General features: G+C 38.3%; 1 long non-coding RNA gene and 7 other non-coding genes across 8 annotated transcripts; all 8 read right to left on the bottom strand.

Annotated features, from left to right (window-relative positions):
- Window positions 1-9,323: 9,323 nt before the first annotated feature.
- LOC129634293 (uncharacterized) lies at window positions 9,324-48,377 on the bottom strand. Its single transcript, XR_008705517.1, has 7 exons — window positions 48,320-48,377; window positions 40,821-40,960; window positions 38,715-38,855; window positions 38,299-38,343; window positions 34,083-34,222; window positions 11,091-11,167; window positions 9,324-9,361 (listed from the first exon to the last, which is right to left on the bottom strand). It is a non-coding gene; the product is annotated as an uncharacterized LOC129634293 (long non-coding RNA).
- Window positions 10,348-10,414, bottom strand: LOC129634643 (small nucleolar RNA SNORD109A). The gene has a single exon (XR_008705821.1). It is a non-coding gene; the product is annotated as a small nucleolar RNA SNORD109A (small nucleolar RNA).
- LOC129634569 (small nucleolar RNA SNORD115) lies at window positions 31,841-31,921 on the bottom strand. Its single transcript, XR_008705754.1, has one exon. It is a non-coding gene; the product is annotated as a small nucleolar RNA SNORD115 (small nucleolar RNA).
- LOC129634683 (small nucleolar RNA SNORD115) lies at window positions 33,948-34,027 on the bottom strand. The gene has a single exon (XR_008705848.1). It is a non-coding gene; the product is annotated as a small nucleolar RNA SNORD115 (small nucleolar RNA).
- Window positions 36,027-36,105, bottom strand: LOC129634684 (small nucleolar RNA SNORD115). Its single transcript, XR_008705849.1, has one exon. It is a non-coding gene; the product is annotated as a small nucleolar RNA SNORD115 (small nucleolar RNA).
- On the bottom strand, window positions 38,580-38,659 carry LOC129634682 (small nucleolar RNA SNORD115). Its single transcript, XR_008705847.1, has one exon. It is a non-coding gene; the product is annotated as a small nucleolar RNA SNORD115 (small nucleolar RNA).
- Window positions 40,685-40,765, bottom strand: LOC129634568 (small nucleolar RNA SNORD115). The gene has a single exon (XR_008705753.1). It is a non-coding gene; the product is annotated as a small nucleolar RNA SNORD115 (small nucleolar RNA).
- LOC129634570 (small nucleolar RNA SNORD115) lies at window positions 44,522-44,566 on the bottom strand. The gene has a single exon (XR_008705755.1). It is a non-coding gene; the product is annotated as a small nucleolar RNA SNORD115 (small nucleolar RNA).
- Window positions 48,378-119,182: the final 70,805 nt, after the last annotated feature.

Raw genomic sequence — 119,182 nt, 5'->3', positions numbered from 1 at the left:
ACTGAACCAGGAAGAAATAGAAAATCTTAACAGACCCGTCACAAGTACATAAAATGAAACTGTAATCAGAATTCTTCCAAAAAACAAAAGCCCAGGACCAGATGGCTTCAAAGCTGAATTCTACCAAAAATTTAGAGAAGAGCTAACCCCTATCCTACTCAAACTCTTCCAGAAAATTGCAGATGAAGGTAAACTTACAAACTCATTCTATAAGGCCACTATCACCCTAATATCAAAACCAGACAAAGATGCCACAAAAAAGAAAACTACAGGCCAGTATCACTAATGAACATAGATGCAAAAATACTTAACAAAATTCTAGCAAACAGAATCCAAAAACATATTAAAAAGATCATACATCATGACCAAGTGGGCTTTATCACAGGGATGCAAGGATTCTTCAATATTCACAAATCAATCAATGTGATACACCACATTAACAAATTGAAAGATAAAAATCATATGATTATCCCAATAAATGCAGAGAAAGCCTTTGACAAAATTCAACATCCATTTATGATAAAAACCTTCCAGAAAATCAGGCATAGAAGGAATGTACCTCAACATAATAAAAGCCATATGTGATAAACCCACAGCAAACATTATCCTCAATGGTGAAAAACTGAATGCATTTCCCCTAAAGTCAGGAACAAGACAAGGGTGCCCACTATCACCACTACTATTCAACATAGTTTTGGAAGTTTTAGCCACAGCAATCAGAGAAGAAAAAAATAAATAAATAAAAGGAATCCAGATGGAAAAGAAGTAAAACTCTCACTGTTTGCAGATGACATGATCCTCTACATAGAAAACTCTAAAGACTCCACCAGAAAATTACTAGAGCTAATCAATGAATATAGTAAAGTTGCAGGATATAAAATTAACACACAGAAATCCCTTACATTCCTATACACTAACAATGAGAAAACAGAAAAAGAAATTAAGGAAACAATTCCATTCACCATTGCAATGAAAAGAATAAAATACTTAGGAATAAATCTACCTAAAGAACTGTGGAGTTGGAGAAGACTCTTGAGAGTCCCTTGGACTGCAAGGAGATCCAACCAGTCCATTCTGAAGGAGATCAGCCCTGGGATTTCTTTGGAAGGAATGATACTAAAGCTGAAACTCCAAACTTTGGCCACCTGATGCGAAGATCAGACTCATTTGAAAAGACCCTGATGCTGGGAAAGATTGAGGGCAGGAGGAGAAGGGGACAACAGAGGATGAGATGGTTAGATGGCATCACAGACTCTATGGACATGGGTTTGGGTGGACTCCAGGAGTTGGTGATGGACAGGGAGCCCTGGCGTGCTGCAGTTCATGGGGTCACAAAGAGTTGGGCATGACTGAGCAAGTGAACTGAACTGAAATAAAGAAAAGACCTATATATAGAAAACTATAAAACACTGATGAAAGAAATCAAAGATGACACAAATAGAAGGAGAAATATACCATGTTCATGGATCGGCAGAATCAATATAGTGAAAATGAGTATACTATCCAAGGCAATCTATAGATTCAATGCAATCCCTATCAAACTACCAACGGTATTTTTCAGAGACTAGAACAAATAATTTCACAATTTGTATGGAAATACAAAAAAACCTCGAATAGCCAAAGCAATCTTGAGAAAGAAGAATGGAATGGGAGGAATCAACCTGCCTGACTTCAGGCTATACTTCAAAACAACAGTCATTAGACAGTATGGTACTGGCACAAAAAGAGAAACTTAGATCAGTGGAACAACATAGAAAGCCCAGAGATAAATCCACGTACCTATGGACACTTTTTCTTTGACAAAAGAGGCAAGAATATACAATGGAGAAAGGACAATATCTTTAACAAGTGGTGCTGGGAAAACTGGTCAACCACTTGCAAAAGAATGAAACTAGAACACTTTCTAACACCATACACAAAAATAAACTCAAAATGGATTAACGATCTAAACGTTAAGACCAGAAACTATAAAAATCCTAGAGGAAAACAAGGGAAAAATACTCTCGGATGTAAATCATAGCTGGATCCTCTATGACCTACCTCCCAGAATATTGGAAATAAAAGCAAAAAAAAACAAAAAACAAAAAAAACCAAGTGGGACCTAATTAAACTTAAACGCTTTTGCACAATGAAGGAAACGATAAGCAAGGTGAAAATACAGCCTTCAGAATGGGAGAAAATAATAGCAAATGAAGCAACTGACAAATAATTAATCTAAAAAAAAAATACAAGCAACTCCTGCAGCTCAATTCCAGAAAAATAAGCAACCCAATCAAAAAATGGGCCAAAGAACTAAACAGACATTTTTCCAAAGTAGACATACAGATAGCTAACAAACACCTCAAAAGATGCTCAATATAACTCATTATCAGAGAAATGCAAATCAAAGCCACAATGAGGTACCATCTCGCACCAATCAGAATGGCTGCTATTCAAAAAGTCTACAAACAATAAATGCTGGAGAGGGTGTGGAGAAAAGGGAACCCTCTTACACTGTTGGTGGGAATGCAAACTAGTAGTGCCACTATGGAGAACAGTGTAGAGATTCCTTAAAAAAGTGGAAATAGACCTGCCATATGACCCAGAAATCCTATTTCTGGGCATACACACTGAGGAAACCAGAATTGAAAGAGACACGTGTACCCCAATGTTCATTGCAGCACTGTTTACAATAGCCAGGACATGGAAGCAACCTAGATGTCCATCAGAAGATGAGTGGATAAGAAAGCTGTGGTACATATACACAATGGAATATTAGTCAGCTATTAAAAAGAATGCATTTGAATCAGTTCTAATGAGGTGGATGAAACTGGAGCCTATTACACAGAGTGAAGTAAGTCAGAAAGAAAAATACCAATACAGTACACTAACACATATATATGGAATTTAGAAAGATGGTAATGATGACCATATATGCAAGGCAGAAAAAGAGACACAGATATAAAGAAAAGACTTTTGGACTTTGTGGGAGAAGGTGAGGGTGGGATGATTTGAAAGAATAGCACTGACACATGTATATTATCATATGTGAAATAGATTGCCAGTCCAGGTTCGATGCATGAGACAGGGTGCTCAGGGCTGGTGCACTGGGATGCCCCCTGGGGATGGTGTGGGGAGGGAGGTACGAAGGGGATTCAGGATGGGGAACACATGTACACCCATGGCTGATTCATGTGAATGTATGGCAAAAAACCACCACAATATTGTAAAGTAATTAGCTTTCAATTAAAATTTTTAAAAAGTCTAGAAAACTTATTACTTTAGTGATTTTAAAAAATTGAATAAGGCTTGACACTTTTAATCCACTTCTGAAAATATAAAGAAATATTGTCTTAAAAAGAAAACAACAGGAAATTAACATGTCATACAGTATTATTTTCCCAGATGGTGCTAGCGGTAAAGAACCTGCCTGTCAATGCAGGAGGCATAAGAGATGCAGGTTTGATCCCAGGCGTTGGGAAGATCCCTTGGAGGAGAGTATGACAACCCACTCAAGTGGGTTCTTGCCTAGAAAATCCTATGGACAGAGGGGCCTGGCAGACTACAGTCCATAGGGTCGCAAAGAGTCAGACACCACTGAAGCAACTTGGCATGCAGAGTATTATTAACTAAAGTACAGATTTTGTTCAAAGTTCATGAAATTATGTTAGTGTCCATTATTTATTTTCATACCTTATTCAAGATTTCACATTGTATTTGAGCAACTTCAACTTTATGCAACAAATTCTGATAAATTCTCTTTTCATTTTTATTCCGTTTTAAATATTTTCTAATTTTCCTTGTTATGGCTTCTTAGATACATCCCTCATTCAAAAGTGGACATTTAATTTCCCAAAACACAGGGTATTAAAAGTTTCTTTGATATTAATTTCTCATTTTGATGTAATTTCTCATTTAAATGCTTTCTTCTCTGTAATCACCCTCTGTGTCTTTTCAGTCTTTTTACCTTCCTGAGGTTTTTGATGGCTAAGTCAAAGATCTCTGTTGGTAAATGTCACATTGCACTTGAAAATATGTGGGTTATTTTTAAGTATATTTTGATACTGATTTCTAACATAATTCTACAGTGATAAGAGAACAGACTCTATGATTTCAGTACCTTTAGAACACGAACTTTTTGCTCCTTGTTTTATGTCCTTGAATATGTTCCAGTGTCTCCTGGTTTATAATTTATGGAAACATGAATAGAATTTGCACCCTGCTGTTGTGTGAAATAAAACACATTTATATTTTATTTTTATATTTATATATGTAGTTTCAGCTAAGGTAACTAAACTACTCTTTATTTTGTCATATGGATTTCAGTTACTCTCCAGTGTCTCTATTTCAGACAGAAGAAATCTCTTTAACATTTCTTGTAGAAAATATCTTACAGCAAGAAATTTCTTTTTTTTTTTTTTTTTTTTAATTCTTCATCTGTGATTGTCAATTTCTCCCCTTTGAAATGATGGTTTTTTGTAGATACAGAATTCTTGGTTGAGATTTTTTTCCATAATTTTGAGCATGTCATCACATGCCTTCTGGTCTGCATGGCTTATTAGAAGTCAATTTTTAAACTTACTGAGTTATTTTTCTCTTTGTTTTTATCATTCAGCAGTTTGACTGTGATGTGTATGGGTCTGGATCTCTTAGAGTTTATTCTTACTTGGAATTTGCTGATCTTCTTGGATGTGGAGTGAGTGAAGTCACTTAGTCGTGTCTGACTCTTTGCAACCTCCTGGACCGTAGCCTACCAGGTCCCTCCGTCCATGAGATTTTCTAGGCAAGAGTACTGGAGTGGCCTGGAGATTAATGTTTTTCATCAAGCTTTGAAAGATTTTAGTTATTATGTTCTCTCTTTCTTCTAATATTTCTCTTTCTTCTCCTTCTAGGGCTCTAATATATAAGTCTATTGGTATATTTCATGATATCTCAGTTTTCTGTAGCTCAGTTTATTTTTCTTTATTATTTTTCCTTCTACATACTGTATAATCTCAACTGAGCTATCTTTAGGTTCATTAACTTTTCTATTTACTCATCTCTGCTGTGATAACTTCTCTTGTATAATTTAAATTTTAGTTATTTTATTTTTTAGGTCCAGAGTTTGCATGTGGTCTTTTATTAATTTCTATTTATTGGTACTGTGCATTTTTCTTATACTTCCTTTTCATTTTTTAGATATGCTTTACTTCAGCTCTTTGAATAGACTTTTACTAGCTAATTTAATGTATTTGTCTATTAAGTCCAACACTGACCTGCCTCAGAGATATTTTCTATTGAAAATAGAAAATTTTCTACTGAAATATAGAAAATTTCTATATTTTCTATCTGGTGTATGGGCCATAATTTTCTATTTCTTTGAATGCCTTGTATTTTTTGTTGCTGTTGTTGAAAATTGAATGTTTTATATATAATGTGGCAACTCATTTTTCTGTTTTTCTCAATTCCAAAAGTTTATTGTTGTTTGTTGTTATTACTGTTTGTCTTAAAAATGATCTTCATGGACTAACTGTGTAAAGTCTCTATTCCCAGCAGTAGGTGGACACTGAAGTTTTTGCTTAGTTATCTTAGTGGTCAGCTATTAATTAGACCAAGATTACCTTCAATGACTCTAATAAATACATCTCTCACCCTTTCTTAAGGGTGTGTTTGTGTGTGTGTGTGTGTGTTGGGGCTTACATTTAAGCCCCAGGTAGGTCACAGCACTTCCTTAGCCTTCTTCACCTTTTGATTGGACAGATCCTCAAAGAAAGCCAAAGGCAGGATTACCTGGTGATACAGTGGCTAAGAATCTGCCTGCCAATGAAGGGGACACAGGTTCAACCCCTGGACCAGGAAGTTTCTGCATGTCATGGGTTAACTGAGCCCATGCACCACAACTACTGAGCCCACACTCTAGAGCCTGTGAGCGGCAGCTACTGAAGCCCATGTGCCTAAAGCCTGTGCTCTGCAAGAAGATAAGCCATGGCAGTGAGAAACTCATGCACCACAACAAACACCCAGCACAGCCAAAAAGTAATTAATTAACAAAAAGAAAGCCAGAGGCAATTGATTAGGTCCTATTCAAGTGTTTCATATTCAGGCAAGCAACTCTGCACAAGTATGTAGCTTTCTAGATCAAAAAGAATTTTCACAAGTTTTCACAAGTATTTTGTTCATCTCATTTCCAAGATTTCTTTTTTTAGTTTTTTGGTCACATTCTTTAACCCAGTTGCTATCAACACTTTAAGGACATGTCACACTAAAAAATTTCCATGGGTTCCTTTTGGTTGCTCTTCTGGAATAGGGCTTACTCTACTGGGTGAGCTCTGAGTTAGCCCTTCCCCCTTGCTACAGATACACACAGCACAAATACAAGTCCTGTAAACAGGACTGTTTTAGGGAGCTACCAGAGAGGTCAATGTAATAATTTTCTGAGGACAGGACTTTTGGGGGATCTCCAAACCTGTTCTTCCACTGATGGCTGCTGGTCTACTATTTTCAAGCCTGCCATAGTGCTAGGGAGAGAGGTATTGGAAGTTGGCAAGTTAAAATGTTACAAAGCTTGCTGTCCTTGGTGAATGTCAGCCAGTTTTCTTGAATAAATGTTTTTTGAAATTCTACAAATCTTTGGTTAATTTACAGAGTTCTTAAAAAATAATTTTGACCATTTTATCAGGGTTCCTGTTAATTTTATAGAGAAGCAAGTTATTTGAAGGTTTTTCACTTTGACTTTCTGGAGGTGTTTTACCTACATTCATTGATTTTTAAATGTTAACCAACCTTGCAGTTCTTGGATAAGCCTCACTTGGCCATACAGTATTTCTATATATTGTCAAATTTCATTTACTAAAATTTTGATTATATTTTTTTATTTTTATTTTTTTTTAATTTAATTTAATTATTTTTTAACTTTACAATATTGTATTGGTTTTGCCATATATCAAAATGAACCCACCACAGGTATACATGTGTTCCCCATCCTGAACCCTCCTCCCACCTCCCTCCCCATACCATCCCTCTGGGTCATCCCAGTGCACAAGCCCCAAGCATCGAGTATCATGCATCGAACCTGGACTGGAGACTCGTTTCATATATGATATTATACATGTTTCAATGCCATTCTCCAAATCATCCCACCCTCTCCCTCTCCCACAGAGTCCAAAAGACTGTTCTATATATCAGTGTCTCTTTTGCTGTCTCGTATACAGGGTTATCGTTACCATCTTTCTAAATTCCATATATATGCGTTAGTATACTGTATTGGTGTTTTTCATTTCCATTTATGCTCAAGAGGAATTTTTAAATATTTTTTAAATGGCATGCTTTTTTTAAAAAAAATCAAGGTAAAGCTGTTCATACAGAATGAGTAGAAAAGTATTTCTTTCTTTCAAATTTTATAGACAATTGTGTATATTGGTATTTTTTTTTTTAAATTTCTTCTGAAGCTTTATGGACCTAGAGTTTTCTTTATGGAAAGGATTTTAACCACAAGCTTAATTATTTCATTAGTAGGGTTATTCAGATTATCTACTCTTCATGATTGAATTTTTGTAGTTTGTGTTCTTCAATAAATTTTTCCATTTTATTTTATAATTAAACAGGACTCTATGGGGTCATCCCAGGACAGGCCCCTCCCCCCATATCTTCTGTCTGCCTCTTATTTGTAGAAAATGTACAGTCTCTCAGGACTCCCTTGAGTCACAAAGGTCTGGCTCAAGAATTAATGATTGAAAGGATGTGAACATGTAGTGACAAAAGTAGCATTTGGGCCAGGAGAATTGGTAACAATTTAAAAAGTAAACCAGTTGTATGGCAGTCACAGACTTTGGCATATGGCAGTCACTTAGTTTCTCTCTGAAGTACCTAAATAACAGTATCTGATGCACTGAGTTGTTTTATAGATGCTAAAACATCCACCAAGTGGAAGACGTTAACTACTTGATGACCATGAACATGTAGCCCCCAGACTTACTAAATCCTGAGGACTGATAATGTTAACCCTTGTGGCACCACCCTGTTACTGCATCATCAGCCAGTAAGAGGGTTCTGCACAAGCTGATCACACACCTTGTGACTCCTCTCCCTCACTTGCTTTTAGGTGGGGAGGGATGTGGAAGGAGGGTACATGATGGAGGGGACAAATGCATGCCTGTGGTCAATTCATATTGATATATGCCAAAAACCATCACAATATTGTAATTATCCTCCAATTGAAATAAATAAATTAAAAAAAAATTATTCCCTAAAACCCACTGGGGAATTAGGTATTATAGTCTTTGGACTGAGACAGTATCCCTGACTTCATGGCACTGTGCATCTACTAACAGAAATAAATATACAAATAAGGGGTTTTGAGAAGGCATATTTAAAGTAAAAACATGTTTTCCATTGTAACTATGGATACTTGCTATTCAGATGCTTGCTCAATGTTTGTTAATGACTGAGGTTCTAGAGTTCATTTAAATATCTGGCTAAGCCAATTTCCTTTTTAATCTATAACTATTTTTTAGTTATTAATCAGCTCTTTAGAATTATATTCTATAGTGCTAGAGAATATATACATAAATAAACAATACATAATAAACACAAACATAAATACTACTTGATAGAATTTGTGACAGAGGTTTGTCAAGATAAACATTTGCTTATTCTTAGGGCATTAATGTCACAGTCCTAGGTAACACATAATCTTCAACATAGCTTGCCAGGAAATATATGGACTACTCTTTTTGGTGAGGCATATTTTAAGTTTTGGGAAGAAATAATGATGATGCCATATATGATATTGATATTTCATATTTCTCCATTTAATATCTCTAAATAATACTCTTTTTCTAGTACAATACAATATTGAAAATTGAACTATTTTGTGTTTCAAAAGGAACAACATTTATCATATAAAAACTTCATGGTCTTGAAGAGATCTAAAAAGTTCATGTATAACTTTCCATGTTGCAAAAATGAATGACAACTAATTTATGTTATTCAAACAACTAATTTATGCTAAAGCAGAAAAAAAATATGGTGCGCTGAGATCACAAAACTTATGAATTATCATGTTGGTATCCTGAAATCCCAACAACTAAAAAGATGAGGAGAATCTCAAAATATTTTGGCACATATAGAATTTTACTACAATAATTTTTTGATCCACTATGAAATTGCCAAAAATTCTCTAAAATTTGACATTTTTCCATCAAAGCAGAAAAAAGTCAAAACAAAAGAAGAAGTTATAAAGATTTAATAATGTAAGTGACCTTAGTGAGCAAAAGGACACATCACCAAAATATTCTCAAGATAAACAGAGAAACCTCAGGACCTGGTACAGAGCATATGATAAATGAATTTCAAATAGCTACTCACCCCATCCTCTGAAGCGGAAGTCCTGATTCCAGTCCTGCTGTCTCAGCAAAGCATGACAAAAAGGAAAGCAGAGTCTTAGAAAATATTCAATAGCAGAAATAACAAAGAACTAAAATTTGGTTCTATTACCATTATTTACTGCATGCATGTGGTGCTCCCTTCTTTAAGTCCAACTTTAATGAGACTTTCAGTACCTATCACAGTTGCTTGTCCCCTTCTTAATTTAACCTTTTTCATTTCCTCATTCATTACTCAAGAACTATTTTCTATATACAAGTATATTTGTTGTTTTTTAAGTGCTTTAGTCATATCCGACTCTTTTGCAGCCCCATGGACTGTAGCCCACCTGGCTCCTCTGTAGTCCACCAGGCTCATCTGTCTGGGATTTCCCAGGCAAGAATACTGGCTGCTGCTGCTGCTAAGTTGCTTCAGTCATGTCCGACTCTGTGCGACCCCATAGACGGCAGCCCACTAGGCTCCTCTGTCCCTGGGATTCTCCAGGCAAGAATACTGAAGTGGGTTGTCATTTCCTTCTCCAATGCAAGAAAGTGAAAAGTGAAAGTGAAGTCGCTCAGTCGTGTCCGACTCAGCGACGCCATGGACTGCAGTCTACCGGGCTCCTCCATCCATGCGATTTCCAAGCAAGAGTACTGGAGTGGGTCGCCAGTGCCTTCTCCGAATACTGGAGTGGGTTGCAATTTCCTTCTCTAGGGGATCTTTCTGACCCAGGGATTAAATCCACATCTCCTGCATTGGCAGGTGGGTTCTTTACCACTGATCCACCAGGAAAGCCACACATGTATATATATAGTCATGTTTATGACTCTTTATTCAAAGAGCAAAATAAAGCAAAATTGATCACTATATCATAACGGTATATAATGCCCTATAGGATAGGACACTAATGCCCTTTTCTTTGAGGAAGAAAAAAGCACACTAAGACTGGCATGTTGTCACTGAGGGGTCACCACATAGAGCCAGGCTCTGAGAGTCTTACTTGTCCGGTTAGAGGGGCATTCATCTGGACCTCAGATTGACATCTGGAATGAGTCCCTCAGCATCCTCAGACAGTTTTTCTCATCATCGATCCAGACAAGCACCCTCCCAACAAATAAGCATTTCCATAGCCAGGCTCATTTCCTTCAGGCTTACCTACTGCATTATGAATAAAGAACAGTATCTGGTATAGTAAATGTTATATTTAGTTCCTGAATAATGAAATTCTTATATATATATATATATATATATATAATGAAATATATATACATATATAATGAAATATATATATATATATGAGGAAAACTGTGACTTTTAATTTTTCGGATAAAATTAGATAAAATCTATTGGGAAAATAAAGAAAATTTAACTAAAAATTTGAAAAGTAAATAATGTAGCCAAGTTATATGTAGTATAATTACAGTACAAATATAAGTAGAAGCATCTATGTTCTGAATGTGCCAGATAAAAAAAGTAACAATGTTTAGCATATTTGCATTTAATTACAAGATTATTGTCATTCAATACAAAATGGTGAAGAGAGGAAATATGACAATGACTCTCCAAAATTATTCATGTTACTGTTTATAAAAAAGGTTCTAAAAAGGGAAGAAACAATAATCAGCATTCCTTGAACCATATAGAGACATTCACAAGAAAAGATATATCTATCATAAAAGTATTCTCCCTTGAGTCTCTGAAAGAAGGACCTTACAGACATTGACTATTGACATCATTAGTCATAAAACACATAAGAATTACAACTGTACCAGTGTAGCTGCTCACTTTCCTTCCTTGAAAATAACTTGTTCACTTGAAAGCACGGTAACTTGTTCTAGTTTTTGACCTGCAGCAAAACACCACAAAGAAAATAGATCAGATCAAACCATGCATGATTCCATTTTAATCATATGGGTATTTCTTTCCACAAACTTCACAGTTGCTTCATGCACTGTCACCCTTCCTATTTCACTTGTCCACTTGTTCCCTCTCTGAGTTTTTTACTTTTTGCAAATAGCCTATAATCCTCTCTACTGAACTATGCAAATGACAGAGCAGTTATCTGAAATGGAAAATTCTAAAGTTGTATCTAATAAAGACTATATAATATATAAGTACCTTATGATATAAAAATATCCTGTGATTAAAAAATGCAATGCATGTGGTAGGGGTATTGAGAGATATTTGAGGAAGTTATCAATTAAGCCAGTTCTGGGAGTGTTACTTGTCTAAGGCCACTTGGATGGATTTCAGTAACCCTGATACTTATGCTCATCCTTGATCCAGACAGGACAACTACCAACCAATAAGCATTCCTTACACCATACTAATTCTCTTGAGAATTTACCATTTGCATCCAGCTTATAGGGAAAACAGCATAGGTGGGTATTCGACTTGATTTTAGTAACTTTGGTTATAATGGCAATTCCAGAAGGATCCCAAGATTCCTCTGTCTAAAAAGATACATGAAGTGGTATTGCAGTGAGGTGATTTTCAGTGCTGATATGTATATTTGGTATAATAGAAACAATCGAACCCAGGTCTAAAGAAACAGTAGTTAACTGTGAACTTGGGTTATATCACCTAAAAGATTATAAAAGTATGCAAAGTATTCAATGTGATACTTCTTCTACCTGATAGATTTATACTCCATAGCCACAGAAGACGTGTTCATATTGAAACACATAGGATAGGATACATTTTTTAACAAAAGACAGGAAACAATTAACAAAATGAAAATAAGTACATAATTACCAATCATTACTTTAGTTGTAATGGACTGAGTATTCCACTCAAAAGACATATAACGGTGCTAAATAAATATAAAAACAGGATACACACACACACACACACACACACACACACACACACTATATACTACCTATAAACTCATTTCAGATTGAAAGATATAATCAGACTGAAAATAAGGAATAAAAACAGGTATTCCATGTGAATGGAAAAAAAGGAAATCTTGAATAGCAATACTTACATCAGACAAAATAGACTTAAAACAGACTGTATAAGAAACAAAGAGGGACATTATATAATGATTAAGTGATCAACCTAGCAATAAGATATAACAATAGAAAATATCTATGCACTCAAAATAGGATCATCTAAAAACATAAAGCAAATAGTGACAACCATAAAGAAAGAAACTGACAGTAATAAAATAATAGTACAGGACTTCTAGGCTTCCCTGCTGCCTTAGATGGTAAAGAATCTACCTGCAACACAGGAGACCTGGGTTCAATCCCTGGGTCAGGAAGATCACCTGGAGAAGGGAATGGCTACCCACTTCAGTATCCTTGCCGAGACAATCCCATGGACCGAGGAGACTGGCAGGTTGCAAAGAGTCAAACATGACTGAGAGACTAACACACACATAGGACTTGTATACCACAATTACCTCAATGGACAGATAGATCATCCATACAGAGAATCAATGAGGAAACATTGGGCTTAAATGAAATGTTAGATCATGTAGCCTTAATAGATATATGTAGAACATTCTACCCAAAAGCAGCAAAATAAATATTATTTTCAAATACACATGGAACATTCTCCAGGATAGATCACGTGCTAGGCCACAAAGATGTCTCAATAATTTAAGAAAATTGAAATCAGATCAAGCATTTTTTCCAATCACAATCACAAAATATACTAGAAATCAATTACAAGAAAAATGGCACAGAATGCAAAAACTTGGGGTCTAAACAATAAAAACAACAACCCTATATGCAAGACAACAAAAGAAACACAGATAGATGTAAAGAACAGACTTTTGGACTCTGGGAGAAGGTAAGGGTGGGATGATTTGAGAGAATAGCATTGAAACATGTATATTACTATATGTGAAATAGATGACCAGTCCAAGTTCAACGCACGAAACAGGGCACTCAAAGTTGATGGGATGGGATGGGGAGGGAGGTGGGAGAGGGCTTCGGGATGGGGAGAAACATGACAACCATGGCTGATTCATGTCAATGTATGGCAAAAACCACCACAATATTGTAAAGTAATTAGCCTCCAACTAAAACAAATAAAAAAATAATATACCTGAAGACAAATGAAAATCTAAAGACAACATTCCAAAATATTAGCTGCAAAGCAGTTCTAAGATGAAGGTTTATAGTTACACAAACCTACTTCAGAAAACAATCACATCTCAAACAATATAAAGTTACATCTAAAGGAACTAGAAAAAAGAGCAAACAAACCCAAAAGTTATTAAAAGAAAAGAAATAATAAAGATAAAAGTGGAAATAATAACAGAGAATAAGAAATAATAGAAAATTCAATGATACCAAGAATCCCCAAGAAAGAGCGCAGGTTCAAATAAAATCAGTAATAAAAATAAAAAATTACAATCAGCACCACAGAAATACAAAATATCATAAGAGATTATTATGAACAATGCTGCTGCTGCTAAGTTGTGTCAGTCATGTCCAACTCTGTGTGACCCCATAGATGGCAGCCCACCAGGCTCCTCTGTCTCTGGGATTCTCCAGGCAAGAATACTGGAGTGGGTTGCTATTTCCTTCTCCAGTGCATGAAAGTGAATATTGAAAGTGAAGTCGCTCAGTCATGTCTGACGCTTCACGACCCCATGGACTGTAGCCTACCAGGCTCCTCTGTCCATGGGATTTCCCAGGCAAGAGTACTGGAGTGGGGTGCCATTGCCTTCTCTGACTATGAACAATATACACCAATAAAATGTAAAACCTAGAAAAAATGAATCAATTCCTTATACAATCTGCCCAGATAGAATCAGAAAAAAACAGACAGTATAAACACCAAATTAGCAGTAATAAAAAAGAATCATTAATTTAAAACTTCTAACAAAAATGTCAAGGACTAGATGGCTTCCTAATTCCTAGGATTTAGCCTAGGAATGCAAGGTGGTTCAATATTCACAAATTAATCAATGTGGAATAAAAATCATAAAAACCTTCTCAATAGATTCAGAGAATGCTTTTGACAAAATTCAACATCCATTTAATAAAAATTCCAACAAATTAGGTATAAAATAAACACAACAAAATAAAGGCCATTTATGACAAGCCTACAGCTAACATCAATTCAGTGGTGAAAAATTAAATACATCTCTGAGATCAGGAGCAAGACAAGGATACCCATTTTTACCACTTTTATTTAGCATAGTATTGGAAGTCCTAGCCACAAAAATCAGACAAAAAGTAAAACTAAATTGGAAAGAAGTAAATCTGTCACTGTTTACAGATGACAGGATGCTATATATAAAAACTCCTCAAGACATCACCAAACAACTACTGGAAATCTTCAGTGGCTTTAGTAGAGTCACAGGACACAATATTGATGAAAAAAATCTGTTACATTTCTATATACTGATAGTGAAGTCTCTCACTTCAGTATTATGTCTGACTCTTTGCAACTCCATGGACTGTAGCCTACCAGGCTCCTCCATCCATGGGATTTTTCAGTCAAGGGTACTGGAGTAGGTTGCCATTTCCTTCTCCAGAGGATCTTTCCAACCCAGGGATTGAACCCGGGTCTCCCACATTGCAGGCAGATGCTTTACCATCTGAGCCACCAGGGAAGCAGCATATACTGATAACAAAGTATCAAAAGAGAAATTAAGAAAATAATCTGATTTATAATTGCATCAAAAAGGATAAAATATCCTGGCATAACTCCAACCAAGGAGGTAAAAATCTTGCACTCAAAAAATGATAAGACTGATGAAAGAAATTGAAGATGACACAAATAAATGGAAATACACTTCATGCTTATAGATTGGAAGAATTACTATTTTTAAAATGATCATTGTATGCAAGCCAACCTTAGATTCAATTAAATCCCTATGAAAATACCAATGGTATTTCTTTTTTTACAGAGCTAGAACAAGTAATTCTAAAATTTGGAAACTTGACTCCAACTAACCAAAACAAGCTTGGATGTACATATACAACTGTACATCAGAAAAAAACACCCACTTAAAAAATGAGCTGGGGACCTGAACAGACATCTTTCCAAAGAAGATATACAGATGGACAACAGATACATGAAAAGATGCTAACATTAATAAACATCTGGGAAAAGCAAATAAAAACCAACATAAAATACTACCTTATACCTATCAGAATTACATTAAATAATAAAAAAGACAACAAATAAGTGTTGTTTAGGATGTGGTGAAAAGTGCACTCTTATGCATTGTTGGTGGGATTGCAAATTGGTGTAGTCACTATGGAAAACACCATAGAGCTTCCTCAAGATATTTAAAATACAATTGCTATATAATCCAGCAATTTCACTGCTGGGTATTTACACAAATAAAACAAAGATACTAATTGAAAAAATATATATTCACCCCCATATTTATTACAGCATTATTTACATAGACAAGATGTGGAAACAGTTTAAGTGTCCATTGATAGATGAATGAATAAAAATATATGATATATATATATATGTGCAATTGAATATTACTAATCCATAAAAAGAACACAATTTGACATTTATTAAAACATGGATGGACTTATAGAGTATTATGGTAAGTGAAGTAAGTCAAACAGATGACAAATACAATATTATCTCATTTAACTGTGGAATCAATTATCAATACAAACAAAAGACCAAAGAAGACTCATAAATACAGAGAAAAAAAATTGGTGTTTTCTAGAGGGGTGGGGGCACATAGGTAAAATAGGTGAAAGGAATTAAGAGGTACGAATTTTAAGCTATAAAATAGATAAGCCTTGGGAATGTAGTATATAGCATAAGGAATATGGTCAATAACATTATAATGACTGCATATGAAGACAAGTGGTTACTAGATTTATTGTGGTGACTATTTCATAATGTATGTAATAAGTGGCAAATGACTGTTAGCACACCTGATACTAACATAATATTGCACATCAATTGCATTTCAATAAAAATAAATATTAATACATTAAAAGATACAGTGACACCGATTTAGGTAAGGGATTGAATACTCTAGGATTCTATTATCCTCATGGTTCCTGGAACAAATCCTCTGCAGACACAGAGGGACAATTGCTCTGAAGCTAGTATGGTTGCTGAATGTATAGTCAGAAAATATCTTCCCAGGAATGGAATGGCTACTCAAGGTCTGAGCTTCCCAGTTCAATTTTTCAGATGACTCATGTTGTGAGAGCTGAACTGATCTAAGTCAGCAACCTGGATTCAAGGCTGATGGTGGAATAGAAGGAGCTGATCTCACCTACTTTCATGAACACACCAAACTCACAACCATATGCTGAATAACCACTGACAAAAAAAAAAAAAAAAAAAAAAAAGACAAACCTACAAAAAAGATACTCCACTTCCAAAGACAAAGAAGAAGCTACAACAAGATGGTAGATATGGCACATACACAGTACAATGAACTGCCATAGCCACGAGGTGGGAGACCCACAAACTGGAAAATAATTATACCACAGAGATTCCCCCATAGGTGTGAGAATTCTGAGCTCCAAGTAAGGCTGCCTTATTTGGGTCCTGACATCAGGGCAAGGAGCCCCTCAGAGCATTTGACTTTAAGAGCTAGTGGGGCTTGACTGAGGGGACACCATAGGATTTTGGGAAACAGAAACTATACTCTTGGAGAGCACACACAAGGTCTTGTGTGCACCAGGACCCAGAGAGAAAAAGAGTGACTTTATGAAGGTCTGGAGCCTCAGCCAGACCTACCTGCTGGACTTGGAGGGTCTCCTGAGGAGGCAGAGGGCAAGCCTACAGGGAATCACTACAGGGACAAGAATACTGGTGGTAGAGGTATTTGGGGGTACTCACTGGCATGAGCTGTTCTAGAGGCGACCATTTAGATGTCAACATCTGGCCTCACCCAAGAGCCCTTAGATCCAGTACTAGCATGCCTCAGGCCAAAAAATCCACAGGGCTGGAACACAACACACCCAACCCCCCATCAGCATATCAGTTCAGTTCAGTTCAGTCCCTCAGTCGTGTCCGACTCTTTGCGATCCCATGAATCGCAGCACACCAGGCCTCCTTGTCCATCACCAACTCCCAGAGTTCACCCAAACTCATGTACATCGAGTTGGTGATGCCATCCAGGCATCTCATCCTCTGTCGTCCCCTTCTCCTTCTGCCCCCAATCCCTCCCAGCATCAGGGTCTTTTCCAATGAATCAACTCTTCGCATGAGGTCGCCAAAGTACTGGAGTTTCAGCTTCAGCATCAGTCCTTCCAATGAACACCCAGGACTGATCTCCTTTAGGATGGACTGGTTAGATCTCCTTGCAGTCCAAGGGACTCTCAAGAGTCTTCTCCAACACCACAGTTCAACAGCATCAATTCTTCGGCACTCAGCTTTCTTTATAGTCCAATCCTCACATCCATACATGACTACTGGAAAAATCATAGTCTTGACTAGACGAAACTTTGTTGGCAAAGTAATGTCTCTGCTTTTGAATATGCTATCTAGGTTGGTCATAACTTTCCTTCCAAGGAGTAAGCGTCTTTTAATTTCATGGCTGCAAGCACCATCTGCAGTGATTTTGGAGCCCAAAAAAATAAAGTCTGACACTGTCTCTACTGTTTCCCCATCTATTTCCCACGAAGTGATGGGACCGGATGCCATGATCTTCGTTTTCTGAATGTTGAGCTTTAAGCCCACTTTTTCACTCTCCACTTTCACTTTCATCAAGAGGCTTTTGAGTTCCTCTTCACTTTCTGCCATAAGGGTGGTGTCATCTGCATATCTGAGGTTATTGATATTTCTCCCGGCAATCTTGATTCCAGCTTGTGTTTCTTCCAGTCCAGCGTTTCTCATGATGTACTCTGCATAGAAGTTAAATAAACAGGGTGACAATATACAGCCTTGACGTACTCCTTTTCCTATTTGGAACCAGTCTGTTTCATGTCCAATTCTAACTGTTGCTTCCTGACCTGCATATAGGTTTCTCAAGAGGCATGTCAGGTGGTGTGGTATTCCCATCTTTTCAGAATTTTCTACCGTTTTGTGTGATCCACAGAGTCAAAGGCTTTGGCATAGTCAATAAAGCAGAAATAGATGTTTTTCTGGAACTCTCTTGCTTTTTTGATGATCCAGGGGATATTGGCAATTTGATCCCTGGGTCCTCTGCGTTTTCTAAAACCAGCTTGAACATCTGGAAGTTCATGGTTCATGTATTGCAAAAGCCTGGTTTGGAGAATTTTGAGCACTATTTTACTAGCATGTGAGATGAGCATTGTGCAGTATTTTGAGCATTCTTTGGCATTGCCTTTCTTTGGGACTGGAGTGAAAACTGACCTTTTCCAGTCCTGTGGACACTGCTGAGTTTTCCAAATTTGCTGCCATATTGAGTGTAGCACTTTCACAGCATCATCTTTCAGAATTTGAAATAGCTCAACTGGAATCCCATCACCTCCTCTAGCTTTGTTCGTAGTGATGCTTCCTAAGACCCACTTGACTTCACATTCCAGGATATCTGGCTTTAGGTGAGTGATCACACCATCGTGATTATCTGGGTCATGAAGATGTTTTTTTGTACAGTTCTTCTGTGTATTCTTGCCACCTCTTCTTAATATCTTCTGCTTCTGTTAGGTCCGTACCATTTCTGTCCATTATCGAGCCCATCTTTGCATGAAATGTTCCCTTGGTATAGGCCACTTAAAGTCTTTCTGAGCCCACAGCTACCACTAAATACACCCCTCGACAGGGCCCTGTCCACCAGAGGGACAGGATCCAGCTTCACCCACTGGTGGGCAGCCACCAGTACTTCCCACAAGGAAGCCTGAGCGAGAATCTTGGATCAGCCTCACTTACAAGGGGGAAGATACCAGAACCAAGGGAAACTATGATCCTGTAGCCTGTGGATTACTTAGACAAAATAAGGTGGCTGAGGAATATGTTCCAGATGAAGGAACAAGACAAATGCCAGAGGAAAACTATGTGAAGTGGAAATAGGCTATGTATTTGAAAAAGAATTCAGAGTAATGATAGTAAGATGATCCAAGATCTTATAAAAAGAATGGAGGAACAGACTAAATAGATACAAGAAATGTTTAACAAAGAGCTAGAAGATATAAAGGAAAAAACAGAGATAAACAATACAACTACTGAAATTAAAAATACACTAGAAGAAATTGGTAGCAGAGTAAATGAGGCAGAACAGATAAATGTGCTGGAAGACAAAATGATGGGACTCACTGCGGCAGAACAAAATAAAGTAAAAAGAACATAAATGAATAAGGACAGTTTTAGAGACCTCGGGACAACATTAAATTCACCAACATTTTCATTATAGATGTCCCAGAAGAAGAGAGAGAGAAAGGGCTTGAGAAAATATTTGAAGAGATCATATCTCAAAATTTCCCTGACATGGAAAAGGAAACAGTCACCCAAGTCCAGGAATTGCAGAGTCCTAGGCAGGATAATGGGCTTCCTTCCTAGCTCAGTCGGTAAAGAATCTGCCTGCAATGCAGGAGACATGGGTTCGATTCCAGGATTGGGAAGATCCCCTGGAGAAGGCAATGGCAACCCACTCCAGTATTCTTGCCTGGAGAATCCCATGGACGGAGGAACTTTGCAGGCTACAGTCCATGGGGTTGCAAGAGTCGGACACAACTGAGTGACTTTCACTTCACTAGGCAGGATAAACCCAAGAAGGAACATGCAGAGATGCATACTGATAAAACTGGGGAAAAAAGAGAAAATATCAAAACTAACAAGCAAAAAATAATATACAAGGAAATCCCCATAAGGTTATCAGCTGATTTTTAAGTAGAAACTCTGCAGGCCAGAAGGGAGTGGCATGATATAGTTAAAGTGATGAAAGGGAATAACCTATAACTAAGAATACTATACCCACCAAGGCCCTCATTCAGAATCAACAAAGGAATCAGAAGCTTTACAGACAAGCAAAAACCCAGAGAATTCTGCACCACCAAACTAACTTTACAAGAAATGCTAAAGGAACTTCTCTAGGTGGAAACAAAAAGGCCACAACTAGAAACAAACAACAACAACAACAAAAATTACAAATGAGATCACTCACTGTTAAAGGCAAAGATAAAATAGAAGTGGGAAATCATCTGCACACAAATACAGCATCAAATCTAGCAATTGTGAGAAGTATAAAAAGGCAAGGTATTGGAAATGCATTGGAAATTAAAAGACCAGCAACTTAAAACAATCCTATATTTATATAGACTGCTATATCAAAACTGCATGGTAATCACAAACCAAAAAACTACAATAGATACACAAACAAAAGAAAAAGCAACACCAGCACAACACTAAAATTGTATGTACATCACACCACAAGAAAAGGAAACAAAAGAGAAAGAAAAAAGACCTACAGAAAATATTCATAAAAATGAACAAAATGGCATTAAGCACAAACATTGGTAATTTGCTTAAATGTAAATGGATTATATGCTCCAATCAAAAGACACAGAGTGACTGAATGGATACAAGAACAAGACTTGTATAGGTGCTGTCTACAAGAGACCCACTTCAGATCTAGGGACACAGACAGATCGCAAGTAAGAGAATGGAAAAAGATACTTCATGCAAATGGAATCAAAACAAAGCTGGAGTATCAATACTCATATCAGACAAAATAGACTTTAAAATAAAGACTGTTACAAGATGCAAAGAAGGACACTACATAATGTCGAGGGATTACCCAATAAGAAGATATAACAGTTGTAAATGTATATATACACTCAACATATGAGCATCTCAATATGTAAGACAAATACTAACAGTCATAAAAAGAGGAACTGACAGTAACATAATAATAGTAGAGAACTTTAACATTCCCCTTACAACAATGGACAACATATCATCCAGAAAGAAAATCAATAAGGAAACACAGACATTAAATCACACATTATACCATATAGACTTAATTGCTATATATACAGAGCTGCTGCTGCTAAGTCGCTTCAGTCGTCTCCGACTCTGTGCGACCCCATAGATGGCAGCCCACCAGGCTCCCCAGTCCCTGGGATTCTCCAGGCAAGAACACTGGAGTGGGTTGCCATTTCCTTCTCCAATGTGTGAAAGTGAAAGTGAAGTTGCTCAGTTGTGTCTGACTCTTAGTGACCCCATGAACTGAAGCCTACCAGGCTCCTCCGTCCATGGGATTTTCCAAGGCAAGAGTACTGGAGTGGGTTGCCATTGCCTTCTCCGATATACAGAGCATTCCATTCAAAAGCAGCAGAATACCCATTCAAGTGCACATGGAACATTTTCCACGATAGATCACATCTTGGGCCAAAAATTGAGCCTCAATAAATTTTTAAAACTTAAAATTATATCAAGCATCTTTTGTGACCACAATACTATAAGATTAGAAATCAACTACAAGAAAAAAAAAAAAACCCATAAACTATAAAAACCAGAAACACATAGAGGTTAAATAGTATGCTACTAAATAACTAATGGATCACTGAAGAAACCAAATAGGAAATAAAAAATATAGAGAGGCAAATGTAAAAGAAAACATGATGATCCAAAACCTATGGGACACAGCAAAAGCAGTGTCCCATAGAATAGTATAGAAATTTATAGCAATACAATCTTACCTCAGGAAACAAGAAAAATCCCAAGTAAACAATGTAACCTAACACCCAAAGCAACTAGAGAGACAATTAAAATTCAAAGTTATTAGAAGGAAAGAAATCATAAAGACCAGAGCAGAAATAACTGAAATAGAGACAAAGAGAACAATAACAAAGATCAATGAACCTAAAAGCTGGTTCTTTGAGAAGGTAAACAAAATTGATAAATCTTTAGCCAGATTCATCAAGAAAAAAGGGAGAGGACTCAAATCAATAAAATTAGAAATGAAAAAGGAGAAGTTACAACTGGCATCACAGAAATACAAAGGATTGTGAGAGACACCACAAGGAACTATATGCCAATAAACTGAACAACCTAGGAGAAATAAATTCTTAGAAAGGTACAACCTTCCAAGACTGAATCAAGAAGAAATAGAAAGTATAAACAGACAAACCACAAGTATTGAAATTGAAACCGAGTGAAAAAACTCCTCTCAGAACAAACAAACATCTAGGAGCAGATGACTTCACAGGTGAATTCAATCAAACTTTTGGAGAAGAGTTAACATCTATCCTTCTGAAATTCTTCCAAAAAATTTCAGAGAAAGGAACACTGCCAAACTCATTAAAGAGGTCCCCATCACTTTGATATCAAACCACAGAAAGACATCACAAAAAAGAAAATTACAGGCCAATAGCACTGAGGAACATAGATGCAAAAATCCTCAACAAAAGTCTAGCAAAACAAACCCAACAATACATTAAAAGGACCATACACCATGATCAAATGGGATTCAAGAATTTTTCAATATCTCTAAATGACTGTGATGCACCCCATTAACAAATTGAAGAATAAAAACCATATGACCATGTCAATAGAAGCAGAAAATTATTTTAATAAAATTAAATACCCATTTATGATACTTTCCAGAAAATGGGCACAGAGAGAACCTACTGCAACATAATAAAGGCCATATGTGACAAAATCATAGATGACATCACACTCAATGGTGAAAATCTGAAAGCCTTTCCTGAAATCTGAAAGCTAAGATCAGGAACAAGATAAGGGTGTCCATTCTCACCACCTTATTCAACATACTTTTGGAAGCCCTAGCCATGGCAGTCAGAGAAGAAAAAGAAATGAAAGGAAGCCAAATTGGAAAAGAAAAATTAAAACGGTCACTCTTTGCAGATGACATAATACTATACATAGAAAATCCTAACGATGCTACCAGTAAAATTCTAGAACTCATCAATGAAATGATAAAGCTGCTTTCTATTTGTCTTCTTTGGAAAAAATATATTCATGTCTTTTGCCCATTTTCAATTGATGATGAAGATGATGAACTATAAAATTACCCAGAGATTTAATCATTCTTTCCTGAAAATTCTTACCAGATATAGTATCTTTAAACCCTGGTGTCAGGGTGACAGGGTAACAGGCAGGAAGGCTAGGAGTCTCCAAACAGAGGAAATAGGCTGCAAGTGTCAGGCATTTTCTCTCTCTCTCTCTCTTAAGCGGCAGGAAGAAACAAACAACAAGTGTCAAATTTTTTCCCTTTTCTATACAAAATTAAAAGTTTTCTCTTAAAATTCTGTGCTGCCATGATGACACCTGATTCCACCTGAACTTAGTTCAGTTCAGTTCAGTCTCTCAGTTGTGTCCGACTCTTTGCGACCCCATGAATCGCAGCACACCAGGCCTCCCTGTCCATCACCAACTCCTGGAGTTCACTGAGACTCACGTCCATCGAGTCAGTGATGCCATCCAGCCATCTTATCCTCTGTCGTCCCCTTCTCCTCCTGCCCCCAATCCCTCTTAGCATCAGAGTCTTTTCCAATGAGTCAACTCTTTGCATGAGGTGGCCAAAGCACTGGAGTTTCAGCTTTAGCATCATTACTTCCAAAGTCAAATCTTGAGCTAACCAATGCGTTTTTCTTATGGAAATGTTTTTCTTAAGCTATGTTAATGAACTATGTTTTTACCCTAGACTCTGTCTTTCTTCAAGTCAATTCGTTCAGCTTAAGACTCAGAACCGATAAGCGTTCAACAAACCAGTAAGTTTTACTCATACAATTGTTCTCCTAATCTGTGTTCAGTTCAGTTCAGTCGCTCAGTCGTGTCCGACTCTTGGCGACCCCATGAATCGCAGCACACCAGGCCTCCCTGTCCATCACCAACTCCCGGAGTTCACTCAGACTCACGTCCATCGAGTCAGTGATGCCATCCAGCCATCTCATCCTCTGTCGTCCCCTTCTCCTCCTGCCCCCAATCCCTCCCAGCATCAGAGTCTTTTCCAATGAGGATGAGTCAGCTCTTCGCATGAGGTGGCCAAAGTACTGGAGTTTCAGCTTTAGCATCATTCCTTCCAAAGAAATCCCAGGGCTGATCTCCTTCAGAATGGACTGGTTGGATCTCCTTGCAGTCCAAGGGACTCTCAAGAGTCTTCTACAACACCACAGTCCAAAAGCATCAATTCTTCGGCGATCAGCCTTCTTCACAGTCCAACTCTCACATCCATACATGACCCCAGGAAAAACCATAGCCTTGACTAGACGAACCTTTGTTGGCAAAGTAATGTCTCTACTTTTGAATATGCTATCTAGGTTGGTCATAACTTTCTTTCCAAGGAGTAAGCATCTTTTAATTTCATGGCTGCAGTCACCATCTGCAGTGATTTTGGAGCCCAAAAAAATAAAGTCTGACACTGTTTCCACTGTTTCCCCATCTATTTCCCATGAAGTGATGGGACCAGATGCCATGATCTTCGTTTTCTGAATGTTGAGCTTTAAACCAACTTTTTCACTCTCCACTTTCACTTTCATCAAGAGGCTTTTTAGTTCTTCTTCACTTCCTGCCATAAGGGTGGTGTCATCTGCATATCTGAGGTTATTGATATTTCTCCTGGCAATCTTGATTCCAGCTTGTGTTTCTTCCAGTCCAGCATTTCTCATGATGTACTCGGCATAGAAGTTAAATAAGCAGGGTGACAATATACAACCTTGATGTACTCCTTTTCCTATTTGGAACCAGTCTGTTGTTCCCTGTCCAGTTCTAACTGTTGCTTCCTGACCTGCATACAGATTTCTCAAGAGGCAGGTCAGGTGGTCTGGTATTCCCATCTCTTTCAGAATTGTCCACAGTTTATTGTGATCCCTATGTTAATGAAACTATATATTTGCTTGGAAACCTGCCTTTCTTTAAGATTCATGTCAGTTGTTTTATCACCTGGGATGACTCACCTTGTGCCAGTGTTATCTCAAAATTCATGTGGATGAGGGTGCCACTCTGAGTTTTGAGACATTTCCTTTCTCTAATTAGCAGCCTGCTGATAAATATGTAACATACTGCTAAGGATAGCAGCGGGGCACTCTTTCTGCCCCCTTCTGATGTCTATGTCAGAAGCTTTATCTCTTTTACACTTTAATAAAACTTTATCACACAAAAGCTCTGAGTGATCAAGCCTCATCATTTGATTTCCTCTCTTCTGGAGGCCAAGAATCCTGGCGTCTTTCAGGGCTCAGCAACAACCTTTCATCTCGGGGGCTTGTCCTGAATCCGAACCTGGGACCTTTCGTGCCTGAGGCAAGAACTGTAACCTGTAGACCAAAACAACCTTTCAAGGGTAAACTGGAACATTTACTACAACATTTCTGGGGATCTACCAGGTGCTTTAGGAGATTGAGATTTCATTTTTTCATCATTATTATTGAGAACTACATCTCTCATGTATGTACTATTCATGTGGACTATTCTATAATTTCTACACAAGGATTATTATTCTTACTCTAAAATATCCAAAATGCTTATGTTGTTGACTACAGGTTTATCAATCAAGGACACAAACAAGCAAGTCCTTAGGTGTATTATCAGGATGCAATATCAAGAACAATAATAATTAATTGCACTATGTACTTCCTTTCTAAAGTGAAAGTGAAAGTGAAGTCACTCAGTCATGTCTGACTCTTTGCGACCCCATGGACTGTAGCCTACTAGGCTCCTCCATCCATAGGATTTTCCAGGCAAGAATACTGGAGTGGGTGGCCATTTCCTTCTCCAGGGGATCTTCCCAACCCAGGGATTGAACCAAGGTCTCCTGCACTGCAGACAGACGCTTTACCATCTGAGCCACCAGGGAAGCCCACTTCCTTTCTAAGGAAAGAAGTAAAGCAATGCAAATATTAGAAATATTAGAAGATATATCAGTTTGCATATATTATATTCAAGACCACATATCATAGGCAAAGCATATATATGAATCTCAAACATGAGGACACAGTTGCCTACGTTCTCTTAATTGTGAGTAGTCCATGAATGCTTAAAACATATCACAACACTATAACCACCCTAAAAAATACAATGAAAATGAATTGTTTAAACATTTTTAGGTTATAATAAATATTCACCATAGAATAATAAAACTTCTGAAGTTTCAATTAAAGTAAATTCAGAAGATAGATGAAAGTTTCTCGAAAGGATCTTGGAAATTATGCCAGTCATTTATGAGACGAAAATCCATTATAATCTTCATGTTTCCCAATTGAATGAAACTTTCATATAACCCTGTTTTCACTAGTCCAATGCTTTATTTGAAATTTGAGTCACCACATGCTACACTGGTGTTGTCACTCACATAAAATCATAGACTTGTGTACCACCTATCAATCAGACATGCAGAAAGAAAAAAAGAGAATAAAAAGTACCAAAAAACTGGTATCAAAATGCTTGAAAAATAAAAACTGAAGAGCACTAAACTATTCGGAAAATTCCTGCCAATTAGGATCAGATATTAAGAAGGCATTCAACAAATAACTAAATTATTTAGGAAATATTCATATTTACAAATATCCATAATAGTTCCAGAAAGCACCTAGTGGGAATAAAGTTTAAATTTCAGTGTACAAGTGGCTAGATTGAATGCAGGAAGATATGATGGTAAAAGTACAGTCAAAAATGACCAAAAAGTCATCTTACTAAGTAGTCTGTAATGAAGGACAAAAAATGGACAATATTCAATGATGAAAAATAAAAATTTTAATGGTAAATAATTTATTTGACGTATCTTTATATCAAAAACAAATATAGAATGCAATCAAAAGCACCATTAATTATGCAATAGTTGATTCACACAACATGGAATGATTAAAGAAAGGAGAAATTCCTACTGGTTCTTCAATGTCTGTTAAAACTATAGATGACAAACAGGACACTGCTGCTGTTGCTGTTCAGTCTCTTAGTCCTGTCTGACTCTCAGAGTCCCCATGGACTGTAGCATGGCAGGCTTCTCTGTCCTCCACTATCCCCCAGAGTTTGCTCAGGTTCATGTCCTTTGAGTCAGTGATGCTATCTTTCTATCTTATCCTCTGCTGCCCTCTTTTCCTTTTGCCTTCAATCTTTCCCATCATTGAGGTCTTTTCCAATGAGTTGGCTCTTCACATCAGGTGGCCAAAGTATTGGAGCTTCGGCTTCAGAAACAGTCCTTCCAATGACTATTTAAGGTCAATTTCCTTATGATTGGTTTCATCTCCTTGAAGTCCAAGGGACTCTGAAGAGTCTTCCCCAGCACAACAGTTTGAAAGCACCAATTCTTCTGCACTTAGCCTTTTTTATAGTCCCACTCTCATGTAAATACATGACTACTGGAAAAACCACAGCTTTGACTATATGGACCTTTGTTGGCAGTGATGTCTCTGCTTTTTAATATGCTGTCTAGGTTTGTCATAGCTTTCCTTCCTTACTTTCATGTCTTTAGTCACCATCATCAGTGATTTTGGAGCCCAAGAAAATAAACTTTGTCATTACTTCCACTTTATTTCCTTTTATTTGCCATACAGTGATGGGACTGGATGCCATAATCTTAGTTTTTCTTAAAGTTGGGTTTCAAGCCAGCTTTTTCACTTTCCTCTTTCACTTTCATTAAGAGGCTCTTTAGTTTCTCTTTATTTTCTGCCATTAAAGTGCTATCATCTGCATATCTGAGGTTGTTGATAATTATCCTGGCAATCATGATTTCAGATGTGATTCATCCAGGTCAGCATTTCACATGATGTACTCTACAAATAAGTTAAATAAGCAGGGTGATGATATACATCCTTGCTGCACTCCTTTCCAAATTTGATCCTGTCCATTGTTCCATGTATGGTTCTAATTATTGCTTCTTGACCCACATACAGGTTTCTCACGGGAGAGGTAAGGTGGTCTGGTACTCCATCTTTAAGCATTTTCCAGTTTGTTGTGATGAGCACAAAGGCTTTAGTGAAGTCAATGAAGCAGAAATAAATGTTTTTCTGAAACTACCTTGCTTTCACTATGATCCAGTGAATGCTGGCAATTTGATCTCTGGTTCCTCTACCTCTTTGAAACCCAGCTTGTGCAAGACACTAGGCTTCTATTTTCCTTGGTAAAAATACACAATGTAGTTATGGGACCACATGAATTTATGCTCAAGAAATCAGATATACGGAGAAAGGCCTATGGGCTTAGCACCAGTCAACCTTGCAATGCCCTGCATGGGAATATTCAGGCTGTGCAAAAGAGCTGTCATTGTCTGCTGCAGCATCCTCTCCAATGACCTGACAAAACTCCCCAAACAGTAATGCAACTACTCCCTACTCAGTCCATGTCATGGGGCCAACCTTTTACTTTGGGCAAACAGGGCCTCATGCTGCAGATGATACCAGGGCTTCAAATGGCTCTCAAAGGCCTTATTAGGAAGGTAATCTCAGAGGTATTTCTCCTCTAGGGGGAGACATCTTTAAAAGCTGTGGCCCTCAGAGAGGAAGAATGCCCTAGGAGACACAAGAGGCCTGGGTTGGCCAGTAAAGCAAAACCCACTAAAGGGTCCATCAGAAACAACTGGCCTCACAGTTGTTTGCCATGCCTGAACATGACCTGGTCAAGTCTTATGGTATCCCAGGGACTGTGATTTATCTTTCGACAGCAAGCAGCACCTACCTGCCAAGATCTGGTGGATGGGTTCCTGCCAGCCTCTTAACATTGCCAGGCCTGGGGATGATCCCTCTTCTTGGGAGACTGCAAAGCACACATCACAGGTGACTGACCCCCAGTGGATCAGCATGCTCTGCATGGAGGTATGCAGAAACCTGTGTGCGGATGTTCTCCAGGGACCAGGGAAGCAAACATTGCTTCCATAACCCATATGACTAGAATTCAAGCCTAACAAAAGGTTCTTCAGTGTTCAAGATCTTAACCCATCAAGATGGTGCCACCATCTTGACAGAAGTCAAGAAGTCCTACTTTGTGAGGAATGAGATCACAAAAAAGACTTGGCCGTCTGGACTGCCTTGAGGAGGGCCTCCTCTGCAGTCCAACACTTCTGGAGCCTGTGTCTAGGACCATAGAGAGCCACTCACCTCAAATCATTCAGGCCATTGCAAGATCCTCGGCAAAACATCTGACAGAAAGACAAAATTTGAGAGAAGGAGCTAAATAAAGGCCTGCCAACATCCTCTGGGTGGGCAGTGGGGGCTCAATTAAGTTCAGTTGCTCAGTCGTGTCCAACTCTTTGCAACCTCATGAACCGCAGCATGCCAGGCCTCCCTGTCCATAACCTACTCCCGGAGTTTACTCAAACTCATGTCCATTGAGTCGGTGATGCCATGTAGCCATCTCATCCTCTGTTGTCCTCTTCTCCAACTGCCTTCAATATTTCCCAGCATCAGGGTCTTTTCAAATGAGTCAGTTCTTTCCATCAGGTGGCCAAAGTATTGGAGTTTCAGCCTCAACATCAGTCCTTCCAATGAACACTCAGGACTGATCTCCTTTAGGATGGACTGGTTGGATCTCCTTGCAGTCCAAGGGACTCTCAAGAGTCTTCTCCAACACCATAGTTCAAAAGCATCAATTCTTCGGTGCTCAGCTTTCTTTATAGTCCAACTCTCACATCCATACATGACCACTGGAAAAACCATAGCCTTGACTAGATGGAACTTTATTGGCAAAGTAATGTCTCTGCTTTTTAATATGCTGTCTAGGTTGGTTATAACTTTCCCTCCAAGGAGCAAGTGTCTTTTAATTTCATGGCTGAAGTCACCATCTGCAGTGATTTTGGAGCCCAGAAAAATAAAGCTAGCCACTGTTTTCACTGTTTCCCCTTCTATTTGCCACAAAGTGATGGGATCAGATGCCATGATCTTAGTTTTATGAATATTGAACTTTAAGCCAACTTTTTCAGTCTCCTCTTTCACTTTCATCAAGAGGTTCTTTAGTTTTTCTTTGCTTTCTGCCATAAGGGTGGTGACATCTGCATTTTTGAGGTTATTGATATTTATCCTGGCAGTCTTGACTTTAGCTTTTGCTTCATCCAGTCCAGTGTTTCTCATGATGTATTCTGCATATAAGTTAAATAAGCAGGGTGACAATATACAGCCTTGACGTACTCCTTTTTCCTATTTGGAACCAGTCTGTTGTTCCATGTCCAGTTCTAACTAAATCTGCATACAGATTTCTCAAAAGGCAGGTCAGGTATTCCCATAACTTTCAGAATTTTCCACAGTTTACTGTAATCACACAGTCAAAGGCTTTGGCATAGTCAATAAAGCAGAAATAGATGTTTTTCTGGAACTCTCTTGATTTTTAGATGATCCAGCAGATGTTGGCAATTTGATCTCTGGTTTCTCTGCCTTTTCTAAATCCAGCTTGAGCATCTGGAAGTTCATAGTTCACATATTGCTGAAGCCTGGCTTGGAGAATTTTAAGCATTACTTTGCTATCATGTGAGATGAGTACAACTGTGCAGTAGTTTGAGTACTCTTTGGCATTGCCTTTCTTTGGGAATGGAATGAAAACTGACCTTTCCCAGTCCTGTGGCTACTGCTGAGTTTTCCAAATTGGCTGGCATATTGAGTGCAGCACTTCCACAGCATCATCTTTCAGGATTTGAAATAGCTCAACTGGAATGCCATCACCTCCACTAGCTTTGTTCATAGTGATGCTTCCTAAGGCCCACTTGACTTCACATTCCAGGATGTCTGGCTCTAGGTGAATGATCACACCATCGTGAGTATCTGGATCATGAAGATCTTTTTTGTACAGTTCTTCTGTGTATTCTTGCCACCTCTTCTTAATATCTTCTGCTTCTGTTAGGTCCCTAACTTTTCTGTCCTTATTGAGTCCATCTTTGCATGAAATGTTCCCTTGGTATCTCTAATTTTTTTGAAGAGATCTCTAGTCTTTCCCAGTCTATTGTTTTCTTCTATTTCTTTGCACTGATCACTGAGGAAGGCTTTCTTATCTCTCCTTGCTATTCTTTGGAACTCTGCATTCAGATGCTTATATATTCCTTTTCTTCTTTGCTTTTCGCTTCTCTTCTTTTCAGAGCTATTTGTAAGGCCTCCTCAGACAGCCATTTTGCTTTTTTGCATTTGTTTTTCCTTGGGGATGGCCTTGGTCCCTGTCTCCTGTACAATGTCATGAACCTCTGTCCATAGTTCATCAGGCACTCTGTCTATCAGATCTAGTCCCTTAAATCTATTTCTCACTTTCACTGAATAATCATAGGAATTTTATTTAGGTCATAGCTGAATGGTCAAGTGGTTTTCCCTACTTTCTTCAATTTAAGTCTGAATTTGGCAATAAGGAGTTCATGATCTGAGTCACAGTCAGCTCCCAGTCTTGTTTTTGCTGACTGTATAGAGCTTCTCCATCTTTGGCTGCAAAGAATATTCAATCTGATTTTGGTGTTGGACACTGGGTGATGTCCATGTGTAGAGTCTTCTCTTGTGTTGTTGGAAGAGGATGTTTGCTATGACCAGTGCATTCTCTCAGCAAAACTCTGGAGGTAGGGAACAGGAAAGAAAGCCAAAGGCAGGACCAGGCCTTGGCCACATGGAAGCCCTTAGGCACTGTAGAGACATAAGGACTTTCTTTGAGGGATAGGGTACCTCTGCAGTCAAATCCCAGGGCTCCAGAAGGGACAGAAAGATCCCTGACATCCTGCCTCTGGACTGCCGTGTCCATTGGGCCTCAGTGTAATTGTACTGAGCATGACTTTTGGGTCATCATCTCTCTTCAGGACTATATGTATTCTATTCATCATGCCAAACAATGCACTTCCCACTCATTGCATCTATGCACAGGGACTTGAGTTAACTTATCTCTGATGCTTTCTGGAAATGAGTATGCCCCACGGGACGAGAGTCTGCCTACCCCAGATTCTAGACCAAGACACATCGACTGGCCTGGGGGCAGCAGACCACACTCAGATCTTCCTTCCTCTCTGGCATTGTCTGTCTAGAGAGAAGCATGACTGGTGTGAGAACACTTAGTCTGTCCATGAAGGATTTGGTGGTCACATGGTTTACACCTTCATGCAACAAATATGCTACAAGACACACCTACAGTGACATATCCAGGATCAAGAGAAAGTGACAAAATTCATTTATACACAAATCCCTGACTGAAATGCATACCTACCACCAACCTTCCTCGCTACCTCTCCAGCTTCCTATCTCACTACTTTTCTAGCTCCCTACTTCCCTACCTCCTTACTTTTCTCCCTTACATCCTTTCACCCATCTTACCTACTGCCAAATGTGAGGGAAAGAGTGAACGAGTGGATCAGTGCGTGAGTGAGTAGATGAATAACTGATCCAGGGAGGAAGAAATGGTGAATCAATAAAGGAGTACTGAGAGAAAGCAGAGTTTCATGGGCTCTCCACCTGGCAGAAGGTCCGGCAAGAGGGCCTCTTGGTTACCAAGATTCTATGGTTGTATCTTGGGGGACAAGATGTTCCTCTGAGTTCTAATCTGGCCTTTGTGAGCAAGGAGTGGGCAAAAAGACATGGAGCTTGGCTGCTTGCCACCAACATACAGAAAAATGAAGCAACAAGCATGAAATGATGCTCAAGGAAGCAGATATCTGGATTTGGGGTGTGTGGGCTCAGCACCAGTCAACCTGGCAATGCCCTACATAGGAGCATTCAGGCTGGGGACAGGAGACATTGTTATCCGGTGCAGCCTCACCTCCAATGGCTTGCCAAAGGCCCTGCAACAACAACAGTGCAACCACTCCCTGTTTGGTTCACATCATGAAGCCACTCCTCTACTTCAGGCAAATGGGGCCTCACGATGAACATGATACCGGGGCTCTGAAGGGCTCTCAGCAGCCTTACTAAGAAGGTAAGTTTGGAAGGGTTTCTCTTCTGGGGTTGCTATCATTGAAGGCTATGGCCCCCAGAGAGGAAGAACGCTGCAGGAGATTCAAGGGGACTGAGTGGACAAACAGGACAAAACATGTTAAAGGGCCCATCAGAACAATTGGTCTCATGAGAGCTTGTCATGCCTGAAAATGATCTGGCAAAGCACCATGGAATCTCAGGGGCTACCCTTCAGCTTTCTCAACAGCCAGTAGTGTCTACGTGCCTAGACAGGTTCATGCCTGCCTCTCTCCGTTGCTAGGCCTGAGGCAGGATCCTTCCCTACAAAAAATTACCGGGAAACTGAAAAGGACACACCATAGGTGACCATCCTCTCAGTAGATCAATGTGCTCTGGACAAAGATGTGCAGAGACCTATGTGTGGATGGATGTTCCCCAGGGGGCAAGGGAAGCAAACATTGCCTCCGTATACAATATGACAAGAATTCAGGTTTAACGAAAGGCTTTTCAGTGCCAGAGTTCCTAGCCTGTTGTGATGGTGCCACAGCAATAGTTCCCCTTTTGTGAGAACTGAGGTTCCGGCAAGGACACCCCTCTCTCAACTGCCTTGACGCTCACCTCCCCCACAGTCCGTCTTCCTCTGGGGCCTTTGTTAAGGACAAAAGAGAGCCATTAACCTTGAATCATTCAGGCCGTGGCAAGATCCTCACCAGAATGTCTGACTGAAAGACACAATTCAAAAAGAAGGTGCTAAGGAAAGGCCCAGTGTATGTCCTCCAGGTGAGTGGTGAAAGCAAGGATTAGGAAAGAAAGCCAAAGGCAGGGCCAATCCTTGGCCACACGGAAGCCCCTAGTCACTGTAGAGAGTATTTAAGTGCACTCTCTGTGGGATAGGGTACCTCCACAGCCAAATCCCAGGGCTCCAGAAGGGACAGAGAGACCTCCTGCTTCTGCACGGACATGTCCATTGGGTCTCAGCATAATCTTTTTGAGAATGATTTTTAGGTCATCATCTTTCTTCAGGCCATTTAAATTCTAAACATTGACACAACTGAGGCACTTCCCTCATATCACATTCAGGCACAGGCACCTGAGTAGGCTTACCTCTGAAGCTTTCTGGAAATGAGTATGTCCCAAAGATTGTGAGTTTTTGGCTACCCCAGGTGCTGTACCAAGGCTGACATTTATTCCCCAGGAGCAGCAAGCCACACTCAGATCTTCCTTCCTCTGGGGACGTTGTCTGTCTATGGAGCAAAAAGATACCTGTGAGAACTCCTTGTTATTTCTTGTAGGCTTCGATGGTCACATGTGCTCCATCTTCATGCAGTGAATAATGCTACAAGACATACGTAGAACAAGACATACAGGAACCCAAGAAAGTGACAAAATGAACTTACTCACAGAGACACAAACCCCTGGCTGAAATGCATGACTGCCACCCGTCTTCCTCCCTACCTCTCTAGTTCTCTACCTCCCCACCTCCTTACTTTTATTCATCCTTCCCTCCCACCCTACCTATGGCCAAACATTAGGGAATGAATGAATGAGTGGGTAAGTGCATGGGTGAGTACATGAATAACGTGACCAGGAGGGAAAAATGGTAATTCCATAAAGGAATCGAGAGAGAAGGCAGACCCTCGTGGGTTCTCCACCTGACAGAACCTCTTGGCTGCCAAGATTCTACAGATGTGTCTTGTGGAATGGAGACATTCCTCTAAGCTCAATTCTTGTCTGTTCAAGCAAGGGGTGGCTGAGGGGACATTGGGCCTGGTCACTTGCTGCCAACACACAGAGAATGAGGCCACGATGTCGCATGGAATTTATTCTGAAGGAAACAGCTATCTGGTGACAGGGCACACAGACCCAGCACTAGTCAACCTGGCAACACCTACATAGGGATGTTCAGGCTGAGGCAGGAGCCACTGTTGCCTGGAGCAGCATCCCCCTCCTGTGTCCCACCAAAGGCCCCAAACAACACCAACGTGATTACTGCTCACTTGACCCTTGTGATGGTGTCACGGCTCTCCTTCAGGTAAATGGGGCCTCATGCTGGGGCTGATACAGTGGCTCCAAAGGGCTCTCAACAGCCTTACCAAAAAGGTATACTTGGAAGGGGTTTCTCTTCTCGGGGGTAGAATCATTGAAGGCTGTAACCCCAGAGTGGAAGAGCACCCCAGGAGATGCAAGGTGCCCAAGTGGGTGAACAAAACAAATACATCAAGGGGCCCATCAGGAACAAATGGCCACACTGAAAACTCATTATGCCTGAAAGTGATCTGGCCAAGCCCCATGGGGCTGCCCTTCAGCTCTCTCAACAGCAACAGCGTCTGCTTGCCAAGACTAAGTGGATCAGTTACTACCTGCTTATCACCATTGCCAGGCTTGGGGCACAATCCTTCCCTCCCAACCATTCTTAGGAGACTGGAAAGCACACACCATAGGTGACCATCCCCTCAGGTGATCAATGTATTCTGCATGGAAGTTTCCAGACACATTTGTGTGGATGTTCCCCAGGGAACCAGGGAAGCTAACACTGTCTTGATGTCCAGTCTGACTAGAATTCAGGTTTAACAAAAGGCCTTTTAATGTCTGAGATCCTAGCCTGTCTAGATGGCATTGTAGAATACGTTCACCCTTTGTGATGACTGAGGTTCCCACAAGGACTCCTCCCTTTGGACTGCCTTGGGGTGTGCCTCCCTCATAGCTCTTCATCCTCTGGTGCTCATGTCCAGGAAAAAAGGGAACCATTCACTTTGAATCATCCAGGTCGTAGTGAGACCCTCACTGGAATGTCTTACCGAAAGACAAGATGCAAAGAGAAGGACCTAAGGAAAGGCCTTGCCTATGGCCTCCAGGTAGGTGGTGGAAGTAGGGATCAGCAAAGAAAGTCAAAGGCAGGACTAGGAATTAGCCTATGTAAAAGAACCTACACAAGGTAGAGACACAGGGGCTCACCTTGTGGGATCAGTTGCCTCCACACCCAAATTCTAATGCTCCAAAAGGGACAGAAGGACAGGACCTTTTGCCCTTGGACTGCCACTTCCATTCAGCTCAGCACAATCCTATTGAGCATAATTTTTATGTCATTTTCTCTCTTTAGGACCATATGACTTCTCATCATTAAGCCAAAAAAAGCATGCTCCACACATTGCATTTATACCAAGAGTCTGAGTAGGCTTGCTTTCAGTGCATTCTGGAAATGATGAAGCCCCAAAGCATGTGAGTTTCTGTCTACCCCAGGTGCTGCACCAAGGCTGACATCGATGGCCCTGGAGGCAACAGGTATGAGTCAGATCTTCCTTTCTTTGGGGCATTGTCTGTCTATAGAGAAGCACAACAGCTGTGCTGACATCTAGTTTGGCCCTGTAGGCTTTGGTAGTCATGTTCGTCTAGTCAAGGCTATGGTTTTTCCTGTGGTCATGTATGGATGTGAGAGTTGGACTGTGAAGAAGGCTGAGCACTGAAGAATTGATGCTTTTGAACTGTGGTGTTGGAGAAGACTCTTGAGAGTCCCTTGGACTGCAAGGAGATCCAACCAGTCCATTCTGAAGATCAGCCCTGGGATTTCTTTGGAAGGAATGATGCTAAAGCTGAAACTCCAGTACTTTGGCCACCTCATGCAAAGAGTTGACTCATTGGAAAAGACTCTGATGCTGGGAGGGATTGGGGGCAAGAGGAGAAGGGGACGACAGAGGATGAGATGGCTGGATGGCATCACTGACTTGATGGACGTGAGTCTCAGTGAACTCCGGGAGCTGGTGATGGACAGGGAGGCCTGGCATGCTGCGATTCATGGGGTTGCAAAGAGTCGGACACGACTGAGTGACTGATCTGATCTGATGCTACATCTTCATGCAGTGAATGATGCTACAAGACCTATCTAGAGTGATAAATCCAAGAACCCAAGAAAGCAACAAAATTCATCTATCTATACACAGTGACACAAACCCCTGGGTAAAATATACTACCACCGACCTTCCTTGCTACCTCTCTAGCTTTCTATGTCCCCTATCTCTAGTTATCTACCTCTTTACTTTTCTTCATCCATCCTTACCTCCCAACCAACCTACTGCCAAACCTGAGGAAACAAGTGACTAGCATATCAGTGCTTGAGTGAATACTTAAGTAATGTGTCCAGAGAGGGAAAAATGGCAACTCCACAAAGGTGCCCCAAGAGAAGGGAGAGCCTCATGTGCTCTATACCCAGAAGAAGGCCCAGCACAAGGGCCTCTCAGTCACTAAAATTCTATAGATGTGTTTTGGAAAACAGAGATGTACCTCTCAGCTCGATCTTGGTCTGTGCAAGCAAGGGGTGGAATTGAAGACATGGGGCTAGGCCACTTGCAGCAAACACACAGAAAATGAGTCCACAAAGTCCCACAGAATGGATTCTTGAGGAAGCAGGTATCTGGTGACAGGGCACAAAGGCTCAGGACCAGTCAACCTGTCAATGCCTTGCATGGGAACGTTCAGGCTGGGAAGAGGAGGCCTCATCACCTGGTGTGTGTCCTCTCCCATGGCCTGCTGAAGGCCCCAAACAAAAACAACACAACTTTTCCTGGATTGACCCACATCTTGAGGCCATTGTTCTACTCCAGGAAAATATAGCCCCATAATGGAGATGCTACCAGGGCTCTGAAGGGCTTGCAACAGCCTTACTAGAAAGTTAAGCTCCAAAAAGATTTCTTCTCTGGGGGTGTGATCACTGAAGGCCATGCCCCCCCAGAGAGGGAGAACGCTTCAAGATATGCCTGGGGCCCAAGTGGAAAAACGAAAAACCCATCAAAGGGCTCATCAGGAACAAGTGGTCTCACCAAGACCCTGGCATGCCTGTAAATTAATTAGCCACACCCTATGGAATCTTAGGGGCTACTCTTTAGCTCTCTTAACAGCCAGCACCATCTAACTTCCAAGACCCACTGGACAGGTTCCTGCCTCTCACCATTGCCAGGTCTAGGGCATAATCTTTCTCTACCTGCTTGTTCTTTAGAGACTGTGAAGCACACAAACAGGTGACCATCCCCTTAGTCATTCAGCAAGCTCTGTATGAAAGTGTGCAGAGACCTGTGTGTGGATATTCCTCAGGGAGCCAGGAAACAAACACTGCCTCCATGATCAATCTGATTAGAATGTAGGACCAATAGAAAGCATTTCAGTCTCCGAGATCATAGATGGTCTTGAAGGCACTGCAGCAGAAGTTCCCCTTTGAGAGGACTGTGGACCACAAACAACTCCCCACTCTTGACTGCCTTGAGGTGGGCCTACTCCATAGCCCAGTGTCCTCCGGGGCCCATGTTAAGGACCAAAGAGAGTCACTCACCTTGAATTGTTCAGGTCACAGTGAGGCCTTCTCCAGAATGTCTGACTGAAAGACACAATTTGAAGAGAAGTAGCTAAAGAAAGGTCCTGGCTATGTCCTCTGGGTGGGTGGTGGAAGCAGGGATCAGGAAAGAAAGCCAAAGGCAGGACAGGCTTTGGTCACACGGAAGCTCCTGGGCACTGTAGAGACTCAGGGATAGGGTGCCTCCACACTCAAATCCCAGGGCTCCAGAAAGGACAGAAGAAACCACAACCTCTGGGCCCTGTAATTTCACTTCCATTGAGCCTCACCATAGTCCTATTGAGCATGATTTTAGATCACCATCTCTCTTCAGGACCATATGAGTTCTCATCATCAGCCCAAACGAGGCATGCCCCACGCATTGCATGCATGCACAGGCACCTGAGTAGGCTTACTTCTGATGCTTTCTGAAAAGGAGGATGCCCCAGAGGATGTGAGTTTCTGTCCACACCAAAGGCCGGATCAAGGCTGATATCGATTGCCCTAGGGGCAGCAGGCCACACTCAGATCTTCCTTTCTCTGGGGGTGTTGTCTGTCTAGAAGGAGAACAACAGCTATGAGAATACCTACTCCATCCTTGCAGGCTTTGGTGGTCACGCATGCTGCACCTTCAGGCAGTGAATGACGCTGCAAGACATAACTACAGAGACACATCCAGGAACACTGGAAAGCAACTAAATATACCTATATGCAGAGACAAAAATCCCTGGCTGAAATGGATAACTACCACCAACCTTCCTCCCTACTAGGTCCCTACCTCTCTAGTTCCTTACCTCTTTACTTTTTTCAAACACTCCTTCCTTCCCACCATACTTACTGCTAAATATGAGGAAATGAGTGGACAAGTGGTCAAGGCATGAGTGAATATAAGAATAACGTGTACAAGCAGCCAGAAATGGCATATTCAAAGAGGAGTTCCAAGAGAAGGCATAGCCTCATGGACTTTCCACCCATCAGAGGCCTGGCACAAAGGCCTCTCAACCTCCAAGAGTCTATGGATCTGTTTTGGGAATGGAGACTTCCTCAGTGCTCGAACCAGGTCTTTGCAAGCAAGGGATCGCAGAGGGGACATGGGGCTGGCCATTTACTGCAAACATGCAGAAAACAAGGCCATGAAATCCCTCAGTAGAGGTGGTCAAGGATGCAGATATTTGGAGACGGGACCTGAGGGCTCAGCACCAGTTAACACATCAGTGCCCTGCATGGGAAACTTCAGGATGGGGACAGGAACCATTGCTGGCTGCTTCAGCACCCCCTCCCATGGGCTTGCCCAAGGCCCTCAGAGAGCAGCAAAGTATCTAGTCCTTGATCAGTCCAGATCATGGGACTGACCCTCTACTTTGGGCAAATGGTCCCTCTCGATGGAGGTGATACTGTGACCCTTAAAGGTTCTCAACAACCTTACTGTGAAAGTAAGCATCGTAGGAACTTCTCCTCTGGAAGGTGCTATCATTGGTGGCCATGGCCCCTAGAGAGGAAGAATGCCACATGAAACACAAGGGGCCCAGGCAACTGAATGAATGAAACAAAACCCATCATAGGGCCCATTAGGAACAAGTGGCCACATCAAGAACTTACCATGCCTGAAAGTGACCTGGCCATGCCCCATGGAATCTCATGGGCTGACCTTCAGCTCTCTCAATTGCCAGCAGGGTCTATCTGCCAAGACCTGGCAGGTTGGTTTCTGCCTGCCACTCACCATTACCAGTCCTGGGGCACCATCTTTCTCTGCTGATGGTTCTTGGGAGATGGAAAAGACCACACCATAGCTGACCATTCTCTCAGTCAATCAGCATGCTCTGCATGGAGGTGTGCAAAGACCTTTGTGTGGATGACTCCAGTTGGCCAGGGATGCAAACATTGCCTCCATGTCTAATCTAATTAGAATTTAGGTTTAATGAAAGGCTTTTCAGTACCTGAGTTCCTAGCCCCTGGAAATGCCACTGCAGCATAAATTCCACCATGGGGATGACTGAGGTTCCCAAAAGGATTCCCACCTCTGGACGGCCTAAAGGGGTGCCTCCCCCATGGTCCACCTCTCTCTGGGGCCCATGTGCAGGACCAAAGAGAGCCACTCACCTCAAGTTATTTAGCATGTGGCAAGAATCTCTATAGAACATCTGCCTAAAAGAAACAATTTAAAGAGAAGGAACTATAGAAAGGCCCCACCTAATGGCCTCCTGGTGGCCTGTGGAAATTGGGATGACTAAAGGCAGGACCAGGCCTTCACCCTGTGGAAGCCCCTAGATACTGTAGAGACTCAAGGGCTTTCCTCAAGGGGTAGGGTGCCTCCACACCTAAATCCCAGGGTTTCAGAGAAAAAAGAAAGGTCCCTGACCTCTACTTCTGGGCTGCAATCTCCAATGGGCCTCAGCATACTTCTATCGAACATGATTTTTAGGTGATCATCTCTCTTCAGAACCATATGAATTCTTCTCCTCAACCCAAGTGAGGCATGCCCCATGAAGTGCATCTATGCACAGGAATCTAAGTAGTCTTACCTCCAAAGCTTTCTGGAAATAAGGAAGCTGTAAAGGACTTGAGTTTCTGTCTACCCAGCTGTGGCACCAAGGCTGACATCAGTTGCACCAGGAGCAGCAGGCCACACTCAGATAATCCTTCCTTTGCAGATGTTGTCTGTCTAGAGAGCAGAAAGACTCCTGTGAGACAGCCTAGTCTGTCCCTGTAGGCTTTGGTGGTCATGTGTGCTACACTTTGATGTAGCAAATGTTGCTACAAGACATACCTAGAGCAATAAGTCCAGGAACACAAGAAAGCAACGAAATGCACCTATATGCAGAGACACAAACCCCTGGCTGAAATGCTCATCTACCTTCCTCCTTACCTCTCTAAGTTCCAACCTCCCATCCTCTTTGGTTTGCTACCTCCCTACATCCTCACTTTTCTCCATCTTTGCCTCCCACCCTACATACTGACAAACATGAAGAAACAAGTGGATGAATGGATCAATGTTTGAGTGAATATATGAATAACAATACATCCAGGGAGATAGAAATGGTGACTCCAAGAAAGAGTCCTGAGAGAAGACAGAGCCTCATAGGCTCTGAGAGGGTCATGAGGACCTCTCAGCTGCCAAGATTCCATGGACATGTCTTGGGGAATGGAGATGCTCCTCCAAGCTCAGTCTGGGTCTGTGCTAGCAAAGGGGTGGCTGAGGTGGCATGAAGTCTGGTCACTTGCTGCAATCACACAAAAAAAGAGGCCAAGAAGTTCCACAGAATGGATGCTCGAGGAAGCAGGTATCTGTGGCTGGGCCCATGGGCTCATCACGAGTCAACCTGGCAATGCCCTGCAAGGGAACATTCAAGCTGGAAACAAGAGCCATCACTGCTGCTGGGGCATCCCCTTCATGGCCTGCTGAAAGCCTCCAAACAACAAGAAGGCAACTACTCCTTGCTCGGCCCATGCCAAGGGACCACCCCTCTACTTCAGGTGAACGGTGCCCTATGATGGAGTTAATATGGGCTGCAAAGAGCTCTCAACAGCCTCACTAGGAAGTAAGCTCAAAAGGGGTTTCTCCTCTGGAGGTGTTATTGTTAAAGGCTGTGGCCCCCAGGAGGCGCATGGTCCCTGAGTACAAATGAAACAAAACTCAGCAAAGGGCCCATCAGGAATATCTGGCTTTACAGAGACCCTGCCATGCCCAAAAGTGACCTGGCCTAACCCCATGGAATCTAAGAGGTTGCCCTTCAGCTCTCTTAACAGCCAACAGCGAACACCCTGCATGGGAGTGTTCATACCAGGGACAACAGCGATTGTCAACTGGTGGGGTGTCTGTTCCCATGCCTGCCCAAGGCCCCCAGATAAAGCAATGCAATGCTCCCTGCTTGGCCCACATCATGGGGCCACCCCTCTACTTCAGGCAATCAGGGCCTCACTATGGAGATGATACCAGGGCTCCTATGAGCTCTCAACTTTCTTTCTAGGAAGGAGTGCTTGGAAGGGGTTTCTCCTCTGGGGCTGCTTTAGTTGAAGACTGTGGCTCCTGGAAAGGAAGAATGTCCCAGGAGAAACAAGGGGCTCCAGTGGGCGATCAAAGCAAAGCCCATCAAACAGCCCATCAGGAACCACTTGTGTCACCCAGACTCTGGCATGCCTGAAAGTGACCTGGCCAAGCCCCATGGAAACTCAGGTGCAGCACTTCAGCTCTCCCAACAGCCAGTAACATCCACCTGCCAAAACCTGGTTCACAGGTTTCTGCCTGCCTCTCACTGTTGCCAGGCCAGGGGCACGATATTTTCCTATCAGTGGTTCTTGGGAGACTGAAAAGCACACACCAGGTGATTGTCCCCTCAGTAGCTCAGTGTGTGCTATGTGGAGGTGTATAGAGACAGTATGTGTGAAGGTTCCCCAGGGTGCAGGGAAGGAAACATTGCCTCCATGTACTATCTGACTAGAATTCAAGTCTCAGGAAAGGCTTTTCAGGGCCAAGGGCTTGGAGCCTAGCAAGACGGTGTGGCAGCCAGATTCCTTCCTTTCTGAAGACTGAGGTTCTTAAAAGGACTCCCCCTTCTGGACTGCATTGAGGCGGGCTTCCCCCATAGTCCAACATCCTCTGTGTCTGGTGTCCAGAACTAAAGAGAACCACTGACCTCAAATCATTCAAGTCAGAATGGCAAGATCCGGGCCATTTTTGGTCAGAATGAAAGTGAAAGTGAAGTCATTCAGTCGTTCCTGACTCTTTGTGACTCTATGGACTGTATGTAGCCCACCATTCTGCTTTCTCTATGGGATTTTCCAGGCAGGAATACTGGAGTGGGTTGCCATTTCCTTCTCCAGGGGATCTTCCCGACCCAGGAATCAAACCGGGGTCTCCTGCATTGCAGGCGGATTCTTTACCAACTGAGCTATCAGGGAAGCTCTAATAATAGCTGCTTCCAAAAAGTCTACAAACAATAAATGCTGGAGAGGGTGTGGAGAAAAGGGAACCCTCTTATGCTGTTGGTGGGAATGAAAACTAGTACAGCCACTATGGAGAACAGTGTGGCGCCTCCTTAAAAAACTGGAACTAGAACTGCCATACAACCCAGCAATCCTACTGCTGGATATACACACTGAGGAAACCAGAATTGAAAGAGACACATGTATCCCAATGTTCATCGCAGCACTGTTTACAATAGCCAGGACATGGAAACAACCTAGATGTCTATCAGCAGGTGAATAGATAAGAAAGCTGTGGTACATATACACAATGGAATATTATTATTCAGCTATTAAAAATAATGCATTTGAATCAGTTCTAATGAGGTGGATGAAACTGGAGCCTATTATACAGAGTGAAGTAAGTCAGAAAGAAAAACACCAATACAGTATACTAATGCATATATATGGAATTTAGAAAGATGGTAACAATGACCCTATATGCAAGACAGCAAAAGAGACACAGAGATAAAGAACAGACTTTTGGACTCTGTGGGAGAAGGCAAGGGTGGGATGATTTGAGAGAACAGCATTGAAACATGTATATTATCATATGTGAAATAGATCACCAGTCCAGGTTTGATGCATGAGACAGGGTGCTCAGGGCTGGTGCATGGGATGACCCTGAGGGATGGGACTGGGGAGGGAGGTGGGAGTGGGGTTCAGGACGGGGGACACATGTACACCGATGGCTGATTCATGTCAATGTTTTGAATGAGTATATAATGATCACACACAAAACATGTATTTAACAAGACTTTAAAAAAAAAATACAACTATGACAATCCTAAATTGGCAAAACCAATACAATATTGTAAAGTTTAAAAATAAAATAAAATTTAAAAAAAAAGAAAGAAAAAAAATAATAAATAAATAAAATTAAAAAAAAATAATAAACCAGGAAAAAACAACTATACTTAGTAAAAATACCTCTAAAAATATTTCTGATGAATTTTGAAAAGTATTCATTTGGTCTCTGGTGAGACTCTCACCAGAATATCTGACAGAAAGGCACAATTTGAAGGAGTTAAGGAAAGGCCCCATCTATGGTCTCTGGGTGGTTGGTGGAAGCAGTGATCAGGAAAGAAAGCTGAAGGCGGGACCACACCTTGGCCATGTGGAAGCCCCTAGAAAAAGTGGAGTCTCAAGGGCTTTCCTTGAGGGATTGGGTGCCTCCACACCCAAATCCCAGGGCTCTGAAAGGGATAGAATCACACTCGACCTCTTGCCCCTGGACTGCCACCTACATTGGGCCTCAGTGTAATCGTATTGAACATAATTTTTAGGTCATCATCTCTCTTCAACAGGAGAGTTAATAGGAGTTAATATGTTTTATTTTCAGGCATTTTTTTGATTTTCATGTATTGTCTTCCTCTTTCTTCAACATGCTTATCATAAAATGTCAACATTAATATTTTATGAATATTAACTCTATAATATTTTTGATATTCATTATAAATATTTTTAGGGATTTTTTTTACTAAGCATAGTTGCTTTTTCCTTGTTATTTTCTCAATTTTAGGATTGTCATAGTTTAAAATATACTTTTTTAGTGATAATTATATATATTTTTTAAAAGTAATTATCGTTTTGTTAACCCCATTATTTCCCACAGAAATGGACTGTTTGTACATTTCCATACATTTTTTTCATGTTTAATTATGATATATGAGATCATTTCATTGATGAGCTTTTATCAGTTATGATTTATATTGATACCTGTTTTTTTATTGCATAAAAACTTTTTCAAATATTTTGAAGCCACATGTGTCTTTTGATTATAAATTAAATATACATGCATTTGTAATTTTGATTTTTTTAGCTGGAAATTAATTTATGGCCTTTTCTGAACCATGTTAATAAGGTTTTGTTGTGTCATTTGTTTTCTTTAATATCTTGCTAACTTGATACAGCCTCTTGAGGGGTTCACCCTCAAGCAGAGTGAAAAGGCTGGCTTAAAACTCAACATTCAAAAAACTAAGATCATGACATCTGGTCCCATCACTTCATGGCAAATAAATGGGGGAAAAGTGGAAGTAGTAACAGATTTTGTTTCCTTGAGCTCCAAAATCTCTGCAGATGGTGACTGCAGCCATGAAATTAAAAGATGCTTGCCTCTTGGAAGGAAAGCTGTACTTAGTTGCTCAGTCGTGCCTGACTGTTTGTGACCCGATGGACTGTAGCCTACCAAGCTCCTCTGTCCATGGGGATTTTCCTAGCAAGAATACTGGAAAGGGTTGCCATGTCCTCCTCCAGGGGATCTTCCCAACCTAGGGATAGAACTGGGTTCTCCTGCATTACAGGTTTTTTTTACCAGCTGAACTACCAGGGAAGCCCGTGACAACATATTAAAAAGCAAATATATCACTTTGCCAACAAAGGTCAGTATAGTCAAAGCTATGGTTTTTCCAGTAGTCATGTATGGATGTGAGAGTTGGACTATAAAGAAGACTGAATTCGGAAGAATTAATGCCTTCAAATTGTGGTGCTGGAGAGGACTCTTGAAAGTCCATCAGAAAGCAAGAAGATCAAACCAGTCAATCCTAAAGAAAATCAATCTTGAATTGTACAAAATCTTGAACTGCACAAAACCTTGAACTGTACAAAACAGATCTTCACGACCCAGATAATCATGATGGTGTGATCACTCACCTAGAGCCAGTCATCCTGGAATGTGAAGTCAAGTGGGCCTTAGAAAGCATCACTATGAACAAAGCTAGTGGAGGTGATGGAATTCCAATTGAGCTATTTCAAATCCTGAAAGATGATGCTGTGAATGTGTTGCACTCAATATGCCAGCCAATTTGGAAATCTCAGCAGTGGCCACAGGACTGGAAAAGGTCAGTTTTCATTCCAATCCCAAAGAAAGGCAATGCCAAAGAATGCTCAAAATACCACACAATTGCACTCATCTCACATGCTAGTAAAATAATGCTCAAAATTCTCCAAGCCAGGATTCAGCAATATGTGAACCGTGAACTACCAGATGTTCAAGCTGGATTTAGAAAAGGCAGAGGAACCAGAGATCAAATTGCCAACACCCGCTGGATCATGGAAAAAGCAAGGGAGTTCCAGAAAAACATCTATTTCTGCTTTATTGACTATGCCAAAGCCTTTGACTATGTGGATCACAATAAACTGTAGAGAATTCTGAAAGAGATGAAAATACCACACCACCTGACCTGCCTCTTGAGAAACCTATATGCAGGTCAGGAAGCAACAGTTACAACTATACATGGAACAACAGACTGGTTCCAATAGGAAAAGGAGTACGTCAAGGCTGTATATTGTCACCCTGCTTATTTAACTTTTATGTAGAGTACATCATGAGAAACACTGGACTGGAAGAAACACAAGCTGGAATCAAGATTGCCGGGAGAAATATCAATAACCTCAGATATGCAGATGACACCACCCTTATGGCAGAAAGTGAAGAGGAACTCAAAAGCCTCTTGATGAAAGTGAAAGTGGAGAGTGAAAAAGTGGGCTTAAAGCTCAACATTCAGAAAACGAAGATCATGGCATCCGGTCCAATCACTTCATGGGAAATAGATGGGGAGACAGTGGAAACAGTGTCAGACTTTGTTTTTCTGGGCTCCAAAATCACTGCAGATGGTGATTGCAGCCATGAAATTAAAAGACGCTTACTCCTTGGAAGAAAAGTTATGATCAACCTAGATAGCATATTGAAAAGCAGAGACATTACTTTGCCAACAAAGGTCCGTCTAGTCAAGGCTATGGTTTTTCCTGGGGTCATGTATGGATGTGAGAGTTGGACTGTGAAGAAAGCTGAGAGCCAAAGAATTGATGCTTTTGAAGTGTGGTGTTGGAGAAGACTCTTGAGAGTCCCTTGGACTGCAAGGAGATCCAACCAGTCCATTCTGAAGAAGATCATCCCTGGAATTTCTTTGGAAGGAATGATGCTAAAGCCCATGCGAAGAGTTGACTCATTGGAAAAGACCCTGATGCTGGGAGGGATTGGGGACAGGAGGAGAAGGGGCGACAGAGGATGAGATGGCTGGATGGCATCACTGACTCGATCGGCATGAGTCTGAGTGAACTCTGGGAGTTGGTGATGTGGGAAGCCTGGAGTGCTGCGATTCATGGGATCGCAAAGAGTCGGACATGACTGAGCGACTGAACTGACTGACTGACTAATGCTAAAGCTGAAGCTCCAATACTTTGGCCACTTGATACAAAGAGCTGATTCATTGAAAAAGATGCTGATGTTGGGAAAGATGGAAGGCAAAAGGAGAAGAGGGCAGCAGAGTATGAGGGGGAAGATTCAGAGAACAAGAATCTGAGAAAACCCTGGCAGATAATGAAGGATAGGGAAGCCTGTGTGCTGCAGGTCATGGGGTCACAAAGAGTTGGATATGACTTAAAGACTGAACAATAACTCAATCTCAGAGGAAACTCATTTCATAATGCATGTAAATGTATCTTCTTATATATTTAGGTAAAAATAAATTACACCAACCTGTGGCAAACATCGGAGAAGGCAATGGCACCCCACTCCAGTACTCTTGCCTGGAAAATCCCATGGACGGAGGAGCCTGGTAGGCTGCAGTCCATGGGGTCGCTAAGATTTGGACACGACTGAGTGACTTCACTTTGACTTTTCACATTCATGCATTGGAGAAGGAAATGGCAACCCACTCCAGTGTTCTTGCCTGGAGAATCCCAGGGACAGGGGAGCCTGGTGGGCTGCTGTCCATGGGGTCGCAGAGTCGGACACGACTGAAGCGACTTAGCAGCAGCAGCAGCTGTGGCAAACATGGCTCAGAAAATGTCTCAGACTATTTCAGTACAGGGTCATCCAAAAAACTGGATTTGCCCTTAATGTTATCTGGTTGCTCATTGAGAAAAAATCTATTTCTAATTTGGTGACTCATGTTCAGTTGTAAATGATAATCTTTTGACATCATTTATAGCATATTCTTTATTATATTATACAGTTAGTCCACATTAGGATCTATAATTTTTTATGTTTCTTAGTGTATAGACTAAATATTAGGTAAGAATTTTGGTTCTATGACAGTACTACTGTATCTCTAACCTTTTTAATGTCGTTTTCCTTCAGTATGGGACATTCTTTAGTACTTCAAATAGAATCCTGTAAAAATATAAAAATATTTTCATCATGTTTGTTGAATTAGATTAACCACTATGCTGTGGACCAGTGAAACAAAATTTCTCAACTTCAATATTATTAATTTCATGTTCAAATGAAATTTATAAGCTTATATCAAGTAAGTTAGTCACTCATTCAAAAGGAAATCCCATATCCCTATTCAGTTTGTCTTCTGCTTAAACCTATTATGCTTAGGAGTGCATCTTCCTCAGTTGATTTTCTATTTGGAATATAAACATGACCAAAGGTAACTGGACACCTATCATTAATGCAGTGTTGCATTTCTTGGTTGAATGTCTTACTCAAAGATAATTGAGATAAAAGCAGTGGACTAGGTTCTGAACGTAGTATATAAAAAAATAAATCTCTGAAACAAAGCTTATAGGATGAATATTTTTTTTTATCTTTGAGCTAGATAGACAGGATTGGTTCACATGAGTTTCTTTCAAGGTTTCACTGTCTCAAATCCCAAATACAATGTCTAAAAAGGATATAATGATTTCCTATATTAACATATTTCCCTGTATTGTCACCTAGGTTTATCTTCATTTTAATTATATTTATCATGATTTTCACGATCAGTAAGGTCTTCATCTTACTTTAAGACCACAAGTTCTCATCATTGTTCCAAGCCCTGGCACTTGATACACATTCATACACTTGGACCTGAATATACATACCAGCCAATTATGGTACCAATTTGCACTGGCATTTTGATATATTCAGTAGTGGGCACCTGAATCACATTAATTTTCAAAGGTTGCAAGCTAAACCATGTTCCTTCTTTGTACTCATTATTTAAGGGTACAGGAGTAGGACAGGTATTAAAATATAGAACTAAGTCTTGTGAAACATGACCCTTGAATGCTTGAATAATGAAACAATATGGTCAATACTCAAAAAATTATCTAGTGTAGAGGTTGTAGACTACTGATAATCCTACACAAGAATGACACAAAATACAGGTTTCTTTGGAGAACCACTCAGAAGATGTCAGAACACAAGAGTGTCTCAATTATTATCCTTTATTTATTTATCAAAAGATGTGTATATACAGTCACTCAGTCGTGTCTGACTCTTTGTGACTGCATAGACTGTAGGCCACCAAGCTCCTCTGTCTGTGGGATTTCCCAGGCAAGAACACTGAAGTGGGCTGCCTTTTCTTACTCTAATATCAAAAGATGCCATACCAGTAACATCTGGCATTGTCTACTGCCAAATATGAACTCTCCTAAAATGATGCATATGAAGTGACATGAAACAAATCAATTATCAGGCTACTAGAAATAGTATTCATTTCCAAGCATCCTCCAACATTCATAGGACAAATATCGTTACACTAAAAATAATGCATTAACATGATATACAGGCACTGAAATTTATATATGGGTTTCCTCATTAATATAATCAACTTTAGGTTTAATAAGAATAGAAAATCACTGAATCTCATATTTTAATCTATGGTGGCAGAGTCTTTCATTTGTTAAAATTTTTTCAGTGACCCTAAGGCAGCATGACACTATTAGGATCCCACGGGTGGGCTTCCCTGGTGGCTCAGATGGTAAAGTGTCTGCTTGGAATGCGGGAGACCCAGGTTCGATCCCCAGGTCAGGAAGATCCCCTGGAGAAGGAAATGGCAACCCACTCCAGTACTCTTGCCTGGATGGAGGAGCCTGGTAGGTTACAGTCCATGGGGTTGCAAACAGTCAGACACGACTGAGCAATTTCACGTTCATTTCTTTCTTTGATATTATATAAATATTGGTTTTAGTCATGTATAGAGACCTGGATGAGTAGCAAACATTCTTCTATATACCGGTTAATAAAAATTTTCTTAACAATTATCAAGTGAGATTCAAATAATAAGCAACGATTATTTTGTCATAAGATGACATCAAGTAGATCAGTCAAATCGATAAGATTATCCCATATCAATATTCAGGCTTCCCTGGTAGCTCAGCTGTTAAAGAATCTGCCTGCAATGTGGGAGATCTGGGTTCCATCCGGAGGGCATGACAACCCACTCCAGTATTCTTGCCTGGAGAATCCCCATGGACAGAGAAGGCCTGGCAGGCTACAGTCCATGGGGTGGCACAGACATGACTGAGTGACTTTCACTTTCATATCAATATTCAGGCTGATTAAAAAAATAAACCAAACTGCTTTGGCCAGTGATACATTTGGAATGAATTTATGGCTAAGGCTGCCATTTGCCACTTAATGTGAAGGTGTAATTCCTAGCAGTATATCTTACTGTAATAAGTAAAGAGAGAGAGAGAAAAAAAAAAAAAAAAGCCAAGGATAGAACCCAAATCTGCAACACTATTAGGAATTATAAATCATTAAACAAAGCGTAATGGATGAACATTTTCTTCACTTATAAGCACATAAATTGGTATAGACACAAATGTTTTTCTTAAGGTTCTGTTGTCTCAATTCAAATATATCTCCTTGAAGGACAGGTACCCATTTAACATATTTCAAATATGTACAGGAGGAAACTTGTATCTTTTAGTTAAGTTAGCTTTTGTAGTTTTCAGAAGTTTCAATCTGCGATTGCTAAGTTTCAGCTCTTCCATCTATGATAAATCTTTTTATATTACTTAATCTCTTCATATACGGTAACATGCCCAAATCTAACTATTGCCCTAAATAGGTGAAAATTTGTATTTCAGTTCTGCAGTTGTTGGATAACTAATTGTTATTCAGTTATATGAGTGAAGGTTTGTGAAAAATATTTGGCTACATTTTTTTTTTTCCCAGCAGGTTTCATTCCCAGATGTCAAGTTATTTCTCAATTCTATTTTCACTTTTCTCTATTGCTGTATTGTGTATTAGGTTTGATTCCACCCTGTTTGCATTTGAGTTACATCTTTCTGCAATTGTTCTAAGACAATAAGTATGTTTGTCTTTATTTCTATATCAGTAGAGTTTGCAATTGTGGCCTCAGTTTCTATTTATTTATAAACATAGTATTTAGTAAATCTATTTAGTTTGATCATGACACCATTTTAATATTCATATAAAAGCTTTTCATAATGATAAAGCTTATTGCATACAAGTAGAATTTAATTGACTCAAATTAGAAGTAGTAATATTAAAAGAAATAATTCATTTGATGATCCTAGGAACCTTAAGTATGGGTAATGGAGATGGTCAAGTTCTAAACCAGGTAGGCTTATTTTTAATAGGATGATACATTTTGGGACTTTGCAAGGAACTACCTTTTATTATTTGGGCTGGGTATATTTCTTTCTCATTGACATTAATTTCAGTTATGTTAAACTGGACTCCAGTGGCAGCCAGAGAGCAGATGGAGTTTTGTGTTATTGTTCAGGGACTTTCAGTTTGAATATACTTGTATTTAGTTTGATGGGTTAAAAAATTCTTCCCATTGGTATATTCAGTAACACAAAGGGTGACACTTGATTGCTTTATTTGGGTAATACTGATAGTTGATGGGACTTGGACATTTTCCATTCTTCCAATTGAAGTATATGAAGTGTTATGACAAAATAGATGTTTCTAGAGTTTCCACTCCATTTTTAGAACATTTGTAATCAATTCAAAATTCCTTGAGGTTAATATACTCAGTTTTAAAGGAAGAATGACTAACACCATAAGCTTCATGCTCAACTAACGTGAAATAGGATAAATATCAAAATTATAAATGGTCGAGATAATTAAGTAATACAGCAATCTATCTCTCCTGCTGTTTGTCCATCAGAGAAACTTTTTAGTTACTATCTAGAGAATTTAACCTTAAAGTTCTTAATGGGCTTCCCTGGTGGCTCAGAGAGTAAAGAATCTGCCTGCAATGTGGGAGACCTGGGGTTCTATCCCTGGGCTGGGAAGATCCCCTGAAGGAGGGAACAGCTATCCACTCCAGTATTCTGGCCTGGAGAAGTCCATGGACCAGTCCATGGGGTCACAAAGAGTTGGACATGACTGAGTGACTTTCACTTTCACCTTTTTCTTAATGGGAATTGAGGTCCACTCAAACATAGGTGTTGATCTCACAAGAGAAATATGCCTCTACTTGGGTTTCTTCTTTACCTTGATGGCAGGGTGAATTATCAATAAACCTCTCTGGTGAGATATTGGAACAATTTGATATATACCAGATTTCCTGTTCAGTATTGATGACACACCTCCTCAGTGGAATTTTTATAGCATCTGGCTATAGTGATGGCAAAATAAGTCCAGGAAGGCCAAAAAATCTTTAAGTATTATATTTGATCATGACTACTTTTTTTTACATCAGAAAATGGATTAGGCTTAATCTCTAAATACAAACATCTTCTAAATGATATTTGAGAAATACTATGCTTACTAGAGAGAGTTAATCTAATTTCGGTGAAACCAATGGTAAGGCTTTGGGTCACCGTGAGTGGTTTAATGTAACTGAGCCAAATAAATTTTAGGATATGGTTCATTTATTCCACTCTTTAGGAACTGGAAATGGTAAGAAGTAGGCAAATTTTGAGTATTTGAAGGATGTTACATAGCTACTAAATTACAAAGAATATAGAAGCAATTTATTGGATTCTAGATATTTAGGAATTCCAAAAGTTGAGATGATATATTTTAGATGTTATAGATCTATATAGATCTTATATAGTGTTATAGATAATATACTTGGGCATCAGTTTTAGCCTATGGAAACTTGTCTGGCCTATGGAAACTTGTCTGGCCATCTAAACGTCATACTCAGCATTACTAAAAATATTTGATACCTTCTAAAGGTCTAATCTTGATCAAGTCTATTTGCCACCATATTCCAGGTAATATTGGATGTAGATGGCTTTCCTAGGAGTTAGTCGTAAAGTATTTTTTTAAGCAACATATCTTTGTATTATCTTCTAAATTATTTAGCCCTATATAAGCGTTGCAAGATTCCAAAATAATTAGCATATTCCCTCTGAATGAGTTGATCAGTGGCATGAAAAAGCCACACAATTATACAATTGAAAAATTGTAAGGAAAAATTCCCATCATGTAATTTCCATTTTCCCATGTTGTTCTTATTTACCCTTGATTTATAATTTTTAAATTTAAAATTTTTAAATTTTAAATAGATATTTTTGAAATTATGAATTGGAGTTTCTGGGTAGGAGTAACAGAAATTTAATTTTTCTAGTCCAAAACTTTGTAGCTCTTTTCACAATTTGGTCTGCAATTTCTTTTTTAAGATAACTTTTTCCCAATATGGGTTTTATAAAGAGTAATATAAATTTTTAGAGAATTTTCAATGACTCTAATACCTTGGTAATTCATATCTCAGGTAATATTTCAGTTCTATCAACATTTGAAAGCCTCCATTCTTCCAAAGTTGGATGGTGGCATAATAGAACATATTTATTATCAGCATAGATACTCATTTTAAGGCTGATGGCTAATCTAAGGTGACACTGGCAACATGGCAAAGAGGTATCTTGGGCCTAGTTCCCTCACAGAAGAACAATTTAGCAACTATACACAAATGAAAAGAGAGTCTGACACCTCAAGTGCAAGGCTATAGTACACTGCTGCTGCTGCTGCTGCTGCTGCTAAGTCGCTTCAGTCATGTTCAACTCTGTACCATCCCATAGACAGCAGCCCACCAGGCTCCCCCATCCCTGGGATTCTCCAGGCAAGAACACTGGAGTGGGTTGCCATTTCCTTCTCCAATGCATGAAAGAGAAAAGTGAAAGTGAAGTCGCTCAGTCGTGTCTGACTCTTCGCAACCCCATGGACTGCAGCCTACCAGGCTCCTCCATCCATGGGATTTTCCAGGCAAGAGTACTGGAGTGGGGTGCCATTGCCCTCTCCGATAGTACACTGGTGGGGCACAAAAGGACAAGAAAAACACATCAAGAAGGGTTAGAGTAAACGTTTCATTTTGTACACTCTCATTCCTTCCCTGAGCTGAAACAGCAATATGCTGAGAAGGATCTCTTTGGCCATGATTTCTCCCGTTTAGGAAACAGAAACTAAGACCTACGTCCACTTCCCCAGGGTTTCAGGACATTGTTTGTGAGGTATGTTCCTCTCTTCTCCCACATGGAACACTGAGGGAACTGTCTTTGATGTACCACTCATGGACAGTAGGAACAAGGAAAAGGGTTATGGGCTTACTGCAACTGATGCTGATAATCTTGACAGAAGTCCTGTACCCCTAACAGCAGCCTTGTCCATCGAGGGCCCTTGCTAGGAGTATTGCTAGAACAAGGAGCCCTTCATGAGTTTCGCCCAGCCAAAGAGGCCAGACTGCAGCCCTGCCCAACTATAAGGCCAGACCCAACCCTCCCTCATCTCAGAGCCCAGCAAGTGTCCTCACTCAACATCAGGGTATTGGCAGTTTGCTTCAACTGCCCATGGATGCTAAGAACTGGCCCTTCCACAATCCCAGGCTGAACTGGCTGATGAATAACTTTTTCTTCCAAGCCAAGCTCTAATGGCTTGAAGTGACAACTTCCTCAAATGTGGAGATATCAATACCAGGATATGAGGATCACAAATAATCAGAGATATTGAACACTATCAAAGGAAATGAACAGAGTCATAATAACTAACCCTAAAGAAATGGAGCCCTAACAACAACTTGATAAAGAACTCAAAATATTTTAAAGAAACTCAGAGAACTAAAAGAGAAGATGCATAAACAACTGAATAAAACCTAAAAAATAGTACATGAACAAAATGAGGTTCAACAACAACAACAACAACAAAAAAGAAATAAAAACAAGAAAAAATCAAACAGAAATTTTAGAGCTAAAGAATACAACTATTACTACAATTTTCAATAGGGAACTTCACCAATGCACTCAGTCAAACATAAGAAAGAATTGGTGACTTTGAAGATAAGTCATTTAAAAGTATTCAGTCAGAGGAACAAAAAAAGGAAAAAAAAATTTAAAAGATGAAAGCCTATGGGAGAATGGAACACCATCACATGGGACGATATTTGTATTATGGGAATCCCAGAAAGGGAAGGGAAAAAGAAAGAGAAGTTGTTTTAAAATATAAAGGCTGAAACGAATGTAGGGGTACATGTGGGTTTTTTTTTTTTTATTATTATGGTTTACTCAGGGTATATGCCTCGTAGTGGGATTGCTGGGTGATATGGTAGTTTTATTCCTAGATTTTAAGGAGTCTCCATACTGTTCTCTATAGTGGCTGTATCAATTTGAGTTCCCACCAACAGAAAAAAAGGGTTTCCTTTTCTCCACACCCTCTTCAATATTTATTGGTTGCAGACTTTTTGATGATGCACTATTTAGCTAGGACATGGAAACAAATTAGATGTCCATTGACAGATGGATGGATAAAGAAGTTGTGGTACATATATACAATGGAATATTACTCACCTATAAAAAGGAATGTATTTGAGTCACTTTAAAAGAGGTGGATGAACCTAGAACCTATTAAACAAGATGAAGTAAGTCAGAAGAAAATAAAAAATAAAAAATAAAAAATAATAAAATATAATCATTTTATATTTAAAAAACTAAAATTAAAAAAAAAGAAGAAAAAAAAGAAAAAGAAAGACTAACATATATTAACGTGCATATATGGAATCTAGAAAGATGGTACTGACAAACCTATCTACAGGGCAATAATGGAAATGCAGACATAGAGAATGGACTTTTGGAAATAGTAAGGGAGAGAGAAGGTGGAAGGATTTGAGAGAGTAGCATTGAAACATACATTACCATATGTAAAGAAGATAACCAGTTGGAATTTGCTGTATGACACAGGGAACCAAAACCTGGAGTGGTATGACAACTTAGAGGGGTGGGATGGTGAAGAGAGGGGAGGGAGATTAAGAGGGAAGGGGACATATATGTACCTATGGCTGATTTATGTTGATATATGGCAGACCATCATAATATTATATGCTTATTTAACTTATATGCAGAGTACATCATGAGAAACGCTGGGCTGGATGAAGCACAACCTGGAATCAAGATTGCCGGGAGAAATATCAGTAACCTCAGATATGCATATGACACCACCCTTATGGCAGAAAGGGAAGAAAACTAAAGAGCCTCTTGATGAAAGTGAAAGAGGAGGGTGAAAAAGTTGGCCTAAAACTCAACATTCAGAAAACTAAGATCAAGGCATCTGGTTCCATCACTTCATGGAAAATAGATGGGGAAACAGTGGAAACAGTGACAGACTTTATTTTTCTGGGCTCCAAAATCACTGCCGCCATGAAATTAAAAGACACTTACTCCTTGGAAGGAAAGTTATGACCAACGTAGACAGCATATTAAAGAGTAGAGACATTACTTTGCCAACAAAGATCCATCTAGTCAAGGCTATAGTTTTTCCAGTAGTCATGTATGGATGTGAGAGTTGAACTATAAAGAAAGCTGAGCACCAAACAATTGATGCTTTTGAACTGTGGTGTTGGAGAAGACTCTTGGCAGTCTCTTGGACTGCAAGGAGATTAAACCAGTCTATCCTAAAGGAGATGAGTCCTGAATAGTCATTGGAAGGACTGTGCTGAAGCTGAAACTCCAGTACTTTGGCCACCTGATACAAAGAGCTGACTCATTGGAAAAGACCCTGATGCTGGGAAAGATTGAAGATGGGAGAAGAAGGGGACAATAGAGGACAAGATAGTTGGGTGGCATCACCAACTCAATGGACATGAGTTTGAGTAAACACCAGGAGTTGGCAATGGACAGGAAGGCCTAGCATGCTGCAGTCCATGGGGTCAACAAAGAGTTGGACAGGACTGAGTGACTGAACTGAACTGAATGATCCTCCAATTAAAATTTAAATTAAAAAATTAATGTCAGGCAACTTCCCAAATTTGCAGAGTGAAATGGAATTCATGAAGCTCAAGAGTTACCAAATAGATTGAACCCAAAGAGGTCTAAACCAAGGCCCATTATAATTAAATTGGCAAAGACAAAGTGAGAACCATAAAATTCTCAAAAGATAAGTGACTCTTGATATATATGGGAATTCACAAAAGACTACAAGCAGATTTACCGGCTGGTATCCTGTAGTCTAGGAGAGAAACAAAAGATATTCAAAATACTATAAAAGAAAAATACCTTGCCAATCAAGAATATTAAACTGGTTGAAAGTGTCCTTTAAAAATATAGATGAGATTAAGATTTTCCCATTTAAATAAAAAAATTGTGAGTGTTTGTCAGCACTAGACCTAACTTACAAGAAATCCTTAAGGGTGCACTTCAAGTTGAAAAGAAAAAACACTAAAAAGAAACACAGAAGTATATAAAAGAACAAATCTCACTTGTAAAAGTAAATATATAGACAAAGACAAAATAGTGTTAATGGTTTTAATAGTGTACAGTGGCACATAAATTAGTTTAACTCTGCTACATAGTGTAAAAATGAAAAAAAAAAATAAACTATTAAGACTACCTCTAACCATATTGTCACCCTGCTTATTTAACTTATATGCAGAGTACATCATGAGAAACGCTGGACTGGAAGAAACACAAGCTGGAATCAAGATTACCAGGAGAAATATCAATAACTTCAGATATGCAGATGACACCACCCTTATGGCAGAAAGTGAAGAGGAACTCAAAAGCCTCTTGATGAAAGTGAAAGAGGAGAGTGAAAAAGTTGGCTTAAAGCTCAACATTCAGAAAACGAAGATCATGGCATCCGGTCCAATCACTTCATGGCAAATAGATGGGGAAACAGTGTCAGACTTTATTTTTTGGGGCTCCAAAATCACTGCAGATGGTGACTGCAGCCATTAAATTAAAAGACGCCTACTCCTTGGAAGGAAAGTTATGACCAACCTAGAAAGCATATTAAAAAGCAGAGACATTACTTTGTCAACAAAGGTCCGTCTAGTCAAGGCTATGGTTTTTCCTGTGGTCATGTATGGATGTGAGAGTTGGACTGTGAAGAAGGCTGAGCGCCGAAGAATTGATGCTTTTGACTGTGGTGTTGGAGAAGACTCTTGCGAGTCCCTTGGACTGCAAGGAGATCCAATCAGTCCATTCTGAAGGAAATCAGCCCTGGGTTTTCTTTGGAAGGAATGATGCTAAAGCTGAAACTCCAATACTTTGGCCACCTCATGCGAAGAGTTCACTCATTGGAAAAGACTCTGATGCTGGGAGGGATTGGGGGCAGGAGGAGAAGGGGGTGACAGAGGATGAGATGGCTGGATGACATCACTGACTCGATAGACGTGAGTCTGAGTCAACTCTGGGAGCTGGTGATGGATAGGGAGGCCTGGCGTGCTGCAATTCATGGGGTAGCAAAGAGTCAGACATGACTGAGCGACTGAATGGCACTGAACTGAACCATAATAAATTTTTAATAGACTCACAATTTATAGATAGAAATAAAATCTGACATCAACAATATAAAGAGTGCATATGGGGGGGGGGGAATGTGTGAATTTAACTGGAATAGGTGAATTTAACTCAGATGACCATTATATCTACTACTTTGGGCAGGAATCCCTTAGAAGAAATGGAGTAGCCATCATAGTCAATAAAAGAGTCCAAAATGCCGTACTTGGATGCAATCTCTAAAACAAAAGAATGTTGTCTGTTCGTTTCCAAGGCAAATCATTCAATATCACGGTAATCCAAGTCTATGCCCCCACCAGTAATGCTGAAGAAGCTGAAGTTGAACAGTTCTATGATGACCTACAAGACCTTCTAGAACTAACACCCAAATAAGATGTCCTTTTCATTATAGGGGATTGGAATACAAAAGTAGGAAGTCAAGAAACACCTGGAGTAAAAGGCAAATTTGGCTTTAGAGTACAGAATGAAGCAGGGCAAAGGGTAATAGAATTCAGCCAAGAGAACGCAATGGTCATAGCAAACACCCTTTTCCAACAACACAAGAGAAGACTCTATACATGGACATCACCAGATGGTCAACAATGAAATCAGATTGATTATATTCTTTACAGCCAAAGATGAGGAAGCTCTATACAGTCAGCAAAAACAAGACCGGGAGTTGACTGTGGCTCAGATCATGAACTCCTTATTGACAAATTTGGACTGAAATTGAAGAAAATGGAGAAAACCACTAGACCATTCAGGCAATGACCTAAATCAAATCCCTTGTGATTATACAGTGAAAGTGAGAAACAGATTTAAGGGACTAGATCTGATAGACAGAGTGCTTGATGAACTATAGACGGAGGTTCATGACATTGAACAGGAGACAGGAATCAAGACCATCCCCAAGAAAAAGAAATGCAAAAAAGCCAAATGGCTGTCTGAGGAGGCCTTACAAATAGCTGTGAAAAGAAGGGAAGCGAAACGCAAAGGAGAAAAGGAAAGATATATAACCATTTGAATGTAGAGTTCCAAAGAATAGCAAGGAGAGATAAGAAAGTCTTCCTCAAGGATCAATGCAAAGAAAGAGAGGAAAACAATAGAATGGGAAAGACTAGAGATCTCTTCAAGAAAACTAGAGATACAAGGGAACATTTCATGCAAAGATAGGCTCAATAAAGGACAGAAATGGTAAGGACCTAACAGAAGCAGAATATATTAAGAAGAGGTGGTAAGAATACACAGAAGAACTGTACAAAAAAGATCTTCATGACCCAGATAATCACAATGGTGTGATCACTCACCTAGAGCCAGACATCCTGGAATGTGAAGTTAAGTGAGTCTTAGGAAGCATCACTACGAACAAAGCTAGTGGAGGTGATGGAATTCTAGTTGTTCTATTTCAAATTCTGAAAGATGATGCTGTGAAAGTGCTGCACTCAATATGCCAGCCAATTTGGAAAACTCAGCAGTAGCCACAGGACTGGAAAAGGTCAGTTTTCATTCCAATCCCAAAGAAAGGCAATGCCAAAGAAGGCTCAAACTACCGCACAATTGTACTAATCTCACACACTAGTAAAGTAATGCTTAAAATTCTCCAAGCTAGTCTTCAGCTTCAGGATGAGGTTCACGTGAACCATGAACTTCCAGATGTTCAAGCTGGATTTAGAAAAGGCAGAGGAACCAGAGATCAAATTGCCAACATCTGCTGCATCATCGATAAAGCAAGAGAGTTCCAGAAAAACATCTATTTCTGCTTTATTGACTATGCCAAAACCTTTGACTTGTGGATCACAATCAACTGTGGAAAATTCTGAAAGAGATGGGAATACCACACCACCTGATCTGCCTGTTGAGAAACCTGTATGCAGGCCAGGAAGCAACAGTTAGAACTGGACATGGAACAACAGACTGGTTCCAAATAGGAAAAGGAGTACGTCAAGGCTGTATATTGTCACCCTGCTTATTTAACTTGTATGCAGAGTACATCATGAGAAACACTGGGCTGGATGAAGCACAACCTGGATTCAAGATTGTCAGGAGAAATATCAGTAACCTCAGATATGCAGATGACACCATTCTTGTGGGAGAAAGTGAAGAGGAACTAAACAGCCTCTTGATGAAAGTGAAAGAGGAGAGTGAAAAAGCTGGCTTAAAGCTCAACACTCAGAAAACTAAGATCATGGCATCTGGTCCCATCACTTCATGGCAAATAGATGGGGAAACAGTGGAGACAGTGTCAGACTTTATTTGTTGGGGCTCCAAAATCACTGCAGATGGTGACTGCAGCCATGAAATTAAAAGACGCTTACTCCTTGGAAGGAAAGTTATGACCAACCTAGAAAGCATATGCAAAAGCAGAGACATTACTTTGTCAACAAAGGTCCATTTAGTCAAGACTATGGTTTTTCCTGTGGTCATGTACGGATGTGAGAGTTGGACCTGTAAAGAAAGCTGAGCACCGAAGAATTGATGCTTTTGAACTGTGGTGTTGGAGAAGACTCTTGAGAGTCCCTTGGACTACAAGGAGATCCAACCAGTCCATCCTAAAGGAGATCAGTCCTGGGTGTTCATTGGTAGGACTGATGTTGAAGCTGAAACTCCAGTACTTTGGCCACCTGATGCGAAGAGCTGACTCATTTGAAAAGACCCTGATCCTGAGAAGGACTGAGGGCAGGAGAATAAGGGGAAGACAGAGGATGAGATGGTTAGATGGCATAACCAACTCAATGGACATGGGTTTGGGTGGACTCCGGGAGTTGATGATGGACAGGAAGGCCTAGCCTGCTGCTGTTCATGGGGTCACAAAGAGTCAGACACATGATTGAATGACTGAACTGACTGAACTGATAAAGTGTAGAGTTTTTATGCACTTGAAGTTAAGTTGTGATTCAACCTCAGTTTAAATTAGACCACTATAACCATAAGTGGTTCAATGCAAGTCTTATGGAAAAGAAATAACCCTTGGTAGATCCACAGAAGTTGAAGAGAAAATAAACAATATAAGTGCAAAAAGAATTATAAGCTCAAGAGAACAGGAGGAGAAGAAAACTGCAAATCAGGCAAAAAACAATTAACAAAATGACTATAGTAAGTCCTTACCTATGTCAATGATTACTTTTAGTAAAAGAATCAAACTCATGATTCAAAGACATAGAGTGAGTGAATGGAAAAAACAACAAGCCTCAACCATATGCTGTGTACAAGAGACTCAGATTTATGTGCATACATAGGCTGAAAGTTAAGAGATGAAAAAAGATAAGCAAATGACAACAAAAGAGCAGGAATGTCTATACTTATATTAGACAAATAGACTTTAAGACAAAAAAAAAAAAAACTGTTAACGAGAGACAAATAAGTCAACACACAATGATTAAAAGACCAATTTAAGAAGAAGATGTAACAATTATTATATAGGCACCCAACATCAAAGCACCTAGCAGATGAAAGAGATTTGATGGAAGTAGAGGAAGAAATAGGAACATTGAAATAATTATAGCTGAATAATAACCCCTTGATGGATCAAAGGCTTATCGTGATAAAGGGGACTGTGTAACCCAATGAAGCTATGAGCCATACCATGCAGGACCACCCTGGAAGGACAGGTCATGTAAAATGTTCTGACAAAATGTGGTCCACTGGAGGAGGAAATGGAAAACCATTCTAGTATTCTTGCCTGGAGAATCCCATGGATGGTATAAAAAGGCAAAAAGATATGATACTGGAAGATGAGCCACTAGGTCAGAAGGTGTTCAGTATGCTACTGGGCATAGAGTGGAGGGCAATTACTACTAGCTCCAGAAAGAATGAAGCGACTGGGCCAAAGTGGAAATGATGCTTTGTTGTGGATGAATCTGGTGGTGAAAGTAAAGTCTGATGCTGTAAAGAACAATATTCCTTAGGAAACTGGAATGTTGGGCCCATGAACAAGGGAAATTGTACATCATCAAACAGGAGATGGCAAGACTGAACTTCAATATTATAGGAATCAGTGAACTAAAATAGATGGGAATGGGCAAACGTAAATCAGATAGCCAGTATATCTACCAAGATATACTGGTATATCTTGGGCAAGATGCCTTAGAAGAAATGGAGTAGCCCTCAGAGTCAGCAAAAGAGTCTGAAATGCAGTTCAGGTCAGTTCAGTTGCTCAGTCGCATATGACTCTTTGAGACACCATGGACTGCAGCACACCAGGCCTCCCTGTCCAGCACTAACTCCCGGAGTTTACACAAACTCATGTCCATTGAATGTAGTCATGCCATCCAACCATCTTGTCCACTGTCGTCCCCTTCTCTTCCTGCCTTAAGTCTTTCCCAGCATCAGGATCTTTTCAAATGAGTCAGTTCTTCACATCAGGTGGCCAAACAACTGGATTTTCAGCTTCAGCATCAGTCCTTTCAAAGAATATTCAAGACTGATTTCCTTTAGGATAGACTGGTTGGATCTCCTTGCAGTTCAAGGGACTCTCAAGAGTCTTCTCCAAACCACAGTTCAAAAGCATCATTTCTTTGGTGCTCAGCTTTCTTTATAGTCCAACTCTCACATCCATACATGACTACTGGAAAAACCATAGTTTTGACTAGCCTGACCTCTGTTGGTAAAGTAACATCACTGCTTTTTAATATGCTGTCTAGGTTGATCATAATTTCTCTTCCAAGGAGCAAGTATAGCTTAATTTCACAGCTGTAGTCACCATCCACAGTGATTTTGGAGCCCCAAGAAATAAAGTCTGTGGCTCTTCCCACTCTTTACCCATCTGTTTGTCATGAAGTGATGGGATCATATGCCATGATCTTAGTTTTCTGAATGTTGAGTTTGAAGCCAGCTTTTTCACTCTCCTCTTTGACTTTCATCAAGAGGCTCTTTAGTTCTTCGCTTTCTTCCATAAGGGTGATGTTATCTGCATATCTGAGGTTATTGATATTTCTCCTGGCAATCTTGACTCCAGCTTGTGCTTCATCCAGCCCAGCGTGTCTCATGATGTGCTCTGCATATAAGTTAAATTAGCAGGGTAACAATATACTGCCTTGATGTACTCCTTTCAGGATTTGGAACCAGTCTGTTGTTCCATGTCCAGTTCTAACTGTTGCTTCCTGACCTGCATACAGATTTCTCAGGAGGCAGGTCAGGTGGTGTGGTATTCCCATCTCTTTCAGAATTTTCCACAGTTTGTTGTGGTCCACACAATCAAAGGCTTTGTCATAGTCAATAAAGCAGAAATAGATGTTTTTCTGGAACTCTCTTCCTTTTCCCATGATCCAGCGGATCTGGCAATTTGATCTCTGGTTCCTCTGCCTTTTCTAAAAGCAGCTTAAACATCTGGAAGTTCACGGTTCATGTACTGTTGAAGCCTAGCTTGGAGAATTTTGAGCATTACTTTACTAGCATGTGAGATGAGTTCATTGTGTGGTAGTTTGAGCATTCTTTGGCATTGTCTTTCTTTAGGATTGGAATGATACCTGACCTTTTCCAGTCCTGTGGCCACTGCTGAGTTTTCCAAATTGGCTGGCATATTGAGTGCAGCACTTTCACAGCATCATCTTTTAGGATTTGAAATAGCTCAACTGGAATTCCATCACCTCCACTAGCTTTGTTTGTCGTTATGCTGCCTAATTGTATGGTAGTTTGAGCATTGTTTGGCATTGCCTTTCTTTGGGATTGGAATGAAAACTGACCTTTTCCAGTCCTGTGGCCACCACTGAGTTTTCCAAATTGGCTGGCATATTGAGTGCCGTACTTTCACAGCATCATCTTTCAGAATTTGAAATAGGACAACTGGAATTCCATCACTTCCACTAGATTTCTTAGTAGTGATGCTTCCTAAGGCCCACTTGACTTATTCCAGGATGTCTGGCTCTAGATGAGTGATCACACCATCGTGATTATCTGGGTCATAAAGATCTTTTTTGTACAGTTCTTCTACTCCAGTACTTTGGCCACCTCATGCGAAGAGTTGACTCATTGGAAAAGACTCTGACGCTGGGAGGGATTGGGGGCAGGAGGAGAAGGGGACGACAGGGGATGAAATGGCTGGATGGCATCACTGACTCGATGGACATGAGTCTGAGTGAACTCCGGGAGTTGGTGATGGACAGGGAGGCCTGGTGTGCTGCGATTCATGGGGTCGCAAAGAGTCGGACACGACTGAGCGACTGATCTGATCTGATCTGATCTGTGTATTCTTGCCACCTTTTCTTAATATCTTCTACTTCTGTTAGGTCCCTACCATTTCTGTCCTTTATTGAGCCTATCTTTGCATGAAATGTTCCCTTGTATCTCTAGTTTTCTTGAAGAGATCTCAGTCTTTCCCATTCTATTGTTTTCCTCTATTTCTTTGCATTGATCCCTGAGGAAGGCTTTCTTATCTCTCCTTGCTATTCTTTGGAACTCTGCATTCAAATGGGTATATCTTTCCTTTTCTCCTTTGCCTTCACTTCCCTTCTTTTCACAGCTATTTGTAAGGCCTCCTCAGACAGCCATTTGGCTTTTTTGCATTTCTTTTTCTTGGGGATGGTCTTGATTCCTGTCTCCTGTACTATGTCACCAACCTCTGTCCATAGTTCATCAATGACTCTATCAGATCTAGTCCCTTAAATCTATTTCTCACTTTCACTGTATAATCATAGGGGATTTGATTTAGGTCATACCTGAATGGTCTAGTGGTTTTCTCCACTTTCTTCAATTTCAGTCTGAGTTTGTCAATTAGGAGTTCATGATCTGAGCCACAGTCAGCTCTCGGTCTTGTTTTTGCTGACTGTATAGAGCTTCTACATCTTTGGCTGCAAAGAACATAGTCAGTCTGATTTCATTGTTGACCATCTGGTGATGTCCATGTGTAGAGTCTTCTCTTGTGTTGTTGGAAGAGGGTGTTTGCCATGACCATTGTGTTCTCTTGGCCAAACTATATTAGCCTTTGCCCTGCTTCATTCTGTACTCCAAGTTGAAATTTGCCTGTAACTCCAGGTGTTTCTTGACTTCGTACTTTTGTATTCCAGTCTCCTATAATGAAAGCAAAAGAGTCCTAGAAAAACATCTACTTCTGCTTTATTGACTATGCCAAAGCCTTTGACTGTGTGGATCACAATAAACTGTGGAAAATTCTGAAAGAGATGGGAATACCACACCACCTGACCTGCCTCTTGAGAAACCTGCATGCAGGTCAGGAAGCAACAGTTAGAACTGGACATGGAACAACAGACTAGTTCCAAATAGGAAAAGGAGCACATCAAGCCTGTATATTGTCACCCTGCTTATTTAACACATGCAGAGTACATCATGAGAAATGCTAGGCTGGATGAAGCACAAGCTAGAATTAAGATTGCTTGGAGAAATACCAATAACTTAAGATATGCAGACGTTACCACCCTTATGGCCAAAAGTGAAGAAGAACTAAAGAGCTTCTTGATGAAAGTGAAAGAGGAGAGTGAAAAAGTTGGCTTAAAGCTCAACATTCAGAAAACTAAGGTCATGACATCTGGTCCCATCATTTCATGGCAAATAGGTGGGGAAACAATGGGAACAGTGGCTGACTTTATTTTTCTGGGCTCCAAAATCACTGCAGATGGTGACTGCAGCCATGAAATTAAAAGACGCTTACTCCTTGGAAGGAAAGTTATGACCAACCTAGACAGCATATTAAAAAGCAGAGACATTACTTTGTCAAAAAAGGTCTGTCTAGTCAAGACTATAGTTTTTCCAATGGTCATGTATGGATATGAGAGTTGGACTATAAGGAAAGCTGAGCGCTGAAGAATTGATGCTTTTGAACTGTGGTGTTGGAAAAAACTCTTGAGAGTTCCTTGAATTGCAAGGAGCTCCAACCAGTCCATCCTAAAGCAGATCAGTCCTGGGTGTTCACTGGAAGGACTGATGTTGAAGCTGAAACTCCAATACTTTGGCCACCAGATGCAAAGAGCTGACTCATTGGAAAAGACTCTGATGCTGGAGAAAATTGAGGGCAGGAGGAGAAGGGAACAACAGAGGATGAGCTGGTTGGATAGCATCACCAACTCAATGGACATGGGTTTGGGTGGACTCTGAGAGTTTGTGATGGACAGGGAGGCCTGGTGTGCTGTGGTTCATGGGGTCACAAAGAGTTGGACACAACTGAGTGACTGAACTGAACTGAACTGAAATGATGCTGCCTAAGGCCCACTTGATTTTGCATACTAGGATGTTTGACTCTAAATTGGTGATCACACCATCGTGATTATCTGGGCCATGAAGACATTTTTTGTATAGTTCTTCTGTGTATTATGGCCACCTTTTAGAAATATCTTCTGCTTCTGTTAGGTCCATACCATTTCTGTCTTTTATTGAGCCCATCTTTGCATGAAATGTTCCCTCGGTATATCTAATTTTCTTGAAGAAATCTCACATCTTTCCCATTCTATTGATTCCTCTATTTCTTTGCATTGATCACTGAAAAAGGCTTTCTTATCTCTCCTTGCTATTCTTTGGAACTCTGCATTCAAATGGGTATATCGTTCCTTTTCGCCTTTGCTTTTCACTTCTCTTATATTCACAGCTATTTGTAAGGTCTCCTCATACAGCCATTTTGCCTTTTTGCTGAAATGCAGTGCTTGGGTGCAATCTCAAAATCTACAGAATGATCTCAGTTTGTTTCCAAGGCAAACCGTTCAATATCACCTTAATGACCCAACCACTGATGCTGAAGAAGCTGAAGTTTACCAGCTCTATGGAGACCTACAATATCTTCTAGAACTAACACCAAAAAAGATGTCATTATATATATATATTAGAATGCAAAAGTAGGAAGTCAAGAGATACTCAGCATAACAGGCACGTTTGCCCTTGAAGTACAAAACGAAGCAAGGTAAGGGCTAACATTTTTGTCAAGAGAGCACACTGGTCATAGCAAACATCCTTTTCCAACAACCCAAAAGATGATTCTACACATGGACATCACAAGATGGTCAATACTGAAATCAAATTGACTATATTCTTTGCAGCCAAAGATGGAGAAGCTCTATACTGTCAGCTAAACAAGACTGGGAGATGACTGTGGCTCATATCATGCATTGAAAAATTCAGGCTTAAATTGAAGAAAGTATGGAAAACCACTAGGCCATTCAAGTTTGACTTAAATATAATCCCTTATGATTATACAGTGGAGGTGACAAATAGATTCAAGGGACTAGATCTGATAGAAAGAGTGTCTGATGAATTATGGATGGAAATTCATAACACTGTACAGGAAGCAAAACCAAAACTATTCCAAAGAAAAAGAAATGCGGGAAGGCAAAGTGGTTGTCTGAGGAGGCTTTACAAACAACTGATAAAAGAAGACACATGAAACGCAAAAGAGAAAGGGAAAGATATACCCAAATGATTGCAGAGTTCCAGAGAATAGCAAGGATAAATAAGAAGGCCTTAAATGAACAATGAAAAGAAATAGAGGGAAAAATACAATGGGAAAGACTAAAGATCTCTTTAAGAAAGTTGGAAATATCAAGGCAAAATTTCATGTAAGGATGGGCATGATAAAGGATGCTAAGGACCTAACAGAAGCAGAAGAGATTAAGAAGAGGTGACAAGAACACACAGAGGAACTATACAAGAAAAGTCTTAATGACTTGGATAACCACAATTGTGTGGTCACTAACCTAAAGCTAGACATCCTGAAGTGTGAAATCAAGTGGGCCTTAGGAAGGATTACAATGAACAAAGCTAGAGGAGGTGATGAAATTCCAACTGATTTATTTAAATTCTAAAAGATAATTCTGTTAAAGTACTCCACTCAACAAGTCGGTGAACATGGAAAACTCAGCAGTGGCTACAGGACTATAAAGGTTATTTTTCATTCCAATCGCAAAGAAGGGCAATGCCAAAGAATGTTCCAACTACCATACAAGTGTGCTCATTTTGACTCAAACTCCTTCAAGTTAGCTTCAGCAATACATGAACTGAGAACTTCCAGATATAAAAGCTGGGTTTCAAAGAGCAGATGAACCAGAGATCAAATTGCCAATATTTGTTGGATCATGGAGAAAGCAAGGGAGTTCCAGAAAAACATCTACTTCTGCATGATTGACTATGTTAAAGCATTTGACTATGTGGATTATAACAAACTGTGGAAAATACTTAAAGAGATGGGAGTACCAGACCAGTCAGACATGGACCTCTGACTGGTTGAAAATTAGGAAAGAAGTATAATAGGGCTGTATATTGCCACTCTGATCATTTAACTTACAGAGTACATCACGTGAAATGTCAGGATGGATGAATCCAGATTGCTGGGATAAATATCAGTGATCTCAGATATGCAGATGATATCACTGTAATGGCAGAAAGTCAAGAGGTATTAAAGAGCCTTTTGATTAGGGTGAAAAAAGAGAGTGAAAAAAACTGACTTGACACTCAACATTAAATAAATGGCAAGAATATACAATGGATTAAAGACAATCTCTTTAACAAGTGGTGCTGGGAAATCTGGTCAACCACTTGTAAAAGAATGAAACTAGAACACTTTCTAACACCATACACAAAAATAAACTCAAAATGGATTAAAGATCTAAACATAAGACCAGAAACTATAAAACTCCTAGAGGAGAACATAGGCAAAACACTCTCCAACATACATCACAGCAGGATCCTCTATGACCCACCTCCCAGAATATTGGAAATAAAAGCAAAAATAAACAAATGGGACTTAATTAAACTTAAAAGCTTCTGCACAACAAAGGAAACTATAAGCAAGGTGAAAAGACAGCCTTCGGAATGGGAGAAAATAATAGCAAATGAGGCAACTGACAAACAACTAATCTCAAAAATATACAAGCAACTCCTACAGCTCAATTCCAGAAAAATAAATGACCCAATCAAAAAATGGGCCAAAGAACTAAATAGACATTTCTCCAAAGAAGACATACAGATGGCTAACAAACACATGAAAAGATGCTCAACATCACTCATTATCAGAGAAATGCAAATCAAAACCAATATGAGGTACCATTTCACACCAGTCAGAATGGCTGCGATCCAAAAGTCTACAAGCAATAAATGCTGGAGAGGGTGTGGAGAAAAGGGAACCCTCTTACACTGTTGGTGGGAATGCAAACTAGTACAGCCACTATGGAGAACAGTGTGGCGATTCCTTAAAAAACTGGAAATAGAACTGCCATACGACCCAGCAATCCCACTGCTGGGCATACACACTGAGGAAACCAGAAGGGAAAGAGACACGTGTACCCCAATGTTCATCGCAGCACTGTTTATAATAGCCAGGACATGGAAGCAACCTAGATGTCCATCAGCAGATGAATGGATAAGAAAGCTGTGGTACATATACACAATGGAGTATTACTCAGCCATTAAAAAGAATACATTTGAATCAGTTCTAATGAGGTGGATGAAACTGGAGCCTATTATATAGGGTGAAGTAAGCCAGAAAGAAAAACACCAATACAGTATACTAATGCATATATATGGAATTTAGAAAGATGGTAACGACAACCCTGTATACGAGACAGCAAAAGAGACACTGATGTATAGAACAGTCTTTTGGACTCTGTGGGAGAGGGAGAGGGTGGGATGATTTGGGAGAATGGCATTGAAACATGTATAATATCATATATGAAATGAGTTGCCAGTCCAGGTTCGATGCACGATACTGGATGCTTGGGGCTGGTGCATTGGGACGACCCAGAGGGATGGTATATGGAGGGAGGAGGGAGGAGGGTTCAGGATGGGGAACACGTGTATACCTGTGGCAGATTCATGTTGATATATGGCAAAGCCAATACAATATTGTAAAGTTAAAAAATAAAATTAAATTAAAAAAAAGCATCAAAAAAAAAAAAAGAATATATAATACCAAGAATGAACTGCAAACAGTGGACTTTGAGTGACTATGATGTGTCATTGTGGGTTCATTAGTTGTAACAATTGTACCCCACTGTGTTGAGAGATGTTGATAATGGGGGAGAAGCTATGTGTATGTGGGGGCAGGCAGTATATGGGAAGTCTTTGTACTTTCTCTTCAGTTTTGCTGTGAACCTAAAACTGCTCTAAAAAATTATTTTAATTAAAAAAAATAAAATAACACTAAGACAATATTGTAAAGTAAAAAAAAAAAGATGACCTCTGGAATGATGTTAGAACATAAAAACATAGGTCATGAATATATATCTGCTTGCTAGAAGGGGTACATAAATATGTCCCTAAGCTTTAGTACTCAAAAAAAAAAAAAAAAAAAAGAGCAAAACATCATGAGGCCCAACAGTAAGAAAGACAATAAGCAAAAAATAAAACCACTGGTCCCCCAGAGTACGTACTCATACTGAACGTAGAGAACTGTTTCTCCCATGAGAAATGTATATACTATGACTTCCTTCCCATTTCCACAGGATTAGTTATATTATCATCTAATAATACCAGGGTATCTGGTCCCATCATTTCATGGCAGATAGATGGGGAAACAATGGAAACAGTGACAGACTTTATTTTCTTGGGCTCCAAAATCACTGTAGATGGTGACTGCTGCATGAAATTTAAAGATGGTTGCTCCTTGGAAGAAAAGCTATGACGAACCTAGACAGCATACCTAAAAGCAGAGACATTACTTTGCCAACAAAGGTCCACATAGTCAAAACTATGGTTTTTCCAGTAGTCATGTATGGATGCGAGAGTTGGACTCTAAAGAAAGTTGAGCACTGAAAAATTGAAGCTTTTGAACTCTGGTGTTGGAGAAGACTCTTGAGAGTCTCTTGGACTACAAGGAGATCAAACTAGTCCATCCTAGAGGAAATCAACCCTGACTTCATTGGAAGGAGTGATGCTGAAGCTGAAGCTCCAAAATTTTGGCCACCTGGTTCGAAGAGCTAACTCATTAGAAAAGAGCCTGATGCTGGGAAAGATTGAGGGCAGGAGGAGAAGGGGACGACAGAGTATGAGATGGTTGGATGGCATCACCGACTTGATGGACAGGAGTTTTAGCAAGCTCCGGGAGTTGGCGATGGACAGGGAAGCCTGGCATGCTGCAGTCCATGGGGTCGCAAAAAGTCAGACATGACTGAACTGAACTAAATAATACCAGACAATACCATCCAAAACATTATTTTCTCTTCCTTAAGTTAGTGATTCCAAAACTAAAAAAACCAAAAATCTCTGTCACATTTTAACCCACTGATTCAGGCAACTTGCTTGTGCACTGTGCATGTAACGTTTTGATGCTTTAATTGTACTCTTGCTATATGAAAATATGTACACAGATTACAATGTGAAGTAAATATTTATGAACTTCCAAAAAAAAAAATAACACTAAGATCACAGCATTCAGTCCCATCACTTTATGACAAATAGAAGGGAAAAAAGTGGAGGCAGTGACAGATTTTATTTTCTTGGGTTCCAAAATCACTGCAGATGGTGACTGCAGTCATGAAACTATAAGATGCTTGCTCCTTGGAAGGAAAGCTATGACATACTTAGACAACGTATTGAAAAGCAGAGACATCACTTTGTCAACAAAGGTCCATATAGTCAAAGCTATGGTTTTTCCAGTAATCATGTGCAGGTGTGAGTTGGACCATAAAGAAGGCTGAGTTTCAAAGAATTGATACTTTCAAACTGTGGTGCTCAAGGAGACTCTTGAGAGTCACTTTGAGTGCAAGGAGATCAAATCAATAATCCTAAAGGAAATCAACCTTGAATTTTCATTGGAAGAACTGTTGATGAAGCTAAGCTCCAATATTTTGGCGACCTGATTTGACAAGCTGACTCACTGGAAAAGACCCTGATGTTGAGAAAGATTGAAAGCAGAAGAAGTGGGTGGCAGAGGATGAGATGGTTAGATAGCATCACCAATTCAATGGACATGAATTTGAGCAAACTCTGGGAAACAGTGGAGGAGAGAGAAGCCTGGTGTGCTGCAGTCCATGGGTCACAAAGAGTTGGATACAACTTAGTGACTGAAGAACAACACAGCTGCCTTTAATAACCCATTTTCAAAATAGATAAATAATCCAGACAAAATGTCTAAGAAAACATTGGACTTAACGTTATAGACCAGAAAGACCTAATAAATATATATAAGACATTCTATCCAACAGTTTCAGAATATACATTCTTTTAAGCACATGAAATATTCTCCAGGATAAATTATGTGTTAGGCCACGAAACATGTCTTAACAAAAAAATGAGATTATTAAGTTTATCGTGTGTGTCTTTTCCAACTACAGTAGTATGAAACTAGAAATCAATAAGAAAAATTTTGTAAAATTCAGAAATATATGGAAATTAAACAACACACTCTTGAACAACTAATGAGTGAAAAAGGAAATAAAAAGTCATAAAAGAAATAAAATTAAAATAATCAAGGCAAATGAAAATTGAAACAACATATCCAAACTTATGTGGTGAAGCAACAGCTGTTCTAAGACTGAATAGCAATAAGTGCCTATATTAAGGAAAAAGAAAGATCTCAAGTAATCTAACTTTACAGGTCAAAAAACTAGAAAAAGAACAAACTAAGCTCCAAGTTATCTGAAGTCAGGAAATAATAAAGATCAGAGAAGAAATAAATCAAATAGAGACTAGACAAAACAATATAAATATTTTTAAGTTGCTTTTTGAAAAAGATAAATACTATTGACAAACCTGTAGCTAGACTACATAAGGAAAAAAGAAACAGAAATAAAATCATAAATGAATGAGCAGGCATTGCTGCTTGAACTAACTTTTTGTTTGAGGGAACAGAAACCTCTAAAATCTCAAGAGGATTCAGTGAACAATATTAAGTCAGCTTTGGGAATAGGAATATTATGTAAATCAGACCAAGGTCCAATATCTATTATCAATGGCCGTGAGACAGTCATATTTAACCTGTTTTGTCAGAATAAGGCAACATAGTAACTGGGTTAATGAGGCTACACTTGCAAAGAATCGTATTTGAATCAGACAGTAAGACTTGTTCATAAATAGACTGGCAGCAAATTGAGAAATGAATCTAAAAACTTGTAAAATAGTAACATCATGAGGCATCTATAAGTAAATTAAGTGCTCTAAGGTTAAAGCGTAAGTCTTTTAATCAGGGAGTTCTTGCTATAATGCCTTGTAAATACCTTTGCATTCCCAGAGCAACAAAACCCAATAACACAGAAAAGTAAGCAATATGCCTAAAACCAAGGCCTAATTTTTAATAAGCTCACTATTAGAAGCACCGTAAATCTTATTACAGAGAATGTAGAAGGTCTTATTAAAGTTAAAAACTAACACAGAAAGAGAAACATCTATTCTAAGAATGTGAAAGGCTTCTTTATTTTATTTGTACTACAATTTTGTTATTTTATATAACATACCATGAGAGGCTTAACGTAATAGGCAAGGATCCATAAACAATTCTCAAAATCAATGGAGGTGTGTATGTGTGTGTGTGTGACACTGTTTCATTTGTATATTTAGGCTGAGTTCAGGATGCAACTGTCTACTATTTGCTGGCCTATTGCATATATGCAATGCAATTGGAGCTATATACATGTCAAATGACTTCAGTTTGACAATGTTGTGACATATTCAGGAAGATGTTGTGTCTTGGGAGACTAAGAAATTTAGTAAAGCTAAAGTATCTTCTTTGTTAGCATGTAAGCAGCTATCAGTAAATCAACGAGTGTTGAATTAGTTTGGAGCCTCAAGGCAGAGATAATTATTTAAGTTTGTTTTGTAAATACCTAGAGAATACAGTAAATGAATCTTTGAATTTCTGTGGAATCAATTGCCACAAGTATTGAAAGCCTACATAGGTAAACTCAAATACGAACATTAACTCTTTATTTAAAGGTAAAGACAAGAAAGCTGAACATAGTAAATAGACTACATAAAGATAATTAGCCAACTCAGACACAGAGGTTAAGAAAGTAGCAAGATTGAATAGCACAGGTATCAGACCAATTATGACTTATTTATTGCTCTCAGATCATGGACAGTTCTATAAACAGATAGATCTCCTTGTCAAATTTCTTCCTTATAGGTAATAAATAAGGGGATTATAAGGTAAATATCCTTTTTTTTTTATTATGCTCCATTTTCATATTTCTCTACTGGTTTTATACATTTTGTTTGAGCTAGAAGCGGAGAATATGTGTTATACACTGGCATGTATTTTCTTTATTGTAAACTGTACCAAGATTCATCCCTTTTATTAAATGGCTAGAATTTTTCTACCCATAAATACAGATTTTCTATAATTTGGGTGTACTTTTTCAGCATTGGGTAAGACTGCTGTTCTCCCATAGCCCCCTTTTGCTTCTGAAAGCAGATATTTATCAACCTGGATGCCTTGCATCCCAGGTGCTCCAAAAACACTCTATCCAAAATATAGACTTTCATACCCCTTAGTTACATAGCAGGTCCCTTTCTGATATCATCAAGCACATCAACAGACAAGATATATACTTCAGAAGTACTAGCTTGCATGGAAACCTCAGAGGAGAAAGAATAAATATAAAGTCATCCAGAAACACCCATATCATGGATGTTTTTTCTGGGTTAGGGTAAAACAAGAAAGGTAGTAAAACTGCAGAATTCATGGCTTCAGTATCCACAAGAAAGGACTGGAAACATTTAAGATGGAGAAAAGAAAAACAGACATGTAAGTTCATTTCATTCCCAGTTGTAAGGTTTTTGCATGATGTCAATTTTGTCCATTAGTTTGCATCATTTACCCATTTTTTTCTGTCTGATTTCTTGGAGTAGGGAAGATCCTCTTGAGGAGGGGATAAAATTTCAGACATAGGTTGTATCCCTTGCATCTTCCTCAGTCTTTTCCAGCATTACTTTTTCTAATATCTTGACTTTTCAATAGGGAATTAGTAACTTTTTCGTCAGGTGTGCCTTCTCGTTTGTTGGGATCCCCAGAAAATATTGTGTTCCTTTGTAAATAATTATAACTAGGCAGCTAAACTGCACTCTTAAGTTTCTTTATGGTTTACTTTTCTACATACTTTCTCAAAGCCAGATTGTAGCTACCAGTATCTGAGAAACTATTCATTCTTGCCATCAACTTACTTTTTCTTCCTACTTGTATTTGAATTCCTAGCAACGAAAGTTTCATAAAAATGGAGAGGCTCAATGTCTATTCTGATATTTACACACACACACACACACACACACACACACACACACACACACACACACATATATATATACTTAGAAAATGCCTCACTGAACTGTGATGAAAAACAATGAAGGACTCAGCTTCTAAGTACAGCATTTAGCTTTTCCCAGTTTACCTTCTGCAGAAAGTTTGCAAGGAATCTTTTCAGTAGTCCCTTGTCTTAGGTTTCCAAGGTACAAAGAACAGAATAGCCTAAGCTGTTGAAGGAAGAGTACAGGATTCCTGAGGACTTCAGCACCCTGATATAGAGATTACCAATTTGCCTTCACTGTGCCTTTTTCATTAGTTGAAGAAAGTCAATTAGAGGCAGCAATTTGTGTGGCGGCCAGTACGCAAGCCCAGGTATAGGACTGTAGACTAGAAAGCACAGTGCAGGGCACCTTGCAAAATTCTGTGGATCTCTCCAGGGCTTGAGGTAAAAGGGCATATAGATCTTTACCATTTTCAGTCCTTCCAGCAGCCTTATTCCCTTTCTTCCAGTGACCACTAGTCTAACCTGATACTTTCATTCTATGGCTCAGTCTTTACACAATTTTTCAAGGACTCCTTACTCTTTTTCTCTTCATCATATCTGCTTCCATAGCTTTATTTTGCACAGCCTAGAACACTCCTACATCTGTTCCCAAGAATGGCACCTATGCTGGGGATTAGCATAATGACACAAGCCATGATGCTCTCCTTATATATTTGCTTGATTCTGAAAAGTCTAACCAGAGTTAGTATTCTTAAAAACCTTGTGCCAAAGTAGATTGGGATTTGGGTACATTCAGTGCCGTTAATGGCACCCCACTCCAGTACTCTTGCCTGGAAAATCCCATGGATGGAGGAGCCTGGAAGGCTGCAGTCCATGGGGTCGCTGAAGGTCGGACACGACTGAGCAACTTCACTTTCACTTTCATGCATTGGAGAAGGAAATGGCAACCCACTCCAGTGTTCTTGCTTGGAGAATCCAAGGGACGGGGGAGCCTGGTGGGCTACCATCTATGGGGTTGCACAGAGTCGGACACGACTGAAGTGACTCAGCAGCAGTGACATTACTCTGTGTAGCTTTCATGTGTCACTTGTACAGTGGGACAGAAAGAAAGTCATCTTTCTCAATAGTCTTTGTCTAAGAGGACAGCGGTAGGACAGTAGTCAAAGGAAAACTGTATTTCATGGGTATTATTCCTAAAAAGTAAATAGGATATCAAGAAGTTTCTAATTATATTGATTTTACATAATAGGAAAACGATTATCTGGATCACAAAGATTCACAATTGCCAGGATCTTTTACAGTCCAAAAATGATCAACAATTAAAAACCACACATTAAAAACTTGAAATAATATAACAGGTTTGAATTTATTTACTTGGATATTTAGAATAAAGCAAATATTGCACCATAGAAATGATTTTGATGAATTATAAAACTTCCACAAATTCCAATAAAGCACTCAGGTGAAAAGTAAAATTCTTGTGATGAGGATCCCATTATATAATATGCTGCTGCTGCTGCTAAGTCACTTCAGTCGTGTCCAACTCTGTGCAACCCCATAGACGGCAGCCCACCAGGCTCCCCCGTCCCTGGGATTCTCCAGGCAAAGACACTGGAGTGGGTTGCCATTTCCTTCTCCAATGCATGAAAGCGAAAAGTGAAAGTGAAGACGCTCAGTCGTGTCTGACTCTTCATGACCCCATAAGACTGCAGCCCACCAGGCTCCTCCATCCATGGGATTTTCCAGGCAAGAGTACTGGAGTGGGGTGCCATTGCCTTCTCCAATTATATAATATATAATATATATATATATATATATATATTGCACTTTGCATTATATAATATATATATATATATATATTTCACTTTGCATTTACCAAATGCAGTTTAATTCAGCTAGTGTGCACACAATATAAAAAAAGAGTTGAGGAATAATTTCAAAAATATGAGAATAAACCACCTAAATCTGATTAATATAAAATAAACCATTGCTTTCCCAGAAGGAGACAGAAAGAAGTGGAAGAAACATGTTTCCCATATGGCTTTATTATCTGAAGCCTATGAATAGAGTTCCTATCCTATTACAGTGAAGTTGTAGTGAAGGTCTGGAATGCCAGACCCCCTTATCTGCCTCCTGAGAAACCTGTATGCAGGTCAAGAAGCAACAGTTAGAATGGGACATGGAACAACAGACTGGTTCCAAATATGAAAAGGAGTATGTAAAGGCTGTATATTGTCACTCTGCTTATTTAACTTATATGCAGAGTACATCATGTGAAATACCAGGCAGGATGAAGCACAAACTGAGATCAAGACTGCTGGGAGAAATATCAATAATTTCATATATGAAGATGATACCACTCTTATGGCAGAAAGTGAAAAGTAACTAAAGAGCCTCTTGATGAAAGTGGCTAAGATCATGGCATCCAGTCCCATCACTTCATGGCAAATAGATGGGGAAACAATGGAAATAGTGACAGACTTTATTTTCTTGGGCTCCAAAATCACTGCAGATGGTTACTGTAGCCATGGAATTAAAAGACACTTGCTCCTTGGAAGAAAAGCTATGATCAACCTAGACAGCATATTAAAAGCAGAGACATTACTTTGCTGACAAAGTTCTGTATAGTCAAAGGTATGGCTTTACCAGTAGTCATGTATGGATGTGAGCTGGACTATAAAGAAAGCTGAGCACTGAAGAATTGATGCTTTTGAACTGTGGTATTGGAGAAGACTCTTGAGAGTCCCTTGGACTGCAAGGAGATCATGCCAGTCAATCCTAAAGGAAATCAACCCTGATTATTCACTGGAAGGACTGATGCTGAAGCTCCAATACTTTGGCAATCTGATGCAAAGAGCTGACTCATTAGAAAAGACCCTGATGCTGGGAAAGATTGAAGGCAGGAGGAAAAGGGGATGACACAGGATGAAATGGTTGGATGGCATCACTGACTCAATGGACATGAGTTTGAGCAAGCTCCAGGAGATGGCGAAGAACAGAGAAGCCTGGTGTGCTGCAGTCCACAGGGTCGCGAAGAGTCAGACATGACTGAGTGACTGAACAACATTAACAGTTGAGAACTCTCACTCTCATTTCATAATGCAGGATTTTCACCTCTGCTAGTCTCCAGAGTAATTTCATTAAGCATGATTTTTAGGCAACCACATCTCAAGACAAATGTCCTTATTCACTAAAACCAGGGCACCATCCACACTGACACATTCTTTATTCTGTAATTTCTTACTAGGGGTCCCATCCTTAAATTCTGGGTCCCACGTAGACTGGATATCTGAGAGATTCAGTGTCGGACAACTGGGTAGCCCAGGGGAAGTGGGCTAAAGGGTCTTCTTCCCCATTTATATTTTTGTATGAGGACAGAGACAGGGCAGTATTCAAAGAACATGTATTTCATGTTTGCATTGCTCGTGTTCCATGGTGATTTATATAGGAAGGATATTACTCAAACAGGGAGGGGCACATTCCTTTATACATAGCCAGTGATTCATCATACATAGTCAAATTGATGTAAATAATATACTTTGGCCTCAAGAAACCTGTCATAAATCTTAATGCAGATTTAAAATCTATTACTAACCAGTTCTTGGCTGTCTCTTCCAGGAAGCCAGAGCAGAAAAGCAATGGCATCATTAATAGCATGGATTTTCTACTTAAAATAAATCTAATGAAGTCACATGATAATAAGAAGCTAGATATCAGTATCAGGGTACTTATGATTTTATTGTCTCACTTATCATGGACAAAGTATATACCTGGATTTCAAACCTCTGGCTGCAGTTGCCATGGTCCTTCAATTGTGAGTAGTTCATTTAGGATCCACAAGTATCACAACACCTTAGCAAACTCAAAATGATCTAACAAATAAAACTTGTCTATATATGATTTTAGATGTAACCAGATAATGCACCAAAGAAATAATACTAGTAAATTATAAGATTTCTCAAATTTAATCAAAGCAAAGCTCATGTGAGTCACTCATAAAAAGAATTAGCCATAATAAAATCCATAGTTCCTTAAAGAACTAACCCAAATATCTTAGACATTTGTCTCTATTAGTCCACAGATATATTAGGAATTATAGCTCTCTGTAATCACTGAAGAAAGGGAGGGTCCAGATTAATTTTCATTTTTGGTAATTCTCATTTTGCTTGTACTTCATACCTGTTGCTACTGTAGATTCTTTTTTCAACCCATCTCTGAAAATTGTAGATGAGTTCTGCCTGTGCTAAAGAAAATTTAACTTAGCTCTGTAGTTTGCTATTCCACACTGTGTAGATATTTATTATCTAGTCTTGTACAGCCCAGATTTTGGTAAAGCAGCATTGTATTTATTAGTCCAGCTCCGACAAACGTGGTCATTCCATGTATGAGCCCCTGTTGAGGCTCCCTTTCCCTCCTACCATGTTAGCCTCTCCATTTTTATTTCTCCATGATCTATCTGTTGTTTAATGGTGTGCATGTTTTGAGGTGTACTTATTCTTTCAACTCTTGATGGGTACTTTGCTTTCAGTTTTTGCTGTTAGAAATGGTGCTACTATAAGTACTCACATGTTTGTACTTTAGAGCAAATGTTTACAAATTTTTCTTATACCTGGGATTATGTTTATGGACACAGTCTAAGAGTATTCTAAATAGACATATAGCTTGATTTAAAAATTTTTCTATATGCTGGTAAACATTTATTGATTGAATATTCTTTTCCCTCATGGCTAATGACCTCAAGCACCTTTGCACATGTTTATTAGCCATTTGGATATCCTCCTTTGTGATGTGCTTGTTTAAATGTCTTCTTTCTCACTTCTTGACATATAAAAGTTTATTTATGTATAATGATCTTTTAATGAATATACATTTTGATAAACAAAAGTTTTAATTTGGATAAACAGAAGTTTTCATTTTGATGCAAACCAATTTATCAATTTTTCCTTTAGTTAGTGCTAGTTATTCAATTATAAGTTTTTGCATTCACCAAAATCATGATACTGCTCTCCTATGTTCAAAAATCTTTATTGCTTTGTTTTTCACATATGTCTACATTATGTCTAGAAATTGGAAAATGGACTCAAGTTTTTTCATCTTTTCCTCATTATGCAGCAGTGGCACCTTTATTATTAATCAAGTAACCATACATTTCTTGATCTGTATTTTTTCTCATTAAGCTAGTTTTCTACCTTTTGTCACTACACACAGTCTTAACTACTGTAACCTCTTGAAATGCTTTGAAATTTTATAACTTAAGAAATTTTATTCATTTTGATCAGGACAACCTTGGCTTTTCTTGGCTCTTTGCATTATATACACCTCACACCTGCATTATATATAATTTTTAAAATCAGGTGTCAATTTACAAAACTCCTAACGGGATTTGGATTGGAATGTTAATGCATTGAATATTTAAAATGAATATTTGGAGAGAATTAACATCTAAATATAATCAAATCTGCCAATCTGAATATATCTCTTCAGTTTTGAGGTATTACTTCTTTTCACTAATGTTTTGTAATGATATTTGTTGATCTTTTCTTATGTAATTGCTATTTCTGATGTTCTTGGAAATGTTGATTTAAAAATCTGTTTGTTTGTACTTTGCATAAACACATTTCATTGTATTTATTTGCTTACATATACAACAACTTTGCTAAATTAACTTCCTAATTGTAATTGTTTATTTCAAATCATTTGGGGATATAGCTATATAGACAGATAGAGATATATACTAACACACATACGTATAGACACCAATTTTATTATCTGTAAATAATGGAATTTACATATACTTTGCATTTCTAATCCTTATCCACCTTTTATTCCTTTTGCATGACTTACTGCACTAAAACAGCCAGTATAGTATTGAATAGAAATGGTGATAGAAAATTTGTTTTATTCTCACTCAATAGAAAAGCTTTCAATAGCTCCATTATTAAGCATTTAGCAATTGATTTATTTTGTAAATACTTATTAAAGAATTTTGTTAAATTCTCAGTTCTGATGAGATTTATGAGGAATGTTTTGTATTTATCAAATGCTTTTTATTTTTGAGATCAGTTCAGTTCAGTTCAGTCGCTCAGTTGTGTCCGACTCTTTGCGACCCCATGAATTGCAGCATACCAGGCCCCCCTGTCCATCACCAACTCCCGGAGTTCACTCAAACTCATGTCCATTGAGTCGGTGATACCATCCAGCCATCTCATCCTCAGTCGTCTCCTTCTCTTCCTGCCCCCAATCCCTCCCAGCATCAGTCTTTTCCAATGAGTCAACTCTTCGCATGAGGTGGCCAAAGTATTGGAGTTTCAGCGTCAGCATCAGTCCTTCCAAAGAACAGCCAGGACTGATCTCCTTTAGGATGGACTGGTTGGATCTCCTTGCTGTCCAACGGACTCTCAAGAGTCTTCTCCAACACCACAGTTCAAAAGCATTAATTCTTCGGCGCTCAGCTTTCTTCACAGTCCAACTCTCACGTCCATACATGACCACTGGAAAAACCATAGCCTTGACTAGATGGACTTTAGTTGGCAAAGTAATGTCTCTGCTTTTGAATATGCTATCGAGGTTGGTCATAACTTTCCTTCCAAGGAGTAAGCGTCTTTTAATTTCATGGCTGCAAACACCATCTGCAGTGACTTTGGAGCCCCCCCAAAAAAAGTCTGACACTGTTTCCCCATCTATTTCCCATGAAGTGATGGGATCATTGATTTTTTTGTAATCAAATTACATTGATTTCTTTAAATTTCTTAAAATTAAACTTAATTTAGAATAGTTTTAGATTTGTTTTAAAAAGCTCTGAAAATAGCAGTTACTGAATATCTCACACCCCATTTCACAAACCATTACTATCTGATACTAGTACAGTTTATTTGTCACGCAACTAATTGATAATGGTACATTTTTATTGAGTCTATGCTTTTTACAGATTTCCATTGCTTTTGCCTAATGACCTACTAGTGTTCCATGATCCCATACAGGATGCTGTATTTTGATGTTATATCTACTTAGGATCCTCTTGACCATGACTATTTCTCAGATTTTCCTTGTTTTGACAGTCCTCTCATGTTTTAGAAGAACTCAGTTCAGTCACTCAGTTGTGTCCGATTCTGCAACCCCATGGACTGCAGCACACCAGGCTTCCCTGTCCATCACCAGCTCCCAGAGCTTGCTCAGACTCAAGTCCATTGAGTCCATGATGCCATCCATTTCATCCTCTGTCGTCCCCCTCTCCTCCTGCCCTGAATCTTTCCCAGCATCAGGGTCTTTTGCAATGAGTCAGTTCTTTGCATCAAGTGGGCAAATTATTGGAGCTTCAGCTTTAGTACCAGTCCTTCCAGTGAATATTCAGGGTTGATTTCCTTGAGGATTGACTGGTTTGATCTCCTTGCTATCCAAGGGACTCTCAAGAGTCTTCTCCAACACCATAGTTCAAAAGCATCAATTCTTTGGTACATCAAGAACTGATCTGAGAACTAGTTAAGTGTTTGTAGAGTGTCTCTCAAGTGGGATTTATCTAATTATTATCTCATGATTATACTGTCGTTATGGGTTTTGGGAAAGAAGATCATAAAGTACCATTGTCATCCTTTCATAAAAGGTTACATTCTATCAATATGACTATATTAACCTTGATTACCTGGCTGAGATAGTGTTCATTAGGTTTCTCCACCATAACTTTACTTTTCCTCCCACCTGCCACTTTCACACTGTATTCTTTGCAAGGAAGTCACTATGCACAGACCACACTTGAGGAATGAGGACTCATGTTGCACCTCCTTGAAGTCAAAGTATCTACAAAATTTGTTTTGGATTATTTTACATAAGAATTTTGTCTATTCTCCCAATGTGTTTATTCACTTTTTTATATTAGTGTGAATTCATGGATAATTAGAAAGAGAGAGAAGCACTTCCTTATTTTCTGGTCCTCTAGGATGCTCCAGGCTCATCTGCCATTTACTTAATTAATTCTAGTATGTATGTGTAGTGGTTTCAGAATTGCTAATCCGTACACTCATGAGAAACAACTTTATTAAGTACAGGCCTGTACACAGATTGCACTAACTCCCCTAGTCACTTGTTAGCACCTTTTCTTTACAACCCCATAAGTGAAATTGTTTCATACATTTGTAGTACAGTAGATTCTCTTTTTACATTTTATATTCCAACCTGGGATCCCCCAACTTCTAGTTTTTAAAAATCATATATATTAAGGTTTACTCTCTGTGCTGTAAAGTTCTATGAGTTTTGACAAATGCATAATGTTATATATATGCCATTACAGTATCAAACAAGATAGTTTGCTTTATCTGTTCAGCCCTTGCCCTCCCACTGACAACCATGTGTTTACTGTATCTTTAGTTTTGCCTTTCCCAGAATATCATATAAATGGAAGCACACCATACATATTCTTTTCAACTGACTTCTTTCACTTCACAAAATGTATTCAAAGTTCATCTGTGTCTCTGTTTCTCTCTCTCTCTTTTTGGCAAAGTGGAAGTGCCGAGTGTTTTTAAGGATTAACCTATTGGAGAATATCTTAGCTACTGCCAGTTTTTGGCAGTTACGAATAAAGTTGTTATAAATATTCATATGCTAGTTTTTGTGTGGACCTAAGTTTTCAACACATTTGGGTAAATACCTAGGAGCACAGTGGCTAAATGTAGAACATTTAGCTTTGCAACCACACTGTTGTTCAACATTGCTGTACCATTTCTCATTCTAGCCACCAATGAATGACAGTTTCTGTTGCTTGTATTTTCCACAAATAATTGACATTGTCAGTTTTTAAAATTTTAGCCATTATCCTAGGTATGTAGTAGTATTTTTTTGTTTAATTTGCATCTCCCTAATGACAGATCTCCGTGAGTTGGTGATGGACAGGGAGGCCTGGAGTGCTGCGATTCATGGGGTCGCTAGAGTTGGACACGACTGAGCGACTGAACTGAACTAAAATGACAGATAATGTACGGCATCTTTACATACGGTCATATGTATATTTCTCTGGTGAGGTGTCTATTCAGATTTTTTGCCCATTTTAAATGGGTTGTTTTCTTTTTGCTGAATTTTAAGTTTTTTTTTTAATCTATTTGGATTGAAGATCTTTATCAGATATGTGCTTTGAAAATGTACTCTCCCAATGTCTCCTGTCTTTTCATTAACTTCAGTGTTTTTTGCCAGATCAGAGCTTTTAATTTTAATAAAGCTCAACTTACTTTTCTTCATGGTTTTGTGCTTTTGTTATAGTATCTAAAAACTCATCACAAAACCCAAGGACACATTGATTTTCTATGTTTGCTTTGAGAAGTTTTGTATTTTTACATTTCACATCTAGTTCTATGGTTTCGAGTTAATTTTTATGTAACATATAAGGGCTGTGTCTAGGTCCCCGTTTTGCATGTGCATATCCCATGTTCTAGCATCATTTATTGAAAAGACTATTTTTATGTAGTAAATTGCCTTTGACCTCCTGTCAAAGATCGGGTAATTATAAATGTTATAAGTGTGTATCTACCTCTGGATGCTCTATTCTGTAGTATTGATCTATGTCTATTTATTTGCCAATGCCATGCTATCTTGATTACGGTAGCTTATAGTAAATGTCTCAAAATAAGGTAGTGTGAGTCCTCCAAACTTTTCTTCAGTATATTGGTTAACTCTAGTTCTTTTGTCTTTTCACATAAACTTTAAAATCAGTTCACTGATATCTACAAAATAACTTGCTGGGGCTTTGAATAGGATTATATTGTATCCATAGGTAAAGCTGAGGAAAACTGACTTAATACTCAGTTTTCCAATTCATGAAAACAGAATAGCCATTATTTATATTTTCTTTGTTATCTTTTATCAGAATTTTGTACTTTCCCCATTTGGATACACAAAAGTATGTGCCATGAATACCTAATTTTTTAAAAATTGCAAATGTAAATGGCATTTAAAAAAATTATTTCAAACACCAATTGTTCATAACTGGTATAAAGAAAACAATTGACTTTTTTATACTATGCTTATATCCTTTATCCTTGTTATGCACATTTATCTCATTTAATTCCTGGAGGTTTTTGTTTAGCCTTATAGATTTTTTGGGATTCTCTACATAGATACTCATGTCATCTCTGAATAAAGACAGTTTTATTTTTCTCATTTTCAATCTATACACCTCTTAATACTTTTTATCTTATTGCATTAGCTAAGACTTCCAGTATGATGTATAGAAGTGGTGCAAGAATACATCCTTGTCTTTTTTCTGAAATTAGCATAAGGACTCTCATCAAAAAATATGATGTTAGCTACAGGGCTTTTTGTAGGTGTCCTTTACCAAACAGAGAATTTCCCTGCATTACTAATTTACTGAGCGTTTCTATCTTAAATGAATATTGGATTTTGTCAAGTTTTTTTTTAACTTTACAATATTGTATTGGTTTTGCCATATATCAACATGAATCTGCCATAGGTATACACGTGTTCCCCATCCTGAACCCTCCTCCCTCCCCGTACCATCCCTCAAGTTTTTATAGCATATGACCATGAGTTTTCTTTTGTAGCCTTTGGATGTGATGGATTATATCAACTGATTTTTGAATGTTGAAATACCTGGAATAAATTTCACTTGGTTGTGTACAATTTTTCCTATATATTATTGGATTTAATTTGCTAATATTTTTGAGGATGCTCATGACATATATTGGTCTGTAATGTCCAACTTCTTGTGATGTCTTTATCTGGTTATGGTGTTAGGGGAATAATGGTTTAATGCAGTGAATTAGGAAGTGACTCCCTTCTTTCTAGTGCTTCCCAAATGGCGATAGTGGTAAAGAACCTGCCTGCCAATGGAGGAGACATGAGATGAGGGTTCAGTTCCTGGGTTGAAAAGATCCCCTGAAGGAGGAAATGGCCACCCACTCCAGTGTTCTTGCCTGGAGAGTCCACGGGCAGAGGAGCCTGGCAGATTACAGTCCACAGGTCTCACAGAGTCAGACAGGACTGAAATGACAGCATGCGTCCCCCTTTCATTTTCTGGAGGCAGTGGTGGAGGGTTGATACTGTTTCTTCCTTAAATGTTTGGCAAAATAAACCAGCAAAACTATCTGGGCTTGGTGTTTTCTTTTTTAAAGCTATTAACTGTTAATTCCTTTAATAGACTTAGGGCTATTTAGAATATGTATTTTTCCTTGTATGACAAACTACCAAAACTACTGTTTTATTTCATCGAAGTTATCCAGTTGGGAGCATAGAGTTCTGAGTATTCTGTTATTATGCTTTCACTATCCTTAGAATCAGAACTGATTGTTCTTTTATTTCTATTATTAGTCATTTGTATCTTTTTTCCCCTTTCCTTAGCCTCGGTAGAATTTTAGCTATTTTATTGGTCTGTTAAAAGAACTACCTCTTATTTTCTCTATTTTCTCTGTTCTTAATTTTACAGACTTCTGTTCTAACTGTTGTTGTTAATATTCTTCTATTTTCTTTAGGCTTGAAGTGTTCTTTATTTTTCTAAGGTAAAACTTAGATTATTGGTTTAGGTCTTTTAAATTTTCTAATGTATAAATGTAATGCTGATTTTTTTTTTCTGTAAGTGATGTTTTAGCTGCATCTGATAAATTATGGTTAAGTAATATTTTCATTTTTACTTTGCTCAAAATATAAAAAACATTTTCTAATGTTCCTTGATGTATCTCTTATTTTGAATTAATTCAGATATTTGGGGATTTCCCAGCTATATCTTTATCAACTACCAGTTTTATTTCATTGTTGCTTTGTATAGCTTCTAATCTTTTACATTTGTTAAGGTATGTTTTATGGAACATAATATGACCTATTTCAGTCACTATTTCATATGACCTTTAGAACAATGTGTATTCTCCTTCAGGGATGGAATAGTCTGTAAGTATCAGACAAACAAATTTGATAGTGCTCTTTTGATCATCTATATCTTTATTGTTATGTTTGATCAGTTACTGTCAGAGGGCTGTTGAAGTCTCCAACTATAATAGTTGACTTGTTTATTCCTACTTTGGGTTCCTTCAACTTTTACCTATCTTGATACTTTGTTTTTATGGGCACATACATACATTCATGATTGTTATGTCTTCTCTAAGAATGGGTCCTTTAACATTAAATAATCTTCATGCCTGATAATCCTCCTTGTTCTGAAGCTGGCTTTGTCTGAAATCAATGCAGCTTCTTTGGCTATCTTTTGATTAGATTTTGCATGATATGTTTCTTAATACCTTTCCTGAAAGGTTCCTCAATACCTTTATTGACCTAAATCTTTAATTTTAAAGTAGGTTTCTTGTAGACAACATTTAGTTGAGTCTTTATTTTTCCTTTCAAAATTCATTCTGGCAATCCCTGTATTTTAAACCATCACATTTAAAATAATTATTAATACTACCAATTAATATCTATCAATTTGTAACTGTTTTCTAGTCATTGAATTATTCTGTTTCTTCCCATTTTACTGCATTTTCCGCTTTTAGTTGATTTTTACAAGATTCCATTTTATCTTTTAGCATATCACTTACTCTTTTTATCGGTTTCTCTAGAACTTATAAATTTTCAACTCATCCAAACTCACTTTGCAAATTACACTATACCACTTCACATGCAGTACAGGTTCCTTAGATCAGAGTATTATCAATTTCTCCTTCCCATTTCTTGTGACATTACTGTCATTTGCTTCACTATCCATATGCCATAATCAACCAGCATTTTATAGCTATTATTACTTTAGGCATTTTAAGATTATTTAAGAATAGTGGAACTAATAATTTTATTTTACCTCATTTATTCTCCAATGCTCTTTTCTTATGGCAATCCAAGTTTCTGACCTGTATAATTCTTCTTCCTAAAGAACTGCTAGCATTTCTTGTACACCACGTCTTTCAGCAAGAATTTCCTCATTTTTGGTTTGTCTGAGAGTATTTATATCTCCTTTATTTCTGAAGAATAATCTTGTTCTAGGTCGATATTTCTTTCCTGCAGCATTTTAAATATCTCACATCATGTTCTCTTAACTTTGCTTCTGATAAGTCCACTGTAATTCTCTATAGTTAATGCATTGTGGGTATTTTCTAACTTCAAGATTTTCTCTTTGTCTTTGGTTTCCTTCAACTGAGGGCTTCCCTGATAGCTCAGTTGGTAAAGAATCTGCCTGCAATGCAGGAGACCCCGGTTGGATTCCTGAGTTGGGAAGATCCACTGGAGAAGGGATAGGTTTCAGTATTCCTGGGCTGCCCTTGTGGTTCAGCTGGTAAAGAATCCACCTGCATGTGGGAGACCTGGGTTCAATCCCTGGGTTGGGAAGATTCCCTGGAGAAGGGAGAGGCTACCCACTCCAGTATTCTGGCCTGGAGAATTCCATGGACTGTATAGCCAATGGGGTCACAAAGAGCTGGACATGAATGAGCGACTTTCACTTTCTTTCAATTGAATAGGTTATGCCTAGGCTTTAATGTTGTTAGTTTGCTTGTGTTTCTGTGCTTTACATTTTTTCTTGCTTTGTGTTCTCTAAATTCCCACACTTGTGACTTAATGTTTTTCATTCATTTTGAAACATCCTTGACCATTATTACTTTGAAAATTTCTTCTGCTCTCTCTTCTCATTCTGGGATTACAGTTATATATATTTCACTTTTTAAAATTGACAGTTCTTGGATGGTTTTTCATTTTTTCTTTTTGTATTTCACTTTGTGAAATTTCTATTGGATTGTTTTCAATAGCATTGTTTTTCTCAATTGTGTTGAATCTAGTGATGAGTCTATTGAAGGAATTCATTTTTTTTTTTTAGCATTTCCTTTTGATTCTTGTAGTTTTTATTTCTCTGCTTATATATTCTTGCATGATGTCTTATTTTTCTGAGAGCTCTTAACATATGAATCAGTTATTGTAACCATTTGATAATTTCAACATCTGTGTCCTGAGTCTGGTTTTGCTGATTGTTTTCTCTCTTCAAACTGCTTTTTTCTTGCTCTGTAACACGCACTATAGTTTTTTGAGTTGTTTCTGGTATTTGGAATTGAGGTAAATAAGCCTTTGGTGTGAGATTTGTGGTAATCTAACTAGGAGTTGTGTTCTGTTTAATGTTTGTATTGCTAGAGGTATCAGAAGTGTTAAATTACTTTAGTGTGTTTGTTTTTGTCTCCTCTCTTGACTCTGGGTTTCCCTAAGTACTTCTGAGAGAGCTGTTGTCTTGAAGCTCTTTCAACTGTATCCACTGTTATTATAGTGAAGCTTATTGGTGGGATGGTAAGCTTGTGGGGGAGTTGAGTGATCCGCATTTTTGAATAAGTCTCTGGTTTTGTTTGCCTATGTCTTAGGATTGTGGCCTTTACAAGTGTTTCTTGAGTAGCATAGTTGTTTTTCTTCTTGTCCCCTACCCTTTTCCCTGACTCTAGTGTTCCCAATCTATTTCCTTGAAGCACTGACTTCTACTGACAATTGTGTGTGTGTGTTTTCTGATTGGTAAGACTGAATGGCTATAATAGGCCAGAGTTAGAGGAATGCCCTTACTTCAAATTTCCAGTCTTTCCTCTGAAGATTAGGCCTCAGTTATGGAAAATTCTTTGGGTTTATTTCACAAGGATCACTCTCCTCCACCACCCTAGTTCCAGAGTCATAAGGGTGTCTTGGTTTGTTTTTTTTTTTCTCAAATCCTTAAGAAACATGTGAGGTTCTTGTAGGTAAAGCCCACAAAAGTGTAAGAGTTTCCAGAATTTTCTCCCTTTCACTTCATTCTACATTCAGCCCATCTCTTCATCTAAATTGCAGTTGAATTTTCCTACCAATTTGTAGCTTCTGTTTCAACTAGCAGATCTCACCTGTATCTCAATGGACGTCTGTCTCTCCAGATTTTGGGGTGGCAGTTTTCCCTGCAGCTTCAGGCCTCTGATGGATCCAAGGAAATCATTGATTTTTCTCAGTTTTCCTACCTTTATCTTGCTGTAAGTACAGAAATAATGACTTCTTATCCCTTCATATTTCAGAGTTGAAACCAAAAGTCTTTATTTTTTTAATGTAAAAAAGCAACTTTTATTAAATAAGTCACAAATGGTTCTGATGCATTAGTTTTGACATATTTTATGCAATGTGGTTTACTATTATTATATTTAGGATGTTTGCATCTATATTCATAGTAGTCATATTCTATAAATTCATTTTTAACAGTGTTATCAGGTTTAGTTAAGCTATTCTGAGAAAATGGGAATTAATACTATATTTTTTCCTTAAATACTTGTAAAAATCTACTGGTGAGAATATTCATGACTGGAGTAGTCTCATTTGGAAGGATTTTCAATTTGGATTCAGTATCTTTACCAGATATAGGAAAATTTATACTTTCTATTTATTCTTGTGATTTTTTTTTTCACTAGCTGTGTTCTTAAGGAATTTGTTTCCATTTCATTGATACAGCTGACCCTTGAACAACATGATTTCAACTGTGTAGATCCATTTATTATACAAATTGTTTTCAACAAGTATGTACTACAGGATCTGGTTGAGACTGTGAATGTGGATCCTTGCATGCAGAACCACAGACACAGAGTGCTGACTGTAAAGTTATATACAGATTTTCAACTGGGGAGGGAAAACTTATTTGTACCTCTAATTCATGTTGTTCAATGATCAACCATATTTTTTATTTTTATTTTTTTTAATTTATTTTAATTAGAGGCTAATTACAATATTGCATTGGTTTTGCCATACATCAACATGAATGGTTGGCAAATTACTTTTCAAATGTTATTGATATTTAAAATTTTAATTTAGGAAAAATTAAAATTATCTACAAAGGCAAGTAAGAGTATTTAAATAACAATGAACTTTGTGTTCTCACGTTTATGTTTAGGTTTGGATGGTGAGATTTAAGAAAATGTCATATTTGCCAGAAGGACCTCATCCACATGTATAAAAATGCTGTAAATTCTACTTTCCTGATAAAATTACCCACTACTCAGGAAGCTGCAAAAGTGGTTAAAACTGGTTTTTAATTAAATCTTTACATTTAGCAAACACTACTAGAACTGATGGTGACTGCAGCCATGAAATTAAAAGACGCTTACTCCTTGGAAGGAAAGTTATGACCAACCTAGATAGCATGTTCAAAAGCAGAGACATTATTTTGCCAACAAAGGTTCGTCTAGTCAAGACTATGGTTTTTCCAGTGGTGATGTATGGATGTGAGAGTTGGACTGTGAAGAAGGCTGAGCACTGAAAAATTGATGCTTTTGAACTGTGGTGTTGGAGAAGACTCTTGAGAGTCCCTTGGACTGCAAGGCGATCCAACCAGTCCATTCTGAAGGAGATCAGCCCTGGGATTTCTTTGGAAGGAATGATGCTAAAGCTGAAACTCCAGTACTTTGGCCACCTCATGCGAAGAGTTGACTCATTGGAAAAGACTCTGATGCTGGGAGGGACTGGGGGCAGGAGGAGAAGGGGACAACAGGGGATGAGATGGCTGGATGGCATCACTGACTCAATGGATGTGAGTCTGGGTGAACTCCGGGAGTTGGTGATGGACAGGGAGGCCTGGCATGCTGTGATTCATGGGGTCGCAAAGAGTCGGACACGACTGAGCGACTGAACTGAACTGAACAGAACTGATTTACTCTCCAATCCTTCCAGTCATCTCTATTTAGGTTTGATCAAATCAATCCATCCAGTCAATGTCATTTTTGCTTTGATCTACCCCAAATGCTGCTTATTATAAATTTAGTCAGATTTCGCTCATCCTCAAAATTCTATGTAATTTTGCTTTTTTCTTGAAGAAGCAAAATATTGAAATTTCTCTTTCGGTTTGTCCCCTACCAGACCAATAATTTGAAGTAAGTTTAGCACTTGGTTTTAAAATTTAAGCTAATTTTTATGTTTCTTACAGTCAGAGCATTAGTATTAATACAGTAAAGGACACACAAAAATCTCTATGCTCAACATGTTTACATTCTAGTGCAAGAAGGCAAATACTCATTAAAAATATTAAATAGGGTACTTTATATTAGATAACAAGTATTAAAAAATATGGAACAGGATACAAATAAACTTAAACCAGAAATAGAGGATTTAATATGAACACAAAAAAACTAGAAAGGGAAATACTCACATTATTAGATCTGCAGCATTGCACTAAACATTGAGTTTTATAATAAAAACAAAATCAGACTAGAGACAAAACTACATCCTCCCATCCCAGACACCTGTAAACATTAAGTACTTTGGGAAAATAATTGTCTTGCATTAGCTGAGAATCTAAACAGTAAAAAAAAAAAAAGAAATAAGCAATCAATCAAGGTGCTTTAAGTGCGCATCAGGCAACTAATAACCTACATTTTACCCTTAAAGTCAAAAATATAACAACATTAAAGGATAAACTTGCAATTAAAAAAATCAATATGGGTGATATATCAATTTTAAACACTACCACTATTATACAACTTGTTCCTTAGAAATGACAAGTATTCAGGTGGTAGATTTCTCCAATAACCCTCGGACTTTATCTAAATTACACTTGTTCTTCCACTGTAATACCATCTCTACTTTCTTGATAGGTAGAGAATCACTGTATAAATGGAATTGCAAGCTAAATATTCTCTGGATGGTCTAGGCCTCAAGTCCTTGAGGACTCCCCTCCACATAAAGAATGTGGATAATTTAAAAACTGATATACTGCTATTTTTGTATCTAAACTGAGCCCAAACTGAAGATCTCAAGGAAGCACCCATTCCTGTGCAAAAGAATTTCTACTTACATAGGCAGGATTTTCTGGGCTAAACAGTTTAGATTTATCCATCTAAGTTGCTATCCAAACTTCCACTGTATCTTCTAAAACCAGGAACTGAGGACTAAGAATGGAAGTAAAAAACTTATACCAGTCCTTATAATACCTTAACCCTCCAATTCCAAAAACCTACTTGACAAAGACAGAGATTTATTTAGGACCTCAGAGCCATAAATAGAAGAGTTTTTCCCTGTTTCCCTATAGTACAACACCCATACCATTTTATTTTCAGTAACTCCTTGAGGCAGTATACTTTATAGTGGTAGATTCATGATCTAGTTTTTTGTTAGTGTCACTCTGGATCAAAATAGCCTATACTTGTCACTCAGGAAAATCAACAGCATATTTAGACTATGTCCCAAGGCAAAATATATCCACAAGGCAGAACTCATTACATTCCACAGATCTGATTAGTTGGAGAGATGTAAGAGAGTGATAGAGTGATAGTAAGTATACTTTGAGTGTAGTCCATGGTTCCTAAGAGAGTGATACAGAGTGATAATAAGTATACTTTGAGTGTAGTCCATTATTTTTGAAATCTTTAAGAATAAACAGGGTTCTTGATTTCTGCAGGAGTCTCAACAAAGAATGGTCAGCAAATTAAGTAACTTTAGAGTGCTCTGAAGTTTTCTAAAGAGGTGGCTGTTATAAAAGTAAACACCCATCGTGAGAGGATACCATGAAAACTAAATAAATGCCCTAACAGGCAGCACTCACTAACATCCTGTCCCTCATGATTATATATTTTGAGAGATTCAAATAGCCTGTTGGCTCCATTGGCTTCAGAGTTATCACAGTTACCAGGAGGAATCTGCAGGTAAATTACATGAGAATAATCTCTACTGCTCTAATTATGGATACTTAGCTATACCAGGTGACATCAAATGGAGAATTACAAACATTTAACATGAAATTATCTACCACAGCAAAGACAAATTGACTACTGTATATAATCAGCCTGGTGGAGAAACTTTACAAAGTCACTGAGGGTGTCTGGTGAATGTCTCATTTTTTGTTCTTGATAAAACTGTAAAGGTGGGGTATGGATAAGAGCCCAAACCTTAGAATTCCTTTAAACATGTCCAAACAGATTTCATACTTTTTGGAATGTGCTTTAAATATATATCATAATTGCTTTTTTGGAGGGGTGGGGGGCCTAAAGCCTTGTTGGAGAATTCCAGCTCTGCCAGTAGCAATATATTACATGATTTTGTGTTCCCAAACTATTTCTGAGATAATACTAGGCACAATCTTTTTCCTGAAACTGTAATTGAAGTTTTGCACATCTCTTCCAGTCACACAGTAACCTTACTGTCCACATTGCTTCAATCTTCAGGAAAGATAGAAAGAACAGAAATCTTAAGGTCAAATTAGCAACATTCTCAGCTTCATTCAAACTCCCATGGCCTAACGATTGCTTTAATGACAATGAGCTTAATTCTTGGGGTTCATTGAATTGTTCCTTTTGAGTTAGTATCAGGACAAGTCTAGTAATATCACCTCTACTTCTGGACTCTGCTCTATTTTAAGAAATCCTGGCCAAATATTTCAGATGAGTCATCAGCAATTCATCCAGTTGTATTTATAATAAAACTTTGTACCAATTCCTATCTGAGTAATGTGGACAAACTTGGTGTTCTGATTCAACTTCATTGGAATCCTCAGAGACCACCACGTATATGTCTTAACTTTGTTGCAATAAATAGTCATAGCAGTTAAACAAGTAGAAATTTATGCCAGCTTGATTTTAGGTTAGGGTCTCCTTTAAATCAAATGACACAAATGATTTTCCTCAATAATCTCCTAGAAAGCGCAAGTGTTAGTCTCTCAGTTTTTTGTGACTTTGTGACTCTGTGGATTGTAGCTCACGAGGCTCCTCTGCCCATGAAATTCTCCAGGCAGGAATACTGGATTGGGTAAGCCAGTTCCTTCTCCAGGGGATCCTCCCAACCCAGGGATCAAACCTGGGTCTCCCGCATTGCAGGCAGATTCTTTACCATCTGAGCCACCAGGGAAGCCCTAATATTCTTTTAACAACTGTTAAATTCTGGAGGTCTGGTCTAAAATTTGGGAGGGAAAAACAGCCTTCAAACTCTGGGGGGAAAAAGCCTTATCAAATACTGTTGAGGATGGTGAGGCTGGTGCAGAAGTAAAATTTCACGAGGTTGATACTTAAGTGTGATATCTTTCAATCAAAGAGGGATAAACCATCTTAAATCATTACTGGAGACCTCAAGCTAAGAAATTTTAGGATCGATTAGAAGCAGATATTCTTTGGAAAGAAATGGCTTCTCCTTAAGATCCACAAAAAAATATGACAAACTGTCATGGTTTAATTTGTATTCCTTCATTGTTTATCTTCTTATCTACCTGGTTTAAGGTTTTGGTTTCATTTAATTATGTTACTTATAAGGCATTTATTATTTATATTACTGTATTTATTTTGCATGTAATCACTCCTTAGTATGAGTCTAATAAAAACACATAACACATTTTATGTGTGAAGGGTTAAAGCATATAATCAAACTGATTGTTGAATTTGTACGCATTTTCCATGGTGAGCGACCCAATTTCTCTTGGTTTCAATTCTTTGAAATGAATCAGAAACTGAGGCCCAACCACTGAAGACAAGGCAAACACAACAACATACTAGACAGACAGAAATCTAAAATTACTATCCTGTCATATCTGGAAAAGGAGTTTCCTATGTCTATGAAAACAATACTGGCAGGTCTTTGGTGGAAGTTAGCTTTTGTAACTGACCTTTCACAGGAATAGAATTTCATGAGAACTGCAGAACAAAAAACATCTACTTGGAGGTGTCTCATTTTCTCAGATTTCATAAAATTCACTATTTTTGCTTTAGATTTATCAATGATATTGATACTACATTTATTGTCTAGCACTAGAAGATTCTTGATCAGTAACACTGAGACATTACAAAAATATTTGACAATCTCCTAGGGGTATTTTGGCTTTAAACAGATCACTGTGTATTTCTGAAAGACTGGTATTAGATTAGTGAAGCAAAAGTTTCTTGGTAACATCCTGCACACTGGAGGAATCTGCTACCTTGATAAACTAAGTTCTGCCGTCAGTATACTTTCAGACATCACCCAGGTTGTATTTTGACCCATCAATTTCTACTCCAAGAAGAGATCCTCAGATAATTTAATTCTAGAAGAAAAAAAAAAATAATCTTGATGTTAGAATCCAAGCCTTACCACTCAAAGGGAACTCTGTATTGCTTACTTTCTCAAGTTCCCACAATGAAAAGATCTAACTTGAATGAAATTTCAGAGTGTACTGCCCTCTGTGATATACTCCTGAGACTCTGCCAAGATGGGCTCTTACTGTCTTAAAAGGAACAAGCTTCGGTGATATTTTTCAGGAGCCAGCATTTGCTATATGTAATGTAATCAGTTATTTTAAAATGTATATTTTCTCAGAGTCACAAGCAATTTTTATTGAACACATAATGTGCCAGATGTTATTATCTCTTTTAATTTTGGTAATGGCTGGCACATCTACTTCCACTCACTACAGAGACAACCAGGAAACCACGGTGAATGGGAATTGGAATCCAGGAAATCTATTCTGGCACTCATTTCCTTAATAAGTATGCAATTGTACCTACTAATATATTCTATTTCCATGATTGCAGGGACCCTTATTATCTTGCTCACAAGCTATTTCTCCACTGCCTAGAAGAGAAACTTTCTCATACTACATGATCCATAAATATTTTTAGGGTGACTAGATGAATTTAAAGCATATTATATGCTGGTACACAGAGTGATATCCTAGAATGTGGGCTTTGAATCCAGAAGTTCAAAGTTAAGACTAATATATATGCTAGTGAAGTGAAGTCGTTCAGTCATGTCTGACTCTTTGTGACCCCATGGACTACAGACTACCAGGCTCCTCTGTCCATGGGATTTTCCAGGCAAGAGTACTGGAGTGGGTTGCCATTTCCTTCTCCAGGGGATCTTCCCAACCCAGGGATCAAACCCAGGTTTCCTGCATTGTAGGCAGACACTTTACCATCTGAGCCACCAGGGAAGACACTAGTATATATTATTTACCTTAAGGTGGAGAAAATAATATCTAGGTTTGCTCTAAAGATGACATGGTAGGATTATATTAAGCAGCAGCCATAGGGGCTTTCCAGGTGATCCTAGTGGTGAAAAACCCGCCTTCCAGTGCAGAAGATACAAGAAACATAGGTTCGACACCTGGGTCAGGAAGAACCTCTGGAGTAGGAAATGGCAACCCACTCCAGTATTCTTGCCTAGAAAATTCCAAGGACAAAGGAGTCCATGGGGTCTCAAAAAGTCGAGCACAAGTAAGTGACTGAACACACAGGGGTTAGAATAGATTGGCTCAATAAAAATAGTGTTCATGGTGATGATTCTTTTTTTTTTTTTAATTTTATTTTATTTTTAAACTTAACATAACTGTATTAGATGATTCTTATATTATGTTTTCTCCTCCTCAGTGTTTTTCTTCCCTACATATGATTTCATTAAGTGACATACTCCCTTACTTTGTTACACTTCAGCTTATTTCTGGTTATGTAGTAACTATATAAAATAAACTGTTCTATAGTTTTAGTTTTCTGATTTTTTAATTTTAGAGGTTTCTGAGTATCTGGAGACAAGGCATGTAAGTGGACCATAACCACTTAATGCCTATTACATCTCAGCCAGAATCAGGGATTTAAAGGGCAGAGAAAAAGTAGGTTGAGTATGTGAGGGAGTAAGCTTATATTTTTATTGGAGTAGGCATTCTACCCAGCTGCTGTAGAGGTAGCTGCTCTGTCACTAGGGCAATGTATGTCCCAAGACACCTTCCTTGAGCTCTAAACATTGGGGTTTCTCTTTAAGTGGATGTAAGCTATACCTAGATGTACATACATAGATTATATAAGAAAGATGACAATAGATACAGGGTAAACATGAGGCTGGTACATAGCAAAATTTCATTAAGTGGTAATGAAAGGATAGCTTTATCACATCTACTTCTGCATTTATTTGCTCATTCAATGTATAATATTAATCAAACAACAAATAACCCTTCCAAAGGAAGGAACTGTATCAGTTCAAGCACACACAGCATTATGTTTGTAATCTTTTTTAAGATGGGCTAAGAAAAGACCCATCATGACCTCCAAAATGAAATCTCATCATTATTTTAGCTATGGGTTCTCTCCAGATACAACTGTGTCTTTCATGGAGAAACTAAAAGAAACTTCCCACAGCAGGTAGGCAACAGATCCTCTTTGTCCATTCACTCAATCATTCAAATCAATCATTTGGTAATTTATCATTGAATAAATTCAAATATCATTGAATAAATACCAAACCTTTTTGGTAATTTATTCAATAGATAAGCACTGCTACAGCATGTACTCTATGTCCAGTACTGTACTAGACGTAAGAAGAGCATAATCCTTCCTCTGTCTGATTTCATGAAACTCAGCATAGTGCTGACAGACAATGTGAAGTTGTTAATGCACTCCTGTCGTCTATATCATACCTGCACCTCTGACACTAACCTCAAATTATCTTTCTTCATTATATCCTTTGAACTTTACACATTTGTTCATACTCACTAAAACTCACATCAGATTGAAAGAATAACATGTATGTGTGTGTGTATTTATGCAGTTGCATATTCTTAAATCTATATATAGCTTTTTATGTGTATATATATAACATACATATGTGTGTCTAAATATGTAACACATATAATTGCCCATTTCTTTAATCATTGTATTTATTGAACATATACCATGAGCAGAAAAGTATAAGAAGTACTAGTATCTTAATATGAAAAAGACAGTCTCAAGCTTACAGTTTATCAAGAATGAAACAAACATTGACAGTAATTCAAATAAAAACAATAACTAAACAAAATTACAAAGAAGTCTAAGAATGATGTCATAACTTCTCCCTGAAGTTTTATGTAGATAGTATTTTTTTCTAACTTTTTCTCAAATTATGCCTCTAATTTTCTTAATGATGAATCTAATTGTCCTCTAAACCCAGGTAGAGGAAGGTCAATATTACCTAGAAGAGCTTGGAACATGCTGAAGAGGGTTCCCTGTGGTCTGACACCAGGTATGCTGTCTAGAGCAGGATTCTCAGTTAGAGGTCAGAGACAGAAAATACTGAGCCCTGCCATTTTATTTTATTTTATTTTAAAACTTTACATAATTGTATTAGTTTTGCCAAATATCAAAATGAATCCGCCACAGGTATACATGTGTTCCCCATCCTGAACCCTCCTCCCTCCTCCCTCCCCATACCATCCCTCTGGGTCATCCCAGTGCACCAGCCCCAAGCATCTATAACACCCAGTTGGTATTGCTTCCCCTATAGTCTACTCAGAAGAGAAGTAGCTGCTTCTTCTAAGAGTTGTTAATATTGCATTTATATATCTGCAAATAAAATTTAAAAATCAGTACTCTAATTGCAATTAGAGAAATGATGTATACCTGTGGCGGATTCATTTTGATATTTGGCAAAACTAATACAATTATGTAAAGTTTAAAAATAAAATAAAATTAAAAAAAAAAAAAAGAAATGAATGATCTCCAGTGTTTTCCTTCAACTGGTACTATTTTCATTTAGGTGGATGAAACCTTTCCATTTGTAATACAGGCTAATGTCCTATTTCTATTATATATTAGAGACACAGTTTCTTTTTCAAGTTTGTTCCTTTTGTTTATTTTATAAGTGCTAGGAAGAGAAATATTAATTTAATTTTATACACTCAATTCTACAATAGCCTGAAAAGAGCCTGAGATGAAGGATGAGCAGGCAGGGTGGAGGTTGGGAGCTCACACATATTTCAGTGGAAAGGAATCAAAGCAAAAAAGAATAATTTGTGTGCCTAACGTATATTACCATTCTTTACTCCCTAGTTCCTTTGAGGAAGTTCTACCATACTTTTATATTCTGTGTCTAACTGGTTGGGCTTTCCAATGGAAAATTGCCAATAATTTTGAGATTATACCAATGCAGTGCATTAACATAGCTTTTTGGATATTCATGACCTGAAGTCTTTGGATCTTTATCAAAAAATGTAATAATGTTAACAGTGCGGTAGTCAGCCACATGGTGCCGCCACAATGAAATAAGTGCCATCCCAAGCTGCTCTTTTAAGAGCAGGGAATAGCACACAGCTTTGTAGAGTCTTTTCTGCATATAAAATGTAGGAATCTGAAGGTCAAATGGTCATGAAAGTAGAAAATTTGCAGTAGCCATATTCTTTCCAAGTCAGAGTGAGATGAGAAATCTTCAACAACACCTCCAGATGTACACTTGTTTCCTGAATCACTGACCCTTAAGAGTCCATTTAGGAGGTTACTGCCTCAGGAAATAAGTGATGCATTATTACTCATTTCAGCAGCCTGAGGCCAAGACAGAAAGAACTACTTTTTCTCTAAAGGTAGAGTCTTGATTTAAATACCATGATAAATAATAGTGTCCAATTATGTTTCATATCTCAAGATGTCTCCTCAATCAAATTGCCTATGTAGCTTCAAGAGAACTGCATATATAAATTTGAAATCTAAAGCCTAATCCTGAAGTCCTGATATAAGGAATTTTTAAGTCATAATAGTCCGTAAAGGAGGAACTCTCCAACTACTGTCATCATATACCTTTTAAAGTTCCTAGAAAGCTGAGCTCTTTTGATCATTGAACATACTCTAGCAGGGAGGGAGTCCTTCATGTTGTCTATCAGGTTATAATGCATATTTGGTGGTATGTAGGATTGTTTGATAATGTAAGCCTGTGGTAATTATTGACATGCATGGTCATAAAGGCTTGCATTAGCACACTTGGCACATTGGTGGCAGGTAGTTGCATTTAAACTTTATAGCTGGCTGGCCATTTTTGCAGCTAACTCCATTTCCCTTTCTCTTAGAGGACATTCTCTTCTAGATTATGAGGCACTGGAAGAGCTGATATTCATGAGGTACCCTACCTCCACTGGGGATATAAGCAGACTACTCATAGTCCCTCTTTTTGAGTCAGTGAACATCTTAGTGACTCAAGTCAGGCCCACTCCTCCACTCTTGGACTTCTACATACAAAAGGGGAGAAAAAAGTTCACATTTTACTCAAATAGATAAACTGACTTTAGAACTTAATTTTTTTTTTGCCAGTCATATAAATAAAAAAGATGCAGAATTAAAGCCAAGAAACATAACCCAAGAGATGAGAAATGAGCAGAAGTCAGATGCTTCTTTAGATCCTGGACTCCTGGATTCCAAAGAGATTGAAGACTTATCATGGTTATAGAAGCTTAAGAATTCCCTTTTCTCCTTATAAGATATTGTGTAGTATATCTTTTACTTATAACCAAGAGAGATGATTAATCAAGGTAATTATGAGGAAATGCAAAGAGTGACTAATAATATCAAGATTGAGGAATTATATTATTTCCAGAGTGCTTCTTGAACAGTTCTTTTTGAGAATATACTACTTCCAATGGGGGAAAAAAGATAAAAGTGATGTGAAGGAAGTACCATGGAGCAAGAGGTGACAACCAAATTCTTTTTGATTCGTAATTATTGTTGATTATACAGTGTATCTGGTACTGCAAAACAGAATCCAATGATGAAATAAATTCACTAATTTGACTTTGTGTAATATAATATATTTCTAAGGATATTAAAATTAAAGATAGTTATATAAATGCAATATGTTAACTAGGGGATTAAAATCTGAGATTATGCCAACAAAATGAAGCAAGGATGTGGACAGAATCGAGGTAAAATGGTTAAGCAAATAGTTCTGCAGTTAAAATATATCTGAGTTCAAATTTTGCCTCAATCAGTTACTATAATGACTACCATTATTGTTGCTGTTCCCAGCATCTGTTCACTCCAAACTGCTTTATCTGTTTATGAAGACATTTATTATTTAAAAGAGCAATCTGAGAAAGGCACTATGAGTATGTTCACAATTTAGACGTATATATAAAATAATTACATATATTATATGTCAAATTTGTACTATTCTAAAACATATGGGTTAACTGGAAAATTTTTAAAGTTAAAGATTCACAAGCATTTCAGCACACACTTTGCTGCTGCTGTTGCTGCTGCTAAGTCGCTTCAGTTGTGTCCGACTCTGTGTGACCCCATAGATGGCAGCCTACCAGGCTCCCCCATCACTGGGATTCACTAGGCAAGAACACTGGAGTGGGTTGCCATTTCCTTCTCCAATGCATGAAAGTGCCTAAAATATGCAACCTGACACTGAATCCCAAATACCTGTACACACACTCTACCACCTTTAATTGTGTACTTAATAATAAAAACATTTATTGTCATAGTTTTAATTATTTTACTACATGAATAAGGAATCCATCTGTGTAGCTGCTAAGTCATGTCTGACTCTTTGTGACCCCATGGACTGTAACCTGTCAGGCTCCCCCTGTCCATGAGATTCTCCAGGCAAGAATACTGGAGTGGGTTGCCATTTCCTCATCCAGGGGATCATTCTGACCCAGGATTGAACCCACATCTCCTGCACTGGCAGGCAGGCTCTTCATCAGTGTGCCACCAATGAAGCCCCTAAATCTGTGAGTTTGTTTTTATTTTGCATGTGCATTCATTTATATTGTTTTTAAATGGCACTTAAGTGCTATAATACAGTATCATACAAGTCTCTTCTCCACTCTTGGCTGCCCTAAACCCAGTGCAATGCTGTGGCATAGAGGTGGTGGAACAGAGCATTACCAGGTAGATAATGGGATCGTTCACAGGAAAGCAGTCAATGCTGCTTCCCAGAGGACAGTTGTGACCACTGAGCACGGAGTCTAGTGTATCAGCAGGGATCTTGAGGATCGGGGGCAGGGATGGAGGGTGGACTAGGTGTTCCTTGAGTTCCCAAAGTTGGGTTGGAAGGGAAAGAAGAGTACAGTGACCAGACTCCCCTTGTCCTAAAATAGGCAACCTGACACTGAATCCCAAATACCTGTCCATTGCTGGGAGATAATAATTAGAAGACACACCCTAGATATGTGATATTTTCTTCTCTCAAAAAAGAAAGCCTCTATTAAGTTCATCATATTAAAATATATGTTTGCTTCACCATATGATTTAAAGGTATGTATGTAACCCAAGCAAAACACACACGCAATATATCTTCTAAATGAGTAAAATGGAGGAAATACAAGTTACATAAAAAGATTAAAGTCATATAAAACACCATAAGTCACTTTAAAACAAGAGAGGATTATAAAATGGCATATGCAAATAAAAACAGCACTGCCTGTCATATAAATGAGAAAAAGATTATAATATCTCATCTAAAAAGTCATATTAACCTTAAAAATATAATGCAACAAAATGTTTTTCAAAATAACACACCAGAAATTTAAAAAGAGCTTTCAATAGAAAAATAAGATGATTGCAATCCACAGGAAGATAAAACTGAATTGACTCCATTAAGGGTAAATACCATAGAATCAGATTTTATAAAGCAAAAATTGCACAAAATCCATGAGATTTAAAAAAAACTACAAAGAAGCTTTAAAGCATTTTATCCAGTGATGGAATTCCAGCTGTGCCAATTAAAATCCTAAAAGATGATGTTGTTAAAGTGCTGCAGTCAATATGCCAGTGACTTAGAAAACTCAGCAGTGGACACAGGACTGGAAAAGGTCACTTTCATTCCAATCACAAAGAATGTTCAAACAACACCACAACTGTGGTCATTTCTCATGCTAGCAAGGTAATGATCAAAATCCTTCAAGCTAGACTTCAACAGGACATGACCTGAGAGCTTCCAGATATATAAGCTGGATTTAGAAAAGGCAGAGGAACCAGAAATTCAATTGCCAACATCTGCTGAATCACAGAAACAGCAAGAGAATCCCATAAAAACATCTACTTCTGCTTCACTGACTAAACCATTGATGATGTGGATTACAACCAACTAGAAAATTCTTAGAGATGGGAATACTAGACCACCTCACCTGTTTCCTGAGAAACCTGTATGCAGGTCAAGAAGCAACAGTTAGACCCAGACATGGAACAATGGACTGGTTTCAAATTGGGAAAGGAGTACATCAAGGCTGTATACTGTCACCCTGCTTATTTAACTTATATGCAGAGTACATCATGCGAAATGTCGGGCTGGATGAAGCACAAGCTGGAATCAAGATTGCCAGGAGGAATATCAATAACCTCAGTTATGCAGGTGACACCACCCTTATGGCAGAAAGTGAAGAGGAACTAAAGAGTCTCTTGATAAAAGTGAAAGTAGAGACTGAAAAGTGAAAGAAGAGACTGAAAAGTAGGCTTAAAACTCAACATTAAGAAAACCAAGATCATGGCCTCTGGTTCTATAATTTCATGGAAAATAGATGGGGAAACAATGACAGTTTATTTTTTGGGCTCCAAATCACTGCAGATGGTGACTGCAGCCATGAAATTAAAAGGCACTTGCTTCTTGTAAGAAAAGCTATGAGCAACCTAGACAGCATATTAAAAAGCAGAGACATTACTTTGCAGACAAAGGTTCATCTAGTCAAAGCTATGGTTTTTTCCCGTAGTCATGTATGGATGTAAGAATTTGACTATAAAGAAAGCTGAGCATCAAAGAATTGATGCTTTTGAACTGTGGTGTTGGAGAAGACTCTTGAGAGTCCCTGGGACTGCAAGGAGATCAAACCAGTCCATCCTAAAGGAAATCAGTCCTGAATATTTATTAGAAGGACTGATGCTGAAGCTAAAACTCCAATACTTGGGCCACCTGATATGAGGAACTGACTCACTGGAAAAGACCCTGATGCTATGGAAGACTGAAGGCAGGAGGAGAAGGGGATGACAGAGGATGAGATGGTTGGATGGCATCACTGACTCAACAGACATGAGTTTGAGCAAGCTCCGGGAGTTGGTGAGGGACAGGGAAGCCTGGTGTGCTGTAGTCCACGCGGTCACAAAGAATTGGACATGACTGAGCGACTGAACTGAATTGAACAGCTACTATGGAGAAGAGAGTGGAGATTCCTTAAAAAACTGGAAATAGAACTGCCATATGACCCAGCAACCTCACTGCTGGGCATATACACCAAGGAAACCAGAATTGAAAGAGATACATGTACCCCAATGTTCACTGCAGCACTATTTACAATAGCTAGGACATGGAAGCAATGTAGATGCCCATATACACATGAATGGATAAGGAAGTTGTGGTACATATACACAATGGAATGTTACTCAGCTATGAAAAGGAACACATTTGAGTCAGTTCTAATGAGATGGATGAAACTGGAGCCTATTGTACAGAGTGAAATTAAGTCAGAAAGAGAAACACTAATACAATATATTAATGCCTATATATGGAATTTATAAAGATGGTAATGACAATCCTATATGCAAGGCAGCAAGAGAGATGTAAAGAACAGACTTTTGGACTATCTGGGAGAAGGCAAGAGTGGGATAATTTAAAAGAACAACGCTGAAAGATGTATATTACCATATGTAAAATAGACTACCATTCCAAGTTCAATGCATGATCAGGGCACCCAAAGCTGGTGCTTTGGGACAACCCAGAGGGATGGGGTGGGGAGGGAAATGGGAAGGGGGTTCAGGATGGAGGGACACATGTGCACCCATGGCTGATTGATGTTGATGTATGGCAGAAACCACCACGATATTGTAAAGTAATTATCTTCCAATTAAAATAAGTTGATTAATAAAAAAAAACAATGTGACGAACATCCACGGGGTAAACAATAAAATAAAATCAGACTAACCAATAGTATTTACATATTTCAAAGATTGCTTTAAGTATTAATATTATAAAATGGTTATATAAGATGTTAACATTAGAAAATTAGGGTAAAGAATACACAAGTATTCTCTGTACTATTTTTGGAAAATTTCCTGTAAGTCTAAAAATTATTTAAAAATAATAAATAAAATTTTAGGAAAAATTAAACATAAACTTTACCAAAGATTTATAACTGGCAGCTAATCTTATAAAAATTTATCTTCTTAAATGACCAAACTATAAACTGAAGTCACAATAAGATAACATCTCACACTTACTCAAGTGAGTATGAGAATGACAACTTCAAATATTGGTGATGATGGATAGTAGAAAATATCATATATCACAGGTATGAGTGTGAAAAGTTTCACCTATTTAGAAAACTCTTTGACAGTTTCTCATAAAATTAAGCAAACTGTATCTTACAATCAAGCAAATTCCATTTTTAGGTAATTGTATAAAAGATTTGCCAACATATTCAAAATAACTAAAAACTGGAAACAACCCTCATGCCTGTCAACAGGAGAATGAATAATAAACTGTAATAGTCCCATTCAATGGAATATTACTCTACTTTACAATTAAATAGAAAAATTTAAACCTACTGGTACAGGGAATAATATGTATAAATCTCAATATCATTATGATGAGTGGAAGAAGTCAGACATATACTGTGTGATTCATTTAATTAATTGCAAGAACAGGTAAAACTAATCTATAATGATAGAAATCAGAATATTGTCTCCTATGAGAATTACGCTTAGGAGGAAGGAAGCAGTAGAGGAAGTTCTCAAATAATAAAAACATTCTACCTCCTGAATAAGGTGACAGTTACATGGGTATATACTTTTAAGAAAACTCATTGAATTACACAATTAAGATGCATGAATTTAACTATATTAATTTTACCTACATAAAAGTATAAATATTAAAAAGTAAGAAAGTTCTCATTACTGATATGAGGTATCTGTTAGAAATATTAAAAATATTTATATATTACATAAATATATAAAATAAAAGGAAGTACAGAACATTACGAAAGTATGTGTGGGTGTGTATATCTATGTATATACTCACACACATTTTGGGATGTGTATTTGTGATGTGTGTATATATATGTTTGCAAGGAGACACAAGAAACCATAAGACTAGCTGTCTCCAGGAAAGGGAAATTGGGTGGCTATGGAAGATAGAACTGAAAAGGTAAATTACCTTTCACTGAAAAGGTGAAAATCCCTTTGTAAATTTTGAATTTTGTAACATATATTATGATTTTAAAAATGAAAGTGAAAAATGTAAAATGCTTCTGGAGGAAATCAGTGTTATGACTTCTCTAACTTATTTAAAAATACTTTAAAAGCATCATGAAGTGAATATGGCAAAATGTGGTAGAACCTGGATTACTGGTATTTGCAAGGTCATAGTTCTTTTCTCCTTATACTCTGTACGCTTACAATGTGTTAATTATGACTTTTTATAAAAATCAGAACAGAGGAAGTCTTCCATTACCAAGAACAATTTAAAATCAATGAATTACACATGTTTAAGAATTCATTAGGAAAAAAACCATAAGGGAATGTAGAAAAAATAAATAAATTAAAACATTAAAAAGATATACTGATAAGTAATACCAGAGAGCTGACTGGGGAACAGGGGAATGGACAACGAGTTGTACTAAAAATCCATGAGTCAAACTTATTACATTAAAAAAGACATAGCAGAAATAACCAAAACTGGATGAAAATGGATATTAGTTGAAATGAGAGAAATTAATGAACATTTTGTATTACTTCATTCTACTGTGTTTGAAAATCTACTTGACTGTGATTTTCTACTAGGAAACAAGTTAAATGTAAGGTATAAAACAAAAAATAAGCAATAACCATAGAAAATGTGAAAACCACCAAAAACACAAAGGAGAGTTCAGATGACTTAAATTATGTGTTTGCTTAACTTCTGATGAAAGCTAAAGCTTTCCAACCTATTCTAGAGCACAGAATAAAATGAAAATCCTAAAATTATTTAAACACAATCAGAAAATCCAATATACAAACATGACAAAAATAGAACAAAAAATAAAATTACAGATCGATTTCAGTTAGCAGTATTCCTGCAAAAATTCCAAATCAAACAAAGATACTCATAATTCAATAGTGAAATTAAAACCAAAAGGAATTTGTTGAATGAACAATAAAAGGAATAAAAAAATTTCAATAGTAAAAATGGATTATTTCACAATGACAGAAGTTTAAAGAATAATATAATTGTTTATGCAAAAAGCATTTGGTTACATTTCACCACTTGGTTTTGATGAAAATTCCTAAAGAAATATATAGAAGCTAAGAGACTTTACCTAACATAATATATAAGAATCTCAAATTTAAAATTGGCATTTTGATGACTGAGATCATTTACATCAAAATAACTTACCTACTGGAACTAATAAGACCTGATACCACCCCCAGCAGGGTCTTATAAACAAGACAGAACTGTAAACCAACAAATACACTCAAATTTGTTCATCTACCCAAACAGTTATTCTATCATTGATAACATATTATTCACACAGGGAAATAGCTCATTCATCAGACAAAAATTTGATTATCTAAATTCAATCAACGTTTTCATCTTACTCTTTCACCAAGTTTAAACTCTCACAGGATGAATTTTGCCCTCTCCTAACCAGTTCCTTGCTTCCCTGGTGACTCAGTGGTAAAGAAAATCACCTGCCAATGCAGGAGATGTGGATTCGATCCCTGGGTCAGAAAGATCCCCTGAAGAAGGAAATGGCAACCCACTCCAGTATTCTTGTCTGGGAAATCCCATGAACAGAGGAGCCATGGGGTTGCAAAAGAGTTAGATATGACTTAGTGACTAAACAACAAGACAGTTTTCTGCCTTAAACTTCCTACATTAAACCATCATCCTATCCCTCACAACCTTAATTTCCTGCTTTTGAAATACTACTAAACCTTGTCAAAGTACTGTTTTCCCTTTCTGTTGTAGTTTTAATAAACTCAGCTTTGCTTGCTTATAGCTGTCTCTCAGAGTCTTTTTGTGTAATAGACCAGAAACATGCTGGTCAAACCAAGAAGGGTCCATTAAAACCTAACTAAATCAAGGGTGGGTGATATTTCCACAATCCAGATAATCCGGGAGAGGAGAATCACAACTATCAGTATTTTCAAAGAATTTAGTATGTGATTTGAAAAAAAAAAAAAAAAAAAGAAACTCCATGAAAAAGGAAGGAGACCACTTACCCCTAAAACAACACAAAACTTTTCAGATACAGAAAAATTATCAAGTAAGAAAATAAACTGAAAGAAGATACTCCTGCCACAAAGTGAAAATATTAACAATAATTAAAATTATTGAATAAAAAGAAAAACATACCTTGTCCTTGAATAGGAAGACTATTATTAAAAACCAATTCTCCCCTAAATTAATTTATTAAAAGTTGATGAAATTGCAGTCTAAACTGTAATTTCTTCTAAGAGAAGACACGAGACAGGAGGCAGAAGAATAGACACACAGACCCACAGAACAAAAATGGAGTCAGTCACAGATGAGAATACAGCATATGTGCAAGATGGCATTACAGATAAATGGGCAATTATTGGCAAATAATCGCAGGTAATGGCAAATAACTTGGCAACTTTAAGATTTCAAATAAAAAAATTTCTGTGATTTAAGAACTTGAATTAAAAAAACACAAAAGAATTAGAAGTTAACATAGGTGAAGAGTTCTATGGGATCAGTATAAAAATATCTTTCCAAAATGACATGAACTCAGAAGCCACAGAAGCGAACATGGTTATACCTGGACATATAACAATCAAATACATTCTTATAACAAAAATGAGGCTTAAAAGTGTGTAAAAAATATCTGTAATGCATGACAATCCAAAGCTTATTCCCCCAATAATAAATGAGCTCTTTGAAATCAGCAAAGGACTAAAACCTCCCCGCAGCCCCAAAATTGGACATAAAAAGAAAATAAAAATACAGATGGCTAATAAACATATGAAAAAATGATCAAACTCAAAAACAAAAGAAATACAATTTAAGACAATAGTTTGGGCTATCACACTGGCAAAGATTTCAAATATTCATAAAATTCATTATCTGTGAGATTGTGGGAAAGTTGGCAATCTCATTCATGGTCATTTGAGGATCAAGTTGTTACCATGTATTTAAGGAAATCTTGCGATCATTTTCAAAATTTTAAATATGCATATACTTAATCCCAGTATTTTAACTGCTAAGTAATTTATTATGATATAATAGACAAATGCAAATTATTGATATATAGGGAGGTTCATTGCACAGAATTTGGTACTAACATAAAGATCTATGAATAAGAAATGTTTGAAACATTTAATTATATTTCATGTACAAAACAATCATGCAGTCATTCAACAGATGACACAGATATGTATTACTGAAACAGAAAAAAGGGCATTGAAAAAACTGTTAAATGAAAGCAAATTTGCAGAATAATGTGTACAATATAGCTCTACTTCCAGAACCCCCTAAAATAGCTTGTGTCTGTGTGTGTGCATCTATCTACTTAAAGAAGGCACACAACTCCCTTAATAGAGGAAAACTCAGAGATAGGATTAGGAGAGAAAAGGGCACTTAATTTATATATTAGATGTTTAGATATGCTTTGAATTTTTGAAAAAAATTTAATAGATCTTATTTTTTTAATTTACTACATGGCAAATGAAAATTATAAATGTATATTTATGGGAGTACTGAGCAATTCCATCACTTTGAGTTTCTTGTGCAATATAATTTCCTCTACTGAGGCTCCTGGGATTGAGTCAAGTGGAAGCAAGGAAAACAGTCACCATGCCCAAATTAAAGTCTCATCGATGATATCCCAACATGAGCATTTCTCAGTTAACCATTTCTTATCTGCAGGAGGTATCCACTGCAACACAGGAAAGAGCAGAGTTTCCATGCACAAAGAAGACTGTCACTGTATTGGAGAAGCTGGTGGCAGAAGTAATGGCACCTACAGTAACAAATCCACCTTGTCTCTGTGGTCATCACCTGCAAGGACATAGTGGGGAAAATTGGCAAAGGTGAGGCACACATTTTCTCAGGAGCCTGTCTGACGGCTATGAAGTCCTTGTATACTCTTCTTCTATGTGTTCTGGAACAAATCTACCCAGAATACACAGAGAAAGCCACATTTTCAGCAGCTGGGTACCTGCTATGGCCAGAAAAATGACTAAGATTTCTTAAAAACAAGGATGCCAAACACTGGTGATAATTTTTCTCCTTTGCTTGGCCAACAAATGGAGATCTCCAACTATTTCAGACTTTTATCTGTCTCTTTCCCTCTGAATTTGACTCATTAAAGTGCTAGGTCATTCATTCACTGAATCAATTATTTCAGGCAAAACTACTTGTCTACCCTTCAGTCTAATGATTACTGAGAATTACTATATCTCATGAATATAATAATTCTCTGGTAACACAACAGATCCAGCAAAGAAGTTTAGTGTGTGTGTGTGTGTGTGTGTGTGTGTGTGTTAGCTGCTCAGTTGTGTCTGACTCTTTGTGATCCCATGGACTGTAGCTCACCAGACTCCTCTGTCCGTGGAATTCTCGAGGCAAGAATAGTGGAGTGGGTTGCCATTCCCTTCTCCAGGGGACCTTCCTGACTCAAGGATTGAACCCAGTCTCCCACATTGTGAGCAGATTCTTTACCATCTGAGCCCCCAGGGAAGCCCGAGAAGTTTAGTTTATTAGATAAGAAAAGTTAAGGAAATGTTTTACATTAGCCGTAAATGTACTAACCGAGATGTAGAAAAACTATGAAGGTATGTAAGAAAAGCTGTATCTCTTAACTCATTACACAATCTGGCCTTTCAATTAGAATGTAGCCATAAGACATAAATCTTCAGAAAACTGACACCTAACTTCCTACCCAGATGTGGTTGCTCCTAGAAAGCAAGGACTATTCTGACAAAACCCTTACCTTCAGAGGGCAGCCCTCAGACAAGAGGGAGGCAAAAGGGCTCTGTCTGAGAGTGTTCCTTCAGGGGTTTACTGGTATTATTCATGCCCAAAAGAGCTCCCAGGAAGTCATCTTCTGAGGGGTGGAGGGGGAGAAACACCACTTCCAGTGAAAAAGGCGATTCAGCTGAAGTTGGGAAGTCACCCCTTTTCCATACTGATTTCATTTGAAAGCTGTTTCCTGCTCTGTCATACAGCACCGAAATTACAGCTAGCTGCTCATAACTCTACACATTTCAATATCAGCAGTTTGTATCAGAGCCTTTCTCTCTGGTGCTTTTCCAAAACTGGCTGAATTACCTGGATCCCACTGAAAATTATGTTTCTTTTCTATCGTTTATTATTTGTTCTGCTTAGATGGCCAGGTTTTTTATAAGATCACTCTATATCGTCTACTCATATATCTATTCTCAATAAAAGTTTGTTGAGAACCTACTCTATGATAACCCATTAGGAGCTTGTGTCACAAAAATGAACTTAAAAGCATCATGCCATTAAAATTAAAACCCCATCTGGTGAATCAATCATACAAAAAAAAAAAAAAACTGAGAAGTAACATGATAAATGGTCTTATAGAGGGAGATTCACTGATAGCGATATGAGTCTAGATATCAGTAGCATGTTATTGAGTTTAAGGTGCAACCAGACTGCTGCTTTCCTCTACAGCCACCAGCCCTCAGGAAAACAAAATGAGACAAACAATAGCATTCCTCATGGAATCTACAGAATCAGCAGTGATGCTTCCTCTCGAATTTCTAAGTTTAGTGATTTATATCTGTCTAACTAGTGAAAGTCAAAGTCGCTCAGTCGTGTCCAACTCTTTGCAAACCCATGGACTATATAGTGCATGGAATTCTCCAGGCCAAGATACTAGAATGGGTAGCGGTTCCTTTCTCCAGGGGATCATCCCAACCCAGGGATCGAACCCAGGTCTCCCACATTCCAGGCAGATTCTTTACCAACTGAGCCACCAGGGAAGCCCAAGAATACTGGAGTGGGTAGCCTATTCCTTCTCAGCAGATTTTCCTGACCCAGGATTCAAACTGGGGTCTCCTGCATTGCAGGTGGATTCTTTACCAGCTGAGCTACTACAGAAGCCCTCTAACTAAAGACTTGTCAATTTCATCAATCTGCAGAAATCTAGCTTTTGGTTTCATGGGTTTTCCCTATAGTTATGCTGGGCTTTACCATTATGTCATTGACCTTTGCTCAAAAATTTATTATTTACTTTGGGTATTCTCTGCATGATATAATTAATAACCTTTTACTTTCAAACAGTTTGGTTTTTGTTCTGAAGTATCTTAGAAGCAATGTGCACCTGCTTAATTTTTTAAATTAAATCTTCCAGTTTCTTTTAAATTTAATATAATCATGTGGTTAGATTTGTGTCTACCATTTTCCTATTCATTTTCTAGATGTCTTATATATTCGTGGTTTCTCTGTTCACTCTAAATTGTCTTTTTGCATTAAATAGACACTTCTTATTGCACTATTTTAATTAGTTGGTAGGTTTTTTTTTTAATATTTTGGAGTTATTTGCTTAGTATTGACCCTAGGGTTTGTAAAAGGCACCTTAAATTATCACAATCTATTTCAAGTAACACTAATTTTGTTACCTAACCTTTTATATATATTAAACTTAGTTTCAGAGAAATGATTCTATTATTCCTTTGGTTCAGATTTTCCAGCAGATCAATGATTGAAACCGTCTTTGGCCCTGGCATGTTTATAAAAGCAGCTATGAGCCTAAGATATGTGATAGTCACTAAACACTAAAGATCCCACCACCACTGGACACACAGGCATGCTAAAAAGTCATGGAGACCAGCAAGCACAATCAGTGACCCAGTCTCATGCTTGACTAATGCAGACAGATTCTCACTGTCACTGTAATTCCCTAAAAGAGTATCAGTATCCTTTAGGACAAAATGCTTACCTTTGTGAGAATTCACACAGGCCTTTGAGGATGGAGGCAGAATTATTCCTAACACTTTTCTTTATGTCTCATCTCAAGGGGAAGGAATAAGTTCATTCATATGAAACCTAGTTTTTGGAACATGTCAGTCTGTGGGAAAGAATAAATGTGCATCTAGATGAGAAGTAGGATGAGTTCATTTGTCAGCATCAACAAGACAGGAGTGTTCACTATGTATATGCATGTAATACATATAATCACTCTTCTGAGATATTTGATATTATTCAAAAGACTGATAGTGAAAAAATCTGGGGTGGAAAAGTGCCTCGTATGACTCACCAGATTATTAATGCTTCACACTCTTTGGATTAACAGACACTTCATAAAAGCAATAAAATTCTAAATTGATTAATAACATAGTAAAAATAATCTGGCAACATACATTTATTACAACTGAATATTACCTCTAGAAAGCAATGCTGTGAATTTTCCCAGAGAAAGGAGCTCATACAAGTGACGAAAACAGCACTTCTTTGGGGGTGACAGTGGAATTCCAAGCAGCAAAATATCCCTTCTCTCTAACATCACTTCCAGTCTACAAAGCACAAAGGAAGTCAGGGAATTGAGAGATAAAATGTTCTTAATGGAATATCTAGTAACAAGTTGTTATAAGAAATTCATCAAAGATATTCATTGGGCAGTCAACATGACAAAAACAATAAATGGTCACTCTTTGGAACATATTTGTTCAGAAATATTTTTTCTAAGGCATTGGTCTTCTTAGATCTTTCTTTAAGCATATTAGAAATTCCACCTGGGGTATATAAAAGTGGCTAAGGAAATCCAAATTAAAAAAAAAACAAAAACTAAAAACAAGAACTGGAAATTCAATCATTTCACATCTGAAAATGTTTAATGTAGTATGTAGTTGAAGCCAGTACTCACTGTGTAACTCTCTTGGTTGATGGAAAAAAAAAGAAACAAAGAAACAATGATTCAATCCTAGTGAATGATTGGCAAGCAAATTAAAATATATTGTGAAGGTCTTACATACAGTAACTACTTTTTAATTACCATATATTTGCTTCAGTTACTGAAGAAAAATAAACATTATGTTTGTATTTTGACCATCTATAAATAGCCCTTATGAGAGGACTCCAGCAGCTCAGACAACTATGTGAATGGCTCAAGTGTAGGTACAACCATTTCTAGAATTTTCAGTGCTCACATGCTAATTCTCCAGGGTCTGTTTACTACAAGTGTATTCATGCTACCAGCTAAACATTCAAAGGGTTGCAATTTCACCCTCAAATTAAAAGCAGAGACATAACTTTCCCAACAAAGGTCCATCTAGTCAAAGCTATGGTTTTTCCAGTAGTCATGTATGGATGTAAGAGTTGGACTATAAAGAAAGCTGAGCCCCGAAGAACTGATGTTTTTGAACTGTGTTGTTGGAGAAGACTCTTTAGAGTCCCTTGGACTGCAAGGAGATCCAGCCAATCTATTCTAAAGGAAATCAATCCTGAATATTCATTGGAAGGACTGATGTTGAAGCTGAAGCTCCAATTTTTGGCTACCTGATGCAAAGAGCTGACTCATTGGAAAAAACCCTGATGCTGGGAAAGGTTGAAGGTGGGAGGAGAAGGGGACGACAGAGGATGAGATTGTTGGATGGCATCACTAACTCAATGGACATAAGTTTGAGTAAACTCTGGGAGTTGGAGATGGACAGGGAGGCCTGGCGTGCTGCAGTCCATGGGGTTGCAAAAAGTTGGACAGGACTGAGTGACTGAACTGAACTGAAATGAGAAAATGTACAGCTCAGTTCCTCTAATGCATACAAGAAGCTAAACTTTCCAATATCACAGTTCTTCCTGGTACCATACAAATGAAATCACTGATCTCCTTCTTGTAAATATTTTTCTTAGGGTGGCTATCTATGTAAGACCTCAGTTTCTCAGAAGTGATTATCTAACTCATTTTGTTCAGATTTTTAAATGAGATCAATTATTTATAGCAATGATACACATATGAGTTTCTAAAATATAGCACTGCCCGCCTCAGAAGGTTTAAGTCCAAAGGTTATCACTTATCCACCCTACTCAGTTACAGAGACTAGACCCTACATCGGTGATCCAGGCCCCTAAGGATGAGCCTTTCCTTCATGTTGTACTTCAAGGGGGAGGAATAAACATTTTCATAAGAAACTTGAACTCTATCCTTGTTACCTTGTGGGAATAGAATAAAACTGTGGAAAGATTAGAAGTAAACCTGTCCATTGGTCTGTTAGTTACAAGACAGTAGAGTTCAACAATGTAACTGCCTATTAAATAAACATTGCTCTGCTAGAATGTTTCCAATATTATTCCATCAATATTAATTTTGTTAGGCTCTGGTCTCCATAAGAGCAAATATTGTCCAACATTTTCTGCCAAATTAAATGTGCAATAAGACTGTCTGAACATACTTAAAGTTCCAGGAAAATGTTGGCCTGGTGAATAATTCAGTCACAACAATGCACATATAATGCATATATATACTCTGTAAACTAAACCTCAGAATTATTTTATCCTCAAAGGTGATCCAGTGGATTGGGGAGGACTAACCTGAAAAAAGCCATGATAGGGAAATAAAGAACATTATCTAAAAAATCACTTATAGCACTTGTTTGAGCTCAGGAACATGGCAATTTGCAGGGAAAGCACAGGGTTACACTCTGCCTGATGGTAGAGTCACAGCAAAGCAGGCAAGACGCACACAGGCACAATAGTTATGGACATGTGACTGAGAGGGTAGGAGTGTGCAGAGAAGAAGAGCTAGACACTGAGATCTCTCACCATGAAATACTTCCCATCCCATCGTCACAATGATGCTCACCAGGCCACACTGCTGAGGATTCAGTGATATTTGGGCAAGCACATCCCTCAGTAGAAACAATTTCTCTCTGCCAAACTGGTGAGGAATAGCCTTGCCATTGTTTCCATACTTAATTTCTATATGAAGCATCAGCAGGAAGGTGGAAAAAATAAAAAATTCTGGAAAAGTACAAAAAGAAGCCTCAAAGAATCACCAGATTTTTAAGTACTCAAACTGTTTAAACTGACAGATTGCACAACACCAATTAAATTTTTCATTACTTAAAAAATAATAATTACTCAGAAATTTATAAAAGATTAGATGATATGTTTAGAGTGCATTATTGGATTTCTTCTTAGATAAGGAGCTGGCAGAAGTGAAAAAACCAGCTTTTCTTTGGTGGGATAGAAATTCTATGCAATCGAAATATTACTTCCAACTGATAAACCACAGAGAAAATTAGAGGAGTTGAAAAAAAAATCTTCCAAACTGAATATTTATTGATCTGAGATTTAATTACACAAATTTTTTGACCACTTGTGTGACAATAATAAAAATACACTTTGTTCCATGGAAGAGGAGAGTATAGAAAGTCATTTGTTCTAAGACCTGGTCAAAGTCTCTCCAAAGGACCCTTAGACTCACTCATTAAAACTGGGATCTCCCTTAAAACACATATGAAATAGACTGAAGGAATATGAATATTAACCTATAAAATGTCAAGATTTGGAAATGCAATGACCTCACAATTAAAAGTATTTAGTGTAGCATATACTTGACCCCATCACTCAAATGCCTAGGAAATTTGTATTTGGGTGAGAAGAAAAACAACTGTATGAATTTTTGTGACAGCTAAAAATCTAATGAGCCAACTCATTAGTAAAGACACTGATGCTGGGGAAAATTGAAGGCAGGAGAAGGGGACAACAGAGGACAAAATGGTTGGATGGCATCATTGACTCAATGGACATGAGTTTGAGCAAGCTCCAGGAAATGGTGCTGCAGTCCATGGCGTCACAAAGAGTCAGAAACAACTGATCAACTGAACACGAACAACAATAATCGATCAAATGCCCAGAGTATAATAATTCTGAGTGGATGGATGCTATTAGCCAAGCACTCCAAGAACTTCCATCTCTCCTTACACTAGATACTTATAGATCTCTGTACAGCTCATTTTCCTTAATATATACTATCAGGTGACCTTTCAAACACTTCATCCTAGTTGGTGCTTATACTAGACAAGCTCTCTCCACATTTTTTGTCTAGCATGGTCCCTGGGAGGGATCTCAGCTGACAAGTGATTTTTGTCACTCAGTTTGTTCATATTCCAATGAGGAAGTCATCATTAATCCAGGCACATTAGTGAAAGGGACTTTGATCCTAAGATATATGGCAGACTCTGAGCACGCAGGGTTCTGACACCCTCAGACACTGGCCCACAGTATTCAATAATGGAGACCATTCATCACAGTCAATGACAGCCCCATGACTGACTAGCACAGCTAGAATCTCACTGTCATATAACTATTACAGAGTTTTAAAAGGAATGTCAGTATTTTCCAGACAAAATGCTTACTGATGTTACAATTCCCATCGGCTCTTGAGGATGAGATGGTAAAATTATCTTCAATACTTCCCTTCATGCCACTTCTCAAGAAGAAGGGACAAATTCTTTCAAATGAAACTCAACTAATGGTCCATATAGAGTAAAAATATGGAAAAATGAGATTATATATGTCTATTTGTCAAACAAGCATAAGACAAGAGGGCTTATCATGTACCTTCATATCAAATATACTCATATTACTTTACTAGAATGTTTTTGATATTCAAAAGAAGAAAGCACAAAAATCTTGCAAATAAAGGAGACTAAATATTGGACACCTCACCAATTAATAACTCACATTATTTGGGTTAATAGACACTTAACAAAACCAAATATCTACTTGATTACAAAATCAAGTATAATTAAAATAAGCCATAAAAAGAAAATTTGTTTAAAAATGGTTATTATCTTTAGAGTGCA

Source organism: Bubalus kerabau, chromosome 19 (assembly GCF_029407905.1).
Source record: "Bubalus kerabau isolate K-KA32 ecotype Philippines breed swamp buffalo chromosome 19, PCC_UOA_SB_1v2, whole genome shotgun sequence".
Classification (NCBI taxonomy): Eukaryota; Metazoa; Chordata; class Mammalia; order Artiodactyla; family Bovidae; genus Bubalus; species Bubalus kerabau.
Note: the sequence above shows the minus strand (reverse complement) of the source record. Positions and strands in the feature narration are given on the sequence as shown.